Source organism: Primulina huaijiensis, chromosome 8, assembly GCF_012295235.1.
Source record: "Primulina huaijiensis isolate GDHJ02 chromosome 8, ASM1229523v2, whole genome shotgun sequence".
Lineage (NCBI taxonomy): Eukaryota > Viridiplantae > Streptophyta > Magnoliopsida > Lamiales > Gesneriaceae > Primulina > Primulina huaijiensis.
This window is the reverse complement of record NC_133313.1, coordinates 8,282,718-8,426,896: the sequence shown is the minus strand read 5'-3', so window position 1 is coordinate 8,426,896 and position 144,179 is coordinate 8,282,718. Positions and strand designations below refer to the sequence as shown.

Sequence of the window (144,179 nt, the reverse complement as noted above, 5' to 3'; positions counted from 1 at the left end):
AGTATAAGAAAGTAAGACGCAATAAAATTCGGACTGCCATTTCTAATATTGAGAATTTTGAGAAAAGTTGAAATTCGAGGTTGTAGAAAAAATGGAACTAGGTCACCATGGGTCGTTATAAGTTGAGTTTCGCAAACGAGAATTTAGAAGGTAGATTTAATCGTGACCGAGGAGACATAAGGACACCTTAAGATTTATTATTTTATCAGAGTAGCAACGCGGAAGCGTGGATTATTGGGATACTAGAACTAATTCTAAACTTTTTGATTATCTAGGATAAGCGAATTTTGGGGACGAAATTCAATTTAAGGGGGGAAGATTGTAACGTCCCGAAAATTTGAAAATTCACGTAAACCACATGCATGCAAGTTATTAAATTTCTTTGGTATTTTATTAAATTATTTTAAAGCATTAAATGCATGTTTATTTCAATAATTTGTGTTTTAATTCATGATTTATTTAAAGCTCATGCATAATTATTGCATAATAGAATTTATTTCATGAAATTTTAAAAGTTCATGTACTAGGGTTTCTAGACGCATTTCGTGCTCGAACGAGGAACGAAAACCGAAGAATTTTCAGGAAAATTATTTGATTACATGATTAATTTTTAATAATTAATTTAAGGTGTTTTTAAGTGTGTTTTTCAAATATGGACTTTATTGGGTATTTTTAAACGCATGATTTTATTTTATCCGGTACGCAAATTTTATTGAATCGAGGGATTTTTTGAGGGTTCGGCTAATATTTTCAATAACTTACCGACACGAAATATTTTTCGGGGTTATTTTGTACTTAATGGGCCTACTTTTAAGCCTATTGGACTTAAAACCTTTTTAAAACTTTTAAATGATGATTTAGAGCTCATTATTTATTAATTATCTATTTATATATTACCTTATCACCATCAAACCTAATTATCCTCACACTAGCTTACACCTTCCCCCTTTCCCAATCAAATCCTCTCGGTTTCAACCCCTTCTACTGCTAAGCTTCGGTGATCATTTTTTTATTTCAAAGAAGAAAATTCTCCAGCTTAATTCCCGACGCTCGTTCTTCGGTTATCTTGCGAATTATTTACCAGGCACGCTTGAATTCCTTTTTTTTCATCTCATGTGCCAATGGTATATTGTTATGTATATGTTTGTACTTAAATATCATGATCTATTGCATAGTTGCATTTTTGTTCATTTTTTTTATGAAAACATTGCAAAGCTTGCTCCCACCTCGCGTGTTCTTGATTTGTTGCAAGGGGATGCCACGTTCTTGCTGTTTTGGGGCTGTGAGAAGGGGGTTTGTTGCTGTCATGTAAGATGGAGTCGCGAGCTGCTCTTGGGGAGAGAGAGAGCCGACGGCTTTGTGGGTTTGTGTTGGGTTTTGGTGACCAAGGTGGAGGAAGGGGGAAGTTACGGCATGGGGGTTTAGGAGGCCATGCTAGGGGCTGTTCGGGGCTGTGATGCAGACCCTGGAGGGTCCGAAGCGTGAACAATAGTGGCTGGTCGAGGTTCCCTAAGGCTAGATTAGGATCAAAGGCTCGTTGGTTGGGGTGCATGGGACTTTAGACTTGGTTCAAATAGGTCCAGTAGGGTCTGGTCAAGGGCTAGGAGTGGCTGGTCCTAGTTTATAGTTGTACACAATTAGTCCTTATGACCCGGGAAAACATTGAGACTCTATGTGCTAGCATTGCACTTTGACTTGTTTACCAACTCTCATGGGGTCATCAGGTGGCAAGGTTGAGTGTTTTGTCGAAACATATAGGAGTCGATGCATTGTAGCCGAGGATTCACCTCTTACCTTCGGGTATGGATATCCTATGTGTATGTAGTATGAAATCTCTGATCAGAGTATGGTGGTAATTATGAAAGGGGTTTCATAGATTACACCATTGATGCAACTACGACATGACACTTAGTATCGATTCATTGACAACTCTCGATATACCAATGGTTGTCGAATCGGTCGGGATATATGAGATGAAGGGACCGTACTGTACGCTAACCATAATTGAATGGTTCTTGCAGGCACTATCATTTGACACCAATGGAATCATGTAAGCGATGCTGGTAGGTGTTTAACATGATTGGTTGGGTACTATCAGACTTGAGTTCTGACGTTCTTATTATCAAGGTGTTGATAAGTAAAAATGGAGCAATTGGGGTATGATCAAATAAGGACATGTTTAGTTCGAATCACATGGAGATGTGAACCCATGGCTAGTTGTTTCAATGAACCATTGAGGGCCACACAAGTACTAACTTTCTAGATCCCGTTGAGAAGTAAAATAGTTCAATGTGTTGAACGGCGTATAAAGGAGTTTATAAGCGTAAGGAAAAATAGAAGTATGACTTCTATAAGGGGAATGTGACTTTTAATTTGTGGAAGTGTTCCTAATTTAAAAGTTGGTCAAATAAATAATGTATTTAAAATTGTGATTTTCATAAACATTATTATGGACTAAATTAAATTAATTCAAGTGTTGAATTAATTAAACACCAGTGGACCTATTAGAGTCCAAATAATTAAATTAATTGAAGTGTTGAATTAAGTAAATAACATTGGGCCTTGTAGAACCCAATTGTTAATAATTATTCAACTAGTGGACTTGAGTTAAATCAAGTAAAGTTTAAATGGTCTCAAATGTGTTTGAGATATTTAAATAAAATTCCATGAGCTTTGTAATTGTTACAAACCCAAATAGAATGCATGCATGGTACGTAAAAGGTTGGGAGACAACTTTTTCAATATCCAAGGCATGGCATGCACATGCCTAGTCTTACTTTTTCAACAATCAAGAAAACACTCCTCCCTTCTCTACACACTCATGTTGGACGAAATTTCAAGCATTTTTCTCTCCAATTTGTCTTCTTCAATTGTTGAAGATTCCCTACACTTTTCAAAGAAAAATCCTCTTATTTTTCTAGTGCAAAATAAGAGGGGTTCTAGCGTGTTGGTGGTGGGCTTAATTTTGAGCAAGGAGTGCTCAAAGAAAGCTTGTAGATTGTGTCTACCATTCAAGAGCTTAGTTGTATATCAACTAAGTTGGAGCCATCATCAATCCATTGTGATTGATAGGTAATATTTCTAAACACACTATGATTGTCATTTTCGTGTTTTCGTATTTGCTACACACTTAGTGTGTGCTCGGTTTTTTCATGTTTTTGTTGAAAAAAATTTTAAACTTCCGTTGCGCAACCGGGCACCGTAACCGATCACCTTTCAAGTGTTATCAGAGCTAAGGATACTATTTTGTGTAGCATATACATAATATTATGTTGAGGTCGATTTTTAACCGCATGAGATGAATTTTTGCAACAAAAATCGAGGCCGTCGAGGGGTGGTTTTTGGCAGCATGTTGCTGCCCATTTCGGGCAGCTCGGGCTGCCTATGGGGCTGCCCATTTCGGGCAGCACAAACAGCCCCATGTTTTTAAATAAAAAATATTTTTTAAGTTGGCTGGAATCCGGGGACGGAGCTCCGGCGACGGCGATGACGACTAGGGTTTCCAAAAGTGTTTTGGATTATCTAAGTTTCATGGGCTTTGAAGTTGTTGGGCCATTAGATGGCTAACATATTTGTGAAATTTAAATGAGCCAAAATGTTTTTGGTGAAAAATGATTTTTTGGGCCCTTAAGCTTAAATTTACAAAAGTTGCAAATATTTTCTCATGAAATAAATAATTGAAGTTGGACTTTAATTATTTATAGTAAATTGTGATATACAAAAAATTCGGTTATAAATAAATTAATTGGAAAGTAGACAAAGGAGTTTGTATACTTTGTTAATTTAGTTTATAATCGTGGCGGTTAGTGATTGGATCAAGATATATAATATTGGATCAATTGATTATTGTGATAATTAATTGATGGTGTATGATATGTGATATTATGCATGAAGGATGATCAAAAGCCCAAGCCCAATTTTCTAGGTGTATGCTAGGATATTTTGTGTTGAATGATTGTAATAATTATCAAATTTAAAGTGGGCTTGGTTTATGGTCCGTTCCCACCCCCATGAGATGTATCCCTATTTGCCATGGATATTTATTTGTAAATATTAGTATAGTTGAAGATCAAGATTGGAAGATGGTGGACTTGATGATTATGAAGATCGAAGACATGTAAATATTGGAAGCTTATGTAAAAATTGCATTTGCATCCCATGCATTTCCCTAGGATTGGACCTAGGCCCGTGTTTAGCTCACACGGGCCATTAGTTTGGGGCGATTGATCATCCTTGTTTTGTTTACTGTTTATAATATATGCATGATATGTTATAAATAATGAGTATGTGCGTTATTATTATGATAATAACAAAGTTGCATGAATCCGGCAATCATAAGATCAAACATGGCGAGCTTTTAAAATAAAATTAATGATGAGACCTTTCAAAATTAAAATCCCTCGTTTTGAATGCACGAAAATGGGAATTATGAAGGTGTTTATAATTTCCATGTCTTCCATCGACAATGGGTGCATGATGAACGCTACCCGTGTTTGGGGCTCGGCTCATATTATTTGGGGGGCCTTGGACACCGGAAAGCTGTGACATCCATTGACATGGTGATGTAAACTACGTGGAACTCCCATGATTTCAGCTCATATTATTGAGGGAACTCATGGCGACCGTCCATTAAGGTTCAACATCGATGGGTAAGGCTTGACTCGTAAAGATGAACGACGTCATATTATTGGGTAAGGCTTGACACATAAAGATGAACGACGTCATATGGAGATGCAATTGGAAACTACCTTTTAGGAATTGTGATTGGGTGATATTATTCGGGATCAGAATTCGCTAATTGGACCTTGCGTACCTATTGAGAAAAGGAGTTTCCCGTTTTCACTAGAGGGTAGTGAAAGATGTCAAAACAGTGGGAGTAAATATTTATAAAGTAAAAGTCCATACTTTATATCTTACCAAATATTTTAAAATAGTCATTAACATTTATCTGTTTTACTTTTCTGTACAAATTTTGACAATGTCTTCGATTCGCAATCCGTTGTCTGCTATACTCGACAAACATATTTTTACCGGACCTAATTACCTCAATTGGCTAAGGAATCTAAAATTCGTCTTGAATTCGGAAAGGATCGCATATACACTGGCTGATTCGCCCCCTGTTGAGGCTTCGACTGACTGCACTCTTGAGGAATTGCAGACTTACAAGGAATGGTGTGACCATGACTTGAAACCCAGGTGTTATATGCAGGCTTCTATGAATGATGAGCTGCAGAGGCGTTTTGAGGATGCAAAGAGTGCTGCTGACATTGATTTGCATCTCAAGGAGCTCTTTAGTGAGCAGACTCGACCTTTTAGGCATGCTACCATCAAGAAGCTGATCACTTTGTGCATGCGAGATGGGGCCTCGGTCCATGAGCATGGCCTGAAGTTGATTGGGCTCGTGGACAAGCTCGTTGGCATGGATTTGATGTTGCCTTCGGAGTTGACCACCGACGTGTTGCTCCTGTCACTGCCTAGCTCGTTTGATCCTTTTGTGGTGAATTTCAATATGAACAAGATAGAGCCGACCCTTGAGGAGTTGGTGAACATGCTTGTGACCTTTGAGTCCACCATCAAGAAAGAGAAGCCGGTTCTTTTTGTGGGTTCTTCATCTAGCACGAAGATTGATTCACGTGGGAAGGGAAAGAAGCGTTCTTTCCAACGTCCCAAGAAGAACGTGCCCTTGAAGAGGCAGACTCCGAGTCCCGCTGTGGCAGCCACACTAGTGTAGGCTGACAAGACTGTTGACATCTGTCATCACTGCAAGAAGCCTGGACATTGGAGGCGTAACTGCAGGGAATATCTTGCCCAGAAGAGTTCTGGAAATGGTATGTTCTATATCGAAGTAAATATTTCAATTAACTCTACTTCTTGGGTATTAGATAACGGTTGTGGCTCACATCTCTGTAATGAGTTGCAGGTGATGGGAAGAAGTAGGAGACTTAAGGAAGGTGAGACCTTCTTGAGGATGGGCAATGGAGTAAGAGTTGCTGCCAAGGCCATAGGAGATGTTTACTTGCTTTTAAACAATGATTTTAAGTTAATTTTAAGAGATGTTTTGTTTGTACCTGAATTGGTGAAAAACATTGTTTCCATTTCTATGCTTGATAAAGATGGATTTCTTGTTTATTTAGCAAATGTGTTTGCAACATTTACAAAAACGAATGTTTAATTGGTACTGGAGAACTTGAAAACGATATCTACACCTTAAAATTGAAAGATATTCCACTAAACAATGTCCAAGAAATAACAACAAACAAGCGAAAACAAGATACTCTAAATTCGGCACAATTATGGTATGCTCGATTAGGACATATTTTCCTAAGAAGGATGAACAAGCTAGTGGGAGTGGGCATGTTTGATATGTCTGATATTAATGTTCTCACGACTTGTGAATCTTGTCTGAAAGGAAAGATGACCAAAATTCCCTTTAAGGGCAATGTGGAGCGAGCTAAAGGGTTATTGGATTTGATCCATACCGATGTGTGCGGTCCGCTTAGCATCACCACTAAGCATGGACATGCCTACTTCATCACCTTTACCGATGAATTTTCGAGGTATGGGTATGTGTATTTGATGAAATACAAGTCTGAAGCCTTTGAAAGGTTTAAAGAATTCAGAAGTGAAGTAGAGAAACAGTTGAGACGAAGCATCAAGACACTTCGATCGGATCGAGGTAGTGAGTACTAGAGTGCCGAGTTCCAAGAGTATCTTAGGGAGAATGGGATTCTCTCGCAGTGGACTCCGCCCGCTACACCGCAGTTGAATGGTGTTTCGGAGCGTCGTAACCGGATTTTGATGGACATGGTTCGGTCTATGATGGGGTTCACGGAGTTGTCGCCATCCTTTTGGGGATATGCGCTTGAGACAGCGGCACTGTCGTTGAACAATGTCCATTCAAAGGCAGTTGATAAGACACCATATGAGATATGGATGGGCAAGCCTCCCAAATATTCTTATCTTAGAATATGGGGGTGCCCTGCTTATGTGAAACAAGTAGTGAGAGATAAATTAGATAGTCGATCCATTTTATGTTACTTTGTGGGATATCCAAGGAATTCAGTTGGATATTATTTCTATTATCCCCGAGAAACAAAGGTGTTTGTGTAAGGACCGTGTATCGTATTATCGTGAATCACACTTTGATTATCGATAATTCATGAAATTGTCGTGTGATTATATATATGATGTATATCATGACAATGAGAGTGAGAAAATAGATGGTGAGGATGAAAGATTGTATTAGAAATTGATTTGTATTTGAAACGTGTGCTGAACCGCAACAGAAAAATGACATATGTTACGGTTTTTAGCATAATTACCAGAGTATTGGTCCAAATGACATGAGACTAATTTCATTAGAAAGCTAATACATAGTACTAAAACTTTCATGTTTTGAGTTTTGTCTAAATCCATTTGGAAATATGGGCAAAATCACCCCGAAGTGTATCATGTGCGTTGCAATTCCTGCAATGACACATTTTGGGAGAATGAGCATAACTCTCGCATACGATATCCAAATTGAGTGAGGTTGGTGGCAAATGAAAGCCAAGACATAGAGCTACAACTTTCATATTGACCACTTTTGCAAATTCGGAACCTAAAATAGCGTTTTGGACAGAACAAGACGCGCATCCGCGCAGAACTGCGCGCGCGGGCAGAACTACCCGCGCATATGCGCGAGTTCGGTCGCGCATATGCGCGAATACCTCTGTAGCAGACGTTATAAGGCTGATAAAGATAAGTTTTCAGTACATATATTCATCCTTTTGCTGAAGTTTCGAGAAAGAGAAAGGGAAATTGATTTCTTTCGTCCTAATCGACTTCGAAACGTTGTCCAAACTTGAAACAAATTATATATTCGGAATCCTCGCGTCGAGAGCTTCCTTTTGAGGTAAGATTCTTTTGGTTTCAGCAGCTCTAAATATCAAAGTGCTGGAATAGCATGTATTTGAAGTCAAAATCTATACATGCAGTAGAATAGTCGACAAGAAACTCATATTCGAAGTCAGAATTAAATTATGTTATGATTTCAATTTGATATGAAATTTCAAAGTTTCAAATGATATTTTAAACTTATATTGTTGATTTTGAATGATGTTATTGATTGAAATGAATATGTTATTGATGTAGATAGATTATTATACCGAAATCTTCAAGCTACATCAATTGGAAACGAAGAATTGAGGTATGTTGCGACCAGGTAACATACGACAGGTATCTGTATCATATGATATATGTTTGATTGATTTGATTGATTGGATTGAGAATACATGTCTATATGCCTTATTTGTTGAGTTTATGTGACATACATGACATGCAAGTTGAGCTATGATCCTTGGATACCCTGATATGATTTGATTTGATTCTGGGGTTTGTGAACACAATGCTATGTTTGGTATTAAATGACCCTTAAAGCATAGACATTTGTGGCCCCGATGATTGGATATGAGATTTGGGATTTGATGGCGCTTCGTCGACGCTATCATACGAGTATCCCTTATTGAGGCCGGTGTGCCAGCTCGAGCATTGATTTGATAGCGATTCGATTGACTCTGACATGTGCTCAGTGGATGGGCATTTGACCTGATACCTCCACGACATACATGCATTGCATATCATATATCATTGTTTAGATATCTGTGGTATATATTGTGGTTGCTTCAGACTGAGCTTTGCTCACCCCAGATGGGGCTGTTGTTGTCTTTGTATGTGGACAATGACAGGTACTCCAGGATATCAGGAGACCGGAGATGGTACTTCTGGAGGGAGTCACAGTTTGAGCTGAGGTTTCGGTTTTCCCAGTATATATATGTATCTATATACCGGGGCATGTCCCGAGGATATGATTTATTGTTGTATGAGTTGTTTTGATTATGTGTGGGCAGATTTTATGATGTGAGATGAAATACTATTTTTAGTATTCAAATAACATATTTTGGGCTCATTGTAAAGAAATTTTAAACCCGTTTTCCGCTGTAATTAATTAACCCTAATCAAATTGCATTGTAATAACGATTAGGAGCTAAGGGCCCCACACGGAGTGGTATCAGAGCATAGCTGGGAATGCTCGATTGAGTCTTGTGTACACTTGAATAGGCACAAATGAATTGTGCGTTTGTGTTTGATTTATTTGTATTACTTGCTCTTATTTGATTTGATTTTAGTATGTATCTGATGAGATTGATAATATGAGATGGTGATGATGTGAAATTGATATGAAATGTGATATTCATCTTTTGATTTGTAGATGGATCTCACAAATGAAACTGCGAGTAGCAGTACTGAGAGAATAGTTGGACAATTTGAAGGGTTGTCCATGGTTGTAGTAATGGCTCGATTCCAGGATCTGAAACCACCGAGGTTCTTTGGCACTGAGAGTGCAGAAAGAGCGGAGGCTTGGTTGAAGGATATCGAGCATCTGTTTAATATTGTTGAATACTCTAAGGCTCGGCGAATTAAACTTGCTCTCTACCAACTGAAAGACCGAGCAAAATCTTGGTGGGAAGCCGCTGAGATTGGACTGAAAGAGGCCTGGATTGAAGTCACATGTGATGTCTTCAAGGCCCAGTTTTTGGAGCAGTATTCCCCTCCTTCTTATTATACTGCTCAGGAGAATGAATTCAATAGTCTGCAGCAGGGAACGATGACTGTTGCAGAATATGCTTCGAAATTTTCAACTTTGTTGAAGTATGCACCTCACGTAGCTGCGAATGTAAAGGCAAAATATAACAGGTTTGTGAACGGCTTACATCCTGCTATATATACTTATGTTGTTTCTGGTTTGCTTACCAGCTACGTAGAGGCAGTGGAACGAGCCAAGGCAGCTGAGGCTGGACTCAAGCGAGGAGGTCCACAGTATACTCCTCCACCACCCGTGTCAGCTCAGCAGCCTGCATTGCGTCCAAGGGGTAAGAAGTTCAAGAAGACTGGTTCTGTTTCTTCGTCTTCTTCGAGTTCGAGTGGATCCCAGAGAGGGAGTCCTGTGATTGCTCCTTACTGTAGTCATTGTGGGGGTAAACATACTATCGAGCAGTGTCGAGGTATGTTTGGTACTTGTTATCAGTGTGGGCAGGAAGGTCATTTCTCTCGAATATGTCCGAACAGGGGTACGACTTCTTCTCAACCCCAGCCAGGATTTAGAGGTGGCCCTAGCATGATGAGACCTGCTGTTCCTGTTCCATCTTTTCAGCAGTCGAGTGTCCCACGATATCGAGGACCAAGTGGTTAGACTGCTCAGGTTCCTCCTCAAGTTCGAGTGTATGCTATGACTGAGGATCAGGCGAAAGAAGCTCCTGGTGGTGTGATTGCAGGTATCTGCATGCCTTGCGATTATCCTGCACGTGTTTTATTTGATACATGAGCATCTCACTCATTCATATCGCATGCATTTGTTGCATCTCATGGTATTGAGTGTACCCCGTTGTATGATGTTTTGTCGATAGCCACGCCAGCAGGAAAGATTATTTTGTCTGAGCAAGTTGTGCATAATTGTGTATTGATATATGAGGATAATGTGATGTTCTTGAATTTGATTGTCCTCCCAATGCACGACTTTGATTGTATTGTTGGCATGGATATCTTGACAACAAATCGAGCTACTGTTGATTGTTTTCATGGAGTGGTTCGATTTCGACCTGTTGATGGACCCAAGTGGAATTTTTATGGCAAGGGTTCCCAAGCCAAAATTCCNGGTTTGCTTCTAAATTCTGGGGTAGTTTTCAGGAAGAGATGGGTACGCGTTTGGCTATGAGTACTACTTATCATCCTCAAACTGATGGCCAAACTGAGAGTACGATTCAGACGTTAGAGGATATGTTGTGTACGATTGTGATGGATTTCAGAATAGGATGGCAAGATGCTTTACCATTGGTGGAATTTTCTTATAATAATATCTTTCAAACGAGTATTGGTATGGCACCGTTTGAAGCCTTATACGGGAGACGATGTAGGTCACCGTTATTCTGGGATGAAATTGGTGAAAGACAATTGACTGGACCTGAAATGATACAGGAAATGAATGATAAGGTTCAGTTGATTTGACAGCGGATGAAAGCCGCTCAGGATCGTCAAACGAGTTATGCGAATAAACGAAGACGACCCTTGGAATTCCAGAAAGGTGATAAAGTGTTTTTGAAAATATCTCCTTTTAGAGGCACCGTTCGATTTGGCATGCGAGGGAAGTTATCTCCTCGATATATTGGTCCATACGAGATCCTTGATCGAGTTGGAGATCTTGCTTATCGGTTGGCATTGCCATCAGCTTTATCTGCCATTCATGATGTGTTTCATGTTTCTATGTTGAGAAAATATGAACCAGATCCATCACATGTACTTGCACCTGATGAAATTGAACTTGATCCTTCTCTTTCTTATGTTGAGCAACCTGTTCGTATTATGGATCGAAAGGAGAAGATATTGCGCAACAAATCGATTCCGTTGGTTCGAGTACAATGGACACGACATGGTGTGAAAGAGTCAACGTGGGAATTGGAAAGCAAGATGCGAGAATCATATCCGCATTTGTTTGATTCTGTTCCACCTGTTCCGTTGTATTCAATGTATAATGATCCATTTACTGATTTTAGTTTTGATATGTACTATAACTGGTGACATATTATATGTTTACTAATGTTATATATACATAGAGATGTTTAGGATTTCGAGGACGAAATCTTTTAAGTGGGGGAGAAATGTAAGGACCGTGTATCGTATTATCGTAAATCACACTTTGATTATCGATAATTCATGAAATTGTCATGTGATTATATATATGATGTATATCATGACAATGAGAGTGAGAAAATAGATGGTGAGGATGAAAGATTGTATTAGATATTGATTTGTATTTGAAACGTGTGCTGAACCGCAACAGAAAAATGACATATGTTACGGTTTTTAGCATAATTACCTGAGTATTGGTCCAAATGACATGAGACTAATTTCATTGGAAAGCTAATACATAGTACTAAAACTTTCATGTCTTGAGTTTTGTCTAAATCCATTTGGAAATATGGGCAAAATCACCCCGAAGTGTATCATGTGCGTTGCAGTTCCTACAATGACACATTTTGGGAGAATGAGCATAACTCTCGCATACGATATCCAAATTGAGTGAGGTTGGTGGCAAATGAAAGTCAAGACATAGAACTAAAACTTTCATGTTGAACACTTTTGCAAATTACGAACCTAAAATAGCGTTTTGGACAGAACAAGACGCTCATCCGCGCAGCGAGTTCGGTCGCGCATATGCGCGAATACCTCTGTAGCACACGTTATAAGGCTGATAAAGATAAGTTTTCAGTACATATATTCATCCTTTTGCTGAAGTTTCGAGAAAGAGAAAGGGAAATTAATTTCTTTCGTCCTAATCGACTTCGAAACGTTGTCCAAACTTGAAACAAATTATATATTCGAAATCCTCGCGTCGAGAGCTTCCTTTTGAGGTAAGATTCTTTTGGTTTCAGCAGCTCTAAATATCAAAGTGCTGGAATAGCATGTATTTGAAGTCAAAATCTATACATGTAGTAGAATAGCCGACAAGAAACTCATATTCGAAGTCAGAATTGAATTATGTTATGATTTCAATTTGATATGAAATTTCAAAGTTTCAAATGATATTTTAAACTTATATTGTTGATTTTGAATGATGTTATTGATTGAAATGAATATGTTATTGATGTAGATAGATTATTATACCGAAATCTTCAAGCTAGATCAATTGGAAACGAAGAATTGAGGTATGTTGCGAACGGGTAACATACGACAGATATCTGTATCATATGATATATGTTTGATTGATTTGATTGATTGGATTGAGAATACATGTCTATATGCCTTATTTGTTGAGTTTATGTGACATACATGACATGCAAGTTGAGCTATGATCCTTGGATACCCTGATATGATATGATTTGATTCTGGGGTTTGTGAACACAATGCTATGTTTGGTATTAAATGACCCTTAAAGCATAGACATTTGTGGCCCCGATGATTAGATATGAGATTTGGGATTTGATGGCGCTTCGTCGACGCTATCATACGAGGATCCCTTATTGAGGCCGGTGTGCCAGCTCAAGCATTGATTTGATAGCGATTCGTTTGATTCTGACATGTGCTCAGTGGATGGGCAGTTGACCTGATACCTCTACGACATACATGCATTGCATATCATATATCATTGTTTAGATATCTGTGGTATATATTGTGGTTGCTTCAGACTGAGCTTTGCTCACCCCAGATGGGGCTGTTGTTGTCTTTGTATGTGGACAATGACAGGTACTCCAGGATATCAGGAGACCGGAGATGGTACTTCTAGAGGGAGTCACAGTTTGAGCTGAGGTTCTTGTTTTCCCAGTATATATACGTATCTATATACCGGGGTATGTCCCGAGGATATGATTTGTTGTTGTATGAGTTGTTTTGATTATGTGTGGGCATGTTTTATGTTGTGAGATGAAATACTATTTTTAGTATTCAAATAGCATATTTTGGGCTCATTGTAAAGAAATGTTAAACTCGTTTTCCGCTGTAATTAATTAACCCTAATCAAATTGCATTGTAATAACGATTAGGAGTTAAGGGCCCCGCAGTTTGTTTCTCGGAATGCAATCTTTTTGGAAAAAGAATTTCTATTGGATAGAAAAGGAGAGATGATAGAACTCGAAGAGGTTCGAGAAACACCCACAATTGTAGAAACCACACCAGAATAGCCAAGAGAGAAGATACAAGCTCCTAGAAGATCCGAGAGAGTCTCGAGACCACCTATGAGGTATGGTCTGCTTGTTGAAGAGGGCCATGATGAGCCTATCCATGGATGTGATCCAAGGACCTTCAAGGAAGCGTTATCTGATGTCGATTCATCCAAGTGGCTTGAAGCAATGGAATCTGAGATGAATTCCATGCATTTGAACCAAGTGTGGAATCTAGTGGATCCACCTGAGGGAACTGTTTCCATAGGGTGTAAATGGATTTACAAGAGAAAAATTGGGGCTGATGGGAAGGTATTGACCTTCAAAGCACGATTGGTGGCAAAAAGATATACTCAAAGACAAGGAGTTGACTTTGAGGAAACTTTTTCTCCAGGTGCAATGTTCAAGTCGATAAGGATATTGCTAGCCATAGCTGCATGGTATGACTATGAAAGATGGCAGATGAATGTCAAGACAGCCTTTCTTAATGAGGATATTAAGGAAGAGATTTACGTGTCTCAACCTGAATGGTTTACATCTATCGGAAGTGAGCATATGGTATGCAAACTTTAAAGATATATTTATGGTCTAAAGCAGGCATCTAGGAGTTGGAACCTCAGATTCGAAAGTACAATCAAAGAGTTTGGTTTTAATAAGAATCCTGAGGAACCCTGTGTGTATAAGAAGGTCAGTGGGAGTGCTGTGACATTCCTGATGCTTTATGTTGATGACAATCTACTCATTGGGAATGATGCAGGAATGTTGCAATCAACTAAAATATGGTTAGCAAGTAAGTTCTCGATGCAGGACTTGGGTGAAGCATCTTTTGTATTGGGAATACAGATCTATAGAGATAGATCGAGAAGATTGCTTGGTCTCACCCAGTCCACATACATTGATACCATCGTGAAGCGGTTCTCGATGGATGAGTCTAAGAGATGACATCTACCAATGTGTCATGGCGTGTCCCTATTCAAGTCTACATCTCCAAGACTGATGCAGAGATAGCGGCGATGACAAGCATTCCTTATGCATCTGCGATTGGTAGCATCATGTATGAGATGATATCTACACGTTCTGACGTGGCTTTCGCACTAAGTGTAGTGAGTAGATATCAATCGAACCCTTGTCTTCCACACTGGAAAGCTGTGAAAGACATCCTTAAGTATTTGAGAAGGACCAATAAGTTGTTCTTGGTCTATGGGGGTGGAGAACTGAAATTGGAAAGCTATACCGACTCTAGCTTCCAAAGCGATATCGATGACTCGAAGTCAACCTCAGGGTTCGTATTCATGCTCAATGGTTCTGCTGTCTCTTGGAAGAGTTCCAAGCAAGACAATACTGCGGATTCAACCACTGAGGCCGAATACATTGCTGCATCAGCTGCAGCAAAGGAGGCTGTTTGGATAAGGAATTTCGTCCAAGATTTGGGCGTCATTCCTAACGGAGTTGCTCCTGTCCCGGTGTTTTGTGACAACACGAGAGCCATTGCTCAAGCAAAGGAGCCAAGGTCTCATCAGAAGTCCAAACACGTATTGAGAAAGTACCACATCCTCCGAGAGATTGTGGAAAGAGGAGAAGTGTCGATTGACAAAGTCGGCTCCGCAGATAATGTTGCTGATCCGCTAACTAAGCCTTTACCTGGACCATTATTTGAGAAGCATCGCGAATCGATGGGTTTGAAGCATATGGGTAGTTGGCTCTAGTGCAAGTGGGAGATTGTTAGAGTAGGTGCACGTCGAGCCAAGTGTTGGCCGAGTATTCACAATGAAACTCTATGTATAAACAGTCTTTATTTTAATAATATTTGAAATTATTGTTTTGGCACTTCTTTATCTGTATACTCATGCTAGTTGCATAGATAAAATCCTTGAATATACAAATAGTAGAAAGAATATGAGATGCTCATATGATGAGTATCATGAAACTCATATTTGGAATACTGTATATTCTGAACAGTTCTTAGTCGATTCAGCCGCCGCTAAGAAGGATATAGGACGGCTCAAGTTCGAGACTAGTATCTGCGATGTGAGTACCATGTTTCATTGGTATGGGACATTGTGATGTCCGAGCATGCAGATAGGTGCTCCTGGTAGAGTGCACTGAACAACCCTCCATATAGGATTTTCGAAGTGGTTCTCACTTATCGTGTGGAAACATCCTAGTTTATTGTTGTACACCATTAGTCCTTATGACCCGGGACAACATTGAGACTCTATGTGCTAGCATTGCACTTTGACTTGTTTACCGACTCTCATGGGGTCATCAGGTGGCAAGGTTGGGTGTTTTGTCGAAACATATAGGAGTCGATGCATTGTAGTCGGGGATTCACCACTTACCTTCGGGTATGGATATCCTATGTGTATGTAGTATGAAATCTCTAATCAGAGTATGGTGGTAGTTATGAAAGGGGTTTCATAGATTACACCATCGATGCAACTATGACATGACACGTAGTATCGATTCATTGACAACTCTCGATATACCAATGGTTGTCGAATCGGTCGGAATATATGAGATGAAGGGACTGTACTGTACGCTAACCATAATTGAATGGTTCTTGCAGGCACTATCATTTGATACCTAGGGAATCATGTAAGCGATGCTGCTAGGAGTTTAACATGATTGGTTGGGTACTATCAGACTTGAGTTCTGACGTTCTTATTATCAAGGAGTTGATAAGTAAGAATGGAGCAATTGGGGTATGCTCAAATAAGGACATGTTTAATCCGAATCACATGGAGATCTGAACCCACGGCTAGTTGTATCAATGAACCATTGAGGGCCATACAAGTACTAACTTTCTAGATCTCGTTGAGAAGTAAAATAGTTCAATGTGTTGAACGGCTTCTAAAGGAGTTTATAAGCGTAAGGAAAAAAAGAAATATGACTTCTATAAGGGGAATGTGACTTTTAATTTGTGGAAGTGTTCCTAAATTAAAAGTTGTCCAAATAAATAATGTATTTGAAAATTGTGATTGTCATAAACATTATTATGGACTAAATTAAATTAATTCGAGTGTTGAATTAATTAAACACTAGTGGACCTAGTAGAGTCCAAATAATTAAATTAATTCAAGTGTTGAATTAAGTAAATAACATTAGGCCTTGTAGAACCCAATTGTTAATAATTATTCAACTAGTGGACTTGAGTTAAATCAAGTAAAATTTAAATGGTCTCAAATGTGTTTGAGATATTTAAATAAAAGTCCATGAACTTTGTAATTGTTACAAACCCAAATAGAATGCATGCATGGGAGGTGAATGGTTGGGAGACAACTTTTTCAATATCCAAGGCATGGCATGCACATGCCTAGTCTTACTTTTTCAACAACCAAGAAAACACTCCTCCCTTCTCTACACACTCATGTTGGACGAAATTTCAAGCATTTTTCTCTCCAATTTGGCTTCTTCAATTGTTGAAGATTCCCTACACTTCTCAAAGAAAAATCCTCTTATTTTCTAGTGCAAAATAAGAGGGGTTCTAGCTTGTTGGTGGTGGGCTTAATTTTGAGCAAGGAGTGCTCAAAGGAAGCTTGTAGATTGTGTCTACCATTCAAGAGCTTAGTTGTATATCAACTAAGTTGGAGCCATCATCAATCCATTGTGATTGATAAGTAATATTTCTAAACACACTATGAATGTCATTTTCGTATTTTCGTATTTGCTACACACTTAGTGTGTGCTCGGTTTTTTCATGTTCTTGTTGAAACAAATTTTAAACTTCCGTTGCGCAACCGGGCACCGTAACTGATCACCTTTCAAGGACCGTGTATTGTATTATCGTAAATCTTATGTTGATTATCGATAATTCATGAAATTATCATGTGATTACGTATATGATGTATATCATGACAATGGAAGTGAGAAAATAGGTGGTGATAATGAAATATTGTATGAGACATTGATTTGTGTTTGAAAAGTATGCTGAACCGCAATAGAAAAGTGACACATGTTACGGTTTGTAGCATAATTAACTGAGTATTAGTCCAAATGGAATGAGGCCAATTTCATTGAAATGCTAATAATAGTACTAAAACTTTCATATTTTGAGTTTTGTCCAAATCAATTTGGAAATATGGGCAAAATTATCCCGAAATGTATCGTGTGTGTTGCAGTTCTTGCATTGACACAGTTTGGGAGAATGAGCATAACTCATGCATCCGATATCCAAATTGAGTGAGGTTGGTAGCAAAGGAAAGCCAAGACATAGAGCTACAACTTTCATGTTGACCAATTTTGATAATTCAGAACCTAAATAGCGTTTCGGACAGAACAAGACGTGCACCTGCGTAGGCCCGCCCGCGCGTGCAGAATAGGGCGCGCATATGCTCGAGTTCAGGTGCGCATATGCGCGAACACCTCTGAAGCATACTATTTAAGAATGATAAGGATGAGTTTTACGATAAATCTTTTCCCTTTCTTCCTCTGAAATTCGAAGAAACAAGTTGGAAATCGATTTATTTTGTACGAAATCACCTCGAAACGTTGTCCAAACTCGAAACAAATTATATATTTGGAATCTTCTCGTTGAGCTCTTTCTTTAAGGTAAGTTTCTTCTAGTTTCAATACCTTTAATTATTGAAGTGCTGGAATAGCATGTATTTGAAGTCGAGATCCATATATGTGGTAGAATAACCGACAAGAAACTAAGTTTTGAAGTCGGAATTCAATTATGTTATGATTTTGATTTGATATGAATTTTTAACGTTTCAAAAGATATTTGGAACTTATATTGATGATTTTGAATGATGGTATTGATTGAAATGAATATGTTATTGATGTAGATAGATTATTATACTGAAATCTTCAAGCTACATCGACTGGAAACGAAGAATTAAGGTATGTTGCGACCGGGTAACATACGACATGTATCTGTATTATATGATATATGTTTGATTGATTGGATTGAGAATACATGTTTGTATGCCTTATTTGTTGGGTTGATGTGGCATACATGACATGCATGTTGAGCTATGATCCTTGGATACCTTGATATGATTGGATTTGATTCTGGGGTTTGTGAACACGATGCTATGATTGGCATTATGTGGCCCTTAAAGCATAGAAATTAATGGCCCCGATGATTGATTGAGATTTGCGATTTGATAGCGCTTTGTCGATGTTATCATTCGACTATCCTGATTGAGTCCGGTGTGCCAGCTCGAGCATTGATTTGATAGCGATTCGATTGATTCTGGCATGTGCTCAGTGGATGGGCATTTGACCTGATACCTCCACAACATACATGCATTGCATATCATATATCGTTGTTTAGATATCAGTAGTATATATTGTGGTTGCTTCAGACTAAACTTTGCTCACCCCATAGGGGGCTGTTGTTGTCTTTGTATGTTGACAATGACAGGTACTTTAGGTTATCAGGAGACCGGAGATGGTACTTCTGGAGGGAGTCATGGTTGATTTGAGGTTTCGTGGTCTTTCTCAGTATATATGTATATATACCGGGGTATGTCCCGAGGATATGAGTTTTGTTATATGTAGTTGGTTTGGATTACGTGTGGGCTTGTTTTATATTGTGACGTGTTGAGACGAGACTATATTATATATTATTTTAAGTATTACAATTACAATTGACATGTTTTGGGCTCATTGTAAAGAAAAATGTTTACTCGTTTTCCGCTGAAATTAATTACCCGAATCAGATTGTGTTGTAATAACGATTAGGAGTTAAGGGCCCAACATGATGTCTGGCTGCCTCGAATAAAAACGGCTTACCAATAGGCGGTCGGACAAATATTGACCTCTGTCGAAAGTTTATGATAGCTCCGTTCAAAGAAATCCAGTCCATACCCAGAATAATGTCGAACTCTGGCAACGGTAGCACTATCAAGTCTTCTTGCACCGTATGCTTCTGTAGACGAAGCTCCAATTTCCTCACTATCAGGAAGGTAAACATCTGATCATCGGATGGATTTGATACTCTGAATCCTGAATCCATCGCCACTAGTATGATTCATAGTCGCTTTATGAAAGTTCCGGATATAAAATAATGTGTAGCCCCTGAATCTAGCAATGTATGCATAGCTACACCTGAAATATATATCCTTCCTGCGACAAAACATACCATCAAATCTGATCGCGATAAAACTTAAGAAATTCCTTACCAGCAATTATCCCAAAATCCCCAAAATTCACTGAATTAACCCCATGCATTCCTCAAAAATTTCGAAATTAACCCCCAAAAATCTTGAAATTTGCATTCTAGCCCCTAAAGTTTCGAAAATCACACTTTGGCCCTTCAAAATTTTCGAATTTAGCACCTATAATTCTCAATTCAAGCAATTTAATCCTTAATTCTTACTAGTTAGAGCATGCGTCCTAATTCTTATATGTTTTCAATCCCATAATTTAATTCTCTTAATAATCAAGTCATCCAGTGCAATCACAGCAGTAGACATATAAAACTTAAATGTAAAGGTTGCCAGTGCTCAAAGTAGAATCTGGCTCCGCATCTGTGAAGGCCCGTATTTCGTATTCAAAATTTTGCGGAATTATTAAAATTTTTCTAAATAAATAAATAATTTTCCCAATTTATAAAATAAACATGTAAATAATTTTTAACTTTAAAATAAAAGAGGAAGTCAACAATGTAATTCAAACAACAGTTTAAAAATAATCCAACATGTTAAAATCGAGTTTCAATGATCAAAGGTGCATAAACTAAATCATGGGGTCCCCGGGTTTACTACTGCTGTCCCAAGATCGCTCACTGATCTCCGCCCGCGATCTCGACCTCATCAATACCTACAACAATCAAGTCTAGTGAGTCTAAAGACTCAACATTTATATATCGTGAATAACAAATAAATATATCATAAAATCGCATGCAACGTAAAAATATGGTATCGTAAAGCGTACAGTAAAAGTCGTATCATAAATAATTATAACTACGTGCATATATGAAAATCATACGTAAAAGCTTTGCTCATTAGAGCTCTGTCATATCATATCATAATTTTCTGGTAGAGATAATGTTTCTAAGCAAGTGGCCCATAACATAACGTGAGCGCCTGATCAGACTAAACCACAGTATACTGGGCGGTAGAGATCACCACAGCCCTTGGACTGGATATCCGTACCCATACGTAATCGTAAACCGGTCGTAAGTCACCGGGTGGAGAGGTCCTCGGTTGCACATACCGACTTCCAAACCCATAACATAAGTTGGCCACAAGACATATCGCATATATCTAAAAAATAAACATTTTATATTTTTATGCTCGTAATATAATTATAATCTTGTTTTTACCGAATGAGTTGGATCGCTCCCAGGCTTGCTGCAACCTAATTCTAATATGTGACACATGCAAATAATTTTATTTTGACCAAAATTTGACAATCGAACCAAAAACGAGACGATTATGACCAACAACTTAATTTTTCAATCATGACTTCGTACCAACCCAAACCAACATTAAATCGACGTTTAACCATGATTAAAAATACTCCTAATATACTGAAAAATATTCATGATGATAGTTGTACATGAAAATTGGTGAATGGAATCCAAAAACATAAAACACTATTTCGAGAGTCATTTTGGCACATTGCACCGTAAATTCTCGTACGACCTCTAAACTCAACCAAATCACAAACGGCCAAAAACATGAATTTCCTAACTCATTGAGGTATTGTCCAGTCCAAGGCCATGGGCTAAAAGCCAACCAAGAACTCAAACCACCTCCTGAACCGCAACTCAAAGTTGCTGTCAAGAACAGAAATTACAGCAGCGTCTGTGTTGCTTAATTAGGATGAAACTCTGAAACAAATGGTCATTTGCTTGAACCATTGACCAGAGACTCTTACCGACATCCTAAGGCATGGCTTGGACCATGGCTAAGGGCTAAAAGCCAACCACACCCCAAGCAAATACCTAGGACAATCACAGCTCCAACCCGAGAGCCCAAAATTCTGTACTGTGATGTTTTGCACTAACTTGCTGTCTTGTATCATTCCAGTGGTCCCATAGTCGACCATGGCTCGATCTAGACATGATGAAGTGTTATATGAACCATGGCTATGTGCTAGAGGCCAACCATAATCCATTCAAACATCCAAAACTCGAAACACACTCACACTGAAAAAAATGAAAAACCGAAATACACTTGTGTTGTTGTTGTGAAATTCTGATGGATCCGTGAACCAAGCTTGGAAAGGACACCTTGGTCATGTCCTAGACATGTTAAGGGAGGGTTCCAACCATGGCTACATCCCCTAGGACAGCCAAGATTCGAACACACCCATTAAACAACCCAATGACAGAAACCTTGACACAAAATCTTTAACTCATAATAATGTTGCTGTCAATTCCTTCTCTTGTGTGTATGGACTTAAACCAACGAACCAACAACACCCTAAGACACTCTAAAACATTCCTAGAAGTTGCCATGTGTGCCTGGAAACGAAGAAACACCCTGTAATCAACAAAACATCTCAAACCGTGAAGTTGGAAATCAAATGAGTTGAGAAAATTTGTGCAGATTTTTACTTGGGAACTTGCTGTCAATTTCGTGATTTTTGCTTGAATCATGGTTATATAATGGTTTAAAAATATCTAAAGGCCTTGATTGAAGAGAAAAGAAACAATATATACATGCCTGGAATTTGTTTTGACACAAAAACAAATCAATACGACGAAGACGAGCGGCGGAACGGAGTTGGTTTTCTTCTCTTGTTTTCTGCTGCTATCTCACGCCTCTAAGCTGCTGTTTTTCTCTGATTATTTCGGTCACAAGGATGGAGAATTGTAAGGTAATGGAGGTGATGGTTACAAGATGTGTTAAAGGTGCCATTATATGCATTAATTTGGGGGTTACAAGTCAAGAAGTTGAATGGGTTTTTGAATTGTTTCTTCTCCCTTAGCTGCCGATTGTTGCCCTCATTCTTGCTGCACGTTCAACCTATTTTCTAGGCTCATAAGTTGAGGAGAAATGAGGTGTGTTATTGCATTTGAGTTTACTACTAATTAGGGAATTAGAATGTGGGAATAAATTCACCTTAATGGCCATTGAGGGTGACTTGAATGGGTTTACTCCATATTTGAATTTGTTAAAAAAAAATTGGATGATTCCTTCTTAACTTTGCATAGTATGATGTGGTTTGAGTCTTGTATTTTAATTGTTTAAGATTTGAAACCTCCCTTATATATTTTAATGCATTAACAAATTAATTTAGTTTAGAATCTCGCTTAGAATCTTGCATGATATTCATGACCTCAAATTTAAATATTCAAATGCTATGATTAAATTTCTTGAATATATTATACTTAGATTAATTCATCCTCCATTGCTTACACATTTTACTTTAAGCTTTAATTAAATATTAACCTAAAGAACTTATTTACCAACTTAGCTCTAATTAATTAAATAAATTCTAAAACATTCTATTTCTTTAAATTAAATTATTCCTTGACTTAAATTAAATTTAGTATTTTTTCTTATTATTAATCTTATCTCAAATCTCCAAACTCCGGTCCGGCCTCGCGTATTTATCCTGAAAAGATAAAATTAAACATCTACTTTTAAAATAATTATTCATGACTTAAAATTATTAAAATAAATCAAAGACTTCATATATTCATAAGAATTCATTTTTAATTTAAATAATAGAAATTATGCATGACTTATACGTAATCTGATTTTCGGGTTCTACAACTCTACCCCCTTAAAGGAATTTCGTCCCCGAAATTAAATCTTACCGAATAACTCGGGGTATCGACTCGTCATCTCTGGCTCAGATTCCCACGTAGCTTCCTCCTCCGAATGATTTAGCCAATTGACTTTCACTAGCTTGACCAGTTTGTTCCGAAGCCTTTTCTCTTGTCTGTCTAGGATTTGCACTAGTCTTTCCTCATAAGACAAGTTCGGATTGAGCTGCAACGGTTCAAAGTTCAAGACATGCGATGGATTCGCCATATACTTCCTCAGCATGGAAACGTGGAACACGTTGTGTACTCCAGCCAGATTCGGCGGAAGAGCAACACGATAAGCTAATGTCCCAACTCTGTCGAGGATCTCAAATGGTACGATGAATCTCGGACTGAGCTTTCCTTTCTTCCCGAACCGCATGACACCTTTCTTCGGTGCTATCTTCACGAAAACATGGTCACCAGCAGCAACCTCCAGATCTCTCCTCCTCTGATCTGCATAACTCTTTTGTCTACTCTGAGCAGTCCTCATCCTATCACGGATCTTGACTACTACATCAGCAGCCTGCTGCACAATCTCCGGACCCAACTCTGATCTCTCCTCTACTTCATCCCAATGAATAGGAGATCTATACTTACGACCGTACAGTGCTTCATATGGAGCCATACCTATAGACGACTGAAAACTGTTATTATAGGTAAACTCCACCAACGGTAGCTTTGATTCCCAACTCTCGGAGAAATCTAGGACACATGCACGAAGAAGATCCTCCAAAATCTGGATAACTCTCTCTCACTGACCATCTGTCTGAGGGTGGAAAGCTGTGCTAAACAACAACTGAGTACCCATCGCTGAATGCAAAATCTTCCAAAATGAGGAAGTGAACTTAGGATCTCGGTCAGATACTATCGAAACGGGAATGCCATGAAGTCTAACGATCTCTCGGATATATAACTCTGCATACTGGATCATGGAGAAAGTCGTCTTAATAAGCAAGAAATGAGCTGATTTCGTAAGACAATCTACAATCACCCATATAGCATTCGACCCTCTTGCTAACTTCGGCAAACCGACAACGAAGTCCATGATGACGTTCTCCCACTTCCACTCGGGAATAGGAAGAGGCTTGAGCAAACCTGCTGGTCTCTGATGTTCCGCTTTCACTAGCTGACACGTCAGACACTCGGATACAAAACGTCTGATATCCCTCTTCATTCCTTGCCACCAATATAATAACTGCAGGTCTTTGTACATCTTCGTCCTCCCTGGATGAATAGAGTACGGCGACATATGGGCCTCAGCTAAAATATCTGCTCGAATAGAATCGCTGCTAGGAACCCATATTCTGTTTCGATATCTCACCATACCGTCTCGAACTGTGTACAAGATACTGCCCTTGGCTCTTGGCTTCATCTCTCTGCTTCCACTTAGCCAACTGCTCGTCTGCTAACTGTCCACTGCGAATACGATCTAGAAGAGAAGACTGAATCGTCAAAGTAGATAGACGAGGAACTCTACCTCGCGGATATGTCTCTAGATCAAACCTCTACATCTCAAACTGAAGAGGTCTCGATATCACTAAATGAGCCATCACTGCGACTTTCCTGCTTAATGCGCCCGCAACTACTTTAGCTTTGCCAGGATGATAGCTAATGTCACAGTCGTAGTCCTTCACTAGCTCCAACCAACGCCTCTTCCGCATATTCAAATCTTTCTTTGTAAAGAAGTACTTGAGACTTTTGTGATCAGTAAAGATCTGGCACTTCTTTCCGTACAAATAATGCCTCCAAATCTTCAAGGCAAATACTACGGCTGCCAACTCCAGATCATGAGTAGGATAATTCTTCTCATGGGTCTTCAACTGACGAGAAGCATATGATATCACCTTCCCATGTTGCATCAACACTGCTCCTAAACCAAGTTTCGAAGCATCGGTATACAAAACAAATTCTCCGGGTCCAGAAGGCATGGCCAATACTAGCGCTGAAATAAGAGCTTGCTTCAATGTATCGAAGCTCTTCTGACATTCCTCGCTCCACACATACTTAACATTCTTATTCGTCAATGATGTGAGTGGAACTGCGATGGAGGAGAATCCCTGAATAAACTTTCGATAGTATCCTGCTAGCCCAAGGAAACTACGGATCTCTGATGCATTTTGCGGCACAACCCAATCTCTGACTGCTGCAACTTTCGTCGGGTCTACCTCAATACCGCTGCTAGAAATGACGTGGCCTAAGAACGCCACCTTCTCTAACCAGAACTCGCTCTTACTGAACTTCGCGAATAACTTGTGGTTTTGCAAGGTCTGCAGTACTGTGGTTAGATGTCTGCTGTGATCCTCTTGATTCTTTGAGTAGACGAAAATATCGTCTATGAATACTATCACGAACTGATCAAGATACGGCTGAAATACGTGATTCATGAGATCCATGAAGATTGCTGGCGCATTCGTCAAACCGAACGGCATCACCAGAAACTCGAAGTGGCCATAACGAGTCCTAAACGCAGTCTTGAGAACATCGGCGTCTTTCACCCGTAACTGATGATATCCAGAACGCAGATCTATCTTGGAGAAGACTGAAGCTCCCTGCAACTGATCAAATAAATCTTCAATCCTCAGAAGTGGGTATTTGTTCTTTACTGTAACTCTGTTCAACTCTCGGTAATCAATACAGAGCCTCATCGTACCATCCTTCTTCTTCACAAATAAGACTGGCGCGCCCCATGGCGAAAAGCTAGGGCGAATGAATTTATTGTCAAGAAGTTCCTGAATCTGCTTCTTGAGTTCTGCCATCTCCGTCGGTGCCAATCGGTACGGTGCTTTGGAGATCGGCCCAGTACCGAGCATAAGCACAATAGAAAATTCCACCTCTCGTATAGGTGGTAAACCAGAGACGTCATCAGGAAAAACTTCTAGGAAATACCGGACAATTGGAACATCGGATGCTGACTGTTTGGGTGTCTCGGGAACAGATACAAGAGTAGCTAAAAATTCTCGGCACCCTCGATGTATGAGTTTCCTAGCCTGGACATAAGGGATTACATGCGGCAAATTAAAATACCTGCCTGGTTCGAATAAGAATTGTTCCATCCCAGGCGGTCGGACTAGGACAGATCTCCGCTGGAAATCAATCAAAACTCTGTTCGTCAATAGCCAGTCCATCCCCAGAATGATATCAAATTCTGGCATCGGCAGAACGATAAGATCCGCATACACCAGATTACCATGAAGTTCGAGGTCTATATCTCGGATCACATTAGTAGCTGTCAGCTCCTCTCCAGAAGGCAATGCTACTGAATATGCTATGTCTAGCCCAATTGTCTTGATCTTGAGAGAATTTGCAAAGGTTTCTAAAATGAACGAATGAGTAGCCCCTGAATCTATCAAAGCTTTCGTAGATGAACCGGCTATAAAGATTCTCCCTGAAAGATTGGAATATCATGCTAAACCCAATAGTTTTACAAGAACTAAGCTTTTAGACATGCAAATGTCAAGTTTTCCTAACCTAAATTCCCGAAAATAACCCTGATTATAACATGAAATCCAATAACCAATTCTAAGTTAAAAATCTTAACTCAAACTCTTAAAACATTACATTTCAAATACGAACTTAAAGCTTTAGGATACCTGTCATGAGCATCGTCTCCGGGTTAGTCTCCGCTGCATGGAGAGCAAAAACTCTGTGTCACGCCCCGAGACCGAAGTTAGTCGACATCGGCGTTATTCAACAATCACATAATTGCTAAACAACAAGTTTCGTAGTACAGTATAAACCGAAACCAGTTTATATCATAAATACCATAAAAATGGAATCGCCTTTACAATAGTAACTCTGAAAACGATAAAAATCTGCGGAAGCGTTTACAACTTGAATTAAAACTCACAAGAACATATTCTTAATTAAATTTCTTCATATGTCCACCATCAGTCCAAAAACCGGTGCCTGATTCTTCTTTCTCTATTTCTTCTTGTGATTTATCTGGGAGGGTAGAGTAAGGGGTGAGTGATATGGTCGCCACTCAGCAAGTGGGGGTCGTTCGAGCACAACATAAAAATATTTACACCATTTTCGAAAATGACACATAAACATAAACATATCATGCTTTTCATATCATATCATCATATTCATATCATAACAGTACTGCGATTCTTCCACCTTCTATGGTTTACTGATATCAGTCCCTAAGTTTTAATCCTCTAAGGGGGCGAGGCCATAAAACGGTTCTATCCCACTGTGAAGGGCCATATGTTGGGATTCCCACCCATTTTCAGTGAATCATCACAGTGCCAACACGTAAACGTACCAAAATCGCACAAAAAGTAGAAACAGAATGACGGTGCTCGACCGAATTTTTCGAAAACAAGAAAACACATAACCAAAATTTAAGGATTTAAAACAAGCCCACTTACCTTAGACCTGGAAGAAAACATGAAGAATTCGAAACTATAGAAGGATCATGCAACCGACACCTCGAAAACGCAACAGCACATCTACCAAAAAATCAGTCGCCTTGAAAAATTCTTTGCGCCTTATTGAACCGTTGGATCGGGCTCAAAATTTCAAAGTATGTTCAAACATTTGTCAAATAAATTATGAACGGTGGACATCGGGTTTGAAAGTCGTTTTAACCTGTTTATGGATGAAAAATCGTAGGTATACTGTTTTCCGCCTAGAATCGGAGCAGTTTTTTTACGAAGGCTATAAACGAAAAACTAACCGTTGGATTTTGCCGAAATTTGGATATGTTGTTCGAAACATATGGAAGAGCATTCTGAACGGTGGAGATCAAATTCCGAGTACCTGAGAGAGAGAAACGAATTTCTGAACTTGAACATGATTTTGCTGACTCGTGCAGAATTTTCGGAGAGGATTTCGAAAATTGGGGAGGAAAACTCGAAAATTTGATGTGTAAATGAGGTGTTAATTCTGAATGGGAGCTTCTCCTATTTATAGGGGGTGACTGCTATCGAGATCGCATATTATCTCTTCGTTTAAACTCTGAATTAAATCTTGAATCTAAGATAGATTATTATCTCTTATCTATCTCATTATCCTTATCCAAATATCTATATCTCTTATCTTATATCTTTATCTGATATAATCTATATCATCTCAAATCTTATATCTCTATCTGGTGTAATCTTTTCAACTTTGAATTTATATCTCAAAATGCTACCTGCTTATATCCAAAAATTTCTTATTTAATTTCTTAGATCATGATCTATTTATTTATCCCATGTTCAAAATATATACACAATATTATCTTAAATTTCGAGCTCCAAAAATATTATACACGATATAATTATCTACTAACTTTAGATAATCTTGCAAATCTTACATCTTATAATGATATAGATATCCAAAGATTACGCAAATCCTAGTACCATTAAATTACAAAATATTATCACGATTATGCAAAAATCTTTGATTTTACATCCCTCCCTCCTTATGGGAAGTTTCGTCCTCGAAACTTGGATTGGCTTGGTCTAGGAAGAGGTACGGGTATTGCTCACTTATTTTCTATTTTAGTTCCCAAGTGACTTCTCCTTCAGTATGATTAGAAAATCATTTAAAATTCCTAAATCATATCCCAGTGATTCTTTTTAGACGTCTTAATAACAAAGTGTTGACTTACTCATGCTTCCAATTATACTTTGTAACATCATAATTTCTTATTATTACTTTTATTACTGCATCCAATGATATGACTTCTATTGAACCATAACTATTAGAATCATTGATTCTACAAAAACTTACTGTAACCCAATAGTCGCATATCTCATAATCATAATTTGATTAACTAGTTTCTTATGAGATAGGAAAACCCTAATAAAAATCTTTTAAATCCAAATGTAGCCCAATAATGTAACTCTAACTTAAATCTAAAAATCAATATCAACTTTTCCATTGAACATTTAAGATCAACACTAGTCTTATAATCAATTCCATATAAATCTCAAAATCATGTCTTAAATTTAATGTCGACTATGTAATGCAGATACTGATTCCCAATTATTATTGTTTTATATCCAAATACTTGTAGTATTGTAAATTCCCAAAAGTCAAACTATAACACAATATGGCCAACCTAAAGTAAACCTCAAAATATTATCTTAAAAGATAAAAATTAAAATTCCAATTGATCATTTCACATAAACTCTAATATCAAATTTTCTTTTCTTTTTCTAATATTAAATCTTAATTTCCCATCAAGACCATTAAACTGATTTTGCTTAACGATTTCTCAAAGCACGATTGCCCTGATAGTGAGGCTAGAATCATCTTACTCATGTTTTTCCGAATTAAAGCGTCAGCTACCTCCCTCGCCTTGCCTGGAATGTAGCTTAACGTTACGTCAAAATAATTCAATCCATCATCTCTGCCTCATGTTCAATTCTTTCCACGTGAACAAATACTCGAGGCTCTGATGGTCAGTGAAGATCTCACACTTTGAGTCGTAAAGGTAATGATTCATTAATGCAAAAACTACTGCGGCTAACTCAAGGTCGCGAGTTGGGTACTTTTGCTTATACAGTTCCAATTACCTTGATGCAAAGTAAACTACTCTTCCTTCTTGCATGAGCACATATCTTAGACATTTCTTTGACGGATCTCCGTAATTGAAAAAAATCAATGCCTTCATCAGGCAGCACTATCACCATTGTGGTTGCAAGTTTCATCTTTAAGGTTTCAAAACTTTTCTCACATTCTTTACTCCAATTGAATTTAGAGTTCTTTTGTGAGTTTTGTAAGCTGTATTACTATTGAGAGAAGATCTTGGACACATCCCGATAATAACTCGCCAATCCTAAGAAGCTCTGAATTTCTATCATTGTCCTTGGTCTTGGTCAGCCTGTGATTGCTTCTACTTTCTTAGGATTCGCAAATACTCATGTTTCGCATATTATGTGACCTAAGAAAGTGACGTTCTGTAGTCGAAACTCACCTTTCTTGAACTTGTCACATAATTCTCTCTCCCTTAGCCTATGAAGAGTGAAACGAAGATGCTCCTTGTAGTCTTCCTAATTTGGTGAGTGAATGAGGATCTCCTCGATGATCACCGCTAAAAAAGTTTGCCAATGAATGACTTGAACACCCTGTTCATTAGATCCATGAAGGCTGTCGACATGTTCGTCAAGCCAAAATGCATTACTGTGAAGTCATAATGCATGTATCTTTATCGGAAGGCTGTTTTGGGAAAATCTTCAGCCTTGACCTTCAATTGGTAGTAGCCTGTTCTCAGGCCGAGTTTGGAGAATATTGTAGCTTCTTTAAGTTGATCGAAAAGATCGTCTATCATTGGAAGAAGATATTTATTCTTGATTGTGTTCTTATTGAGTTCTCTATAATCTATACACAATATCATACTTCTGTCTTCCTTATTCAAAAACAGTACTGGAGCTCCTTATGGAGACATACTCGGTTGAAATTGCTTCTTATCTGGCAGTTCTTGGAGTTGTTTTTTTTTTTTTAGCTCCTGGAGTTCAGTTGGCGTCATTCGGTATGAAGCTATTGAAATTGGTGCAGCACTGAGAACCACATTGATTTGAACTCATCCTCGTGGTCCGAGAATATCCCGAGAATTCTTTTAGAAAAACGTTCTGGAATTCTCTCATTAATAGGGTATCTTCCAGCTTGAACTCAATTTCTTCCTGCACTTCGTTCACCGTTACTAGGTAAACTTCTTTGCCCGATTTTATGGTTTTCCAAGTCTGGGAAGCCTAAAGAATGTATTTCTGTCTCTTGGCATTGCCATGATACACGATTTCTTATTGGTTCGCGATTTGGAGTTTGAAATTCTTACTCCGGCAATCTGCTATTGCACTGCTCTTAGATAACCAATCCATCCATGTGATGACGTCGAAATCTACCAAGTGATTTGAATCAAGTCGGCGCTGAATATAAGCGAATAGATGATGATATCACGATTACTATCTCAAAACTTAAAACTCATATAAAATCTTGAAACTTAACTCAATATCAATCTATAGCCTATTGATTTAAATCCCAAAAATTATAACCTGGTCATTACCTCAAATAATTATTCTTTTACTAAATCTTACTTTCATCAAAAAAATCATGAGCCTAGCGCTCTAACACGAAAGAGTTCATTGAATGTTATTTTTCTTGAATCATTCTTAGTACCGTAAAAAGTCAAAACTTATTGCACTATACTTTCCTCAATATCCAGTAATATCTCGTAACTTATTTTATTTACGTAAGGTCATAGCCTACTTGTTATCCCAAAATACTATAAATTTCTTAACCTAGAGATATTATTTCTCGCATTCATTTTATATAAAATATTCCAAAATCCTATATATTTAAAGTTAGCGCTTAGCATTCTTAATAACACAAACTTAATGCAAGCACAATAAACTATTGACACAAAATCAACTTCTATAGTGGAATACCCAAAAATTATGATATAATTCTTATATCAACTTCTCTCATATTAGTTTTCATAAATAACTTATCATCCTCGAGTCAAATTTTTTTTTCTTAGTTCAGAAGCTTAAGTCAACTTATCTCTGCTAGATATATTTCCAAAAATAAATACAAATACTAATTGTCCTCATAATAAAATTCTAAAAAAATTCGACAAGTAGTCCCAAAAACGCGTTGAACGGGATTTTACCAGAAATTTTCCAAAAATAGAAAGTTTGGACATTGACTCATGGATAGAAAGAATACGTCGAGAAGATTCCAGAACAGTTGACGGAATTAAATTCTGAGTTTCCTACGAAAAGTTATGAGTCCTACGAAACTTTCCTTAAATGGCAAAAACGTGATTTGGAGGTCTAAAGAAAAGAATTCTCGTTTTCGGATCACGCCTCACAACAAAGTTGTAATATTACTCGTTGGTCGTTCCGGAGGGGACTGCATCAGCATTTTGCCATAATCTGACAAATTTTTCTTCCCAACTGGATTATGAACCTGGCGGCTCTGATACCACTTAAATGTCACGCCCCGAGACCGATGTTAGTCGACATCGGCGTTATTCAACAATCACATAATTGCTAAACAACAAGCCTCGTAGTACAGTATAAACCGAAACCAGTTTATATCATAAATACCATAAAAATGGAATCGTCATTACAATAGTAACTCTGAAAACGATAAAAATCTGCAGAAGCGTTTACAACTAGAGTTAAAACTCACAAGAACATATTCTTAATTAAATTTCTTCATATGTCCACCATCAGTCCAAAAACCGGTGCTTGATTCTTCTTTCTCTATTTCTTCTTCTGATTTATCTGGGAGGGTAGAGTAAGGGGTGAGTGATATGGTCGTCACTCAGCAAGTGGGGGTCGTTCGAGCACAACATAAAAATATTTACACCATTTTCGAAAATGATACATAAACATAAACATATCATGCTTTTCATAACATATCATCATATTTATATCTAACAGCACTGCGATTCTTCCACCTTCTATGGTTTACTGATATCAGTCCCTAAGTTTTAATCCTCCAAGGGGGCAAGGCCATAAAACGGTTCTATCCCACCGTGAAGGGCGATATGTTGGGATTCCCACCCATTTTCAGTGAATCCTCCCAGTGCCAACACGTAAACGTACCAAAATCGCACAAAAAGTAGAAACAGAATGACGGTGCTCGACCGAATTTTTCGAAAACAAGAAAACACATAACCGAAATTTAAGGATTTAAAACAAGCCCACTTACCTTAGACCTGGAAGAAAACATGAAGAATTCGAAACTATAGAAGGATCATGCAACCGACACCTCAAAAACGCAACAGCACATCTACCAAAAAATCAGTCGCCTTGAACAATTCTTTGCGCCTTATTGAACCGTTGGATCGAGTTTAAAATTTCACAGTAGGTTCAAACATTTGTCAAATAAATTATGAACGGTGGAGATCGGGTTTGAAAGCCGTTTTAACCTGTTTATGGATGAAAAATCGTAGGTATACTATTTTCCGCCTAGAATCGGAGCAATATTTTTACGAAGGCTATAAACGAAAAACTAACCGTTGGATTCGACCGACATTTTGATATGTTGTTCGAAACATATGGAAGAGCATTCTGAACGGTGGAGATCAAATGCCGTGTAACTGAGAAAGAGAAACGAATTTCTGAACTTGGACATGATTTTGCTGACTCGTGCAGAATTTTCGGAGAGGAATTTCGAAAATTGGGGAGGAAAACTCGAAAATTTGATGTGTAAATGAGGTGTAAATTCTGAATGGGAGCTTCTCCTATTTATAGGGGGTGAGTGCTATCGAGATCGCATATTATCTCCTCGTTTAAACTCTGAATTAAATCTTGAATCTAAGATAGATTATTATCTCTTATCTATCTCATTATCCTCATCCAAATATCTATATCTCTTATCTTATATCTTTATCTGATATAATCTATATCATCTCAAATCTTATATCTCTATCTGGTGTAATCTTTACAACTTTGAATTTATATCTCAAAATTCTACCTGCTTATATCCAAAAATTTCTTATTTAATTTCTTAGATCATGATCTATTTATTTATCCCATGTTCAAAATATATACACAATATTATCTTAAATTTCGAGCTCCAAAAATATTATACACGATATAATTATCTACTAACTTTAGATAATCTTACAAATCTTACATCTTATAATGATATAGATACCCAAAGATTACGCAAATCCTAGTACAATTAAATTACAAAATATTATCACGATTATGCAAAAATCTTGGATTTTACACTCTGCCTTGGGTAGGCAGATTCTTCTGAGGGCAATTCTTCAATATGTGGTCAGTACTACCACATTTGTAACACTTTCCCGAACCAAACATACAAGTCCCAGCATGACGGCGTGAGCACTTGGCACAGACTGGATACTACACTGTCCTTGGGACTACACGTCCCTGCTGCTACTGTCCTCTGCTCCTATATGGACCGTGGAAATGTTTCTTACTCGGATGCTGCTGTTGAGAAGGACGGTGTGGTGCTTGAAATGGTCGTTTACCCTGACGATCGCGCTCAATATCATTCTGATCTTGCTCTGCCGCTAGAGCTCTGGAAACAGCAACATCATAGGTAGTAGGGCCAGCCACCCTAACATCACGGCGCAAGATCGGCCGCTGACCATTCAGAAAATGCCTCAATTTGGCTTCAGCATCATTAGCAATTAGGGATACAAAATGACATCCCCTCTCGAACTTACAGATGAACTCCGTAACAGTCAAGTCTCCCTGCCTCAGGGTCATGAACTCCGTGGTCAACCTGGAACGCACCTCTTCAGTAAAATATTTAGAGTAGAATACCTCTGTAAAGCACGTCCAGCTCACAGTAGCCAAATTCAAGGCTACGGATGCTCCTTCCCACCACAAGCGGGCGTCTTCTCCAAATAGATAGGTCGCACAACGAACTCTGTCCTGATCTCCAAGCTCCATGAACTCAAAGATAACCTCAAGGGATTTAATCGATCCCTCGGCAATCATAGGATCTGTCGTTCCTGAGAATTCCTTCGGTCGCATCTTCATGAACCGCTCATAGATAGCCTCCGGGCCCATCTGTCTGGCTCCCACTGCATTGTTCCCCGCAAACTGTGCGAAGAACTGAGTCATCCCAGCTAGCGTCTTGGCATTCATGTCTGGTGGAGGGGGTGGTGGTAAATCTCTCTCCTCGTTCTCATGACGATGCTCATCACCTCCCGTGCGATCAATAATGCGTCTCGGAGGCATGCTGTTCCATAATTATAACCCATTAGTAACCAACATGCATAATTTCACTATTTTCTTTAAATTTAAATAAATACTGTATAATCGTAATCTTGACATAAAATATTTCATGCTTTAAACGAAATGCGTAATCGTAAAACATACAGACCGAAGACGTGACTTAATGAGCTTCTCGAAAGTAGTAGTAGTACAACCCTTTACAAGATCATTGGCTCTGATACCAACTGTGAAGGCCCGTATTTCGTATTCAAAATTTTGCGGAATTATTAAAATTTTTCTAAATAAATAAATAACTTGCCAAATTTATAAAATAAACATGTAAATAATTTTTAACTTTAAAATAACAGCGGAAGTCAACATTGTAATTCAAACAACAGTTTAAAGATAATCCAACATGTTAAAATCGAGTTTTAATGATCAAAGGTGCATAAACTAAATCATGGGGTCCTCGGGTTTACTACTGCTGTCCCAAGATCGCTCATTGGTCTCCGCCCGCGATCTCGACCTCATCAATACCTACAACAATCAAGTCTAGTGAGTCTCAACATGTATATATCGTGAAGAACAAATAAATATATCATAAAATCGCATGCAACGTAAAAATATGGTATCGTAAAGCGTACAGTGAAAGTCGTATCATAAATAATTATAACTACGTGCATATATGAAAATCATACGTAAAAGCTTTGCTCATTAGAGCTCTGTCATATCATATCATAATTTTCTGGTAGAGATAATGTTTCTAAGCAAGTGGTCCATAACATAACGTGAGCGCCTGATCAGACTAAACCACAGTATACTGGGCGGTAGAGAACACCACAGCCCTTGAACTGGATATCCGTACCCATACGTAATCGTAAACCGGTCGTAAGTCACCGGGTGGAGAGGTCCTCGGTTGCGCATACCGACTTCCAAACCCATAACATAAGTTGGCCACAAGACATATCGCATATATCTCATAAATAAAAATTTTATATTTTTATGATCTTGTTTTTACCGAATGAGTTGGATCGCTCCCAGGCTTGCTGCAACCTAATTCTAATATATGACACATGCAAATAATTTTATTTTGACCAAAATTTGACAATCGAACCAAAAACGAGACGATTATGACCAACAACTTAATTTTTCAATTATGACTTCGTACCAACCCGAAGCAACATTAAACCGACGTTTTATCATGATTAAAAATACTCCTAATATACTGAAAAATATTCATGATGATAGTTGTACATGACAATTGGTGAATGGAATCCAAAAACATAAAACACTATTTCGAGAGTCATGTTGGCACATTGCACCGTAAATTCTCGTACGACCTCTAAACTGAACCAAAGCACAAACGGCCAAAAACATGACGTTTTTAACTCATTGAGGTATTGTCCGGCCTAAGGCCATGGACTAAAAGCAAACCAAGAACTCAAACCACCTCCTGAACCGCAACTCAAAGTTGCTGTCAAGAACAGAAATTACAGCAGCGGCTGTGTTGCTTAATTAGGATGAAACTCTGAAACAAATAGTCATTTGCTTGAACCATTGACCAGAGACTCTTACCGACATCCTAAGGCATGACTTGGACATGTCTAAGGGCTAAAAGCCAACCACAACTCAAGCAAATACCTTGGACAATCACAGCTCCAACCCGAGAACCCAAAATTCTGTACTGTGATGTTTTGCACTAACTTGCTGTCTTGTATCATTCCAGTGGTCCTATAGTCGACCATGGCTTGATCTAGACATGATGAAGTGTTATATGAACCATGGCTATGGGCTAGAAGCCAACCTTAATCCATTCAAACATCCAAAACTCGAAACACACTCACACTGAAAAAAATGAAGAACCGAAATACACTTGTGTTGTTGTGAAATTCTGATGGATCCGTGAACCAAGCTTGGAAAGGACACCTTGGTCACGTCCTAGACATGTTAAGGGAGGGTTCCAACCATGGCTACATCCCATAAGACAGCCAAGATTCGAACACACCCATTAAACAACCCAATGACAGAAACCTTGACACAAAATCTGTAACTCATAATAATGTTGCTGTCAATTCCTTCTCTTGAGTGTATGGACTTAAACCAACAAACCAACAACACCCTAAGACACTTTAAAACATTCCTAGAAGTAGCCATGTGTGCCTAGAAACGAAGCAACACCCTGTAATCAACAAAACATCTCAAACCGTGATGTTGGAAATCAAATGAGTTGAGAAAATCTGTGCAGATTTTTACTTGGGAACTTGCTGTCAATTTCGTGATTTTTGCTTGAATCATGGTTATATAATGGTTTAAAAATATCTAAATGACTTGATTGAAGAGAAAATAAATAATATATACATGCCTGGAATTTGTTTTGACACAAAAACAAATCAATACGACGAAGACGAGCGGTGGAACGGAGTTGGTTTTCTTCTCTTGTTTTTTGCTGCTATCTCACGCCTCTAAGCTGCTGTTTTTCTCTGATTATTTCGGTCACAAGGATGGAGAATTGTTAGGTAATGGAGGTGATTGTTACAAGAGGTGTTAAAGGTGCCATTATATGCATTAAGTTGGGGGTTACAAGTCAAGAAGTTGAATGGGTTTTTGAATTGTTTCTTCTCCCTTAGCAGCCGGTTCTTCCCCTCATTCTTGCTGCACGTTCAACCTATTTTCTAGGCTCATAAGTTGAGGAGAAATGAGGTGTGTTATTGCATTTGAGTTTACTACTAATTAGGGACTACTAAATAGGGAATTAGAATGTGGGAATAAATTCACCTTAATGGCCATTGAGGGTGACTTGAATGAGTTTACTCCATATTTGAATTTGTTAAAAAAAAATTGGACGATTCCTTCTTAACTTTGCATAGTATGATGTGGTTTGAGTCTTGCATTTTATTTGTTTAAGATTTGAAACCTCCCTTATATATTTTAATGCATTAACAAATTAATTTAGTTTAGAATCTCGCTTAGAATCTTGCATGACATTCATGTCCTCAAATTTAAATATTCAAATGCTATTATTAAATTTCTTGAATATATTATACTTAGATTAATTCATCCTCCATTGCTTACACATTTTACTTTAAGCTTTAATTAAATATTAACCTAAAGGACTTATTTACCAACTTAGCTCTAATTAATTAAATAAATTCTAAAACATTCTATTTCTTTAAATTAAATTATTCCTTGACTTAAATTAAATTTAGGAATATTTTCTTATTATTAATCTTATCTCAAATCACCAAACTCCGGTCCGGCCTCGCGTATTTATCCTGAAAAGATAAACTAAACATCTACTTTTAAAATAATTAATCATGACTTAAAATTATTAAAATAAATCAAAGACTTCATATATTCATAAGAATTCATTTTTAATTTAAATAATAGAAATTATGCATGACTTATACGTAATCTGATTTTTGGGTTCTACAGCATCAGCCTCCTTGGCATGAATCACATTGCCCTGTCGGTAGTGGGGTCCTTTTTCTTAGGGCAGTATGCTGCCTTGTGTCCCTCTTGTTTTCATACGAAGCATCTGAAGGTTCCCAACATGCATTTGCCATAATGATATTTGTTGCACTGCTTTCATGGCGGTTCCCCCTCCGGCCTGGGAGCCCCTGGTTTCTGAGGTGGCCGCTGCTGTCCTGGCCCCCTATACTGTCCCTCGGGCTTCTGCTGCCCCTGCTGTCTCGGTGGCCCTGTATACTGTTTCTTCTACTGCTGAGAACTTGACTGTGCCTGATGCCGCTTCTTCTACATCTCGAAGTCTATGTCCCGTAGAGCCTGCTCCGCCTAAAAAGCGCAAGCAGTGGCGTCAACATATCCCGCCGAGCTCATTAGCATAACATTTTGGCGAAGGGTGGGTCTCAGTCCGTCCATGAAATGCCTCAGCTTCTGGGCGGCATACCTGGCGATAATGGGTATAAAATTGCAGCTCTTGTCAAACTTCCGGATGAATTTTGCCATAGACGAGTCCCCCTGGTGGAGACTCATAAACTTCCTCGTCAGACGGCCCCTAACATCAGCTGAGAATAACTTGCCATAGAACATCTCCTTGAACCTGTCCCAAGTGAGAGTAGTCAAGTCAACTGCATGGGTGGCTCCCTCCCACCATAGGGACGCATCATCCCTCAGCATATAAATGGCGCACCTGACCCGGTCGCCATCTCTCATCTGTAAGTAGTCAAAGTGCAGCTCCAGCGATCTAAACCATCCCTCTGCCAAGAATGGATCAGTGGTACCCCCGAACTCCTTCGGGTTGAGCTGTATAAACTGGTCATAGATATCGGTCTGTGGTCGGCGCGTCTGCTGGGCCTGCTCCATCAGGCTAGCTATTCCATCCAGTACTCGGGTAGCTGTGTCCCCTGGCTGTGGTGGTAGTGTAGGAGGGCCTCTGCAGCCTCCAGGAATGTCATCCTGACGATCTGTACTAGGAGCACGTATGGGAGGCATGATATCTGAATACAGTCCAAATTTTAAACGTAACCCATCATGCAATTTAATCTAGTTTTTTTCAAAATAAAAAGTCCTTAAAGCATAAAAGCAGCTAATCATGCACTGAAAATCATCGTAAAACATATACCATGTCAACATGCAGGTGATAGCAGTAAATCATTTAAAACATAAAAGCTTACAGACTTGAAGACTAAGCTGCAGAAACTGGCGGTGGCACAACTCTATATAAGACCCTTGCTCTGATACCAACTGTGACGTCTACTAATTTAAAATTCTGATATANCATGATGCTACCCTACTAAAGAAAGTACTATTTAAAAATAATCTTAAACAATTGAAGATTATAAATACTACATTTTATAATGATCAGACTCACCCAAGTGTGCAATCCAAAGTATGAACAAATAAAAACACTACTAATCATCAGTACATCAAAACCAGTGTAAAAGTTATCCATGTCCTCTCATCTCTCCTAAAATCATGATGTGCGGAAAAGTGTGGTCCTCGGGTCGTGCGCACATCCAGGCCTGCCTACTCAGAGTTCGGCACCTCCAGTCCCCTCAATAACATGCTCCCCTGCATCATTCACACCTAGTAAGTCTAAAGATTCAACACGCCTGTACCGTGATAACAAATACGTATACATAACCAGAAGCCGTGAAAAATATCATAATCAACATACATTTCATTTCTGTGGTAAAACCATATGCATAATCGTGACCGGAAAAACATGATAATAACCATAGCACATATCATCGTAAAAACATATATGTGTTTATTTACTTAATTTGAATTCCGTTCGTCAGTTGTGACTTTCGTATTATCATGTCATATGATGGATTCATCTACATGTAACTGAGGTACCCGACGGCAGAGGCATCAGCGACAGCATTACCCGTCCGTTGAGCCTCAACCTTTCGTGTCATCATGTTATCGTGTCATCGTATTAGTCACAACCAATTCTCATCCTTCAAAAATGTGTCCTCATACTCACCACTTAAATAAAAGTATGCATATACATAATTTTTCCTTCAAACCAAGCATGCAACGTATTTATCATAGTTTCGTAAAAATCGTAAAAGTGATGCATAAACAGTAAAAACATGATAATATTGTGCTCAAGGCGCTGCCAAGATTAAAACTCACCCCGGGGTGGTGCAAAAGGACCATTATACCCCTGGAAACCCAAAATGATCATTTTACCCCCGGACCTCAAAATTTCGATCCGAAGCTTACCAAACTCATTAAAACTTCCCAAAACATATTTAAAAGCATTTTTTCGACGTAAACTCGAGCTTTTTTCAAAACTTAATCAATTTGTTTTAAAACTTGGACCGGAGCCCCGGTTTTAACCCGAATCGAACCGAAACTTAACCAACTTTCTCCCAAGCCTTTACCACACCTTAGCCACAATCTAACAGCCCATAAAACTCACACAGCAACCCACTAAGCCACACTAAAATTCTCTGCAGCTGTTGGAAATTTCTCGGCAATCCACACATGAAAACCCTAAATGCCCTCCCTCGAACCGAGCTCGATCACCGCCCTGCTAGGCCCAAACCAAGCCACCTAGGACCTAGGCCAGACCGTACTGAACCTATTTGACTCATGGTCACAGCCCCATGCTCAAGGTTCCCTCGGTTCAGCACGAGTTACCTGAACTAGCACAACTCTTGACCTAGTTTACCTTAAGCTTCGATTCACGACTTGCCTCACTAACCAGCAAACCAAGGGCCATCCCTAGCCCCAACACGCACCTCTTACGACCTATACCAGCACCTTGATCGAACAATACTCGGGTTCTCCTCACTCCCCGTCGGAACTAGCCTTAGCATACAACACACGACCCCAACCAATCGGCCTCTTTACCTAGACCTGATCCGAACCGATCTACCCCTTAGAGACCTCCACCTTGATGTGCCACAGCCCTTATAAGTTGTGACTTGCAGCCCCTTTTAACGCACAAGGTAAAAAACCTGAGCACCAATACACTTTATGCATCTTTAGTAAAATAAAAGCAAACAATAATGATGCTTCATGCTAAATCGAGAGATTCCGCGCACAAACACAAAAATATCAGCATAATAAGTGTAAATTATGAGAAAACGGTGATACAAGGCATGCCTTGATGATATGATACTCAAAAACTAGAAGAACCGCGCGAAGGGGAAGCATTGCAGGAGCGGGGAGGAGGTGTTTTCATGCAAGAACAAAGCTTTGCCGATGGATTCTTGGAGTTACCTACTGAAATCTCACGTGAAATGCTGCTGAGTGGGGGAGGTGGGCGGCTGATGCAAGCTAATTTGGTTTAGGGTTGCTAAAATACAATAATTAAATAAGTAATCAAGTGATAATGGGTCTTAATTAGGATTTAAAGAGGATTAAAAGGGTTTTGAGCCCATTAAGCTTAAAAATAAGCCCAACAAGTCCAAACGAAATCCCGAAAAATATATTTTTTAGGTGAGTTCTTGAAAATGTTGCCCGAACCCTCAAAAAATCCCCTATTCGATAAAGTTTGTGTACCGAATAAAAATAAAATCATACGAATAAAAATACCCAATAAAGCTCATTTTGAAAAATACACTTAAAAACACTCTATATTGATTAATAAAAATTAATCTCTTCATAAAATAATTTTTCTGATAAATCCCTTGTCTCCGTTCCTCATTCGAGCGCAAAATGCATCTAGAAACCCTAATGCATGAACTTTTAAAATATAATGAAATAAATCCCTATCATGCAATAATTATGCATTAATTACATAAAAATAAATAAAGATATATTTCAAATAAAACCCTAGATTTCATGCGTTTATGTTTCGTAATTTAATTTCATGGACCTTACATTATAGGAACATGCATAGGGAGTTTTGATTTTATCTTTAGTGAATGATTCAGTCGGCTCTAACTATTTCTGTATCAGCGGATATAGCTCTTGTTGTAATTCTCTAATAACTTTATTCTAAAATATTTTCTTTGATCTTCGAATTAGGTCCACGACTAAACGATGGTTCCTCTTCTAAATTGCATTAGAAATTTAGAAGAAATTTTTCGTTGGAGATTAAAAATTGAGAGGCTGCTCAAACCAAATTTTTTTTAGGATGAACGAAAACATTGAGAGCAAAGGAAGAGCCTTTTTTGAAGAATTGAGAGTGAGTGGAATCTAGGGTTATGGCTTCATTACCTTAAAACAAAATCCTTAATGTAATTACCTTAATTGTAGATTTAGTTTCCCTAATTAACATTAATGTGCTTGATTAATTAATTGGACTAGTCCAAGTAATTTAATTAATTATATCAAAGTCCATTTAGAACTTTAATTATTTAGTATGTTGGACGTGTACTCCTACAAGCCATTAAACATACTTATCACTACATTTAATTTAATATTTAATAAACTAAAACTTTGAGTTTAATAATTTAAATTCTCAAAATTTATAAATTCAATTCCTTGAATTTATTTTCTCTAAATTTTAATTATCATAAATTCAACTCCTTGAATTTACTATCTCATAATTTTATATAAATTCAAGTCCTTGAATTTATTCTCTCATAATTTATATAAATTCAACTCCTTGAATTTATTATCTCAACGGGAACAAAAAATCCAGTGCTTGTGTAACCTCAAAGGTTTAGGGATACAGCTAGTCGTGGGTTCACAACTCTTCCTGATTCGGGACATTTTTCCTTTATTTGGGCTTACCCTAATTTGCTCAATTTCATTCACCAACATTTGATCATGAGAATGTCATAACCATTTTCTGATTAAGCCCATCGAATCATGGTAAAAGCGTCTAGTAGCATCGTCCCATGATTCTCTAGGTATAATTGTTAGTGTCTGCGATAACTAATTGGTTATGATTAACGTATAGTACGGTCATTTCATCACATATATCCCGATCGAATATGCAACTATTGATTCGTCGAGGGTTGCACATTAAATTCGATAACTATGTGATACAATCATGACATATTCATAGTATCATCGCGTGCACAACTAGAGAACTCTTTTCCTAATGTACATCTCATACACTGATCAGAGATTTAATGCACTACTATTTCGTTAGATCATATAGGATATCCACACACGTATGTGAGCGGTAAATCATCAACTACAATACACGGACTCCTAAACATGTCGCAATTGCACTCAACCTCGCCACCTTGTGACCCTCGCGGAGTCGGTAAACGAGTCAAAACACGATCCTAGTATATAGAGCTTCAGTGTTGTCCAGAGTCGTAAGGACTAATTGTGTACAATCATAATCACGAACTATTCCTCTCGATGAATGATAACCACTTGGAATGTACGAGAGAGGGTTGTTCGGTATAATCATCGTATAATTACCCATCTGTAAGATTGGACATCTCTATGCCCTTACCAAGAAACACGGTATACAACATCATAGATGTTAGTCTCAAGCTCAAGCGGCCATTATCCTTATTTTAGGTGGCTAAATCTGAAACGTCTACTAATCGTTTTGCTTAAAAGTACTAGAATTTTTTTTTTAAATCCATACACAAATATATTAAATATTTTGACATCATCTTTAAAATAAATAAACCAATTAATATTGAAATAGTTTAATCATAAAATCATCCAACATATTACCAAACCTAAAATGCAATAATTTGAAAAAGTATAGCTCATACTATCAATTTCTAAAAAACCTCTCAAAAGCATAAATAAATAGTCGTAAAATCTTTAACATAAATCATAAATGCGGAAAAATAGAAGCGCTGGTCCTCAGGTCATGTGCACCGTCAGTCCAGCAAATTCAACCATCAAGACCCCCATCAAACTCACCTGCATCAATCACACCTAGTGAGTCTAAAGACTCAACACACCATAATTTTGATAACAACAAAATACGTATACTTATCACATACAACAGTGAAAAATACTTGTACGTAAAATATCATTTTCATGAAGATGCATAAACTTTAAACATAAACATTTTCATATCAACATATTCATATTCATCAAAAAATATTCATATCCATATTCATGTTCGTTGAATTCAGATCGTTGATTGTGAATCGTATTCCTATTCATATTCGTATTCGTATTGGGCGATGGATCCATCTACATATAACCACAATACTGGGCAGCGGGGACATCAGCGACACTCTCACCCGTCAACTGAGCATTGGCCAATTTTGTAGAACCCGAAAAATCAGATTACGTATAAGCCATGCATAATTGCTACTATTTAAATTAAAAATGAATTTTTATAAATATATGAAGTGTTTGGTTTATTTTAATAAATTTTAAATCATAATTATTTATTTTAAAAGTAGATGTTTAGTTTTATCTTTTCAGGATAAATACGCGAGGCCGGACCGGAGTTTGGAGATTTAATATAAGATTAATAATAAGAAAATATTCCTAAATTTAATTTAAGTCAAGAAATAATTTAATTTAAAGAAAAAGAATGTTTTAGGATTTATTAAAATTAGTTGGAACCAAGTTATTAAATAAATTCTTTTAGGTTCAATATTTAATTAAAGCTAAAAATTAAAATGTGTAAACAATTGGGGAGGAAATAATTTAGGCTTAATATATTTAAGAAATTAAACATAACATTTAAATACTTAAATTTTAAGTCAAGCATGCCATGCAATATTCTATTCTAAATTAATTTGTCATTCATTAAAAATATATATAATGAGTGTATTAAACCTTAAGAATTTAAAATGCAAGATTAAAACACTATTATACCATGCAAGAAGTAGTAATAATATTTGGTTAAGACAATTCAAAAATTGTAGTAAACCTCATTCAAATTTACCACTAAATGGTTTTATAGTGTATTCATTTCCTACTTTTAATCTCCATAATTATGGGTGATACATGCACCATAATTCTCTTTGAAGCTCCTCACCCCCTTTATGCTAGCGAATAACGTGAATCATAGCAAGAAAATGAGCAAAGAATCGGTAGCCAAGAAAGCTAGAAACAATCTGAATCCATTCAACTCCTTCACATGTAACTCCCATTTTAATGTATATTATGGTCCTTTAACACCATTTATAATATTTCATCTTCCTTACCCACATATCCTACACTCATATGCTAGAAAAAAATCAGAAGGAAACAGCTGAGAAATCGTGAAAAACAACAGCAGCAATAAACAAGAAAATAAGAAACAATTCAAACACCTTCAACTTCTTGACTTGTAACTCCCAAACTAAAGGCATATAATGGCACCTTTAACACCTATTATATTGTTCACCTTCATCACCTACATTCCCCACAACCTCACCTTCGAAAATTAGCAGAAAACAGCAGCATAGAATCGAGTGAAAGGCAGCAAGAATAAGAAAAGAGATTCAACTCCGTTCCGTCGCGTCGTATTGTCGTATTGATTTGTTTTTGTCAAAACAAATTCCAGGCATGTATATATGGTTTCTTTTCTCTTCAATCAAGTCCTATAGATATTTTAAAACATTACATACTCAGGATTTATGAGGCAAAAACGAAGTTTGGACAGCAAGTATTCGAAAAATCTGTACAGCACCTCGGCTTTTGATTGTACTTCACGGTTGCTGTATTTTGTTGGTTTCAGGAGTTGTTTCATTTCCAGGCACCCAAGGCTTCATATAGGCATGATTTAGAGTGTGTTAGGGTGTTGTTTGTCCATGGGTTTCAGTTCATACAATAAAAAACGAAGGAATGACAGCAATATTTTCCATAGCTGCAGAAATATGTCACAGTTTTGTTTCTTGGATGATTAGGGTGTGTGTTCTGATCATGGCTGTCCAAGGGACTGTAGCCATGGTTAGAACCCTTCCTTATCGTATCTAGGACGTGACCAAATCATCTTTTCAAAGCTTGTTTCATGGATCCCTCAAATTTTTACCGCAACTTGACAAGTGCTCTTCAGTTTTAAAAATCTGATTTTTGGTCTAAGTATATTTCGGTTTTGAGAGGTTGGATGAATTGTGGTTGGCTCCTAGCCCGTAACCATGGTTCATACAACACTCCATCATGTCTAGATCGAGCCATGGTCGATCAAATGATCATTGGAACGACATAATACAATAGAACAATTCAATACATCTCACTGCACAGAATTTTGTGTCCTCGGTAGAAGCTCGGTAATGTCCTGAGTTTTTGCTTGGGTTGTGGTTGGCTTTTAGCCCTTATCCATGGTCCAAGACATGCCTTAGGATGTTGGTAAGAGTCTCTGGTCGATGGTTCAAGCCAAGGGCCATTATGTTCAGTGTTTACTTCACATATACACAAACTGCCACTGTTGCATTTTGACAGCAACTATGAGTTCGGTTCATGAGGTTGCTTTGCGTTCTTGGTTGACTTTTAGCCCATGGCCTTGGACTGGACACTACCTTAATGAGTTAGAAAAGTCGTGTTTTTGGCCGTTCGCGATTTGGTCGAGTTTAGAGGTCGTACGAGAATTTACGGTGAAAGGTGCCAAAATGACTCTCGAAAGTGTGTTTTATGTTTTTGAGTTCCATTCACCTATTTTCATGTTTTACAGTCCTTGTGCATATTTTTCAGTATGTTTGGGGTATTTTTAATCATGGTTAAACGTCGGTTTAAAGTTGGTTCAGGTTGGTACATGCCATGATTAAAAATCAAGTTGTTGGTCCGAATCGTCTCGTTTTTTGTTCAATTGTCAAGTTTTGGGCAAGTTAAGATTTATTGCATGTGTCACATATTAGTAGTAAGTCGCAGCAAGCTTGGGAACGATCCAACTCATCCGGTAAAAATAAGGTTATAGTTATATTACGTGCATAAAAATATAAAATGTTTATTTTTGAGATATATGCGATATGTCTTGTGGCCACCTTACGCTTATGGGTTTGGAAGTCGGTAGGCGCAACCGAGGACCTCTCCACCCGGTGACTTACGACCGGTTTATGATTATGTATGGGTACGGACATCCAGTCCAAGGGCTGTGATTGATCTCTACCGCCCAGTATACTGTGGTTTAGTCTGATCAGGCGCTTACGTTATGTTATGGGCCACTTGCTTAGAAACATTATCTCTACCAGAAAATTATGATATGACATGACAGAGCTCTATTGAGCAAAGCTTTTACGTATGATTTTCAGATATGCACGTAGTTATAATTATTCATGATACGATTTTCACCATGCGCTTTACGATACTATATTTTTACGTTGCATGCGATTTTATGATATATTTACTTGTTATTCACGATATATACATGTTGAGTCTTTAGACTCACTAGACTTGATTGTTGTAGGTACTGATGAGGTCGAGACGGAGGGCGTAGACCAGTGAGCGATCTTGTGGCAGCAGTAGTAAACCCGATGACCTCATGTTTTAATTTATGCACCTTTTATTATTCAAACTCTGTTTTAATACGTTGGATTATTTTTAAATTGTTGTTTGAAAACAATATTTGCTTCCGCTGTTATTTTAAAGTTAAAATTATTTTCATGTTTATTTTATAAATTGGGCAAGTTATTTATTTATTTAGAAAATTTTTAATAATTCCGCAAAATTATGAATACGAAATACGGGCCTTTACAGTTGGTATCAGAGCCTGTTATCTTGTAAAGGGTTGTACTACTACTGCTCTCGAGAAGCTAATGAAGTCACGTATTCGGTCTGTAAGTTTTACATTTACGCATTTTATTTGAAGCATGAATTATTTTAACAGCATGTTTTCATGAAATGTTTTTACGTTCAGATTTTAATTGTTCAGTGTTTATGTTAAAAAAAATAAATAAATTATGGAATTATGCATGTTGGGTACGATTGGAATTGGACATGTCTAAGAATTCGAATATTGGGCTTTAGGAGAGGTTGAAAATGATTTGACTATATTAATTTTTAGGTCAGTAGTGTTGATGTCCTCCTTATGGGTTATAAGTTAATCTTGAAAATTATGAATGCTTTTGAGATTTGTAGAATTTCTAAGAAATTATTAATGGTTCTTGGTTGCTAGCCGAGTAAATTTTTGAGGATTTCATATAAGTAATAGCGATTCGAAGACTACGACAATCTTTAGGATTATAAATGTACAATTTGAGGATTTTAAGTATCTATGGAAATGTAAGATTAATTATGAGAATTTATTTAGGATACATGCTCTACCTAGTTATATTTAAGGATGGAATTGCATGAATTGAGAATTTTAGGGACCTAATATTAATAACTAATAATTTGAGGGCCTAAGTGCAAAAAAAAAATTCTAAGGGACTATTTTCGAATTTACCAAATTTTGGGATTAAATTTCGAGTTCGAGAATCTAAAAGTTTAATGAGGTAAAGATGGAAAATTTTATGGGGACAATGATGCAAATTTCAAAGAGTTGTAGGGCCAAAATGTAAATTGGGAGAACTATAAGGGTCAGGTTGCAATTTTTAAAATTTTAAGGATTAAATGCGAACTTTTGAGGAACACTTGGGATTTTAAGTATTTATAGAAATGTAAGACTTGTTATGGGAATTAATTTTGGGTATAATAAACTTAAGACTATTGAACCTTATGATACGAGAAATCTATAAAATGAAATTGGGAATACTGAGGACTCATGGGTAATTGTGGAATTTTCGAGATTTAGGGAAAAATTGGATGATATTCGAGGAAAGTAAGAATTAATTTTAAAATCTTAGGAAATTTGAGAACTTATCTAGTAGTAAGTGAGAATTGAACGGTTTAAATGGTAGGAATTTTCGGTTATTTAGCCTCGAAGAAAATATAGAATATTTAGATATTGGGATTATAATGTTATAATGAATGGTAACCAAGGACATTGTAGAATGAATCAATCTTAGGCATGAAAATTTAAGCGTTAGTGAAATCATGTTGTGGCAAATTAAGGATTTAAAGTGATGCCGATTTAAGGTAAATTTGATCGGTTAGTTAAGTTATAAGGATAAACATTGTGTTAGTAAATTTTTGGGAACATAAGTTTGATGTGTCACAAGTTTTAGTCATGATCTTAACATTTAAGATTATACTTTGTGAGAATTTAAAATTTTTAGGAAAGTTGGGTACGATGATGGTCAGTATAATTGGTAGACGCACGTAAGAGGTAAGGTAGAAACTTTGTCTTGAGAGATTTTGGAAGTCATTAACAAACTTGGGACTAAACGGATATGCGTATTGGAATTATTTTATTCAAAGCTATTTGGATTAGGTAAGTTTGAATTTCAAATTTATGGGATATTTGTTCATACGGAAATTTTGAGTGAAATAAAAACAAAAGGGAATTAGTTGTGTTCAATATAAGTTATCAATTGATGAATATTAAGATTTTTATCAAGTAAGGAATCTAAAAGCGTGATATGGGGATTCTAGAATTCTATGGGTTATAAGTGAAATTGATTTATTAGAGTTAGTCTAATGCTACCATGGGTTAACTTATTAAGTTTTATACGCTAGTATTAATTAAGCATTAAGGATACGTAAGGGTGCGACGTTCGCTTCAATAAGGAAAGTCCCAGGGTCTTAGGTCTCAACTTTATTCTAATTGAAAAGGAAATAGTTTAAGCATGTAATTTGTGCTAGAATAATTTTATTATTTAGGTGGAAGATCGGTATCGTATATTTTGGGTTTTATGGATTAAGACCACTCGAACTTAAGATTTGCAACAACGTTATATTGAGATGCACTTCTAAATAGTTAGGTTAAGTAAGTTTGGAGCGATAAGATAGAGATTCGATTCAAGGATCTTATTCTAATATTATTATGGGGTTGAGATAAGGTTTAAACTTTTAAGTGTTTTACTAAGAACTCCTAAGTCGAACTGCATGAATGCCAATACTTGGACTTGAAGCTTTAACATATCTTGAATTCAATAAAGTTAAGAAGGGATGCTGTTAAGATTTCAATATTGAAATATAATAGGTCAATGAACATCTTGGACATCCACCTCTAGTATGAGGAATTGCGGGATAAGTCAAAATTCGGGGCTATAGTTGAATAGAACTACGTTATCATAAGTTGTTTTAAGTTGCGATTCACAAACGAGGATTTTGGTAGACAAATTTATTTAGGAAACATAAGGACAACTTAATATTTATCTTATCAGAGTAGCGCATCGGAAGCGTGGATTATTAGGATTCTAGAATTAAGAGTCTAAACTTTTTGTTTATCAAGGATAAGCGAATTTCGGGGATGAAATTTCTTTTAAGGGAGGGAGAGTTGTAGAACCCGAAAAATCAGATTACGTATAAGCCATGCATAATTGCTACTATTTAAATTAAAAATGAATTTTTATAAATATATGAAGTGTTTGGTTTATTTTAAAAAATTTTAAGTCATGATTATTTATTTTAAAAGTAGATGTTTAGTTTTATCTTTTCAGGATAAATACGCGAGGCCGGACAGGAGTTTGGAGATTTAATATAAGATTAATAATAAGAAAATATTCTTAAATTTAATTTAAAGAAAAAGAATGTTTTAGGATTTATTAAAATTAGTTGGAACCAAGTTATTTGTGGGGACCCGGACGCTAATCATGTTCTTAATCGTCATTGGGACTAATTAATCAACTATAATAAACATGGTTTAAATTTTTTTTTTTTAAAATACAAAGCGGAAACGTAATGTAAATCGATCTGAAATACATATTAAACATAAACATACAAATCTTGTATTGTCTATAATAATTCAACTAGGTCCAACTACATATCAGTGTTGAATCCCAATTTAATTCTGAGCCCGGATCTCCACGCTATCTAGTCCAGCCTCGTTCTCTTCTTGACCCTGATCCTGTCCCACCTGTTGTCATGCACACATACAAACAAGACAACAGCCGGATAACTCCGGTGAGAATTATATTCTCAGTATAAACCATGTATACATGCAATCATATAATCAATGTAACAGCATATAAAAGATATTCATAACATGCATCCTAATCAAAACATGAATAAAGTATTCATCGCATGTATCATAATCCGAAACATGAATCAATATCAATAAAAAGTCATATTCTAAACATGTACCAAAATCAGGAACATAACTCCATGTACCATATTCAGGATTCATAAATCAATATTAATCAATGAATCACTTTCCGTGATTCTCCGACTCAGACTCGACTCAGTCCTAATCTAGGGATCCCGATCAGAATAAGAACATACACCCACCTACACTCCCGATCGGGGTGGTGGTACGTTCTTATTCACAGACTTTGGCCCTTTCCATATCGAACATCAGTAATAGAAGCAACTCCAATTCTATCCACTTCGATATGACCAAACGTCCGANTATAGAACGAGCATATCAATTCATTCATTAATTGCAAATATCAATGCAATAAAATAAAGTATGTGATTTAGGGAAACTCGAGTCAAACCTCACTCGAGTTGTGCAATCCCAACTCAACATTAATTTATACCTTTATCTTTTCCGTTTGACGAAGTCGAAGTCTCGAATTCAACTCTGTCCATACCCAATCTGGTAATGACAATCGAATAGGTACAATATCAACATACAACTCAATTCAATATCTATTCTGATCAATACCTAAATAAAAACATAATCTGATCAATGTCAACGATATAACGATACAATCTCAATCAATACCGAATCTGATCAATATCAATTTACGGATGTTTCGATGGCATAACAATACAGTCTCGATAACCCCGTCAATCTCAACATCACAGATATACTACAAGAACTCATAATCAATATCGGTATAATTCATAATCTCAACAATAATAGATCGTACTCTCAATTCTGTACCATCTCTATCATAACAGTTCTGAAAATCATAACAATTATAGACACAGTCCGTTCTTCGATCTGACTTCAATTATACGATGTCTACTGTATCAGAAACACCATATATGATTCTTATTCAATTTTGAAAATATCATAAATTCAAATCATATCCAAACGTAACAAAACTTACGTCCAATTGTAGCCTGCGTCGATAAGAACACGGTACTGAAGTCGGATTCAAAATCAGACGGACGGATCGAAATATAAAGGCGTAAGGATTTTCTTCAATCCTTCTTCGATTCCTTCTCGTTTCTTCGTTTCTTTCCTTTGATTGCTGAAGAAGGAATGTTATATATATATATATATATACATCAACTTGCATGCAATTGAAACGTGGCACAATTTCACCAAACTTAGGTGGCGCTCGGGCGGTTGAACATTACCGCTCGGGCGCGGAATGTTCTGTCCGAGCTTTCCGTTGTCATCCATTGGCGCTCGGGCGGTTAAACATTACCGCTCGGGCGCGGAATTTTCTGCCCGGATGCTTAGCTATGGTCCATTGGTGCTCGGGCGGTAACTTTCTACCGCTCGGGCGCCACATGTTCTGTCCCAAACTTACTCTTGTGGGACACTGGCGCTCGGGCGGTTCTTTTCTACCGCTCGGGCACCAGAAGTTCTGTCCAAAGTCTGGGCTTGTTATACACCAACGCCCGGCTTCTCCTTTCAAATTTTATTTTAGCTCCTGACATCTCAATTCTGTCAATTACTCAATGTCTAATCACGATGGTAAAATCTCGGGCATTACATTATTAAATAAATTCTTTTAGGTTCAATATTTAATTAAAGCTAAAAATTAAAATGTGTAAACAATTGGGGAGGAATTAATTTAGGCTTAACATATTTAAGAAATTAAACATAACATTTAAATAATTAAATTTTAAGTCAAGCATGCCATGCAATATTCTATTCTAAATTAATTTGTCATTCATTAAAAATATATATAATGAGTGTATTAAACCTTAAGAATTTAAAATGCAAGATTAAAACACTATTATACCATGCAAGAAGTAGTAATAATATTTGGTTAAGACAATTCAAAAATTGTAGTAAACCTCATTCAAATTTACCACTAAATGGTTTTATAGAGTATTCATTTCCTACTTTTAAACTCCATAATTATGGGTAATACATGCACCATAATTCTCTTTGAAGCTCCTCAACCCCTTTATGCTAGCAAATAATGTGAATCATAGCAAGAAAATGAGCAAAGAATCGGTAGCCAAGAAAGCTAGAAACAATTTGAATCCATTCAACTCCTTCACATGTAACTCCCATTTTAATGTATATTATGGTCCTTTAACACGACTTATAATATTTCCTCTTCCTTACCCACATATCCTACACTCATATGCAAGAAAAAAATCAGAAGGAAACAGCTGAGAAATCGTGAAAAACAACAGCAGCAATAAACAATAGAATAAGAAACAATTCAAACACCTTCAACTTCTTGACTTGTAACTCGCAAACTAAAGGCATATAATGGCACCTTTAACACCTATTATATTGTTCACCTTCATCACCTACATTCCCCACAACCTCACCTTCGAAAATTAGCAGAAAACAGCAGCATAGAATCGAGTGAAAGGCAGCAAGAATAAGAAAAGAGATTCAACTCTGTTCCGTCGCGTCGTATTGTCGTATTGATTTGTTTTTGTCAAAACAAATTCCAGGCATGTATATATGGTTTCTTTTCTCTTCAATCAAGTCCTATAGATATTTTAAAACATTACATACTCAGGATTTATGAGGCAAAAACCAAGTTTGGACAGCAAGTATTCGAAAAATCTGTACAGCACCTCGGCTTTTGATTGTACTTCACGGTTGCTGTATTTTGTTGGTTTCAGGAGTTGTTTCGTTTCCAGGCACCCAAGGCTGCATATAGACATGATTTAGAGTGTGTTAGGGTGTTGTTTGTCCATGGGTTTCAGTTAATACAATAAAAAAACGAAGGAATGACAGCAATATTTTCCATAGCTGCAGAAATATGTCACAGTTTTGTTTCTTGGATGATTAGGGTGTGTGTTCTGATCATGGCTGTCCAAGGGACTGTAGCCATGGTTAGAACCCTTCCTTATCATGTCTAGGACATGATCAAATCATCTTTTCAAAGCTTGTTTCATGGATCCCTCAAATTTTTACCGCAACTTGACAAGTGCTCTTCAGTTTTAAAAATCTGACTTTTGGTGTGAGTATATTTCGGTTTTGAGAGGTTGGATGAATTGTGGTTGGCTCCTAGCTCGTAGCCATGGTTCATACAACACTCCATCATGTCTAGATCGAGCCATGGTCGATCAAATGATCACTGGAACGACATAAGACAATAGAACAATTCAATACATCTCACTGCACAGAATTTTGTGTCCTCGGTAGAAGCTTGGTAATGTCTTGAGTTTTTGCTTGGGTTGTGGTTGGCTTTTAGCCCTTAGCCATGGTCCAAGCCATGCCTTAGGATGTTGGTAAGAGTCTCTGGTCCATGGTTCAAGCCAAGGGCCATTATTTTCAGTGTTTACTTCACATATACACAAACTGCCACTGCTGCATTTTGACAGCAACTATGAGTTCGGTTCATGAGGTTGGTTTGAGTTCTTGGTTGGCTTTTAGTCCATGGCCTTGGACTGGACACTACCTTAATGAGTTAGGAAAGTCGTGTTTTTGGCCGTTCGCGATTTGGTCGAGTTTAGAGGTCGTACGAGAATTTACGGTGGAAGGTGCCAAAATGACTCTCGAAAAAATGTTTTATGTTTTTGAGTTCCATTCACCTATTTTAATGTTTTACAATCCTTGTGCATATTTTTCAGTATGTTTGGGGTATTTTTAATCATGGTTAAACGTCGGTTTAATGTTGGTTCGGGTTGGTAAATGCCATGATTAAAAATCAAGTTGTTGCTCCGAATCGTCTCGTTTTTGGTTCAACTGTCAAGTTTTGGGCAAGTTAAGATTTATTGCATGTGTCACATATTAGTAGTAAGTCGCAGCGAGCCTGGGAACGATCCAACTCATCCGGTAAAAATAAGGTTATAGTTATATTACGTGCATAAAAATATAAAATGTTTATTTTTGAGATATATGCGATATGTCTTGTGGCCACCTTACGCTTATGGGTTTGGAAGTCGGTAGGCGCAACCGAGGACCTCTCCAACCGGTGACTTACGACCGGTTTATGATTATGTATGGGTACGGACATCTAGTCCAAGGGCTGTGATTGATCTCTAACGCCCAGTATACTGTTGTTTAGTCTGATCAGGCGCTTACGTTATGTTATGGGCCACTTGCTTAGAAACATTATCTCTACCAGAAAATTATGATATGACATTACAGAGCTCTATTGAGCAAAGCTTTTACGTATGATTTTCAGATATGCACGTAGTTATAATTATTCATGATAAGATTTTCACCATGCGCTTTACGATACTATATTTTTACGTTGCATGCGATTTTATGATATATTTACTTGTTATTCACGATATATACATGTTGAGTCTTTAGACTCACTAGACTTGATTGTTGTAGGTACTGATGAGGTCGAGACGGAGGGCATAGACCAGTTAGCGATCTTGTGGCAGCAGTAGTAAACCCGAGGACCTCATGTTTTAATTTATGCACCTTTTATTATTCAAACTCTGTTTTAATACGTTGGATTATTTTTAAATTGTTGTTTGAAAACAATATTTGCTTCCGCTGTTATTTTAAAGTTAAAATTATTTACATGTTTATTTTATAAATTGGGCAAGTTATTTATTTATTTAGAAAATTTTTAATAATTCCGCAAAACTATGAATACGAAATACGGGCCTTTACAAACGTATTAACATATAAGCGTATCATCATATTAGTTTCAATCCCTTCACATCCTTCAACGTTTCGTATTTCCATCACTTGAAAAAAACATGCATAATAATATCGTTTTTCTTTTAAACCAAGCATGCAATATATCTTTTAAAAGTCTATATTAGTTCATAAAAATCCATAAACATTTAAAATATACATTTCAACTTATAAAACAGCATTCAGAGCATTGCCATGATGTTTACTAATTTTTGGGTATAAAATTACCGTTTTAACCCTAGACGTAAAATTTCACGTTTTTGACATTTTCTTAATTTCATTAACTCTAACATGTTCCAAATAATTATTTAAGCTTAAATTAATTTTTTCCATAATTTTATTTAGCTTAAATACTAGGCTTTTTAATTAATCTTTAATTATTCGTTTTTAATGCGTTTTAATCCCAAATTAATTCAAATTTAATATAAAATTCTTAAATAAAAAACTTAGACTTTTTATATTATTTTAGCCCTTGTGAACCACGACTCAACCCCCGTGAGCCATGTTTTGAATTTATTTCAAAGAACAAAACCCTATTCGACCCCTATGCTCACCCTTCGAGCCAACCCTCGGTTTTCTCGAGCCATGCCCGAACCACCTTGAGCCAACCCCTTCCCAGACCACCTAGAAACCTACTGGACCCATGTTGACCCATAGGACTCGACCCTAAGTTGAAAACCAAACCACAACCTAAGTGCGTGAAGTGGTAGATAACTCCAAGAATGGTAGGACTCCATGAACTCGCGCCTAGGACCTAGCCAACCGAACCAAACCCCAGAACCAACCCCTTGTGCACCCTCTTAGGACCCTCTTGATTCACCCTAGCCCAGCCGACAGCCCCCTGGCCGAGCCTTCTACCCTTGCGTGGCTACGCAAACTAGCGCAATGCATGTGCTGCACTCGCTAGGACTCCTTCCCAGCCCTTGTGCTCGGGTCCTAGCATGGATAGGACTCTTTCCCTGACTCATACAAGACCCTGGCCCAGCCCTAGTCCCAGCCGTGACCCAAGCCGAGCAACAAATCCCAAAACCCGAGCCCCTCGAACACCATGACAACAAAGATGGTTCCAACTTGTGTTCTTCGTGTGGTGCAACGTTTGGTTGTGTTCTAGGATTCTAAATTTCGTGTAAGACACCATTTATCGTAACCCTATCATGGCAGCCCCTTCTAACACATAAAAACATGATTATGGAACCAAAAATCAAGAGTTTGACCCACACATATGCATATTTATGAAAATATCATGATGTGTAACTTGTTTTCATTCAAAACATATTCAAATAAATATTATGGTGTGATAGATGATTGAAAGAAATAATATGGCGTGTCTTTGCATTTTTAACGCACGAATTATTGTTGACGAGTTGAAGAACGATGGCTTGAAACCCTTGCAAACTTTCGAAACTTTTCCTCAAATTCCTTGTGTGTGCCGTGTCTTTGGTTGAGAGAAAAGAGTTGGAGTGAATAGGGGGTGTGGCGTGTGGGTTTAATGGTGTGGGGAAGGGTTTTTGTACTTTAAATATTTAATTAAAAACACTAACAAAGCTTAGTCTCATTAGAGGAGTTAATTAGGCCCATTAAGTTCCGTAGTGCTTAATTAAAATATTTTGTTTATTATAATTTGTGAAATTATTATTCGGGTTGTCGAAACTTTCGTATTTTTGTTGAAAATAACACCGATAAAAATTACATTACGGCGTATAAAATCACCTCAAAACTCTTTATTTTAAAAAATAAGAAAAATCATCAACCATATTTTAAATTATTAAAAACAATTATTTTAATAAAAACTTTTTTCCATTTTATCAGCCCTCGGTCTCCGTTTCTCGATCGCAACCCGAATAACCTTTAAATATACATTTTAATGTATCAATGCAGAAAAGTATTTTTTAAACATGTCAACATGCACAACATAATTAATTTATGCAATTAAAACAATTAATTGAAATACACAAAGAATTTAATAACTTGTTTGCATGTGGTTCGCGTGGACCTTCAAATTTTCGGGGCGTTACAATCTTCATCCTTAAATTGAATCTTCCTACAAAACCCTTGATTAACATTCCTTATAACATTATAACTCAGATATTCCAAGGTCCTAAATATTCTTACAAGTCGAAATCATCGAAAACTCTTATCATTTAACACATTCAATTCTCACTTATTGTTAAACTAATCCCCAAATTCCTTAATAATTGCAAAATAAATTCTTATTTTCCTCAAAAATTATCCAATTGTTCCTTAATTTCTAAAATCCTACGACTAACCCATAATTTCTTGAAATTCTTAATTCCTTTCTACTGGCCATAACATAAATTTCGAGAATTTTAAACTTATTTACCCAAAAATCAATTCTCATAACCAATCTTACCTTTCATCAAAACTTAAAATCCGAATTTATATGTTTTCTTACTCCCAAAGATCATCACAGTCTTCGAATCATTATTACTTATGTCTAATTCCCAAAATTAACTCAATTAGTACCCACGAGTCATCAGTATTTTCTTATAAAAATCTACGTGTCCCGAAAGCATTAATAATATTTACGATTAACTTATGGCTCAAAAAGTAGAACGTCAATACTAAAACCCCAAAATCAACATATTCCAATTCTACCACAAAGCCAACATGCGTTGAAATTATATAATTTCTTATTTCATATCGTATCACGTATAGAAATTCTAAAACATATAAAACATATATCCTCATAAAGCTTTAAACATGTGATGTGAACATATAACTCATGTGCTTATGCTGGTAACAACATAGAAATCGTATAAAGCATGTAAACTTACAAATTTGAGGCTTGACGATTGAACTTCTCGGCACTGATGGTGGCACAACCCTTTACAGAAACCATTGCTCTGATACCAACTGAAACGTTCACTACTCGTTTTGCTTAAAAAGTACTAGAAATTTTTTTTTGAACCCTTACTATTTCGGCCGAACCCTTACACAAATATATAAAATATTTTGACACCATCTTTAAAATAAATCAACCAACTAATATTGAAAATCAAAGGAAATAATTTAAACATAAAACCATCCAACATTTTACCAAACTTAAAAGCAATAATTTGAAAAGTATAGCACATACTATCATTGTGATACCCTTGTCCCACATCTTAAAAATTAAAGATTTAAAATGAGTTTATAATGGGCTTACAATGGACTTCTATAGCAATTTGGATTAATCATTTTCGTAAAGCGAGGATGAATACGAAGTAGTTACTATAGGGACCCATTGTGCAGTCACTCGGGCTCGGGCTCGGGGCGTGATAGAATTGTATCAGAGCCGGTCACCGGCATAGAACACCGTGAAATAAGTGCTAAGCGGGGCAACGTGCTACGTGCTACGTGCATGGGAGCCACCTCTTGAACCTGCGGGGCAAAGTGCTACATGACGGGGGTCACCTCTTGAACATGTAGGAGCCACCTCTAGATTGTCGGCGCTGGTAGATCGCGGGATCAGGCCGCGACGAGGACGTCGCGTTCTAAAAGAAGGGTGATTCTGATACCCTTGTCCCACATCTTAAAAATTAAAGATTTAAAATGAGTTTATAATGGGCTTACAATGGACTTCTATAGCAACTTGGGTTAATCATTTTCGTAAAGCAAGGACGGATGCGAAGTAGTTGCTCTAGGGACCCATTGTGCAGTCACTCGGGCTCGAGCTCGGGGCGTGACAATCAAAATTCCACTCAAAAGCATAAATAAATATTCGTAAAATCTTTAACATAAATCATAAACGTAAATCATAAACGTGGAAAAATAGAAGCACTGGTCCTCGGGTCATGTGCACCGTCAGTCCAGCAAAGTCAACCATCAAGACCCCCATCAAACTCACCTGCATCAATCACACATAGTGAATCTGAAGACTCAACACATCATAATCTTGATAACAACATAATACGTATACAGATCACATACAACAGTGAAAAATACTTGTACGTAAAATAAAATTTTAATGAAAATGCATAAACTTTAAACATAAAATTTTCATATCAACATATTCATATTCATCAAAAAAATATTCATATTCATATTCATGTTCGTTGAATTCAGATCGTTTATTGTGACTCGTATTCGTATTTATATTCATATTCGTATTGGGCGATGGATCCATCTACATATAACCACAGTACTGGGCAGCGGAGACATCAGCGACACTCTCACCCGTCAACTGAGCGTCGGCCAACATATTAACATATCATCGTATCATCGTATTAGTCACAATCCCTTCACATCCTTCAACGTTTCGTATTTCCATCCCTTGAAAAAAAACATGCATAATAATATCGTTTTTCTTTTAAATCAATTATGCAATATATCTTTTAAATGTCCATATTAATTCATAAAAATCCATAAACATTTAAATTATACATTTCAACATATAAAACAGCATTTAAAGCACTGCCATGACATTTACTAATTTTCGGGTGTAAAATTACCGTTTTACCTTTAGCCGTAAAATTTCAAGTTTTTGATATTTTCTTAATTTCATTAACTCTAAGATGTCCTTAATAATTATTTAAGCTTAAATTAATTTTTTCATATTTTTATTTAGCTTAAATACTAGGCTTTTTAATGAATCTTTAATTATTCGTTTTTGATGCGTTTTAATCCCAAATTAATTCAAACTTTAATATAAAATTCCTTAATCAAAAACTTAGACTTTTTATATTATTTTAGCCCTCATGAACCACGACTCGACAACTGTGAGCCATGTTTCGATTTATTTCAAAGAACAAAACCCTAATCGATCACTATGCTTACCCTTCGAGCCAACCCTCGGTTTTGTCGAGCCATGCCCGAGCCACGTTGATCCAATCCCTTCCCAGACAACCTAGGAACCTACTGAACCCATGTAGACCCATAGGACTTGACCCTAAGTTGAAAACCGAACCACAACCTATGTGCATGAAGTGGCCGAGAACTCCTAAAATGGTAGGACTCCATGAACTCGCGCCTAGGACCTAGCTAGCCAAACCAGACCCTGAACCAACCCCTTGTGCACCCTCTTAGGACCCTAGTGAGTCACCCTAGCCCAGCCCACAGCCCCCTGGTCGAGCCTCCTGCCCTTGCGCGGCTGCTGCACACAAGCGCGCTGAATGCGCTGCACTGGGTTGGACTCCTAGCTTGCTAGGACTCCTTCCCAACCCTTGATCTCGAGTCCTAGCATGGCTAAGACTCTTTCCCTGACTCATACAAGACCCTGGCCCAGCCCTGGTCCCAACCGTGACGCAAGCCGAGCAACAAATCCCAAAACCCGAGCCCCTCGAACACCATGACATCAAAGATGGTTCAAGCTTGTGTTCTTCGTGTGGTGCAACGTTTGGTTGTGTTCTAGGACTATAAATTTCGTGTAAGACGCCCTTGATCATAAGCCTGTCATGGCAGCCTCTTCTAACACATAAAAACATGATTATGGAACCAAAAATCAAGATTTTAACCCACACATTTGCATATTTACGAAAATATCATGATGTGTAACTTGTTTTCATTCAATACATGTTCAAATAAATATTATGGTGTGATAGATAATTGAAAAAAAGAGCATGGAGTGTCTTTGTGTTTTTAACGCACGAATTATCGTTTACGAGTTGAAGAACGATGACACGATGACGATGTCTTGAAACCCCTGCAAACTTTCGAAACTTTTCCTCAAATTCCTTGAGTGTGCCGTGTTTATGGTTGAGAGAAAAGAGTTGGAGTGAATAGGGGGTGTGGGGCATGGGTTTAATGGTGTGGGAAAGGGATTTTGTACTTTAGATATTTATATAAAAACACTAACAAAGCTTAGGCCCATTAGGAGAGTTAATTCGGCCCATTAAGCCCTTTAGTGCTTAATTAAAATATTTTGTGTAATATAGTTTGTGAAATTATTAGCCGGATTGTCGAAAAGTTCGTATTTTTTTTGAAAATCCAACACCTACAAAAATTGCATCCCGGCGTATAAAATCATCTCAAAACTCCTTATTTTCAAAAATAAGAAAAAGTATCAACCATATTTTAAATTAAATAATTAAAAAATTTTATTGAATAAAAATATTTTCCATTTTTTCAGCCCTCGATTTTCGTTCCTCGATCGCAACTCGAATAATCTTTAAAAATACATTTTAATGCATCCATGCAGAAAAGTATATTTTAAACATGTCAACATGCACAACATAATTAATTTATTCAATTAAAACAACTAATTGAAATACACAAGAAATTTAATAACTTGTAAGAATGTAGTTCGCGTGGACTTTCAAATTTTCGGAGCGTTACAGAATCGACTAAGAACGAATTTAAAACATACAGTGTTTACAACTGGTTTCAAGATCGAATTATGATTCATTTATATTAAAGTATAATCAAGTACTTTATCTATGCTGATTGCATATGTATAGATAAAGTAAAATGAAATAATAGACAATTAAATTATATTGAAATAAAGATTGTTTATTATATTGTAGCCAATAAATTCCTTAACCAACTATTAGCCTACAAGACATCTGTTCTAACTGTGATTGGTTCCCCTTTCCCTCCGTTCTCATTATTAATTTTATTTATCTATAAAAATAATATAATTTTATATAAATATTGGTTGTTCAAAATTGGCGTCAAAGGCGTTTGCGTGTGGATATTGGGAGAGGATTTCGAGAATAAAGAAAGGAGAGAAACGTCAAAAACTACAATTTTTTTATCGTCTTTCTAAATGTTAGAGTAGTTGCCTTGCAAGCCAACTGTTGGCTAGGGATTTTATTGACTCAGTTGTAATAAACAATCTTTATTTTAATATAATTTAACTTTTTATGGTTTCGTTTCACTTTATCTGTATACTCATGCTATCATCATAGATAAAGTTCTTGATTATACTTTAATACAAATGAATCGTAATTCGATGTTGAATCTCATTTGTAAACACTGCATATTCTAAATTCGTTCCTAGTCGATTTAGCCGCCTAAAACATGGATAAAGGTCGCTTGAGCTCGAGACTAGCATCTGTGATGTCGTGTACTGCGTTTCTTGGTAAGGGCATAGAGATGTCCAAACATGCAGATGGGTAGTCATATGATGATTATACCGAACACCCCTCCCTCGGACTTTCCAAGTGGTTATCATTCATCGAGAGGATAAGTCCGTCGTTATGATTGTATACCATTAGTCCTTACGACCCAGGACAACATTGAGGCTCTATATGCTAGGACTGTGCTTTGACTCCTTTACCGGCTCCAGGAGAGTCATCAGGTGGCGAGGTTGGGTACAGTTGCGACACATATAGGAGCCAGTGCATTGTAGTCGGGGATTCACCGCTCACCTACAGGTGTGGATATCCTATGTTCTCTGACCAGAGTATGAGATGTACATTGGAGAAGGAGTTCTCCAATAATCATGTGATGCCACTATTTATATGTGTCACATAGTTATCGAATTAATATGCAACCCTCGATGAACCAATGGTTGCAGATTCGATCGGGATATATGAAATGAAAGGACCGTAGTGTACGCTAATAATAATCAACTGGTTCTTGCAGGCACTATCAGTGATACCTAGGGAATCATGGGGCGATGCTACTAGACGCTCTTACCATGATTCGATTGGTTTAATCAAAAAATAGTTTCTGACATTCTCATGATCAAATGTTGGTGCACGGAATGTGGTCAAAGTAGGGTAAGCCCGAATAAAGGATTATGTCCTGAATCACAAAGAGTTGTGAACCCACGGCTAGCTGTATCTCTGAACCATTGAGGGTCACACAAGTACTGGTTTACTTGTTCCCGTTGAGATAATAAATTCAATGAGTTGAATTTATAAGAAATAAGTTTGATATGATCAATCGATAAGCATATAAATAAAGTTTATAAAAGCTTATAGAAATTTTGATAGCATGACTGTTAATACAGTCAAAGGAGTACACGTGCCTTATTTAGACATTGGTGATCTCGAAATTAAAGTGTGCATCATAATAACAAATAAGTTGAATTTGTCACATCGATGATATGGGGTCGTCGATCGGGATTATGATGATATTAATATAATGGGAGCATGGATCATAGGCTTGTAAGAGTATAAGCCCATCATCCAAATTTATTAAAGTTCAAATGGGCTTTAATAATTAATTATATTTCAATTGAGTTAAAATATAGCCCAATAAATTTTTATAAAATATGGTATTGATTTATTTAATATGAAAATATTCATGATACCATAATTTTAAAAACTTGCACACAAAGCAAAATAATATTAATGCATTAATATTCGAGATTGCATTTAATATGGCATGGATTTAGAATCTTTAGTTAACTTAATTAATTGGATTAATTAAGTAAAAAGAAAGGTCATAAATATAATTAGAATATTTTATTATTCTAATTGCATGCATTTCCGAGAATTGAAAAGAAAGAATAATATTCATTGCAAAAGGCATAATATTCGAGAATCACGATTAGCATGCAATAAGAATATTTCGTTTACCTAATTAATTGGATTAATTAAGTTAAATGAAGGATTAGTATTAAAATAAGGATTTCTTATCCTTATTAAGAGTCATGCTATTCGGTGGAAACCAATTCATTGGAAACATTCTGATTTTGAAACGAAAAAAATTATGACAGAAGCTTAAGAAGCGGAAAAGAAGGAAGAAAATTCCATCAGCAATTTTTTCGTGCTCTCAAAAGGTTTTGAACCAAATTGTGTTTTATCTCTAAGAAAAGATCTTCTAATTTTCTAGTGCAAATTAGAAGAGGAACAAATAATCCGGTCGTGGACCTGATTCGGAGATCGAAGAACGTTCGTACGGTTTTACAACAAGAGCTACGTCCGCTAATACCGGTGTAGTTGGAGTCAAGTGAATTAATTCACTAAAGGTATATTTTCTTACTCTCTATAAATGTTTATTTAATTTAAACCATACGAGTGTTCAAATATCTTGAATGTCAAGATCTAAATTTTTTAAAACTTCTGCTGCAATTTGGGCACGAGAAAACTGATGATCCAACAGTGGTATCAGAGCCAGGTTCTCTTTATCGTATGGTTTAAATCATATTGAATAATATTTCTAACCACACAAGAAATTTTTTCAGAAAATTGATGCACCACAAAAATTATTATCATCAGATTTTCAAAAAAAAAATCGAATATTTCCGGGCAGACCGTGCGCTCAGCACGCGCACAGGAGCTGCGCGGACGTTCCGCGCACGGTGTGGCGGCGCCCGCGCAGGAGCTGCGCGGAGCGTTCGCGCGGCGCGCGCTCAAGAGCTGCGCGTCCTGCGCGTTGCTGGCGCACTGCGTGCCCGCCACTGCCCGATACGATCGGGCAGCAGCCGGGCAGCGCGGGCAGGTGCCCGAGCACGTCTCGGGCACCGTGTCGGGTCGTGATCTTGAATTGTTCGGGCCTAGGGTGCGATTTTCTGATTTTACAAAATTTTGGATAAAATTTATATTTTATGAAAATTGTTCAATTTTTCCTTAAAATAAAATTTTTCTAAATTTATAATTTTCTTGTGAGGTAAATAATTAGAATATGATTTTCATTATTTATGGTAAAAATATGTTTTTACAAGAAATCAATTATTATTTAATTAATTGGATATTAAATAAAAGTGTTTATTCAATTTATTAAATTCTTTAATAATTGTGGTGATTGGTGATAATATTATTAGATGCATGATTAATCAATTAATTAAATTTGTTTAATTAATTGATGTTAATATTTGATATTATTAAAATGGACTTGGTTTATGGCCCGTTTTCACCCCATTATATGTATCCCTTATGTGTCATGGATATTTAAATGTAATTATTAGAAATAGTGGTAGATCAAGAATGGAAGATAGTGGACCCGATGCACAAGATGAAGACATGTAAAATATTGGAAGCTCATGTAATAAGTTGCATTTGCATCTCTGCATTCACCTAGGTTTTGGATCTGTATCCATGTCTGGCTCACATGGATCTAATAGTGTTGGCGATCGATCATCCTTATTTATTGTTGAATGTCATATTATGATATATATGTGATATATAGTAGTATGCATGTATGTATATTATTAAATAATATAGTTGCATTAATCCGGCAAGCATACCAACATGGCACACGATTTTAAATCAAAATGATGAGACAATTTTAAAATTAAAATCCCTCATTTTGAATAAGATTCAAAATTTATATAAAACCACAAAAGTAAAAATTAAAAAAGTTTAATTTATTCTTGCCTTCCATCAACCGTGGTTGCATGTTGATTGGTACCCGCGGACAGTGTCTGGCTCATATTATTGGGGAGGCCTGGATGCCAGGAAGCTGTGACTTCCACCGGACATATGATGTGAATTGAGTGGAACTCTCATGACTTCGGCTCATATTATTGGGGGAACTCATGGCGACCGTCCACTACAATTCAATATTGATGGGTCGGTTTGACACGTGAAAATAAACAACGTCATATTATTAGGTCCTTATTAAACGTGAGGCAAAACACGCGGAGGTTGCATATGGATGCAATTGGATTCTACCTTTTAAAAATTATAATTAGCTGATATTATTTGGGATTAAAATTGTCTAATTGGACTCTACGAGCCCACTAAGGAAATACGATTTCTCTTTTTTTTTCATCAGAGGGTGGTGGAAATGTCAAAATAGTGAGAGAGAAATTTATAAAATAAAAATCTATATTTATATTTTAAAATTATTTTAAAATAATCAGCAACCATTATTCTGTTACCATATTAGTATATTTTCGATTTCGTCACATAATCCATTTCCGTTATTAACAAGCTAACCGAATCTAATTTTCAAAACTTGTTGGGAAATTGCTCTGAATTCAAAGAAAGTTGCATACACACTAATGTCAGTCCTGTTGAACTGACAAAGCATGCAAGATGGTAGGACCATAGTCTGCATGTAACATGCTAATTTAGAATGCTGCTGACATTCGAATGCACGTGCAAGAGTTGCATGGTGTATGAAACTCATCCAATGATGCACAACATTTTCAAGGAGCTCATGACTACACGCATGCAAGATGGAGCTTTGGCCCATGACCGTGGTGTATATATGACTGGGCTTATTGAGAATGTGGTGGGCCTGGAATATGTGATTCCTAATGAGTTAATTGATGACATCAATTTGTTGTCTTTCTTTTCTTCATTTGATGGGGTTATGGTGAACTTCAATTTGAATAAGATAGATGATAGCCTTGAAGAGCTAGTCAATACTCTTATGACTTATGAGATCACCATAAAACAGAAAATTATTGTTTTTCTAATGGGCCTCTCGTCAGACGAAAAATGGACCACAAAGTAAGGGAAAGAAATGTTCTGTCCCTTACAAGAAAAACAAACCCAATAAGAGGCAAACTCTGAACGACACTTAAAAGGCCTACAAAGTCCGATAAATCAGAACATATTTATTTCACTGCAAGAATTCCAGACATAAGAAATTATATGCGCCAGAAATGTTCTGGAAATAATAAGTGAATGTCCAAGTAAACATGATTCCAACAACAAACAAAAGAAAGTTAGATGATCCAAATCCCACACAAATATGGCACGCTAGACTAGGACATATTTCCCAAAGAAGGATGCACAAGCTGGTGGGAGATAGCATGTTTGACTTGTCAGACATAAATTTTCTGCCTACTTGTAAGTCCTGTCTAAAAGGAAAAATGACCAAGACTCCAATCAATGGAAACGTGGAACGTGCGCATGGTCAACTAGATTTGATCCACACAGACGTTTGTGGCCAGCTAAATGTGAGCAAAAAATATGGGCAATCCCACTTCATTACCTTTACTGATTACTATTCGAGGTTATAGTATGTTTATTTGATGAAACACGAATCTGAAGCATTTGAAAGGTTCAAAGAATTCAGATCTGAAGTAGAAAAATTAGCTAGAAAGAAGTATTAAGACACTTCGATCTGATCGAGGTGGAGAATACTTGAATGCTGAATTTTTTGGTTATCTAAAAGAGAATGAGATTCTCTTACAGTGGACTCCACCAGCAACACCACAATTGAATGGTGTTTCTGAACGTCGAAATCGAACCTTGATGAACATGGTTTGATCTATGATGGGATTCACTGAATTGCCTACATCGTTTTGGGGCTTTGAGCTTGAAACTGCGGCAATGTTGTTGAATAATGTCCATACTAAAAGAGTGGATAAAACGCCATATGAGATATGAATGAGAAAAACTCCCAAATATTCTTACATGAGAATATGGAGGTGTCCTGCTTACGTGAAGCAGACTGTGGGAGACAAATTGGATAGTAGATCCACTTTGTGCTACTTTGTAAGATATCCAAATAATTATGTTGGATATTATTTCTATCACCCTAATGAAACAACAGTGTTTGTTTCAAGAAATGTCACCTTTTTGGAAAAGGAATTTCTATTAGATAGAAAATGCAAGATGATAGAACTTGAAGAAATTCAAGATGCTCCCTCAACTGTAAAAGTTGAACCTGATCCCCAACAACCAGTAGTTGAAGTACACGTTCCTAGAAGGTATGATAGGGTTATAAGACCGCCTGCAAGATTAACGCTTCTTCATGAACAAGGCCATGATGAGCCTTGTGTCAAAGATCAATATATGGTCTCAAGCAGGCGTCAAAGAGTTGGAACCTCAGATTTGATATCACTATCAAAGAGTTTGGTTTTGCTAAGAATCATGAGGTACCATGTGTGTACAAGAAAGTTAGTGGGAGTGCAGTGTGAAAGGATCGGTTAATAAGTGAAATGTGTTTAGAAGGGGGGTTGAATAAACACTCACAGATTATGTTCGTTTTTCGTAGGTTGAGTTCAGTTTAATGACAAACTGAAACTTAATATCTCTTAAGTCGATGACAATCAGTTTAGCTGAGAAAACAGTTACGTAAGTAAACTGAATGAAAGATAAAATAACTAAAATAAAAGGTAACTGAGGTGAAAAGCACGCGATTTGTTTCTAGATGTTTGGAGAATGGAATAACTCCTACGTCACCCTTTCTATCACGAAGATATGATTTCTACGAAAAGACTTTGATCGAATACAATGTTTGTACTGACCCACTTCAGTTTGGTCTTATCAATGCCACAACTGAAACTCTTATTTACAACAGGCTATTTCAGTTCGTGACTGATCTTAACACAACTTAACAATATAACAGATATTCCAGTGTGCTAACAGGCTCAAAGACGGAAGCCTTGAATGCTAGAGATAGAACTTAGTAAGAGTGAGCTTTTGATTCCAGCAGAGTAACAGCTTGAGTAAAATAGTAGTTCTTGTTTTTTTTTTCTTCAGCTGCTCTGTTTGCCTATTTATAGGCTTCTCTTCCAACGGTAACTTGATATAATATTTGAATTTTATATCCGTTGATTTGCCATGTCGATATTCTTCTGACAATCGTACACTGTAGACTCTGAAATGCGGCGTTCCACTACGAGTTGCAGTCTGCTTGTACTGATGTCAGTTGAACATCCCTTTCATTTGATGACGTGTATAGCTGAGCGATCAGCTGATGAAAGTAGCTTATAAGCTTGTGCTGAGTGAATCAACTGATCAGTTTCCAACTGATCAGTCAGCTGTCTTCAGGAATCCAGTTAGGTTCAACTGATCAGTTTCCAACTGATCAGTCAGTTAACTTCGAAAGTTCAATTCAGCTGGATTCGGGTGCCTTGATACCTCACGTGATACTTCAGTTAGGCAAGTTGCTTAATAGGAATACTTGATCAGTTCGTCCAATAGATGAATGGTTTGTCAAACAGCCGAAATTAACTTTCCAACAATTTCCCCCTTTTTGGTGTTTGACAACACTAAGCGAATGATAACTGATCAGTTAAGCTTATAGACGTCCTTCAAATCGGTTGTAGATAAAATAATAACTGTCGTGTACAGATTCGTACAATGAAAGAATGAAATAATCTGTATAAATAATTCCATGTACAAATAAATCCGTTAAATTTGTCAACTGATTTGACTGTAGCTTAGGTCTCTATTCCCCCTTTTTGTCAAACGCCTCTATTCTGATAGATAATCTTTTAACATCAGTTGATAGAACTTTAACAGAAGTGGCTACGTCTGATACTGCATTCAGCATAGTGGTTTGCATCAAGTCTATCTTTCGGGAAACAGATGTCTCCACAAAGTCAATTCTCTTGCTGATTACATCTTGGGTGATAGAGAGACTTTCAGCTAAGCCTCTATTCTTTCTAATATCTTCTATGGCAAGGGAAAGAGAGGTCACGGTAGCATTAACTGCCTTCAGCTTTTCTGAATTGAATATCTCTGTATGTTCCAGTTTTAAAGTATGAGCGAGTTGAGTGCGCTGAATCTGGGAAACTGCAGTAAGTATTTTGTGCATATTATTCTGAATGTCTTGAATTTCTTCAAGAACTGCTTCAAGATCACCAGCCGACTGAGGAGCTAGATGTCCAGAAGTTCCAGCTTCTTGTTCTTTGGAGACTTGATCAAAGACCACCAAGGTCCTGTCAGATACAACTGTCTCGGCCATAGTGTGTTCTGGAACAACTGATTCAGTAACCTCTACTTGCGCTGGAGGAGGAGAAGAAGGATCCTGAGTGACAACTGAACTGTCCTGATGTAGAGGTAAATCTGTGAGACCTTCAGTTGGAGGATCATCAACAGGTGCTTCTGCTTGAGAATCAGCTGAAACTTGGGTTGGCTCGTCAGTTGGAATATTTTCAAAATTGAGCAACTTAGCCTCCACATTTTCAACGATTTCTTTTTCTGTGGACTGAGCTGGCACATTAGTTGGATCATCCTGCTGAACTGGCTCTTCAGTTAAGATAGGTGCCTCTACAATTTCTTGATCAGTCGAGTGATCAACTAATTTAGAAATAAGCTCCTCTGGTTGAGTTTCCTGTACTACTGACTGAATAATTTCATCAATATTTGCAAGTGTTAAGTCAGCTTCTGAGTACAATGGTGGATCAGCAACAGAGGTTTCAGGCACATCCTGAGCTTGCTCTTTATTTGGTGATGAGGGTTCTTCCTCTTCATCTGAAGACCCTCCATGAATAATTAATTCGTGATCTTGTTCCCAAAATCGTATCTGTACATGCAGGGAAGTAAGATCTGAATCCAACTGAGTAAGTACAGCTCGATCATTGTAAGCAGTTGGATTCATCGGAATGTAGTTGGCTTTCAATTTTTCAACTAATTGAGCCAAATTCTTGGCTCTCATCAAATCAAAGAAATAATTTTTTCTTTCCAAAGCCTGCACAATAGTAGTAGCTTTGACTATCCTCAAAACGATGGATTCCAACCTGATAAACTTTTTCAGCTCAGACTTCTTCTTCAATTGTTTGGAAAATGTGTGAGTTCTGTATGTGATCCAAGCCTCATAAGTTTTCAGTTTGGATGCTGCAAAAGCATTGACCTGTTCTCAAATTAGGTCAATGTGGGTTTGGATAGCATTTGTTGGCTTGGGCTCTTCAATCATCTTGCCCTTGCCTTTCTCTTCAGAAAGAATATGTGGAATATTCAGAACCGAACGAGTCGTTTCCACCAGTTCTCAAATAGTGACCCTTTTAGGTCGAGCCTGAGCAAAAATGGTAGGGCGATTGACAGATTGTAGAGAAGATACTGCCCTGACAGACTCTTTTTCACCTGCTGAGGTGAAGACCTTCTTTGATGGATCAGTTGATAAAGGCAACTGATCTCTTGCTGAAACTTCAGCTGGGATGGCTTTTAGAGGAATAGCCTGAATAGGCTGTTGAGCGTCGGAAGGTTTCAGCCTTTCAGTACCTTCTAGCGAGACTATTTGCTTGGTTTTCTAAGTTCTGGGCTTTTTGGTGACTTTGGGAGATGGAGTTTTCTCCGTTTCCGATTCACTGACAATCTGCTTCCTTTTGGTGGTCTTCAGCTGTGCCAGAGTTTTTGCCCTTTTTACAGACTTGGGAGTAGCCTACTGTGCTCCAATCTTCTTTTTGATGTTGACAAATTGATCAGGAGTTAGATCCAGTTTGGCTTTGGGCGGCATAACATTCTTAGCATCGAAAACTTTGAATTTGGATGATCTTTCAAATCATCAGCCACCAACCCTTTGATTTTCAGCAAATAGCTCAACTGAACAGCAAACCCTTTGGACTGTTTGGTAGATTGAAGCAAGTTCTTCAATATGTTGAAGGTGAGTCGCCTCCAGTTGAGTCTCCAGCCTGCCATGATAATGGTAAGGGCTTGAAATTTTTCCAAAGTAAGAGCAGCAAAAGATCCTGCCTTTGCCAATAATCCCTTGGCCACAATGTCAGCCAACAACTGAGCCTCATGTTTGAGTTCTTTATTTGGATCGAAAACTTTGATTTTCCGTCCATCAGCGGAGAGTTGAGTCTACATCAGCAAGGTGTGCCAATCCATCAGACGGCAACAAAAATATCTCACCAAAGTAGTCCTCAGATATGGTCAACAACTTACCATTGACAGTAGATGAGATGCTTCCATCCAGATTGATAAATCCACTGGAGTAGAAATCGAAAAGCTCCTTTGGATAGATCTCCTGGGAAGATTGTCCCAAGAATATTCGGAGTCCTGCTGATTGAAGCTTCTGAAATACATCTTTGACCTCGGCTTCTTTAATCGATAGGACTGAATCAAAATTGATTTCCATAGCATTTAACATATGCGCTGGAATCTGGTTCGCAATTTGAGTTGAATGATTTTCTGCAAAAAAGAAGGCGTAAATTTGCTTTTGCTCTGAGAAATTTGGATAAGCGTAAGAAGAAGAACTGAAATGGAGCGGGAAAAGTACTTTTGTACGCGACTGTTCATATTATTGGACACGTGTCAGTCCATGAAAATTTTGCAATAAAAACGTGTGTTTGTGTGGTAAGGACGTGTGTAGTAAATATGTAGATTATATGAGTCCACGATTTAACTTGTCATTTGCTGAAAGATAGCATTTAATGCTTGATAGATAGTCACGTCACTTAATTTAAAATAAAAAAATGGTTAATTGGTTAACATATGTGAGAAGATTAGTGGAATATCCGACTGAAAGATCGGTTGTAAAACTGTGTCCTTTCAGCTGAAGATTTACTAACTTCTGTCTTCTCAATTAACCTCTTAAAACCAATATTCCCCCTTAATAAATGCATATAAATATTAATCGAACTTAAGCAAGGTTAATTAAATAAAATCCTATGCTTGGAAGATTAATCTTCTGCTGCAGTGACTGAGCCCTTTCATCTTCCTTGACCCTGCGCTATAAATAGAAGTGGCTCAGTTAGTATCAAACATATCAGTTTTTGAATATTCAGCAGATAATATGGCAGGTGCAAGTAGCTCAAGACTTCCAGATATTGCCGAAGAGTTTATGAACACTGCTCAGAAGAAACATAAAGTTGATATAGAATGTGAGGCCCGGGGCCGAAGAGGGCAGGGGGTGATCGCAGGTGCCATGAGGTTGTACGGACAATGAGCGGCTCCTGTCAGGCTTCTAGGCGGAGGGAACATGGATGAACCGATCTTACACCGGAAGGAGAGGGATTCCGAGACTGTTCAATGTAATGGACTGTACATTTGAAGATGACTTAAAAGATTTGATATATACTACTCATACCACGAAGGTGCATCTTCTTTTCGGTAGCCTATCACATAAGAACTCCAAAGTTAAGCGTGCTTGACTTGGGGCAATTCTGGGATGGGTGACCTCCTGAGAAGTTTCCCAGGGTGCGTGTGAGTGAGGACATTAGCACGGTGGAAAGACTCGTCTTGGTACAGTGAGGACAGTCGTCGAATCTGGGGCGTTACGTAGAAGATGAAGTTTTTCATAAAATTCTTCGCTTTTGGAAGGAACTGCAAGGACTCCAGTTCCTCTATGAATGTGGAGAGGCGAACACTCGTAGATTTTTGGCGAAGCTGGAAAAATATAGAGAGCGTTTGCACGTCGCCGAGACGGTGAACCTCTTTGAGGATGATTATCTCTACCAGCTGATGCTCCACAAGTAGAGGACTATTCTGGAGCTAATAGCTGTTTCTGATAGTTTTCTGAAGACTGCAACTGGCGAAGTATCCGGTTGGATGAAAAAATGGAGAGCTTTTGTTGAATAAGAATATTTTAGTGTAATCCGCAACAATTTCTTTAAATGAAGATTCATTTTGTTTCAGTGTTGTATTTTATTTTTCTGCAATAGTTAATCTCATTAGCAAAAAAAAATTGACTAACTGAATCATAATAACAAACTGACAAGCTAACATCAGTTAAGAATAGCACAAATATATCAACAACTGAGATATAATCATGGAAAACTAATTAAGATAGGTCTATTAAACCAAGTATGTTGCGAAAGTGAGAAAACTTAGTCTCGGGTAGTGGTTTGGTGAAGATATCCGCTGCTTGCTGTTCAGTTGAGACGTATTCCAGTCTGATGTCCTTCTTCAGGGCATGATCTCTGATGAAGTGATGCCTGACATCGATGTGCTTGGTCCTTGAGTGAAGAACTGGATTATACGTGATAGCAATTGTGCTTGTATTATCACAAAATATAGGTGATTCCTTGGCGATAACTCCATAGTCTTTAAGTTGTTGCTGAATCCAGAGCAGTTGAGCGCAGCAACTTCTAGCAGCAAGATATTCTGCTTCAGTCGTGGAAGTGGCTATGGATGTTTGCTTCTTGCTGAACCAAGAGATCAGTCTGTTTCCTAGAAACTGACATGATCCACTTGTACTTTTTTGATCAAGCTTACATCCTGCATCTGAATATCCAACTAAATTGAAAGATGAGTCTTTAGAATACCACAGACCAACATTTTGTGTGCCCTTAAGGTATTTTAAAATCCTTTTGGCGGGTGAGAAATGTGATTGCTTAGGGTTTGCTTGAAATCGAGCACACATGCATACAACAAATACAATATCAGGATGACTAGCAGTTAGGTACAATAATGAACCTATTGAACCTCTGTATCATGTCACCTCAACTGATATTCCCCCTTGATCATTGTCTAGTTTTACTGATGAACTCATGGGAGTGCTTGCTGCTGAGCATGTTTCCATGCCAAATTTCTTAAACAGTTCCTTCGTATATTTGTTCTGACTGATAAAGATACCAGTTTCCAGTTGCTTCACTTGCAGCCCAAGGAAAAATGTCAGTTCACCCATCATGCTCATTTCGAATTTGTCCTTCATCAACTTAGCAAACTTCTCGCATAATTTGGAGTTAGTTAACTCAAATATAATATCATTAACGTAAAATTTGAACAAGTAGAATATGATCATTTTTAGAGAATTTGAACAAGGTCTTATCAACTGATCCAACTGAAAAATCATAATCAGTTAGGAATTTTGCAAGCGTTTCATACCAAGCTCTTGGAGCTTGTTTCAGACCATATAAGGCTTTGTTCAAATGGTAGACATGATCAGGAAAAGTATGATTGATGAAACCTGGAGGTTGCTCTACATAGGCTTCTTCCTGCAGCTGACCGTTTAAAAATGCGCTCTTCACATTCATCTGATAGACTTTGAAGTTCTTGAATGATGCATAGGCAAGGAATATTCGGATGGCTTCCAGTCTTGCAACTGGGGCATATGTTTCATCATAGTCAATTCCTTCTTCCTGCCTATATCCTTGTGCAACCAGTCTCGCCTTGTTACGCACAACTGAACTATCTTCGTTCAGTTTGTTCCTGTATACCCATTTTGTACCTATAACAGTTTTTGAAAGTGGTCTTGGAACTAAGTTCCAGACATTGTTATGGGTAAACTGATTCAGCTCCTCTTGCATTGCATTTATCAAGTTTGGATCAGCAAGAGCCTCATCAGTTTTCTTTGGTTCAAATTGTGATACGAAAGCTGAGTGAATAAATAAATTAAGCATATGATTTTTTGTTCTTACCGGATCAGATGGATTACCTATAACCAATTCTGGAGGATGTGATTTCTTCCATCTGAGTTCAGCGTTTGTTGTATCCAAGTTGGTAACTGTTTCTGTATCAGTTGGAGCTTCATCAGTTGGCAGTTGAATATTCTCAATAGGCTCCTCCAACTGAACATCAGGAATAGCTTCTTGTTCAACTGGTTGTTCTAATACTTCTGGTTCTGGTGTTTGGAGGTTGTTGTGATTGATATGATTATCTTCTTCTTCTTCATCCTCCAAACTGATCTCTGTAAGTCTATCATTTAGCTCAACTGGATCAGTTGGCTTATCAGTTAGAGCGTTTTCCACAAAAACAACATGGATAGATTCTTCAACATTCAAAGAATTTTTATTGAAAACTCTATAAGCTTTGCTAACTAAAGAATATCCAAGAAATATTCCCTCTGCAGATTTTGCATCAAAGGTTTTTAAATGATTTTTAACATTATCGAGAATAAAACATCTGCAGCCGAATATTTTAAAGTAGGAGACCACACTTTTTCTTCCATGACAGATCTCATATGGTGTTTTCATATGATTCTTATTAATCATCGATCTGTTCTGAGTATAACACGCAGTGTTTACTGCCTCTGCCCAAAACCTTTGAGAAACGCCTGAATCAGCAAGCATTGTTCTAGCAGCTTCTTTAAGCGTCCGGTTTCTCCTTTCAGCTACACCATTTTGCTGAGGAGTTCTAGCTGCTGAGAGCTCATGCTTAATTCCAGCATTTTCTAAAAAATTTGAAAGAGTTTGATTGATTAATTCAGTTCCTCGATCAGATCTGATTCTATCAATTCCAACTGATTTTTCATTTAATAATCTTTTGAAAAGCTTTATCAATTGTGCAGCAGTTTGGTCTTTGGATTTAAGAAAAATAACCCAAGTAAGTCTTGAAAAATCATCCACAATCTGATAGGGGATCGATTAAGGTGCCTGAATGCGCAACGGAAGTTTAAAAATTGTTTTTCATAATAAAAATCGAGCACCCTCAAGACCATGATGTGTAGAAAATACAAAAGCACCAAAATGACATTCATAGGGTGTTAAGAAAGTACCTATCAATCACAAGGATTGATGTAATGGCTCCAACTAAGATGTTGAATACCTTAGCTCTTGAATGGCAAGACAATCTACAAGCTTCCTTGTTCTTGAAATCTTTCCTTCAAATTAGGTCCACCACCAACAAGCTAAATCCACTCTAATTTTGCACTAGAAAAATTAGAGCATTTTTCATTTGAGAAGAGAGTGTTTTCTCAACTATTGAAGAACAAAACTTGGGAGAATTTGTGCTCAAAATTTCTTCCAACATGAGGGGAGGAGAGAAGGAGGAGTGTTTTTCTTGGTTGTGGAAAAAGTTAAAGCAAAAAAGTTGCATGCCAAGCCTTGAACATTGAAAAAGTTGTCTCCCAACTCTTCACCTCCCCATGCACATTCTATTTGGGCTTGAAACAATTACAAGGCCCATGGACTTTAATTTAATTGTCTCAAACAAATTTGAGACCAATTAAACCTTACTTGATTTTACTCAAGCCCACTAGTTTAATAATTATTTCTAATTGGGCTCTACAAGGCCCAATGTTCTTTAATTAATCCAACACTTGAATTAATTTAATTATTTGGACTCTACTAGGTCCACTAGTGTTTAATTAATTCAACACTTGAATTAATTTAATTTAGTCCATAATAATGTATATGAAAATCACAATTTTCAAATACATTACTCGTTTGCTCAACTTTTAATTTAGGAACACTTCCTCAAATTAAAAGTTACATTCTCCTTAAAGAAGTCATACTTCTATTTTATTTACACTTATAAACTCCTTTATAAGCCGTTCAACACATTGAACTATTTTACTTCTCAACGGGATTTAGAAAGTTAGCACTTGTGTGATCCTCAATGGTTCATTGATACAACTAGCCGTGGGTTCACATCTCCATGTGATTCGGACTAAATATGTCCTTATACGAGCATACCCCAATTGCTCCATTCTTAATTATCAACTCCTTGATAATAAGAACGTCAGAACTCAAGTCTGATAGTACCCAATCAATCATGTTAAACGCCTAGCAGCATCGCTTATATGATTCCCTATGTATCAAATGATAGTGCCTGCAAGAACCATTTAATTATGGTTAGCGTACAGTACGGTCCCTTCAACTCATATATCCCGACCGATTCGACAACCATTGGTATATCGAGAGTTGTCAATGAATCGATACTATGTGTCATGTTGTAGTTGCATCGATGGTGTAATCTATGAAACTCCTTTCATAATTACCACCATACTTTGATCAAAGATTTCATACTACATACACATAGGATATCCATACCCGAATGTAAGCGGTGAATCCCCGACTACAATGCATCGACTCCTATATGTTTCGCCAAAATACCCAACCTTTCCACCTGATGACCCAATGAGAGTCGGTAAACAAGTCAAAATGTAATGCTAGCACATAGAGTCTCAATGTTGTCCCGGGTCATAAGGACTAATGGTGTGCAACAATAAACTAGGACGTTTCCACTCGATAAGTGAGAACCACTTGGAAAGTCCTTTTATGGAAGGTTGTTCACTGCACTCTACGAGGAGCACCTATCTGCATGCTCGGACATCACAATGTCCCCTACCAATGAAACATGGTAGTCGCATCGCAGATACTAGTCTCGAACTCGAGCGGCCTATATCCTTCTTAGCGGCGGCTGAATCGACTAGGAACTGTTTAGAATATACAGTATTCCAAATATGAGTTTCATGATACTCATCATATGAGCATCTCATATTCTTTCTACTATTTGTATATTCAAGGGCTTTATCTATGCAACTAGCATGGGTATACAGATAAAGATGTGCCAAAATAATAATTTCAAATATTATTAAAATAAAGATTGCTTATACATAGAGTTTCATTGTGAACACTCGGCCAACACTTGGCTCGACGGGCACCTACTCTAACAATCTCCCACTTGCACTAGAGCCAACTACCCATATGCTTCAAACCCATCGATTCGCGATGCTTCTCGAATAATGGTCCAGGTAAAGGCTTAGTTAGTGGATCAGCAACAATATCTGCGGAGCCGACTGTGTCAATCGACACTTCTCCTCTTTCCACAATCTCTCGGAGGATGTGATACTTTCTCAATACGTGTTTGGATTTCTGATGAGACCTTGGCTCCTTCGCTTGAGCTACAGCTCCCGTGTTGTCACAAAACACCGGGACAGGAGCAACTCCATTAGGAATGACGCCCAACTCTTGGACGAAATTCCTTATCCAAACAGCCTCCTTTGCTGCATCTGATGCAGCAATTTATTCGGCCTCTGTGCTGGAATCCGCAGTATTGTCTTGCTTGGAACTCTTCCAAAAGACAGCAGCACCATTGAGCATGAATACAAACCCAAAGTTTGACTTCGAGTTATCGATATCGCTTTGAATGCTAGAGTCGGTACAGCCTTCCAATTTCAGTTCTCCACCCCCATAGACCAAGAACAACATATTGGTCCTTCTCAAATACTTGAGGATGTCTTTCACAGCTTTCCAGTGTGGAAGACCAGGGTTCGCTTGATATCTACTCACAACACTTAGTGCGAAATCCACGTCAAGACGTGTAGATATCATCACATACATGATGCTACCAATCGCAGATGCATAAGGAATGCTAGTCATCGCCGCTATCTCTGCTTCAGTCTTGGGAGACATAGACTTGGATAGGGACATGCCATGACACATTGGTAGATGTCATCTCTTGGACTCACCCATAGAGAACCGCTTCACGATGGTATCAATGTATGTGGACTGGGTGAGACCAAGCAATCTTCTTGATCTATCTCTATAGATCTAAATTCCCAATACAAAAGATGCTTCACCCAAGTCCTGCATCGAGAACTTACTTGCTAACCATACTTTAGTTGATTGCAACATTCCTACTTCACTCCCAATGAGTAGAATGTCATCAACATAAAGCATCAGGAATGTCACAGCCCTCCCACTGACCTTCTTATACACACAGGGTTCCTCAGGATTCTTAGTGAAAACAAACTCTTTGATTGTACTGTCGAATCTGAGGTTCCAACTCCTCGATGCCTGCTTTAGATCATAAATAGATCTCTGAAGTTTGCATACCATATGCTCACTTTCGACAGATGTAAAACCTTCAGGTTGAGACATGTAAATCTCTTCCTTAATATCTCCATTAAGAAAAGCTGTCTTAACATCCATCTGCCATATCTCATAGTCATACCATGCAGCTATGGCTAGCAATATCCTCATCGACTTGAACATTGCAACTGCAGAAAAGGTTTCCTCAAAGTCAACTCCTTGTCTTTGAGTATATCCTTTTGCCACCAATCGCGCTTTGAAGGTCAATATCTTCCCATCCGCCCCAAGTCTCCTCTTGTAAATCCATTTATACCCTATGGGAACAATTCTCTCAGGTGGATCCACGAGATTCCACACTTGGTTCGAATGCATGGAAATCATCTCAGATTCCATTGCTTCAAGCCACTTGGATGAATCGACATCAGATAACGCTTCCTTGACGGTCCTTGGATCACATCCATGGATAGGCTCATCATAGCCCTCTTCAAGAAGCAGACCATACCTCATAGGTGGTCTCGAGACTCTCTCGGATCTTCTAGGAGCTTGTATCTCCTCTCTTGGCTCTTCGGTTGTGGGTTCTACAATTGTGGGTGTCTCTCGATCCACTTCGAGTTCTATCATCTCCCCTTTTCTATCCAATAGAAATTCCTTTTCTAAAAAGGTTGCATTCCTGAAAACAAACACCTTTGTTTTTTGTGGATGATAGAAATAATATCCAACTTAATTCCTTGGATATCCCACAAAGCTACATAAAATGGATCAACAATCCAATTTTATCTCCCACTACCTGCTTCACATAAGCAGGGCCCCCATATTCTAAGACAAGAATATTTGGGAGACTTACCAATCCATATCTCATATGGTGTCTGCCTTTAAATGGACATTTAGTGGAATATATTTCAATTTTAAGTTATAGAGATCGTTTTCAAGTTCACCAGTACCAATCAAACATTCATTCTTGTAAATATTGCAAACACCTTTGCCAAATAAATAAGAATATCCATCTTTATCAACATAGAAATGGAAACAATGTTTTCTTACCAAATCAGGTAAAACAAAACATCTCTTAAAAATTAATTTAAAATTATCGTTCAACAATAAGTAAACATCTTCCAAGCCTTGGCAGCAACTCTTGCCCCATTGCCCATCCTCAAGAAAGTCTCACCTTCCCTGAGACTCCTACTTCTTCTTATCACCTGCAACTCATTATAGAGATGTGAGCCACAGCCGGTATCTAATACCCAAGAAGTAGAGTTAATTGAAATGTTTACTTTGATAAAGAACATACCATTTCCAGAACCCTTCTGGGCAAGATATTCTCAGCAGTTACGCTTCCAATGTCTAGGCTTCTTACAGTGATGACATACATCAGCAGTCTTGTCAGCCTTAACTGGTGTGGATTCCACTACGAGATTCGGAGATTGCCTCATCAAGGGCACGTTCTTCTTGGGACGTTGGAAAGAACACCTCTTTCCCTTCCCATGTGGATCAATCTTCGTATCAGATGAAGAACCCGCATAAAGAACCAGCTTCTCTTTCTTGATGGTGGACTCAAAGGTCACAAGCATGTTCACCAACTCCTCAAGGGTCGGCTCCATCTTGTTCATATTGAAATTCACCACAAAAAGATCAAACGAGCTAGGCAGTGACAAGAGTAACACGTCAGTGGTCAACTCCAAAGGCAACATCAAATCCATGCCAACGAGCTTGTCCACGAGCCCAATCACCTTTAGGCCATGCTCACAAACCAAGGCCCCATCTCGCATGCGTAAAGTGATTAGCTCCTTGACGGTAGCATGCCTAAGAGGCCGTGTTTGCTCTCCAAAGAGCTCCTTGAGATGCAAATGAATGTCAGCAGCACTCATTGTATCCTCAAAACTCCTCTGCAGCTCATCATTCATAGAAGCCTGCATATAACCCTTGGCTTTCAAGTCATGGTCACACCATTCCTTGTAAGTCTGCAATTCCTCAGGAGTGCAGCTAGTCGGAGCCTCAACAGGGGGTGACTCAGTAAGTGTATATGTAATGCCCGAGAATTTTATGTTGATAATCTGAGATTAATGATTATGACTTGTAGCGCTTATAGATGGATCAAGTCGCGATCAGAATGTGACATGCACGAGTTAGCCTAAGTTGAAATCCCGTAGGTATCGCGCACATGCGCGGCAGAGAGGCGCATATGCGCGAGTTCCATATGCCGAGGTCGAACTCGCGCATATGCGCGAGTTGCTGGAATTGATTTATGCGGAGACCGTAGGTCTCGCGCATATGCGCGAGAAAAGTGCGCGCATATGCGCGAGCAGCAGAACAGCCAAAATGCCGAGACCGAAGGTCTCGCGCATATGCGCCGGTTGAGGTCGAGCATATGCGCGAGACGTGTAATTCAAAGATGAAGCCATTTGCTCCTTGCCATGCATGATATATATATACAAATCTTCATTCACAATTCAAAAAAACCAGGAAGAGAGCCGAGAGAATCCATAGCTACTTCTCAAGCTTTTTAGCTAAACAAATTCGATTGTACACGATCCGGCCATCCGATTTCAATCCGAGGTTAGATTCTTGATCCTCTTGTTAGTAGCATCACAAAGAGGTAAGTTTTATTCAAGTACAGTATGGTTTGGAAGTTAAAGGTTGAGGAAATCAATATATGCTCTATATTATGTGTTCGTAAGATGATAAGCAACATATATTCGCAACCGGATCGAAGAACGGACACCGTATGTGATTCTTGATAATTTTCAGTAGACATGTCATGAGTTTATGCAGAAAATGGAGGTTATGAGATAGATATGATAGTTGTTATGAATTGATAACATTGATCTTATGAGGTTTGAGTTACCAGTATCGCTAGATTTCGCTGTTATGCCGTCGAAATGTACCGAGATTAATATTGATTGTATATGTATTGAGTTGGGTTGAGATTGATAGAATGCATTTTGAACATGTCATTTCGGATTTGTTGTGACAAGCTTCGACATCAAGACCTCGACATTTCTAAAGACTACGACAAGGAAAGTATAATTCAATGTTTGATTGGGGAGATATAACTCGAATCAGAGTCGGTTCGAGTTTCCCATAAATCACATACTAGATGTATATGCATTGCTATGTTTGTGTTGATTCTGAATTATGTACAATCATTGAGATAGGAGAGTCGTTGGCAGAATTGCCAAGTTCTAGACGTTCGGTGGTATCGAAGCACAGGAGAAGATCGACTCCGATTGTAGATATTCGATACAGACAGGACCGAAGTCTAGGAATAAGACGTACCGCCACCACGATTGGGAGGGTAGGTGGGAGACTTGTTACGTCTTATTCACACCGGGATCCCTAGATTAGATATGAATTGAGTCAAAGATATGAGTTTGATTTATATTGCTTGACTTATTATGATTATGTTTCATATACTATAAGATGTATTGTTGTTGATTTCACTCATGATAGTATGTTCATGATTTATATGGTGTATATGCATGTATACATGTTTTATACTGGGATTTGTTCTCACCGGAGTATCCGGCTGTTGTTGTGTCTGTATGTGTGCATGACAACAGGTGGGACAGGATCAGGGTCACGCAGAGGATGAGAGATCGAGTTAGCGTGGAGATTTCGGGCGTAGCAGATGAACTAGGAATGTTTACATGTGACATGTAGTTGTGGTAAACTCTAGTTGTATTATGGAAAGGGAATAAGACATGTATTTACCTTTGTTGAAATAAAATAAAGAATGTTGTTTGTGTATGATTTTATACAACTTTTTTTGATATTAAAAGCAAAATTTTGACCCACATTTTCTAGCAAAGATCCACTTAATCCCAAAAATAATTGAGTTAGAGCCCGGGTCCCCACAACAGGTGGTATCAGAGCAGTAGGTTCTGTAGACTGAACTAGAAGAGAGTGAGTGGGGTAGATCGAGTTGTCTTTCTTGCTTTTGTGATATTAGCATGCTATTCATTGTATGTTGATTTACATATGTCTTCTATGCGAGCATGTTTCTTGTTGTAATTCATGTCTACCTGTTTATTTGATTTGATTGCGACATGTATTAAGCACAAAATGAATCAGAACCGATTCTGGATCAGAGGTATATGATCAGAGGAGGACTGAGACAGATTGTATAGATTGTGTACTAATCCGTTTGATAATTAGATATGCCTCCTCGACGAGTACCGCAACCAGTAGCAGGTCGGCCACCAGAACAGGGCAGTGCATCCAATGATCCGATGGATGTGACCGCTACACCGATGGAGACTTTGTTAAAGCGGTTTCAGTGCTTTCGACCACCGACACTGAAGGGCACAGAAAATTCAGTTGAATGTGAAAGTTGGCTCGATGACATCGAGATGTTATTTGAATCTCTTGACTACACTGACGAGCGACGAGTTAAACTTATTGGGCATCAATTGCAAGAAGTTGCAAAGAACTGGTGGCTTACCACGAAAAGAGCCTTGGAGCATCGTGGCACAGAGATCACTTGGAAAGTTTTCAAAGAATAGTTCTATCAACGATTCTTTCCCGTGTCCTACCGAAAAGACAAAGGTGCTGAATTTACCAATTTGAGACAAGGACAACTGAACATCGAAGACTATGTTGCTAAGTTCTCTGCACTGCTCCGATTTGCCCCTCATATTGCAGAAAATGATGAGGCCATTGCAGATCAGTTTATTAATGGCTTGAATCCAGATATTTTTACTTCGGTAAATACCGGTAGACCTAACACCTTCGCTGAAGCGTTGAACCGTGCCAAGGGGGCGGAAGCTGGACTGCTTAGGCAACGAAGCACTCCTTATGTCACTCCGAGTCCAAGACCACCACAATCCTCTTTTCAACCTCCTCCCAGATTTTGAGAGCAGTGGGAGAAAAGACCAGTTGAAAGCGAAAGGCAAACAGTTCAAGAGATCAGGGAATAGTTCGACGAGCTCCAGTGGATCACGACAGAGAGGTCCTGGTCAGAGTACAGATTATACAGGTGTGTATTGCAGCTCTTGTGGAGGTAGACATGCCACTGAACAGTGTCAGGACGTGATGGGTCGTTGCAATATCTGCAGACAGCAGGGACACTTCGTCAGGGTTTGTCCACAGAAAGGGGTACAACAAGCTCAGAGTGTTGGAGCATCTGGTTCCGTAAATCAAGCTGAGAGGCAAGCTTCATCTGTTCATTCCTTTCAGCCAACCCCTTCACAGACCCAGCCCCAAGCCAGAGGTAGCCAGATAGTGAGCCAGCCTCCTAGACAGCAGGCTCGAGTATTTGCACTGATAGAAGAGCAGGCCCAAGATGCACCAGATGACGTGATCGCAAGTAACTGTTTCTTTTGCGGTTATCCTGCTTATGTATTGATAGATACGGGTGCATCTCATACATTCATATCAGAACGCTTTGCATTGTTACACTCATTGCATGTCGAGTCATTAGCTACTATAGTGTCTGTCACTTCTCCGTTGGGAAGTGGTCTTATATCCGTGACTTCAGTTAGACAGTGTATGCTACAGTTCGAGGATCACGAGATTGAGTTAGATTGTGTTGTACTTGGGCTATCTGATTTTGATTGTATTGTCGGTATTGATATGTTAACAAAGTACCGAGCCACTGTAGATTGTTTCCAGAAGATTGTCAGGTTCAGACCAGAGATGGCTGACGAATGGAAATTCTACGGTAAGGGTTCCAGATCTCGGATTCCCTTAGTATCTGTTTTGACGATGACACGATTGTTACAAAAAGGAGCAGAAGGTTTCCTTGTATATTCAGTAGATCTACTGAAATCGAGCCCGGCATTGGCAGAGTTGCCAGTGGTATGCGAGTTTGCCTATGCATTTCCTGACGAGATTCCATGGTTACCTCCAGCTCGAGAGGTAGATTTTAGCATCGATCTCATTTAAGGTACTGCTCCTATATCCCGAGCTCCGTACAGAATGACACCTATTGAACTGAAAGAACTGAAAATACACTTAGAAGATCTTCTAGCTAAGGGATATATCAGACCGAGTGTTTCTCCTTGGGGCGCTCCAGTGCTATTTGTGCGAAAGAAAGACGGTTCGATGAGATTGTGTATTGATTACCGGCAACTGAACAAGGCGACGGTAAAGAACAAATACCCATTGCCTCGTATCGACGATTTATTTGATCAGTTACAAGGATCCTTTGTTTATTCCAAGATCGATCTGCGATCTAGATATCACCAACTCCGAGTCAGACATGCCGACATACCAAAGACATCATTTCGAACCAGGTATGGACATTATGAGTTTATTGTCATGCCTTTTGGTTTAACGAATGCTCCAGCGGTGTTTATGGGACTGATGAATCGTGTTTTTCAGAAACATATAGATGAGTTTGTTATTGTTTTTATTGATGATATTTTGGTATATTCCAAGAGTATGGTTGAGCATGCCGAACATTTAAGAATTGTGTTGCAGACGCTGAGAAATGAGAAATTATATTCTAAATTGGCAAAATGTGAGTTTTGGTTGAGACAGGTTGTCTTTTTGGGGCATATCATATCTGGAGACGGTATTTGTGTTGATCCAAGTAAGGTTGAAGCTGTAATCAGTTGGCCTAGACCGATTTCTGTGCCAGAGATACGCAGTTTTATGGGTCTAGCAGGGTACTATCGACGATTCATCAAAGATTTCTCCAGTATCGCGAGGCCGATTACCCAGTTGACACAAAAGAATGTGCCATTTGTGTGGTCTGAAGATTGTGAGGCTAGCTTCTTGGAGTTGAAGAGACGATTGACCAATGCTCCAGTATTGACGATACCTTCAGGTACGGGTGATTTCGTTGTATATTGTGATGCATCTCACAAAGGGTTAGGATGTATTCTTATACAGCGAGGACATGTGATTGCATATGCCTCGAGACAGTTGAAGCCACACGAGACTCGTTATTCAAGTCATGATCTGGAATTGGCGGCTATTGTATTTGCACTCAAGATATGGCGACACTATCTCTACGGCGCGAAGTTTGAAATCTATTCTGATCACAAAAGCCTGAAGTATATGTTCTCTCAATCCAAATTGAATATGAGACAGCGTAGATGGCTCGATTTGCTGAAAGATTTTGATTGGGAAATCAAGTACTATCCAGGAAAGTCTAATGCAGCAGCGGATGCCTTGACTCGAAAGGTATGTGCCTTATCCTTATCGACAATAGGTGTTTCTAATTTGATTAAGGATTGCTGTTTGTCTGGATTAGCATTTGACACAGATAGTAGACTACTGCGACTTGCTACGATTCAATTAGAACCAGATTTGATTGTTCGCATTAAAGAAGCACAGAAAAATGATCAAAATGTTCAGAAGTCGATTCAGATGGTCAGATCCGGACATCATTCAGAGTATCAGTTACATGATAATGTTTTGTATGTAAATCATCGTCTTGTGGTGCCAGATATTTCAGATTTGAAACACCAAATATTATCAGAAGCGCACTGTAGTCGGTTCAGTATTCATCCTGCTGGCAGAAAGATGTACAATGATCTAAAGACACAATTTTGGTGGAAAAAGATGAAATCATACATTGCAGAGTTTGTGTCGAAATATTTGAATTGCCAACAGGTGAAGGCCGAAAGAAAGAAGCCCGGAGGTTTACTTCAGAGTTTATCATTTCCTGAATGGAAATGGGATCACATTTCCATGGACTTTGTTACGAAATTACCACTATCATCCCGGGGTTGTGATGCGATTTGGGTTGTGATAGACAGATTGACCAAATCAGCATGTTTTATTCCATACAGAATGACGTATCGACATGATCAGATGGCAGAGATATATGTCAGAGAGATAGTCAGATTGTATGGTGTGCCGAAGTCGATTGTATCAGACCGTGATCCACGATTCACGTCACAATTTTGGCACAGTCTGCAGCAGGCTTTAGGTACGACATTGCACCTGAGTACTGCTTACCATCCCCAGACAGCCGGACAGTCAGAGCGGACTAACCAAACCTTAGAGGATATGTTAAGAGCTGTAGTGCTAGATTTTGGCACTAGTTGGAAAGATTCACTTCCTCTTTGTGAATTCTCGTACAACAACATCTATCAAACAAGCATCGAGATGGCACCATTTAAAGCATTATATGGCAAGAAGTGCGGATCTCCTCTGTATTGGGATGAATTATCCGAAGTACCAGAGCTTGGGCCTGATATGATCAGGGAGATGACTGATAAAGTAAGATTGATCCAGAAAAGAATGAAAACAGCTCAGGATAGACAAGCCAAGTATGCGAATGTTCGTCGTCGACCGTTAGTGTTTGAACAGGGAGACAGAGTATGTTTGAAGATTTCTCCTTTCAGAGGCATTGTCAGGTTTGGTAAATGTGGCAAATTGTCTCCTAGATACATCGGTCCATATGAGATTCTTGAAAAGATTGGTGATCGTGCATATCGACTTGCTCTTCCTCCTTCTCTATCTGGGATACATGATGTCTTCCATGTATCGATGCTGCGTAAATATATGCCTGATGCTTCTCATGTCATTCAGCCTGATGAAGCCGAGCTTGACGACACTCTGAGTTATATGGAATAGCCAATTCAGATTCTTGATTGGAAAAACAAACAGCTCAGAACGAAGACTATTCCGCTGGTGAAAGTCCAATGGAGTCGTCATGGTACTGAAGAAGCGACCTGGGAGACAGAATCAGAGATGAGACAGAAATATCCAGAGTTATTTTCATGACGCGAGTATTTATTTAGCTTTTGAGTATATTGCTTCCTTTACAAGCTTTGATTGATTACCTGAGATTTCGGGGACGAAATCATATCTTAGAGGGGGAGAATTGTAATGCCCGAGAATTTTATGTTGATAATCTGAGATTAATGATTATGACTTGTAGCGCTTATAGATGGATCAAGTCGCGATCAGAATGGGACATGCACGAGTTAGCCTAAGTTGAAATCCCGTAGGTATCGCGCACATGCGCGGCAGAGAGGCGCGCATATGCGCGAGTTCCATATGCCGAGGTCGAAGGCTTCGCGCATATGCGCGAGTTGATAGAATTGATTTATGCGGAGACCGTAGGTCTCGCGCATATGCGCGAGAAGAGTGCACGCATATACGCGAGCAGCAGAACAGCCAAAATGCCGAGACTGAAGGTCTCGCGCATATGCGCCGGTTGAGGTCGCGCATATGCGCGAGACGTGTAATTCAAAGATAAAGCCATTTGCCCCTTGCCATGCATGATATATATATATACAAATCTTCATTCACAATTCAGAAAAACCAGGAAGAGAGCCGAGAGAATCCATAGCTACTTCTCAAGCATTTTAGCTAAACAAATTCGATTGTACACGATCCGGCCATCCGATTTTCAATCCGAGGTTAGATTCTTGATCCTCTTGTTAGTAGCATCAAAAAGAGGTAAGTTTTATTCAAGTACAGTATGGTTTGGAAGTTAGAGGTTGAGGAAATCAATATATGCTCTATATTATGTGTTCGTAAGATGATAAGCAACATATATTTGCAACCGGATCGAAGAACGGACACCGTATGTGATTCTTGCTAATTTTCAGCATACATGTCATGAGTTTATGCAGAAAATGGAGCTTATGAGATAGATATGATTGTTGTTATGAATTGGTAACATTGATCTTATGAGGTTTGAGTTACCGGTATCGCGAGATTTCGCCGTTATGCCGTCGAAATGTACCGAGATTAATATTGATTGTATATGTATTGAGTTGGGTTGAGATTGATAGAATGCATTTTGAACATGTCATTTCAGATTTGTTGTGACAAGCTTCGACATCGAGACCTCGACATTTCTAAAGACTATGACAAGGAAGGTATAATTCAATGTTTGATTGGGGAGATATAACTCGAATCAGAGTCGGTTCGAGTTTCCCATAAATCACATACTAGATATATATGCATTGCTATGTTTGTGTTGATTCTGAATTATGTACAATCATTGATATAGGAGAGTCATTGGCAGAATTGCCAAGTTCTAGACGTTCGGTGGTATCGAAGGACAGGAGAAGATCGACTCTGATTGTAGATATTCGATACAGATAGGGCCGAAGTCTAGGAATAAGACGTACCGCCACCACGATTGGGAGGGTAGGTGGGAGACTTGTTACGTCTTATTCACACCGGGATCCCTAGATTAGATATGAATTGAGTCAAAGATATGAGTTTGATTTAGATTGCTTGACTTATTATGATTATGTTTCATATACTATGAGATGTATTGTTGTTGATTTCACTCATGATAGTATGTTCATGATTTATATGGTGTATATGCATGTATACATGTTTTATACTGGGATTTGTTCTCACCGGAGTATCCGACTGTTGTTGTGTCTGTATGTGTGCATGACAACAGGTGGGACAGGATCAGGGTCACGCAGAGGATGAGAGATCGAGTTAGCGTGGAAATTTCGGGCGTAGCAGATGAACTAGGAATGTTTACATGTGACATGTAGTTGTGGTAAACTCTAGTTGTATTATGGAAAGGGAATAAGACATGTATTTACCTTTGTTGAAATAAAATAAAGAATGTTGTTTGTGTATGATTTTATACAACTTTTTTTGATATTAAAAGCAAAATTTTGACCCACATTTTCTAGCAAAGATCCACTTAATTCCAAAAATAATTGAGTTAGAACCCGGGTCCCCACAGTATATGCTATCCTTTCCGAATTCAAGACGATTTTCAGGTTTCTTAGCCAAGTGAGGTAATTAGGTCTAGTTAATATGTGTTTGTCGAGTATTGCATATAGCGGATTGCGAATCGAAAACATTGTCAAATTGTACTGAAAAGTAAGAACAGATAAATGTTGATGACTATTTTAAAATATTAAGTAAGATATGAAGTATGGACTTTTACTTCATAAATATTTGCTCCCATTGTTTTGACATCTTTCACTACCCTCTAGTGAAAACAAGAAACTCCTTTTCTCAGTAGGTACGCAAGGTCCAATTAGCGAATTATGATCCCGAATAATATCAGCCAATCACAATTCCTAAAAGGTAGTTTCCAATTGCATCACCATGCAACCCTCTACGTAAACTTTTGTCTCACGTTTGATTAGGACCCAATAATATGACGCCGTTCATCTTTACGTGTCAAGCCTTACCCATCGATGTTGAACCTTAATGGACGGTCGCCATGAGTTCCCTCAATAATGTGAGCCGAAATCATGGGAGTTCCACGTAGTTCACATCACCGTGTCAATGGATGTCACAGCTTTCCGGCACCCAGGGCCCCCCCAATAATATAAGCCGAGCCCCGAGCACGGGTAGCGTTCATCATGCACCCATTGTCGATGGAAGACATGGAAATTATAAAAAAATTTATAATTCCCCATTTCGGGCTTGATATTAATTTTGAATCTTATTCAAAATGAGGGTTTTTAATTTTGAAAGGTATCATCATTAATTTTATTTAAAATCTCGCCATATTTGATCGTATGTTTGCCGGATTCATGCAATTTTGTTATTATCATAATAATAACGCACATACTCATTATTTATAACATATCATGCATATATTATAAACAATAAACAAAACAAGGATGATCAATCGCCCCAAAACTAACGGCCCGTGTGAGCTAAGCTCGGGCCTAGGTCCAATCCTCGGGAAATGCATGGGATGCAAATGCAACAATTACATATGCTTTCAATATTTACATGTCTTCGATCTTCATAATCATCAAGGACACCATCTTCCAATCTTGATCTTCCACTATACTAATATTTACAAATAAATATCCATGGCAAATAGGGATACATCTCATGGGGTGGGAACGGGACATAAACCAAGCCCACTTTAATCTTGATAATTATTACAATCATTCAACAAAAATATCCTAGCATACACATAGCAAATTGGGCTTGGACTTTTGATCATCCTTCATGCATAATATCACATATCACACACCATCAATTAATTATCACAATGATTAATTGATCCAATATTATATATCTTGATCCAATCACAAACCGCCACGATTATCAACTAAATTAACATAGTATACAAACACCTTTGTCTACTTTCTAATTAATTCATTTATAACCGAATTTCTTGTAAATCACCATTTACTATAAATAATTAAAGTCCAACTTCAATTATTTATTACATTAGAAAATATTTGCAACCTTTTGTAAATTTAAACTTAAGGGCCCAAAAAATCATTTTTCACCAAAAACATTTGGACCCATTTAAATTTCACAAATATGTTAGCCATCCAATGGCCCAACAACTCAAGGCCCATGACACATTGATATTTCAAAACACCTTTTGAAAACCCTAGTCGTCATAGCCGTCGCCGGATTCCGGCCAACATGCCAAAAAATTTTTTTTTTTTTAAATTCATAGGGGGGTTCGGGCAGCCCCTCGGGCTGCTCTTGCTGCCCGTTGGGCTGCCCGAAATGGGAAGCAACTTGCTGCCCAAAGTCGTCCCCAATCCGGCCTTTGATTTGTTGCAAAAATCCATCTCATGCGGTTAGAAATCGACCTCAACATAATATCATGTATTTGCTATATCAAAATAGTATCCATAGCTCTGATACCACTTGATAGGGATCGATTAAGGTGCTCGAATGCGCAACGGAAGTTTAAAAATTGTTTTTCATAATAAAAATCGAGCACCCTCAAGACCATGATGTGTAGCAAATACAAAAACACCAAAATGACATTCATAGGGTGTTAAGAAAGTACCTATCAATCACAAGGATTGATGTAATGGCTCTAACTAAGATGTTGAACACCTTAGCTCTTGAATGGCAAGACAATCTACAAGCTTCCTTGTTCTTGAAATCTTTCCTTCAAATTAGGTCCACCACCAACAAGCTAAATCCACTCTAATTTTGCACTAGAAAAATTAGAGCATTTTTCATTTGAGAAGAGAGTGTTTCCTCAACTATTGAAGAACAAAACTTGGGAGAATTTGTGCTCAAAATTTCTTCCAACATGAGGGGAGGAGAGAAGGAGTTGTGTTTTTCTTGGTTGTGGAAAAAGTTAAAGCAAAAAAGTTGCATGCCAAGCCTTGAACATTGAAAAAGTTGTCTCCCAACTCTTCACCTCCCCATGCACATTCTATTTGGGCTTGTAACAATTACAAGGCCCATGGACTTTAATTTAATTGTCTCAAACAAATTTGAGACCAATTAAACCTTACTTGATTTTACTCAAGCCCAATAGTTTAATAATTATTTCTAATTGGGCTCTACAAGGCCCAATGTTGTTTAATTAATCCAACACTTGAATTAATTTAATTATTTGGACTCTACTAGGTCCACTAGTGTTTAATTAATTCAACACTTGAATTAATTTAATTTTGTCCATAATAATGTATATGAAAATCACAATTTTCAAATACATTACTTGTTTGGTCAACTTTTAATTTAGGAACACTTCCTCAAATTAAAAGTTACATTCTCCTTACAGAAGTCACACTTCTATTTTATTTACACTTATAAACTCCTTTATAAGCCGTTCAACATATTGAACTATTTTTCTTCTCAACGGGATTTAGAAAGTTAGCACTTGTGTGACCCTCAATGGTTCATTGATACAACTAGCTGTGGGTTCACATCTCCATGTGATTCGGACTAAACATGTCCTTATACGAGCATACCCCAATTGCTCCATTCTTAATTATCAACTCCTTGATAATAAGAACGTCAGAACTCAAGTCTGATAGTACCCAACCAATCATGTTAAACGCCTAGCAGCATCGCTTACATGATTCCCTAGGCATCAAATGATAGTGTCTGCAAGAACAATTTAATTATGGTTAGCGTACAGTACGGTCCCTTCAACTCATATATCCCGACCGATTCGACAACCATTGGTATATCAAGAGTTGTCAATGAATCGATACTATGTGTCATGTTGTAGTTGCATCGATGGTGTAATCTATGTAACCCCTTTCATAATTACCACCATAATCTGATCAGAGATTTCATACTACATACACATAGGATATCCATACCCGAAGGTAAGCGGTGAATCCCGACTACAATGCATCGACTCCTATATGTTTCGCCAAAACACCCAACCTTGCCACCTGATGACCCCATGAGAGTCGGTAAACAAGTCAAAGTGTAATGCTAGCACATAGAGTCTCAATGTTGTCCCGGGTCATAAGGACTAATGGTGTACAACCATAAACTAGGACGTTTCCACTCGATAAAGGAAAAAAACTTGGAAAGTCCTTTTATGGAGGGTTGTTCAGTGCACTCTACCAGGAGCACCTATCTGCATGCTCGGACATCACAATGTCCCCTACCAATGAAACATGGTACTCACATCGCAGATACTAGTCTCGAACTCGAGCGGCCTATATCCTTCTTAACGGCGGCTGAATCGACTAGGAACTGTTTAGAATATACAGTATTCCAAATATGAGTTTCATGATACTCATCATATGAGCATCTCATATTCTTTCTACTATTTGTATATTCAAGGGCTTTATCTATGCAACTAGCATGGGTATACAGATAAAGATGTGCCAAAATAATAATTTCAATTATTATTAAAATAAAGATTGCTTATACATAGAGTTTCATTGTGAACACTCGACCAACACTTGGCTCGACGGGCACCTACTCTAACACAATCACCAAGGTGTATTTCATTCCCCCTAAGCTCATGATTGGTATTAGACCAAAAAGATCCATATGTAATAGTTCTAAGTATCGGGAAGAAGATTTACGGCCCTTGTTTTCAAAAGAAGATTTTACTTGTTTACCAAACTGACATGCTGAACAAATTTTATCTTTGACAAAGTCCATTTTGGGCAAACCAGTTACAAGATCATGGTTACTCAGATATGCAATGGATTTAAAGTTCAAGTGGTTCAATCTCTTATGCCACAACCAGTTTTTAGAAATTTTTGAAGCAATGAAACATACTGGTGCATAAGGTTGATCATTCCAACTGACTTTGTAAGTGTTTCGACACTGTTTGCCAGTTAGAATAACCTCATCAGTTGAGTCTTTGACCGAACAAGAGTGTTTGTCAAACTTAACTGAGAATCCGTTATCGCATAACTGACTGATGCTAATCAGATTATACTTGAGATTCTCAACTAATAAAACATCATTAATCTTAAAGTTACCATGGATAAGCTTACCCTTACCCATAGTTTTACCTTTGGAATTATCTCCAAAACTGATGTTCGGTCTAGTGTACTTCATCAGTTGAGATATCAGATCTGCATTTCCTGTCATGTGTCGTGAGCATCCACTATCCAAGTACCAGATTGATTCCTTAATTGTACTTGTTACCTGTTGACTGCTTGACTCCTCCTCTGTATCACCAGCCATTAGACACTTCACTTCCTCTTCACCTTCACTGGAACTGCATGAGGTTTTTGATTCTGACTCCTCGCTGTCAGTTTCTGCCCATTTAAATTTACTTTCTTCAGCTAGGAGTACCTCATGCTTCTGGAAAACTTCTTATCATCCTTGAATCTCTTTCTATGCTCATATGACTTCTTTCTTCTTTCATTTGAGCCCTGACTGTCCTTCTTGGGTTTGGGACAGTCAGCAATGAAGTGACCGGATTTGCCACAGTTGTAGCAGCCATTTGATTCCTCTTTAGAATTATTTCTCTGATAGTTCTTCTCATGAATCTTCCGAATTTTTTAAGAAAAAATGACATAGCATCATCGCTCGGTTGATCAGCAGACTTCTCGACTGAACCAGTTGGTTCTGTTCTGACAGCAGCTAATGCAGTTATGACTGCTGGAGTAGAAGGCTCTCCTTCTCGAGTTCGTAGCTCAAACTCATAAGCTTTCAGATCAGCGAATAGATCATGAAGCTCAACTCTGTTCAGATCCTTGGATTCCCTCATTGCCAGGGTCTTTACGTCCCACTCCTTAGGAAGATCTCTGATTACTTTTAATGCAACTTATTTGTTGGTATATACTTTTCCAAGTGCATTGAGTTCATTGATGATGCAGCTGACTCTTTCATCATACTCATGCATTGATTCTCCAGTTCTCATCTTGATTTTGTCAAACTTCTGCACAGCAACAGAAAGTTTATTCTCTTTGGTTTGTTCGTTTCTGTGACGCACCGTACTTTTTCTACTTAAAAATTGAGGAAAAATTAAAAATTTTCTTAAATATAAACATCCATACGGTCGTCAACTCATCGTTCATAAAAATATCTTTGGAATCATCCATCACCAATAAAATTTAGTTAAAAGAAAAGCTTGTTCAAAACATCTTGCATCAAAACATAAAATCAGAGTAAATTTAAACTTACATAAAAATATTAAAAATGACGTGGGCGGTCCTCGGGTTTAGCCTCCCGCTCAGTCCAAGCCTGCTCCTTGGTCGCCACCTCCTGTCTCCTCATAGACATCATCGCCTGCATCGATCAAGTCTAGTGAGTCTAAAGACTCAACACGTATAAACTGAAATAGCAAGTAATACATAATAAAACCACATGCAACTTTAAAATAGGACATACATAATTGAAACTTGAACTTGCAAAATGAACTTGAACATACGTACGTACATAATTGGACGTGCCGTCAACATAAACTTTCTTAACATGTTTGCATACTTGAACATACATAACTTCGTCATTTTTCGTAGAGGCATGATTCAAAGCAAGTGACCCATACATAATAAACGCCTGATCAGACTAAACCACAGTACTGGGCTGACAGAGACGTATCCATTGCCACATACATGAGATCCCAGTTCATAATTTAACAGGCTGATTGGTCCCCGTTCATAATTTAACGCTTTCCAATCCTAAACATAATTTGGTCACAAGACATTTAGAATACCTCAAAAACTTGAAAATATTTTCTTTGCACGTCTTACATACTTACTTGGCGTTGAGAGATTCGTTGGACTTCGATCGGGGCCGTCGCTGCTGCACGTACTAACATGAAACAGCATACTTAACTTGCATAGCCTAGACGTACATATCATGGTTACTCTCAAGCTCAATCATTTCTTAGGACATTCTAAAATTTCCCTTGACTCGACCTTGATAATCCTTGCACTAAACCATGACATCAAACCCCAACGCAAACATTAAACTTTTCCCAAAAACGTGAGTACACGGACCCCGTTACCGGGTCCGTATACGGGTCCGTATAAGTGCGGTGGAAAGAATACTCGGAAAGAAGAAGGGGCACGGACCCCGTGCTAGGGTCCGTGTAGGGGTCCAGGTGGCTTCGCGAATTTTGACACCGAAAAAAAACAAAGGCATGGACCCCGTGTCAGGGTCCGGGTAGACATCTGTGTAGGCACTGGAAAAATACACTAAGTGAAACACAAAGGCACGGACCCCGTGCCCTCATCCGTGTAGGGGCGGGGTCCGTGTAGCGACTGTGAACGGGTACCTACGAGAATTCATGTGCTTGTGGCTTCCTATTCCTATTTCGATCACCCAACCATGACTCGACACCTCGAGACCCGTCCTAGGACGTCACGACATTGTACCAAACCCAAGTAAGCCATTATAATTGTTACCAAGTGTGACAATCAACAACTAACGACACAACTCGAAGTTCGACACCATTTTCTCCCTCGACTCTTGATTCAACTTGGTGCCTAACGACATGAAAAGAGACACCAAAAATCATCCCAACATCAAACTAAACATACCTAGATGCAGCAACGATCACCCGTTGATTCCCAACGAAGCCTGCAACAAATAAACTTCAAGAACACATCAACATCGTAATTTACTGAAAAATGCAATTTGAGCGGTCCCACAAAAAATGCCATAACTCACTCAATATTTATCCAAATATTTTGAATTTTTTGTCAAATCGAAGGTATCAAAAAGTTCTACGATTTTTATGTTGAAAGTTTTCTCAGATTCAAGACTGAAAAGTCGCAGTATTTAAAAAGACAGTAAAAACGAGTTTTCAGATTTAAAATCTATTTCAAAACTGATCCAAATCATTTTCCGCTCAAACGACGAACACAACACATATATTTTTACGCATAAAACAATGCAACACATAATATGAAATGATCGATGCAGCAAAAGAAAGATTATACGTGTCTTTTGATATTAAAACTCACGATACGGCGATACCGAAGCGGAGATGATGCGAGAGACGATCCCGGACGACTTGGCTCGATTTTCTTTGAAGAAAACCAACGAAATTCTTGCTAGAAAAATATAGTGGAGAGGGGCGGCTGCACTTGGTGCTTAGAACCCTAAACTTTCTTCTAAAAAGGGGTATGAGATGAAATGTGTATGTGTGTGTTGTGTGAAACGTATATAGGTGTGTGTAAAATGTGTAGTGTGTGTGTGGCGTGAGTTGGGTAGTGGGGAGGGGATTAGGGATGTTAATTAGGAAAATAAATTGCTTAATTAGTAATTAACAACTAATTAAAAGACTAATCCACCTCTATCTTTAACAAAACATTTAATTAAAAATATAGTGCACATGAAATAAATCTTTAAAAGTTTTAAACTCTAAAATCACTAAATAATTAATCAAGCTTTTAAAATGCTAAAACTAAATAAATTATTTAAAATGCCCCATCTTTAACTTAAATTAAAATACCATGCTTAAAATTGCCAAAAATCGTCGCCGATCTTTTCCTCGATCCAGCCTCGAATAATCGCCTGAAACATGAAACTCGAGAAAATATTTTAACGTGCATCACATAACATAATGCAATTTAAATAAATAATGCATCATTAAAAATAAATTTTAAATTTAAATAATGATTTAACCATTAAATAAATGCATGGAATTTACGTGTACGGATTTTGGGCACTACAGCTTCCTTCACACAGCTGGATCAATTTTTCCCGAATCTCCTTAGCTGTCTTGCACATCTTGATCTTGCTGAAGGTTACTTTGTCTAGTGTCTTGTACAGTATATCCTTTGCCACATTATCCAGATTTGCTTTTCTTTTGTCTTCTGTTGTCCATTCATCTCTAGGCTTTTCAATACGGTGAGGTGCCCCTTCAGTAATAGCCACTGCTGTATTGGCTTTCAGAATCTTTATCGGTCCGTCAGTGATAACATACCACATGTCATCATCTGGTACAGCTAAGTGAGCCTGCATTCTTATTTTCCAGTCATCGAAGTCCTCTCTGGAAAACATAGGGATCTTGTTGAAGGAAGACATAATAATCAGTTTGAAAGTGTAGATATTCTGAGATGAGATATAACCGCTCTGATACCAAGGATTGGTTAATAAGTGAAATGTGTTTAGAAGGGGGGGTTGCATAAACACTCACAGATTATGTTCGTTTTTTGTAGGTTGAGTTCAGTTTAATGACAAACTGAAACTTAATATCTCGTAAGTCGATGACAATAAGTTTAACTGAGAAAACAGTTGCGTAAGTAAACGGAATGAAAGATAGAATAACTAAAATAAAAGGTAACTGAGGTGAAAAGCGCGCGATTTGTTTCTAGATGTTCGGAGAATTGAATAACTCCTACGTCACCCCATCTATCAAGAAGATAGGATTTCTACTAAAAGACTTTGATCGAATACATTGTTTGTACTGAACCACTTCAGTTTGGTCTTATCAATGCCACAACTGATACTCTTAGTTACAATAGGCTATTTCAGTTCATGACTGATCTTAGCACAACTTAACAATATAACAGAGATTACAGTGTGCTAACAAGCTCAAAGACGGTAGCCTTGAATGCTACAAATAGAACTTAGTAAGAGTGAGCTTTTGATTTCAGCAGAGTAACAGCTTGAGTAAAATAGTAGTTCTTGTTTTTTTTCTTCAGCTACTCTGTTCGCCTATTTATAGGCTTCTCTTCCAACGGTAACTTGATATAATATTTGAATTTTATATCCGTTGATTTGCCACGTCGATATTTTTCTGACAATCGTACACTGTAGACTCCGAAATGTGGCGTTCCACTACGAGTTGCAGTCTGCTTGTACTGATGTCGGTTGAACATCCCTTTCATTTGACGACGTGTATGGCTGAGCGATCAGCTGATGAAAGTAGCTGATAAGCTTGTGCTGAGTGAATCAACTGATCAGTTTCCAACTGATCAATCAGCTGTCTTCAGGAATCAAGTTAGGTTCAACTGATCAGTCAGTTAACTTCGAAAGTTCAGTTCAGCTGGATTCGGTTGCCTTGATACCTCACGTGATACTTCAGTTAGGCAAGTTGCTTAATACGAATACTTGATCAGTTCGTCCAATAGATGAATGGTTTGTCAAACAGCTGAAATTAAGTTTCCAACACAGTGACATTCCTTATACTTTATGTTGATGACATCCTACTCATTGGGAATGATGTAGGATTGCTGCAATCAACTAAAGTATGGTTAGCAAGTAAATTCTCCATGAAAGACATGGGTGAAGTATCCTATGTATTGGGAATACAGATCTATAGAGATAGATAAAAAAAAAAGATGCTAGGACTCACCTATGCCACTTATATTGATACCATTCTTAAGCGATTCTCTATGGAAGAGTCCAAGAGATGATACTTACCAATATGTCATGGTGTTACTCTATCTAAAGCTATGTGTCCTAAAAATGATGAAGAGATAGAGATGATGACATGTATTCCATATGCGTCAGCTATTGGTAGTATCATGTATGGTATGATATCGACGCGTCCTGATGTAGCTTACACTCTGAGTGTTAAAAGCAGATATTATGTGGGGACCCGGGCTCTGACTCAATTTTCATTGGGATTAATTGGATCTTTGCTAGAAAATGTGGGTCAAAATTTTGCTTTTAATATAAAAAAACGATTGTATATAAATCATACACAAACGACATCTTTATTTTATTTTAACAAAAGTAGATACACGTCTTGTTCCATACAAATCGTACAAACTAGAGTTTATTACACATTTCATATAAAATGTAAACACCACTAGTTCATCTGCTATGCCCGTAATCACCACTCTAAACTCGCTCTCTCATCCTCTGCGTGACCTTGATCCTGTCCCACCTGTTGTCATGCACACATACAGACACAACAACAGCCGCATACTCCGGTGAGAACAAATCCCAGTATAAAACATGTATACATGCAAGTTAAGCAAGGAAATACAAAATCATGATACATGAATAATTAATCGTAACACATTAATGAAGAACGATAACACATCTTCGACTCTTATTCTTGACTCGATTCATATCTAAATCTAGGGATCCTGGTGTGAATAAGACGTAACAAGTCACCCACCTACCCTCCCAATCGTGGTGGCGGTACGTCTTGTTTCTAGACTTCGGCCCTGTCTGTATCGAATATCTACAACCGGAGTCGATCTTCTCCTGTGCTTGGATACCACCGAACGTCTAGAACTTGGCAATTCTGCCAATGACTCTCCTATCTCAATGCTTATACATAAATCAAAATAAAGCACAAGCATAGCAAGGTCTAGAAATCTAGTATGTGATTTTGGGAAACTCGGATCAAATCTAACTCGAGTTGTATCTTCCCGAACCAACATGAATTATACCTTTCTTGTCGTAGTTTCGGTTTGAACAAGTCGAAGTCTTGAAATCTCGATATCCAATCTGTCAATAACAATCTGAAATGACATATATACAATGTACCATATCAACCTCTAACTCAAAGGAACACACATACGGATCAATATCCAATCTCAGTATATTTCGACGGCGTAACGGCGTAATCTCGCGATACCGGTCAACTCAATTATCAATAATCACTATCAATAACTCATCCTCATCAACCAATATCATATACAAGTCACAAAATCTGTATAATCCCAACCATAAATATGCTGAAATGCATAATAATCTCATACGATCTCATTTCTTCGATCCGGTTTCGATTCTACGTATCTCAACATATCAAGAACATATCATATAGCTCAAAATCTAATTTCCCCAACATTATATTTCCAAACCAAGCAAGAACATAATAATAATTACATCCTTTGGTAGCTTAAATCAAGAGGAGCAAGAATTTATAATCGGATTGAAAATCTTGCGGTTGGATCTCTCACAATTCAAAATCTAAACTAGAAGGAAGCTTGAGGGAATTTCTGAAGATGTCTTTCGGTGACTTGAATGGCAAAGTGAGGAAGAATGAGTCAAATACACCTTATATTGCATGGCAAAGACAAGTGGATCATCTCTTGGTGTTGCACGTCTCGCGCATATGCGCGACACCAACCGGCGCATATGTGCGAGACCTACGAGTCTCGGAATTTCTCTTTTTAACAGCTCGCGCATATGCGCGCCCTTCTTTCGCGCATATGCGCGAGGTTCTCTGGACTTAACATTTTGAAGCACACCTCCTCGCGCATATGCGCGACCTGTCTCGCGCACATGCGCGAGGTCCTCTGCCTGACTCGCGCATATGCGCGAGGGGTACTGTCCTCGCACACATTTTGTATATTCTCTCGTCATTTCCGGTCCGATACAATACATCTATAATCACATCAATTATCAACAAATCATGTCCGATTATAATAACCAAATTCTCGGACCTTACATTTCTCCCCCCTAAGATATGATTTAGTCCCCGAAATCACAGGTGATTAAAACATATCAATAAGAAGGTATGATAAAATTGTATCGAAAACTCACATCAGCGGAACAGTTCGGGGAATCTCTGTCTCATATCTGATTCTGTCTCCCAGGTAGCTTCTTCAATGCCATGACGACTCCATTGGACTTTTACAAGCGGAATTGTCTTCGTTCTGAGCTGTTCGTTCTTCCAATCAATAATCTAAATTGGCTGCTCAAAATAACTTAAAGTTTCATCGAGTTCGGCTTCATCAGGTTGAAGGACATGAGAAGAATCTGGCAGATATTTCCTTAGCATCGACAAATGAAAAACGTCATGTATCCCGGATAAGGAAGGAGGAAGACCAAGTTGATATGCACGATCGCCGATCTTCTCAAGAATCTCATATGGACCGATGTATCTAGGAGACAATTTTCCACGTTTACCAAACCTGACAATGCCTCTAAAAGGAGAAAACTCCAAAAATACTCTCTCTCCCTGTTCAAACACTAACGGTCGACGACGTACATTCGTATACTTGGCTTGTCTATCCTGCGCTGTCTTCATTCTTTTCTGTATCAGTTTTACTTTCTCAGTCATTTCCCGAATCATATCAGGTCCAAGTTCTGGTACCTCAGATATATCATCCCAATACAGAGGAGATCTGCACTTCTTGCCATATAAAGCTTCAAACGGTGCCATCTTGATGCTTGTTTGATAGCTGTTGTTGTACGAGAATTCACAAAGTGGTAGTGAATCTTGCCAACTAGTGCCAATGTCTAGCACTACAGCTCTCAGCATATCCTCTAAGATCTGGATAGTCCACTCTGACTGTCCGTCTGTCTGGGGATGGTATGCAGTACTCAGGTGCAATGTTGTACCTAAAGCCTGCTGTAAACTGTGCCAAAAGTGTGATGTGAAGCGTGGATCACGATCTGATACGATCGACTTCGGCACACCATGCAATCTGACTATCTCTCTGACGTATATCTCTGCCATCTGATCATATCGATACGTTATTCTGTATAGGATAAAACATGCTGATTTGGTCAATCTTTCTATCACAACCCAAATCGCATTACAAACCCGGGATGATCGTGGTAACTTCGTAACAAAGTCCATGGAAATGTGATCCCATGTCCATTCAGGAATAGATAAACTTTGAAGTAAACCCCCGGGCTTCTTTCTCTCGGCCTTCACCTGTTGACAATTCAAACATTTCGACACAAACTCTCCAATGTCTGATTTCATCTTTTTCCACCAAAACTATGTTTTTAGATCGTTATATATCTTTCTGCCACCGGGATGAATACTGAACCGACTACAGTGCGCTTCTGATAGAATCTGTTGTTTCAAATCTGAAACATCTGGCACCACAAGACGGTTATTCACATATAGAACATGATCATGTACCTGATACTCTGAGTGATGTCCCGATCTAACCATCTGAATCGACTGGTGAACATTCGGATCATTTTTCTGTGCTTCTTTAATACGAACAATCAGATCTGGTTCCATTTGAATCGCAGCAAGTCGCAATGGTCTACAATCTGTATCAAATACTAATCCAGACAAACAGCAATTCTCAATCAAATTAGAAACACCTATCGTCGATAAAGATAAAGCACATACTTTTCGACTCAAGGCGTCTGCTGCTGCATTTGATTTTCCTGGATAATACTTGATCTCGCAATCAAAGTCTTCCAGCAGATCAAGCCATCTTCGTTGTCTCATGTTCAATTCTGACTGAGAAAACAGATACTTCAGGCTTTTGTGATTAGAATAGATTTCAAACTTCTCACCGTAGAGATAGTGTCGCCATATCTTGAGTGCAAATACAATGGCCGCTAATTCAAGATCATGAATTGGGTACCGAGTCTCGTGTGGCTTCAACTGTCTCGAGGCATATGCAATCACATGTCCTCGCTGCATCAGAATACATCCTAACCCTTTGTGAGATGGATCACAATATACAACGAAATCACCCGTACCTGAAGGTATCGTCAATATTGGAGCACTGGTCAATCGTCTCTTCAACTCCAAGAAGCTAGACTCACAAGCTTCAGACCACACAAATGGCGCATTCTTTTGTGTCAACAGGGTAATCGGCTTCGCGATACTGGAGAAATCTTTGATGAATCTTCGATAGTACCCTGCTAAACCCATGAAACTGCGTATCTCTGGCACAGAAGTTGGTCTAGGCCAACTGATTACAGCTTCAACTTTACTTGGATAAACAGAAATACCATCTCCAGATATGATAAGCCCCAAAAAGATAACCTGTCTCAACCAAAACTCGCATTTTGACAGTTTAGCATATAATTTCTCTGTTCTCAGAATTTTCAGCACAGCTCTCAAATGTTCGGAATGCTCAATCATGTTTTTAGAATATACCAAAATATCATCAATAAAAACAATAACAAACTCATCTAGATACTTCTGAAAAACACGATTCATCAGTCCCATAAACACCGCTGGAGCATTTGTTAAACCGAAAGGCATGACAATAAATTCATAATGTCCGTACCTGGTTCGGAATGCTGTCTTCGGTATATCAACATCTCGGACACTCAGCTGGCGATATCCAGATCTCAGATCGATCTTGGAATAGACAGAGGATCCCTGCAACTGATCAAATAAATCGTCGATATGAGGCAATGGGTATTTGTTCTTTACCGTCGCCTTGTTCAGTTGCCGGTAATCAATACACAATCTCATCGAACCGTCTTTCTTTCACACAAATAGCACTGGAGCGCCCCAAGGAGAAACACTCGGTCTGATATATCCCTTAGCTAGAAGATCTTCTAGTTGAGTCTTTAATTCTTTCAATTCGATTGGCGCCATTCTGTACGGAGCTCGGGATATAGGAACGGTACCTTGAATGAGATCGATGCTAAAATCTACCTCTCGAGCTGGAGGTAACCCTGGAATTTCATCGAGAAATACATCGGCGAACTCGCATACCACTGGAAAATCTGAAAATGTCGGGCTCGATTTCCGTAGATCTACTGAATAGACAAGGAACCCCTCTGCTCCTTTATGTAACAATCGTGTCATTGTCAAAACAGATTCTAAGGGAATCCGAGATCTGGAACCCTTACCGTAGAATTTCCACTAGTCAGCCATCTCTGGTCTGAACCTGACAATCTTCTGGGAACAATCCACAGTGGCTCGGCACTTTGTTAACATATCAATACCGACAATACAATCAAAATCAAATAACCCAAGCACAACACAGTCTAACTCAATCTCGTGACCCTCGAACTGTAGCATACACTGTCTAACTGAAGTCACGTATATAAGAACACTTCCCAACGGAGAAGTAACAGACACTACGGCAGATAATGACTCGACAGGTAATGCATGTATCAATGCAAAATGTTCTGATATAAATGTATGAGATGCACCTGTATCTATCAAAACATAGGCAGGATAGCCGCAAAGGAAACAGTTACCTGCAATCACATCATCTGGTGCATCTTGGGCCTGCTCTTCTGTCAGTGCAAATACTCGAGCCTGCTGTCTAGGGGGCTGGCTCACTGTCTGGCTACCTTTGGCTCAGGACTGGGTCTGTGTAGGGGTTGGCTGAAAGGAATGAACAGATGAAGCTTGCCTCTCAGGCTGATTTATGGAACCAGATGCTCCTACACTTTGAGCTTGTTGTATCCCTTTCTGTGGACAAACTCTGGCAAACTGTCCCTGCTGTCTGCAGATATTGCAGCGACCCATCATACCCTGACACTGCTCGGTAGCATGTCTACCTCCACAAGAGCTGCAATACACACCTGTATATTCTGTACTCTGACCAGGACCTCTCTGTCGTGATCCACTGGAGCTCGTCGAACTGCTTCCTGATCTCTTGAACTGTTTTCCTTTCGCTTTCAACTAGTCTTTTCTCCCGCTGCTACTACCACTGCTCTCGAATCTGGGAGGAGGTTGAAAAGAGGGCTGTGGTGGTCTTGGACTCTGAGTGACATAAGGAGTGCTTCGTTACCTAAGCAGTCCAGCTTCCGCCCCTTTGGCACGATTCAACGCTTCAGCGAAGTTATTAGGTCTACCGGTATACACCAAAGTAAAAATATCTGGATTCAAGCCATTAATAAGCTGATCTGCAATGGCCTCATCATTTCCTGCAACATGAGGGGCAAATCGGAGCAATGCAGAGAACTTAGCAACATAGTCTTCAATGTTCAGCTGTCCCGTCTCAAATTGGCAAATTCAGCACCTTTGTCTTTTCGGTAGGACACGGGAAAGAATCGTTGATAGAACTCTGCTTTGAAAACTTTCCAAGTGATCTCTGTGCCACGATGCTCCTAGGCTCTTTTCGTGGTAAGCCACCAGTTCTTTGCAACTTCTTGCAGTTGATGCCCAATAAGTTTAACTCGTCGCTCGTTAGTGTAGTCAAGATAGTCGAATAACATCTCGATGTCATCGAGCCAACTTTCACATTCAACTGAATTTTTTGTGCCCTTCAGTGTAGGTGGTCGGAATGACTGAAACCGCTTTAACAAAGTCTCCATCGGTGTAGCGGTCACATCCATCGGATCATTGGATGTACTGCCCTGTTCTGGTGCCCGACCTGCTACTAGTTGCGGTACTCGTCGAGGAGGCATATCTAATTATCAAACGGATTAGTACACAATCTATACAATCTGTCTCAGTCCTCCTCTGAACATATACCTCTGATCCAGAATCGGTTCTGATTCAGTCTTTGCAATTAGATGATGTAATCAACTCAGATAACAATACAACATATAATAGTGAAAGCAATAAATCATGCTAGCACAATCAGAACAAGAAAGAAAAATTCAATCTACCCCCGCTCATTCTATTCTATTTCAGTCTAAAGGATCTATCGCTCTAATACCACCTGTTGTGGAGACCCGGGCTCTAACTCAATTTTCTTTGGGATTAATTGGATCTTTACTATAAAATGTGGGTCAAATTTTTGCTTTTAATATAAAAAACGATTGTATATAAATCATACAGAAACGACATCTTTATTTTATTTTAACAAAAGTAGATACACGTCTTGTTCCATACAAATCGTACAAACTAGAGTTTATTACACATTACATATAAAATGTAAACACCACTAGTTCCTCTGCTATGCCCGTAATCACCACTCTAACCTTGCTCTCTCATCCTCTGTGTAACCCTGATCCTGTCCCACGTGTTGTCATGCACACATAAAGACACAACAACAGCCGGATACTCCGGTGAGAACAAATCCCAGTATAAAACATGTATACATGCATGTTAAGCAAGGAAATACAAAATCATGATACATGAATCATTAATCGTAACACATTAATGAAGACAGATAACACATCTTCGACTCTTATTCTGGACTCGATTCATATCTAAATCTAGGGATCCCGGTGTGAATAAGACGTAACAAGTCTCCCACCTACCCTCCCAATCGTGGTGGCGGTACGTCTTATTCCTAGACTTCGGCCCTGTCTGTATCGAATATCTACAACCGGAGTCGATCTTCTCCTGTGCTTGGATAACACCGAACGTCTAGAACTTGGCAATTCTGCTAATGACTCTCCTATCTCAATGCTTATACATAAATCAAAATAAAGCACAAGCATAGCAAGGTATAGAAATCTAGTATGTGATTTTGGGAAACTCGGATCAAATCTAACTCGAGTTGTATCTTCCCGAACCAACATGAATTATACCTTTCTTGTCGTAGTTTCGGTTTAAACAAGTCGAAGTCTTGAAATCTCGATATCCAATCTGTCAATACCAATTTGAGAAGACATATATACAATGTACCATATCAACCTCTAACTCAAAGGAACACACATACGGATCAATATTCAATCTCGGTATATTTCGACGGCGTAACGGCGTAATCTCGCGATACCGGTCAACTCAATTATCAATAATCACTATCAATAACTCATCATCATCAACCAATATCATATACAAGTCACAAAATCTGTATAATCCCAACCATAAATATGCTGAAATGCATAAAAATCTCATACGATCTCATTTCTTCGATCCGGTTTCGATTCTACGTATCTCAACATATCAAGAACATATCATATAGCTCAAAATATAATTTCCCCAACATTATATTTCCAAACCAAGCAAGAACATAATAATACTTACATCCTTTGGTAGCTTGAAGCAAGAGGAGCAAGAATTTATAATCGGATTGAAAATATTGCGGTTGGATCTTTCACAATTCAAAATCTAAACTAGAAGAAAGCTTGAGGGAATTTCTGAAGATGTCTTTTGGTGACTTGAATTGCAAAGTGAGGAAGAATGAGTCAAATACACCTTATATTGCATGGCAAAGACAAGTGGATCATCTCTTGGTGTTGCACGTCTCGTGCATATGCGCGACACCAACCGGTGCATAAGCGCGAGACCTACGGGTCTCAGAATTTCTCTTTTTAACAGCTTGCGCATATGCGCGCCCTTCTTCCGCGCATAAATAAAAGGTTTTCTTGACATAACATTTTGAAACACACCTCCTCGCGCATATGCGCGCCCTGTCTCGCGCACATGCGCGAGGTCCTCTGCCTGCCTCTCGCATATGAGCCTATCAGTGTCGCGCATATGCACGAGAGGTACTGTCCTCGCACACATTTATTATATTCTCTCGTCTTTTCCGGTCCGATACAATACATCTATAATCACATCAATTATCAACAAATCATGTCCGATTATAATAACCAAATTCTCGGGCCTTACATATTAGGCGAACCCTGGTCCAATGGATTGGAAGACCGTAAAAGATATTCTTAAGTATTTGAGAAGGACTAAGAACTTGTTCATGGTCTATGGGGGTGGAGAATTGAAATTGGAAGGCTACACTGATTCTAGCTTCCAATGTGACGTAAATGATTCGAAATCGACCTCTGGTTTTGTATTCATGCCAAATGGTGCGGCTGTTTCTTGGAAAAGTTCCAAGCAAGACACCGTTGCGGATTCCACCACTGAAGCTGAATACATTGCTGCATCTGCTGTAGTCAAAGAGGCAGTCTGGATGAGGAATTTTGTCCAAGAGTTGGGCGTTATTTCTAATGGAGTTGATCCAGTCCCGTTGTACTGCGACAACACTGGTGCCATTGCGCAAGCAAAGGAACCAATGTCTCATCAGCGATCCAAATATATACCGAGGAAGTTCCACATCATACGGGAGATTGTGGGAAGAGGAGACATATCAGTCGAAAGAGCCCCCTCTGCAGATAATGTTGCTAATCCACGTACAAAGCCCTTGCCAGGACCATTGTTTGAAAAGCATCGCGAAGCAATGGGATTAAAGTTGTTGGGTAGTTGGCTCTAGGGCAAGTGGGAGATTGTTAATGTAAGGCCCGAGATTTAATTACTGTGATCAGATATGACTTAATTGACAGAATTAAGATTGTAGGAGCTCTCGTGGAAGAGACGGGCGTCGGTGCAAGATCAACAAGATTTTTGGTACAGAACTCTTGGCGCCCGAGCGGTAGAAGATGATCGCCCGAGCGCCAATGTATCATAAAAAAGATTTCGGACATAACTCTCTGCGCCGAGCGGTAGTTTTGGACCGCCCGAGCGCCAAAGTAGAATAAGTTAAGGCTCGGACAGAACTCGCCGCGCTCGAGCGGTAATTTATAACCGCCCGAGCGCCAATGTGCGAGAAGGACATATTTGGGCAGAACATTCCGCGCCCGAGCGGTAATGTTTAACCGCCCGAGCGCCACCTAAGTTTGGTGACATTGTTCCACGTTCAAGTGCATGCAACCGGAGGTATATATATAGATATATATGTACAAATCAATGGTTCCTTCAGAAAAGAAGCACCGAGAAGTTTTGAAGATATCCTTACGCCTTTTCTTTTGATTAAATTTGTGATTTGCAAGAAATCCGCCCGTCCGATTTTGAATCCGACTTCAGTACTGTGTTCCTACAAACGCAGGCTACAACTGGACGTAAGTTTTGTTACATTTAGACATGATTTGAAATTATGACATTGCCAGAATCAGATGTGATTGATATATAGTTTTCTTGACATAGTAGACATCGTATAATTGAAGTCAGATCGAAGAACAGATTGTGTATGTAATTGTTATGATTTTCGGAATTGATGTGATAAAGATTCGATATCAGGGTTGTATTGTTATTGATTCTGACTTGTACCAATATCGATTATGAGTTCTGATATTATATCTGTGATGTTGAGATTGATGGGGTTATCGAGACTGTATTGTTATGCCGTCGAAACATCAGTAGATTGATATTGATCAGATTCACGATTGATTGAGATTGTATCGTTGATATTGATCAGATTGTGTTTTGATTTGAGTATTGATCAGAACAGATATTGAATTGAGTTGTTTATTGATATTGTACCTATTCGATTGTCATTACCAGATTGGGTATGGACATAGTTGAATTCGACTTCATCTTCGTCAGACCGAGAAGAGAAAGGTATAAAATAATGTTGAGTTGGGATTGCACAACTCGAGTGAGGTTTGACTCGAGTTTCCCTAAATCACATACTTTATTTTATTGCATTGATATTTGCAATTGATGAGATTGATGTTTGTAGTCTATTGATTCATAGACAATGTATGTATTGAGTTATAGGCTGATTCGCCTAGTCTTTGGCTGATTCGCCTATTCTTCGGCTGATTCGCTGAGTCTTTGGGCTGATTCGCTTATTCTATTGGCTGATTCGCCTAGATACTGGATATACGCATTTTATCGATGTCGTTTAGGGTTGATTCATTCCTATCGACTGAGATTCGATATATTTGTCAATATCCAGACCCCGGGATCCCTAGATTAGGAATGAGTCGAGTCTGAGACGACGCGTCGATTGAGTCGAGTCTGAGATGACTAGTTGATTTACAGTTTTATATCATTCATGTTTGTTGATTTGCTACATGTTAATGATAGCTGTTATATGCTTTATATATGTTTCTATATGATTGCATGTTTACATTGTTTATACTGGGATGTATTTCTCATCGGAGTTTCCGGCTGTTGTCTTGTCTGTATGTGTGCATGACAACAGGTGGGACAGGATCGGGATCAAGAAGAGCACGAGTCAGGACTAGTTAGCGTGGAGATCCGGGCTCAGAAGTAGATTAGGATTCAGCACTGATATGTCGTTGAACCTAGTAAATGTATTTAGTACAGGACTTGTAGTTTTAGATTTATATGTACATTACGTTTCCGCATTGCATTTTAAAAAAAAAAATTTATGTGCTACATTACTTAATTGTGAATTTGATAGTAATAACGATTAAGGAAATGAATTAGCGTCCGGGTCCCCACAACAGGTGGTATCAGAGCCTTAGGTTCTAGGGCAGTAGGTTCTAGAACTGTAGGTTCCTTAGACTGAGCTAGATGAGAATGAGCGGGGTTGATTGAGTTTTCTTTCCTGCTTTTGATTGCTAGCATGTGATTTATTATAATGTTGAATTAGATTGTGTATGCTTGCATGATATTATGTTTTACTACTTATACATGTTACCTGAATATTTGAGTTGATTTAGTAATGTGTATTATTTGAGAATGAATCAGAACCGAGTCTTGATCAGAGGTAAGCTGATCAGAAAGGGACTGAGACGGATTTGTCTCATGTGAATTGCTAACTCTTGTGAACATCAGATATACCTCCTCGAAGAATTCCAGAACGGCGTAGTACTTCGACTGATCAGATAGATGTGTCAGAAACTCCGATGGAAATACAGTTGAAACAGTTTCAGTCATTTCAACCGCCGATTTTGAAGGGTACTGAGACATCTGAGGATTGTGAGAATTGGCTAGATGATATAGAGATACTGTTTGATTCACTTGATTATCCAGATGAACGGAGAATTAAACTAGTGCCCAATCAATTATAAGAAATTGCAAGAAGTTGGTGGATTACCACCAAAAGAGTATTAGCACAGCGGTGTACAGTGATCACGTGGAAAGTTTTTAAAGCTGAATTCTATCGAAGATTTTTCCCAGGATCGTATAGAGAGGACAAAAGAGTAGAGTTTGAGAATTTGAAACAGGGCCAACTGAACATTGAAGAATATGTTGCTAAATTCTCTACCTTATTGCGTTTTGCTCCTCTTATAGCTGGGAATGATGAAGCTGTAGCGGATCAGTTCATCAACGGATTGAATCTTGAGATATTTGCCTTGATGAAGGTAGAGCGACCCCATCATTTTGCTGATGTTTTGAATAAAGCAAAGAGAGTTGAGGTGAGTCTGATTCGACAACGAGGTAGGTTGGATGTGATCCGACCACAGACACAGCAATCCCCTCTCAGAATTGATAGTGGTAGTACGAGTGGGAAGCGAGATTTGCTGAAAGCTCGAAAGAAACAGTTTAAGAAGTTAGGGAGCGGATCGAGTGGTGCATCTAGCTCTAGTGGTTCTAGCCCGAGTTATACTGGAGTTTATTGCAGAACCTGTGGAGGGAGACATCCCACAGAGCAATGCCAGGGAGTGACTGGTAGTTGCCGTATCTGCAGACAGCAGGGACATTTTGTTAGAGTTTGTCCACAGAGAGGTTCCCGAAGATTTCAGGGAGCAGAATCATCTGGTTGTAGTGACCGAGGAACAGACCCAGGAGGCACTTGATGATATAGTGACAGGTAACTGTTCTTTTATAATTATCCTGCGTATGTATTAAGAGATATTAATACATCTTATACATGATTTTGTATGAGTTGCATTGAGACATGCTTTATTTGTTGGGTCTGTATTTACTGTAGTATTGATCTCTTTTCCTTTTGAGGAGAGGATTTGATATCAGTGAGATTCTGTGACATCTTGTATACTGCAGTAAGATGAGAGTGAAATTGAGTTCGACTGTGTAGTACTTGTGTTATCTGATTTTGACCGCATTAGTGATATAGTAGACAAGTACAGAACTATTGTAGATTCTTACCAGGAGATGGTAAGATTCGGACCTGAAACGGCCGAAGAATGAATAATATACGGTAAGGATTCTCGATTTTGAATTCTTTTGACATCCGTATTATCTATGATTCGATGATTATCGAAAGGAATGGAGAGATTCCTTATGTATTCAGTTGATTACTGAAACTGAGCGTATCATGGACTGATTTTCCAGTAGCAGGAGAATTGCTAAAGTCTTCCCGGATGATATTAGAGATTTTCCTTATATCAGGAAGAATGATTTCAGCCTTGATATTAGAGATTTGCTAAAGCCTTGATTTCAGAAAGAATGATTTCAGCCTTGATATTAGAGATTTTCCTTATATCAGGAAGAATGATTTTCCTAAAGTCTTCCCGGAGAATTCCTCGTTGCGTCTATGATATTTTGATTACTCGTAGCATATGATTGACTGAATCGAATATATTGTATTGAATATTCTGAGAACTGAGATATGATATCCAGAAATTTTTCAGATATGAATCTTGACTGAAACAGATGGTATTCGGGGTATGTGTTATCCGTAGATAGTATACCGATTGCTTTTAGCACAGTTGTAATACCCAAGAATTGTAGGTTGATAAGATGGGATTATGAAGTTTGCATGAAAGGACACCGCCCTCGCGCCCCAGTTTCTACCGCACCCACGGTGTAAGGGCAGAAAATAGAGTTTTGAATACAGGAGATACCGCACCCACGGTCCAAGACCTACCGCACCCGCGGTTGTAACTCATGAGACGTGAAGAATTACAGTAGGGTCACCGCACCCGCGGTCCAAGACATACCGCACCCGCGGTCGTTGATTTTGAAATGTTGAAGGGTTGCCGTAGCCTGAGCGCACCCGCGGAGAAAAAGGGACCGCACCCACGGTCGTTGTTTCTGAATTTTTAGATGGGGCTGCAGAGAGCTAAGCGCACCCGCGATCAGAAGTGAGCGCACCCGTGGTGCGACGTGTTGAGTGAAAAATAAAACATGTGTCCTTGCCAGGCATGTAACATGTATGGGTCTTCATTTCCTCACTATTCCAGCCTTAGAACCGAGAGCAATTCCAGAAAAGGTGCAAGGTTTCTTCCGAGCTTAAATTGTTGGTTTTGCAAGATCCAACCAACCGAAATTGAATCCGAGCTTAGATTCTTGCTCCTCTTGACAAGGGCTTCGAAGGGGTATATGTTTTAATGTTTTCCAGCATGTTTTGATATTCATGTGTTGAAGGAATTCATATATGCTTGATAGTAGATGTTGTTGAGATGATGGAACACATGTATGTACTACCAGATTGAAAAACGGATAGGATATGACATTATTGTGAAAGTGCAGCAGGTATTGAGTAAAGATTATGCAAATATCAGCATGGTAAATTATGTTCTTGAGGAGTATGACTTGTCGAGATTATATTCAAATAGATATGTGAGTATTGTCATTGATTAATGTTGTTGAGTTGATTGGTATCGCAAGATTACGCCGTTATGCCGTCGAATCGTATTGAAATTGATTATTGATTCGTATATGTGTTGATTTGAGTTAGAGATTGATAGAATGCATCTTGAATGTATCATTTCAGAGTCGATATTGACAGATTCGACATCGAGATTTCTACTACGACAAAGACTACGACAACGAAAGGTATAATTCATGTTGATTCGGGAAGATATAACTCTAATTAGATCTGATTTGAGTTTCCCAAAATCACATACTAGATTGTTACCTTTTTATATGTTGATGCTTTGTTTATAGATTTATATTCAAGCATTTAAGATAGGAGTCATTGACAGATTGTCAAACTAGACGTTCGGTGTATCGACGCATAGGAGCAGATCATCTCCGATTGTAGACATTCGATACAGATATGACCGAAGTCTAGGAATAAGACGTACCGCCACCCCGATTGGGAGAGTAGGTGGGAGACTTGTTACGTCTTATTCACACCGGGATCCCTAGACTTAGATATGAGTCGAGTCAAAGAATAAGAGTCATATTGTTTTATCTGTATTCACTAATGTGTCATGATTACTGATACATGTATTATGATTTTGTATTTAATTGCATGACATGCATGTATACCATGTTTTATACTGGGATTTATTCTCACCGGAGTTTCCGGCTGTTGTTGTGTCTGTATGTGTACATAACAACAGGAGGGGTAGGATCAGGGTCGCGAGCAAGATGAGAGATCAAGATATTGTGGTGATTTCGGGCATAGTAGATTACTAGTTGTTTTGTACTAGACGTGTACTGGATTTTCTAAACACTAGTATATGATTGTACTAAAACAGAGTTGTATGTACATTATGTTTGTTTAATCGAATAAAGAATAGTTTCATGCTTTATTTATACATTTGATTTAATGTTAAAAGCAAAATTTTGACCCACATTTTCTAACAAAGATCCAACTAATCCCCAAACGAATTGAGTTAGAGCCCGGGACCCTCACAACATGTGGTATCAGAGCAGTAGGTTCTGTATAGACTGAGATAGAAGAGAGTGAGCGGGGTAGATCGAGTCGTCTTCCTTGCTTATATCATGCTAGCACACGTCATGATTTATTGCTTTCCCTATGATATGTTGTATTGTTATCTGAGTTGATTTCAGAATCTAATTGCAAAGAATGAATCAGAACCGATTCTGGATCAGAGGTATATGATCAGAGGAGGACTGAGACAGATTGTATATATTGTGTACTAATCCGTTTGATAATCAGATATGCCTCCTCGACGAGTACCGCAACCAGTAGCAGGTCGGGCACTAGAACAAGGCAGTATTTCGAATGACCCTATGGATGTTACTGCAACACCAATGGAGACGTTGTTTAAGCGGTTTCAGTCGTTCCAACCACCGACACTAAAGGGTACGGAAAATTCAGTTGACTGTGAAAGCTGGTTAGATGACATTGAGATGTTATTTGAGTCCCTTGATTATACTGATGAGCGGCGAGTGAAGTTGATTGGGCACCAACTGCAAGAGGTTGCCAAGAACTGGTGGCTTACCACGAAGAGAGCCTTGGAGCATCGTGGCACAGAGTTCACTTGGAAGGTGTTCAAGACAGAGTTTTATCAGCGGTTCTTTCCCGTCTCCTACCGAAAAGACAAAGGTGCGGAATTTGCCAATTTGAGACAGGGACAGCTGAACATCGAAGAATATGTTGCTAAGTTCTCTGCATTGCTCCGATTTGCTCCCCACATTGCTGGGAATGATGAGGCCGTTGCGAATCAGTTTATCAATGGCCTGAATCCGGAGATATTCACCTTGGTGAACACGGGACGACCCAACAATTTTTCTGATGCCTTGAACAGGGCGAAGGGAGCAGAAGCCGGGTTGCTTAGGCAACGAAGCACTTCTTATACCACTTAGACTCCTAGACCACCCCAGCCCTCGGGTCAGTATCAGCAACCACCTCCCAGATTCGAGAGTGGTGGTAGCAGCAGCGGGAGGAAAGACAGTTTGAAAGTGAAGGGGAAGAAATTCAAGAAATCAGGGAGCAGTTCGTCGAGCTCCAGTGGGCCGAGACAGACAGGGTCGGGCCAGAGATCAGAGTATACAGGGGTTTACTGTAGTTCTTGCGGAGGTAGACATGCCACCGAGCAGTGTCAGGGCGTGATGGGTCGCTGCAACATTTGCAGACAGCAGGGCCACTTCGCCAGGGTCTGTCCAAAGAGAGGTGCACAGCAGACTCAGAGTGTAGGAGCATCTGGCTCTGTAGCTCAGCCTGAGAGGCAAGCTTCATCTGTTCATTCATTCCAGCCAGTCCCTACATCGACACAGCCCCGAGCCAGAGGTGGTCAGACAGTGAGCCAACCTCCCAGACAGCAGGCTCGAGTGTTTGCATTGACAGAAGAGCAGGCTCAGGATGCCCCTGATGACGTGATAACAGGTAATTGTTCGCTTTGCGGTTACCCTGCTTATGTACTAATAGACACAGGTGCATCACATACATTCTTATCTGAGCATTTTGCATTGACATATGCCTTGCCTATGGAGTCGTTGTCTACTGTAGTGTCTGTCTCTTCTCCTTTGGGGACAGGGTTGATATCAGTGACATCTGTTAGATCGTGTTTACTCCAGTATGATGGACATGAGATAGATTTATGCTGTATTGTACTTGGATTATCTGATTTTGATTGCGGCATCGACATGCTAACCAAGTACAGAGCGACAGTAGATTGTTTCCACAAGATTGTTAGATTCAGACCAGAGATGGCTGAAGAGTGGAAGTTCTACGGCAAAGGGTCTAGAGCCAAGATTCCTTTGATTTCAGTATTGGCTATGACTCGATTATTACAGAAAGGAAAGGAGCAGAAGGGTTCCTTGTCTATTCAGTAGATCTACTGAAATCGAGTCCTACCTTGGCAGATATGCCAGTGGTTTGCGAGTTTGCAGATGTGTTCCCCGATGAAATTCCGGGATTTCCTCCAGCCAGAGAGGTAGATTTTAGCATCGACCTAGTACCAGGTACGGTTCCTATTTCTCGAGCTCCTTATAGAATGGCACCGATCGAGTTGAAAGAATTGAAAGAACAGCTTGAAGATTTGCTGGCTAAGGGATATATCAGACCGAGTATATCTCCTTGGGGAGCACCAGTGTTATTCGTGCGAAAGAAAGACGGTTCGATGAGATTGTGTATCGAATACCGGCAACTGAACAAGGCAACAGTAAAGAACAATTACCCATTGCCTCGCATCGACGATTTGTTTGATCAGTTGCAGGGATCCTCTGTCTATTCCAAGATCGACTTGCGATCTGGATATCATCAGCTGCGAGTCAGAGATTCAGATATACCGAAGACTGCATTCCGAACCAGGTATGGACAATATGAGTTTATTGTCATGCCTTTTGGTTTAACGAATGCGCCAGCAGTGTTTATGAGTCTAATGAACCGTGTCTTTCAGAGATATCTGGATGAGTTTGTGATTGTTTTTTATAGATGATATTTTAGTTTACTCGAGAAATGAGACTGATCATGCTGAGCATTTGAGAATTGTGTTGCAGGCGTTAAGAAATGAGCAACTGTATGCTAAACTGTCAAAAGTGTGAGTTTTGGCTGAGACAGGTTGTCTTCTTAGGTCATATCATATCTGGAGACGGTATTTCTGTTGATCCGAGCAAAATCGAGGCAGTGATTAGTTGGCCTAGACCAACTTCTGTGCCAGAGATACGTAGTTTCATGGGTCTGGCAGGGTACTATCGACGATTCATTCGAGATTTTTCCAGTATAGCGAAGCCAATCACTCAGTTGACTCAGAAGAATGCGCCTTTTATCTGGTCTGAAGATTGTGAGTCGAGCTTCGTAGAGTTGAAGAAGAGATTGACTAGTGCTCCAGTCCTGACGATACCTGCAGGTACGGGTAATTTCATTGTATATTGCGATGCATCTCACAGAGGGTTAGGATGTGTTCTTATGCAGCGACAGCATGTTGTTGCCTATGCTTCGAGACAGTTGAAGCCACACGAGAGTCGATACCCAATTCATGATCTTGAATTGGCGGCTATCGTTTTTGCATTGAAAATCTGGCGTCACTATCTGTATGGGGAAAAATTTGAGATCTACTCTGATCACAAAAGCCTGAAGTATCTGTTTTCTCAGTCAGAGTTGAATATGAGACAGCGACAATGGCTTGATCTGCTAAAAGACTTTGATTGCGATATCAAGTACTATCCAGGGAAGTCGAATGCAGCAGCAGATGCCTTGAGTCGAAAGGTATGTTCCTTATCCTTGTCGACGATAGGTGTTTCGAATATGATAGAAGAATGTTGCTTTTCTGGATTAGCCTTTGATATAGATAGTAGGCCGTTGCGACTTGCCACTATTCAGTGTGAACCAGATTTGATTGTTCGCATCAAAGAGGCACAAAGAACCAATCAGAGTGTTCAGAAGTCGATTGATATGGTCAGATCAAGACATATTTCTGAGTATCAGGTACGTGATCATGTTTTGTATGTGAATAACCGTCTTGTAGTGCCAGATACTTCAGATTTGAAATAGCAGATATTGTGAGAAGCGCACTGTAGTCGGTTCAGTATTCATCCTGGTGGCAAGAAAATGTACAATGACTTGAAGACACAATTCTGGTGGAAACAGATGAAGACAGATATTGCAGAGTTTGTGTCTAAATGCTTGAATTGCCAACAGGTGAAGGCCGAGAGAAAGAAGCCCGGAGGGTTACTTCAGAGTTTAGCGATTCCTGAATGGAAATGGGATCACATTTCCATGGATTTCGTCACGAAGTTACCACGATCATCTCGGGGTTATGATGCGATTTCTAAATCAGCATGCTTCATTCCGTACAAGATGACGTAAAGATATGATCAGATGGCAAATATATATGTCAGATTACATGGTGTGCCGAAGTCGATCGTATCAGATCGTGATCCACGATTCACTTCACACTTTTGGCACAGTCTACAGCAGGCTCTAGGTACGACTTTACACTTGAGTACTGCTTACCATCCCCAGACAGACGGACAGTCAGAGCGGACTATCCAGACTTTAGAAGATATGCTGAGAGCTGTAGTACTAGATTTTGGTACTAGTTGGCAAGATTCACTAGCCCTTTGTGAATTCTCGTACAACAACAGCTACCAGACTAGCATCGAGATGGCACCGTTCGAAGCGTTATACGGAAAGAAGTGCAGATCTCCGTTGTACTGGGATGACATCTCAGAGGTACCAGACTTAGGGCCAGATATGATTCGTGAGATGACTGAAAAAGTAAAGATAATTCAGAAGCGAATGAAGACGGCACAAGATAGACAGGCGAAGTACGCGAACATCAGACGTAGACCGTTGGTGTTTGAGCAGGGAGACAGAGTATTCTTAAAGATTTCTCCTTTCAGAGGCGTGGTCAAATTTGGCAAGCGTGGAAAGTTGTCTCCTCGATACGTCGGTCCGTACGAGATTCTTGAAAAGATTGGCGATCGTGCGTATAGACTTGCTCTTCCTCCTTCTCTATCTGGGATACATGACGTCTTTCATGTATCGATGTTACGTAAATATATGCCAGATAGTTCTCATGTCATTCAGCCTGAAGAAGCCGAGTTAGATCAGACTTTGAGTTACGTTGAGCAGCCGATTCAGATTCTTGATCGGAAAGATAGACAGCTCAGATCGAAGACTATTCCGCTAGTGAAGGTTCAATGGAGTCGTCATGGCACCGAGGAAGCTACTTGGGAGACAGAGTCCGAGATGAGACAGAGATATCCCGAGCTATTTCCATGATGTGAGTCTTCCTTTAGTTTTGATTATATTGATTATCTTATACATGTTTTGATTGATTGCTTGCGAGTTCGAGGACGAATTCATATCTAAGAGGGAGAGAAATGTAATGCCCAAGAATTGTAGGTTGATAAGATGAGATTATGAAGTTTGCATGAAAGGACACCGCCCCCGCGCCCCAGTTTCTACCACACCCGCGGTGTAAGGGCAGAAAATAGAGTTTTGAGTACAAGAGATACCGCACCCGCGGTCCAAGACCTACCGCACCCGCGGTTGTGACTCATGAAACGTGAAGAATTACAGTAGGGTCACCGCACCCGCGGTCCAAGACATACCGCACCCGCGGTCGTTGATTTTGAAATGTTGAAGGGTTGCCGTAGCCTGAGCGCACCCGCGGAGAAAAAGAGACCGCACCCGCAGTCGTTGTTTTTGAATTTTTAGATGGGGCTGCAGAGAGCTAAGCGCACCCGCGGTCAGAAGTGAGTGCACCCGCGGTGCGACGTGTTGAGTGAAAAATAAAACATGTGTCCTTGCCATGCATTTAACATGTATGTGTCTTCATTTCCTTACTATTCCAGCATTAGAACCGAGAGCAATTCCAGAAAAGGTGCAAGGTTTCTTCCTAGCTTAAATTGTTGGTTTTGCAAGATCCAACCAACCGAAATTAAATCCGAGCTTAGATTCTTGCTCCTCTTGACAAGGGCTTCGAAAGGGTATATGTTTTAATGTTTTCCAGCATGTTTTGATATTCATGTGTTGAAGGAATTCATATATGCTTGATAGTAGATGTTGTTGAGATGATGGAACACATGTATGTACTACCGGATTGAAAAACGGATAGGATATGACATTATTGTGAAAGTCCACCAGGTATTGAGTAAAAATTATGCAAATATCAGCATGGTAAATTATGTTCTTGAGGAGTATGACTTGTCAAGATTATATTCAAATAGATATGTGAGTATTGTCATTGATTAATGTTGTTGAGTTGATTGGTAGCGCAAGATTACGCCGTTATGCCGTCGAATCGTATTGAGATTGATTATTGATTCGTATATGTGTTGATTTGAGTTAGAGATTGAGAGAATGCATCTTGAATGTATCATTTCAGAGTTGATATTGACAGATTCGACATCGAGATTTCTACTATGACAAAGACTACGACAACGAAAGGTATAATTCATGTTGATTCGGGAAGATATAACTCGAATTAGATCTGATTTGAGTTTCCCAAAATCACATACTAGATTGTTACCTTTTTATATGTTGATGATTTGTTTATAGATTTATATTCAAGAATTTAAGATAGGAGTCATTGACAGATTGTCAAACTAGACGTTCGGTATATAAACGCATAGGCGCAGATCATCTCCGATTGTAGACATTCGATACAGATATGACCGAAGTCTAGGAATAAGACGTACCGCCACCCCGATTGGGAGAGTAGGTGGGAGACTTGTTACGTCATATTCACACCGGGATCCCTAGACTTAGATATGAGTCGAGTCAAAGGATAAGAGTCATATTGTTTTATCTGTATTCACTAATGTGTCATGATTACTGATACATGTATTATGATTTTGTATTTAATTGCATGACATGCATGTATACCATGTTTTATACTGGGATTTATTCTCACCGGAGTTTCCGGCTGTTGTTGTGTCTGAATGTGTACATAACAACAGGAGGGGCAGGATCAGGGTCGCGAGCAAGATGAGAGATCAAGATATTGTGATGATTTCGGGCATCGTAGATTACTAGTTGTTTTGTACTAGACGTGTACTGGATTTTCTAAACACTAGTATATGATTGTACTAAAACAGAGTTGTATGTACATTATGTTTGTTTAATCGAATAAAGAATAGTTTCATGCTTTAATTATACATTTGATTTAATGTTAAAAGCAAATTTTGACCCACATTTTCTAGCAAATATCCAACTAATCCCCAAACGAATTGAGTTAGAGCCCGGGACCCCCACAACAGTTGAGGCCGTGATCAGTGGCTGAGAACGACATCGATGTCAGAATGTCAACAATGTCAAAAATTTATAGTTGCATGAGTTTATTAGATCAGTATAGATGATTGATATTTCGAAGCTGATCAGATATTGCTGTTGTTCTAAATCCATGTTTGATACAGATGGTAGTATATTGTTGAGATTATATACAGTTCAAGCCGAATCAAAGCTGATTTTGAAAAGTACAGCAGTTCAGAAGTTTGATCAGACTGTTCAGAACTTGATTTAGATAGTCAGAACAGGGTGTCAATCAGAACATCAGGTAGGTAATACTGTACTATATGTGAATAACCGACTTGTTTGCACCGAATATTTCGAATTTGAAATGATAAATATGGTCAGAAGCACACAGTAGTTAATTCAGTGTTCTTTCTGGTAGCAGAAAAGGTATGATAATTCGAAAAGATAGTTTTGATATAAACAGATGCGATCAGTTGTAGCAGAATGTGTACTGAAATGTCTGAATCGTCGACAGAGGAAGACAGAAAGATAGAAACCAGGAGATTGTTTATATAGATTATTGATTCCTGAATAGAAATGGGAGTACATTTCTATGAACTTTGTGACAAAACTACTGAAATCGTTTCAAGATTGTGCTCTAATGTGATGTGATTTTGTATAGAAAGATGTATCAATATGACCAGTCGACTGAGATTTATGTCAGAAAGGAGGATAGATTGCATTGAATGCCAAAGTTGATAATATCATACTATGACTTTCGGTTGATATTGTACTTTTGGCAGAGTATACAACAAGATGAGTATCGCGATAGCATCATTCGACACATTGTACAGTGATACCTGTAAAATTTCCTTTATATGGAAATAATATCTCGGTGATACCTAAGATTAGATCTGATAGGATCAGAAATATGACAAAGAAAATGTAACTGATTCAGAAAGAAACGAAGACAGCTCAGAATAGAGAGAATAAATATGCTAACGTCGTACGATAACTGTTGGTATTTGAGGCCGAGGATTGGATATAACCTTGACAGGGATTAACAAATTTGATAGGAGATGATGAGGTTGATCTATCATGAGCTATTGATTGGTAAATACAGATAGTGTATAACCAGGATTTTGGGATTGATTTGGTTACGAGTCATGTCGAGTAGTATTAGGAAAGTATACTTCTTGAATTATATAAGTCCAGATTGATATTGGAAATCTGTGAAAGAAAGGTAATTCTGAATGAAGATTATTCTGCTGTTGAAAATACAGTAAAGTTGACAGGGCATTAAAGAGACTACCTGAAAGACAGAATCTGATATGAGACTGAGATTTCAGAATTGTTTATTGAGATGAGTTTTCTGATTAACCTCTACTATACATTTCATTTTGATATCTGAGTTGATTGACTGTGATTTCGGAGACGAAATCGTATCTTAGGGGGGGAGAAATATAAGGCCCGAGATTTAATTACTGTGATCAGATATGACTTAATTGACAGAATTAAGATTGTAGGAGCTCTCGTGGAAGAGACGGGCATCGGTGCAAGATCAACAAGATTTTTGGTACAGAACTCTTGGCGCCCGAGCGGTAGAAGATGATCGCTCGAGCGCCAATGTATCATAAAAAGGATTTCGGACAGAACTCTCTGCGCCGAGCGGTAGTTTTGGACCGCCCGAGCGCCAGAGTAGAATAAGTTAAGGCTCGGACAGAACTCACTGCGCTCGAGCGGTAATTTATAACCGCCCAAGCGCCAATGTGCGAGAAGGAAATATTTGGGCGGAACATTCCGCGCCCGAGCGGTAATGTTTAACCGCCCGAGCGCCACCTAAGTTTGGTGACATTGTGCCACGTTCAAGTGCATGCAACCGGAGGTATATATATAGATATATATGTACAAATCAATGGTTCCTTCAGAAAAGAAGCACCGAGAAGTTTTGAAGATATCCTTACGCCTTTTCTTTTGATTAAATTTGTGATTTGCAAGAAATCCGCCCGTCCGATTTTGAATCCGACTTCAGTACTGTGTTCCTACAAACGCAGGCTACAACTGGACGTAAGTTTTGTTACATTTAGACATGATTTGAAATTATGACATTGCCATAATCAGATGTGATTGATATATAGTGTTCTTGACATAGTTGACATCGTATAATTGAAGTCAGATCGAAGAACATATTATGTATGTAATTGTTATGATTTTCGGAATTGATTTGATAAAGATTCGTTATCAGGGTTGTATTGTTATTGATTCTGACTTGTACCAATATCGATTATGAGTGATGATATTATATCTGTGATGTTGAGATTGACGGGGTTATCGAGACTGTATTGTTATGCCGTCGAAACATCAGTAGATTGATATTGATCAGACTCACGATTGATTGAGATTGTATCGTTGATATTGATCAGATTGTGTTTTGATTTGAGTATTGATCAGAACAGATATTGAATTGAGTTGTATATTGATATTGTACCTATTCGATTGTCATTACCAGATTGGGTATGGACATAGTTGAATTCGAGACTTCGTCTTCGTCAGACCAAGAAGAGAAAGGTATAAACTAATGTTGAATTGGGATTGCACAACTCGAGTGAGGTTTGACTCGAGTTTCCCTAAATCACATACTTTATTTTATTGCATTGATATTTGCAATTGATGAGATTGATGTTTGTAGTCTATTGATTCATAGACAATGTATGTATTGAGTTATAGGCTGATTCGCCTAGTCTTTGGCTGATTCGCCTATTCTTCGGCTGATTCGCTGAGTCTTTGGGCTGATTCGCTTATTCTATTGGCTGATTCGCCTAGATACTGGATATACGCATTTTATCGATGTCGTTTAGGGTTGATTCATTCCTATCGACTGAGATTCGATATATTTGTCAATATCCAGACCCCGGGATCCCTAGATTAGGAATGAGTCGAGTCTGAGACGACGCGTCGATTGAGTCGAGTCTGAGATGACTAGTTGATTTACAGTTTTATATCATTCATGTTTGTTGATTTGCTACATGTTAATGATAGCTGTTATATGCTTTATATATGTTTCTATATGATTGCATGTTTACATTGTTTATACTGGGATGTATTTCTCATCGGAGTTTCCGGCTGTTGTCTTGTCTGTATGTGTGCATGACAACAGGTGGGACAGGATCGGGATCAAGAAGAGAACGAGTCAGGACTAGTTAGCGTGGAGATCCGGGCTCAGAAGTAGATTAGGATTCAGCACTGATATGTCGTTGAACCTAGTAAATGTATTTAGTACAGGACTTGTACTTTTAGATTTATATGTACATTACGTTTCCGCATTGCATTTTAAAAAAAAAAATTTTATGTCCCACATTACTTAATTGTGAATTTGATAGTAATAACAATTAAGGAAATGAATTAGCGTCCGGGTCCCCACAGTTAGAGTAGATGTCCTGCAAGCCAACTGTTGGCTAGGGATTTTATTGACTCAGTTGTAATAAACAATCTTTATTTTAATATAATTTAACTTTTAATGGTTTCGTTTCATTTTTCTGTATACCCATGCTATCAGCATAGATAAAGTCCTTGATTATGCTTTAATACAAATGAATCATAATTCGATGTTGGAACTCATTTGTAAACACTACATATTCTAAATTCGTTCCTAGTCGATTCATCCGCCTAAAACAGGGATAAAGGTCGCTTGAGCTCGAGACTAGCATCTGTGATGTCGTGTACTGCGTTTCTTGGTAAGGGCATAGAGATGTCCAAACATGCAGATGGTTAGTCATATGATGATTATACCGAACAACCCTCCCTCGGACTTTCCAAGTGGTTATCATTCATCGTGAGGATAAGTCCGTGGTTATGATTGTACACCATTAGTCCTTACGACCTGGGACAACACTGAGGCTCTATATGCTAGGGCTGTGCTTTGACTCGTTTACCTACTCCAGGAGAGTCATCAGGTGGCGAGGTTGGGTACAGTTGCGACACATATATGAGCAAGTGCATTGTAGTCGGGGATTCACCGCTCACCTACAGGTGTGGATATCTTATGTGATCTGATGAAATAATAGTGCGTGGAATCTTTGGCCAGAGTATGAGATGTATATTGGAGAAGGAATTCTCCAATAATACATGCGATGCCACTATTCAAATGTGTCACATAGTTATCGAATTAATATGCAACCCTCGATGAACCAGTGGTTGCAGATTCGATCGGGATATATGAGATGAAGGGACCGTACTATACTGTACGCTAATCATAATCGACTGGTTCTTGCAGGCACTATCAGTGATACCTAAGTAATCATGGGGCGATGCTACTAGACGCTCTTAATATGATTCGATTGGTTTAATCAGAAAATAGTTTCTGACATTCTCATGATCAAATGTTGGTGCATGGAATGTAGGCAAATTAGGGTAAGCCAGAATAAAAGATTATGTCCTGAATCAAAAAGAGTTGTGAACCCACGGCTAGCTGTATCCCTAAACTATTGAGCGTCATCCAATTACTGGTTTACTTGTTCTCGTTGAGATAATAAATTCAACAATAAATTCAATGAGTTGAATTTATAAGAAATAAGTTTGATATGATCAATCGATAAGCTTATAAATAAAGTTTATAAAAGCTTATAGAAATTTTGAGAGCATGACTGTTAAGACAGTCAAAGGAGTACACCTGCCTTATTTAGACATTGGTGATCTCGAAATTAAAGTGTGCATCATAATAACAAATATGTTGAATTTGTCACATCGATGATATTGGATCGTCGATCGAGATTATGATGATATTAATATAATGGGAGCATGGATCATGGGCTTGTAAGAGTATAAGCCCATCATCCAAATTTATTAAAGTTCAAATGGGCTTTAATAATTAATTATATTTTAATTGAGTTAAAATATAGCCCATTAAGTTTTTATAAAATATGGTATTGATTTATGTAATAAGAAAATATTCATGATACCATAATTTTAAAAACTTTCACACAAAGCAAAATAATATTAATGCATTAATATTCGAGATTGCATTTAATATGGCATGGATTTAGAATCTTTAGTTAACTTAATTAATTGGATTAATTAAGTAAAAAGAAAGGTTAGAAATATAATTAGAATATTTTATTATTCTAATTGCATGCATTTTCGAGAATTGAAAAGAAAGAATAATATACATTGCAAAAGGCATAATATTCGAGAATCACGATTAGCATGCAATAAGAATATTTCGTTTACCTAATTAATTTGATTAATTAAGTTAAATTAAGGATTAGTATTAAAATAAGGATTTCTTATCCTTATTAAGAGGCATGCTATTCGGTGGAAACCAATTCATTGGAAACATTCTGATTTTGAAACGAAAAAGTTATGACCGAAGCTTAAGAAGAGAAAAAGAAGGAAGAAAATTTCATGGATGCAACTACACCGGCTGGGCTCAAGCTCAGCAAAGATTATCAATTTTTTTTTATACAGTCATAATGTAGTCCAATTATTTCCCTAAGCTCATCCATTACAAAAATAAAATGAAAAGAAAAAAAATAGAGAGAAAGTAAAAAAAAACAATAGGAAAAAATGCGAGAAGACGAATGGGAAGATTTTCTATGGAGTGTGAATAATTTTTGTGATAGTCATGACATTGTAGTGCTTGATTCGACAGATCGTTATGTTGAAGGTACTAAACGTTTTTGTTAACAGAAAAATCATTTACAGTGGAAGAATACTATCATTTTCATGTATTCAATGTTGTGATTGACAAACAGCTGATGAAGATGAATACAAGATTTACTGAGCAATCAATAAAGCTTCTCACTCTCTTTGAAGCCCCGAATCCCAGTAATGGCTTCAAATCATTCTATGAAAGTTCTATTTATTCTTTGATTGATAAATTTTATCCCAATGATTTTTCCAAGGATGACATGAAATGTTTGAAGACTCAATTGGATCATTACAAGCTTGATGTATTTGAGAATCCGAGATTTAAAGATGTTGGATCTCTTCCTAAATTATGTCGACTACTAGTTGAAACAAAGAAGTCGAGGATTTATTTCATTATTGATAGATTGATTCGTTTGGTCTTGACTCTTCCAGTTTCCGTTGCTACAACTGAGCGAGCATTTTCAGGGATGAAACTTCTCATGACACCACTTCGCAACAAAATGGAGCAGGAATATTTAAACAATGCAATGGTTTTGTATATTGAGAGAGAAATTGCTCATGACATTGATATAAATTACATAATTGATAGATTTGATCTTTTGAAAAATCGAATGTTGCGACTAAAGTAGTGTTTATTTAAGTTACCCTCTTTTCGCGTAAGTTGTATTTTTTTTTTAATTATGCGTACAATTTCATATGATTAATATTTGAACTTTTACAAAATATTTATCCTGATTTGATGATTATATTGTGAAAATCATGGATTGCACTTAATCTTTATGTCATGTGGAAATTGTTGTATTGATTTTTAGATTAAATTTTTTTTTTTCTAGCCCATCATATTTTGAAATTCTGGCTACGCCCCTGTACACTGGTATTATCGAACGTAGCTCTTGTTGTAAATCTTTACGAACGTTCTTCGATCTCCGAATCAAGTCCACGACCGGATTATTTGGTCATCATCTAATTTGCACTAGAAAATTAGAAGATGTTTTTTCGTTGAGACAGAACACGATTTTGTTCAAAACTTTTTGAGAGCACAAAAATTATTTTTGCTAATTGGAAGAGCCGAAAGAATTCTTGCTCAAAGCTTTTTGGATGCTATTCACGTAAATAAGGATCAAATCCTTATTAATATTTCTAATTGTAATTTACTTAATTAATCATATTAATTAAGTTAACAAAATTTCAATGAAAATATTACTCACGAGAATTTCAAATCATGCTTTTGCAATGTATATAGTTTCCACCGAAAATTGCATGCACTATAATAATAAAAATCATTATTATATTTTATATTCCATCCTTTACTTAATTAATTATATTAATTAAGTTAACTATGGATTCTAATTGCATGCATATATATTAGACCAAATCTCGATGCATGTATTGAGAATATCATGCATTAATATTATATTGCTTTGTGTGCAAGTTTTTTTTTAAATTATGGTATCATGAATATTTTCATATTACATAAATCAATACCATATTTTATAAAAACATAATGGCCTATATTTTAACTCAATTAAAATATAATTTAATTATTAAAGCCCATTTGAACTTTAATAAATTAGCATCATGCTCTTATACTCTTACAAGCACATGATCCATGCTCCCATTACATTAATATCATCATAATCCCGATCGACGATCCAACATCATCGATGTGACAATTTCAACTTATTTGTTATTATGATGCACACTTTAATTTCGAGTTTACCAAAGTCTAAATAAGGCAAGTGTATTCCTTTGACTATCTTTAGCAGTCATGCTCTCAAAATTTCTATAAGCTTTTATAAACTTAATTTACAAGCTTATCGATTGATCATATCAACCTTATTTCTTATAAATTCAACTCATTAAATTTATCATCTCAACGTTTTCTATAAATTCAACTCCTTGAATTTATTATCTCAACGGGGACAAAATAATCCAGTACTTGTGTGACCCTCAATGGTTCAGGTTTACAGCTAGCAGTGGGTTCACAACTCTTTGTAATTCAGGACAATTTCCTTTATTCGGGCTTACCCTAATTTGCCCCATTCTATGTATCAACTATAGATAATGAGAATGTCAGAAATCAAATTTCTGATTAAACCCATCGAATCATGGTAAGAGCGTCTAGTAGCATCGCCCATGATTCCCTACGTATCACTGATAGTGCCTGCAAGAACCAGTCGATTATGATTAATGTACAGTACGGTCCCTTCATCTCATATATCCCGATCGAATATGCAACCATTGGTTCATCGAGGGTTGCATATTAATTCGATAACTATGTGACACATATAAATATTGGCATCGCATGCACTATTGGAGAACTCTTTCTCCAACGTACATCTCATACTCTGGCCAGAGATTCCACGCACTATTATTTCATCAGATCACATAGGATATCCACACCTGTAGGTGAGTAATGAATCTCCGACTACAATGCACTGGCTCCTATATGTGTCACAACTTTACCCAATCTCGCCACCAGATAACTCTCCTGGAGTCGGTAAACGAGTCAAAGCACAGCCATAGCATATAGAGCCTCAGTGTTGTCCTGGGTCGTAAGGACTAATTGTAGAGGCCTCTAAATTCGTACTTGAAAATTTGCGTAAAAATTTAAAATTTTATCTTTAACTAATTAAAATGCCTCATTCCTAAATAAACTAATAAATAAAGTTTGATATTCCAAGTAGCAGCAGAAGTAAATGCTTGTTTGCAAAATAATAATTAAAAATAATCCAATCAACGGGAAAATGTTTGAGCCTAAAAATAGTAAATGCTGAAAATGAGGTCCTCGGATTCCACTACTGCCGACCCTCGATGGCTCACTGGTCCCCGCCCTCGGTCCCGAACTCATCAGTACCTACAACAATCAAGTCTAGTGAGTCTAAAGACTCAGCATGCATATATCGTAAATAACAAGTAGTAATAATGAAATCGCATGCGAAGGAAAATATCATGTCATGACTAATTGTAATGCGTGCATCACTGAACTGAAATCGTATCATGAATAATTAATATTACGTGCATAACTGAACTGAACTGAAAGTAGTAAGTGAAATGTTTGCCCCGTAGAGCCCTGTAATGAAATAGCTAGTAATAATTTTCTGGTGAGATTATGGTCTACACAAGTGGCCCCTGAACTGAACTGAACTGAACTAACCGGTAACTGACGACCGGGACCAGTAACTGACGACCGGGTGAAATACGAATCGTCTGATCAGACTAATGCCATAGTATACTGGGTGGTACAAAACTGAACTGACCGGTAACTGACGAACGGGTGAAGTAATAATCCCATGATAGTGAAGTGACCACAAGCAATATCGCATAAATCTCAAAATAAATATTTTGCACGTAATATAATTAAAGAACATCAATAAATATCATGTAAACATTTTACTGATTGGGTTGGATCGCTCCCAAGCTCGCTGCGACCTAATTATGTAATGAAAAATATGCAAATGATTTACTTGACCAAACTTTGTAATTGAATCCAAAAACGAGACAATTATGCCCACTGACTTAGTATTTAATCATGACTCCGAGCCAACCCGAACCAACATTTAGTCATGATTAAAATACGTCTAAAATGATGTAATGATGCTCCTAAAATTTCAGTGCTCGAAATTTTGGTGAATGGAGTCCAAAACATGAAACGCTCTTTCGAGAGTAACTTAGGCACATTGCACCGTAAATTCTCGTACGACCTCTAAACTTAACCAAATCACAAACGGCCAAAAACATGACCTTCCTAACTCAATGAGGTACTTTCCAGTCTAAGGCCATAGGCTAAAAGCCTACCAAGAACCCGAAATGCACCTTTGAACCACAGCCCACTTGCTGTCAAAAATTACAGCAGTGGTGCTTTGGTTTCCTTGCGTCGTTTGCGAGGCTAATGGCCATTGGGACTTGAACCACCGACCACAACCTCTTACCAACATCCTAAAGAATGGTTTTGAACCATGGCTAAGCGCCCTAGGCTAGCCAAAATTCGAACAACACTCGAACAACTCACACACACTCACCCGAGGACACGCCTTGCACGCGTGGGTTGTCTTGCTTGTTCTTGCTGTCATGTGCCATTCCAGTGGCCATTTGATGGACCATGGCATGATCTAGACATCATGAGGTATTGTATGAACCATGGCTAAGGGCTAAAAAGCCAACCAAGGTCCATACAACCCCACAAAACCGAACACACACTCACACATGCAGAAAATGAAGGGGTCGAAGGGGCTTGTCTTGTTTTATTTGAAAACCGATGTAATCCATGGACCAAGCCTTGAAAGGCCGACTTGGTCTCGTCTTAGACATAACAAGGAGATGTTTTAACCCTGGCTATAGCCCCTAGGGAAGCCTAGTTCAGAAACATCTTCTTTTGACAGCAAACATGAGAAAATCGAACACATGAGGCACTTGAGGGGAGTTGCAGTCATTTCTAAATTTCCAGCATGTATGGGGCTCGACTATTGGACCAATGTGATCCTAATACATCCTAGTACATGCCTAGGGGCAGCCTTGGGAGCCTGGACGCGAGCCATCCACCTGAAACCACACAAAACCAGCAAACCGTGAAGCACAAGAGGGAGGCCGAAATCTGCATGTTCTTTTCTGAAAATTTTCATGATGTATTTCGGTTTTTCCCCTCAAATTCGTGTACATATGATATTTAAAATTATTTATACGACTTGATTGAAAAGCAAGGAATGATAGAAACATGCCTGGAAATTTTTGTTTTGAAGAAAACAAAAGTAAACACGACGCGGCGCGGAGGAGATGTAGTGCTCTCCACTTCCTTGTTTCTACTCGATTTTCTCTCTTATTTTTCTATGGCTACCTCACGATTTTCTCTCAGTATTTGCTCTGAAAGTTTCGAAATAATGGAGAGAAGGAATGGCTAGAAGACTAATGGAAATTTGCAAGATAAAGGGGGAGAATGAATCTTTCTATCTTTCTAATTTGTGAGATAAGGAATGATTGTGATATTATTTGATATCAAGAGATTTTGAGGGATAATTCTAGGGTGCACTTGGTCGATTATGTGTCTAGGAACAAGGGAGAAATTGCTTAAATAAATTATTTGTTGGTGATTTAAAAGTGGGGAGAATATTATCTACCAAGAAAGATTATGGAAAGATAATAAGGAGTGAGTTGTTAAACTAATCTAAATCTTTTAAAATAAGGGAGGGGCCGATTTTAAGCTTGTAAAATAAGGAAGAATATTGCTTAAAGATTAATTAGTGGAGAATAAAATTTAGGGAATTATCTAACAAGAAAAGTTAAGGAGAGATGATAAAGAAATGGGTTGTCAAATATCTTTAAATTAATTAAGGAGGGGGCCTATTTTTATCTCTCAAAATGAGGTAAAAATTTGCTTAATTAAAGATTATTGAGGATTTAAAATTGAAGGAATTATCTAGGCCATGAAAGGATTAAGGAAAGATTTTAAAATAGAGAGTTGACAAATTAATTAAATCTCATAAGTGAAGTGGCCGAAAATTTAAGATAATGGGAGGAGAAATATTTCTTAAATATTGTATTTTAAATATCTAGTGTTTTATCTACCCATTAAATATTTTATTGACTTAAGAAATTAATTATGGAGTAATATTATCTTGCATGCATGGCTAAATATTTGAATTACTTAATTAATTCCTTAAACATTCTTTTACATTAAATTAACTTATTATTTAACTAAAATAAATTCTAAGAATGTTTTCTTAATATTAAATTTTATCTCAATACTCCAACTCCAGTCCGGCCTCACTTATTTAACTGGAAAGGTAGTAATTAAACTACTGCATAAAATAATTAAATTTAAATAAAAGAATTTAAATACTCATGCAATAAAATCATTTTAATTTAAATACTAGAATTATGCATGGCTTATACGTAGTCTGATTTACGGGTTCTACACTAATGGTGTACAATCATAACCACGGACTTATCCTCTCGATGAATGATAACTAGTTGGAAAGTCCGAGTGAGGGTTGTTCATTATAATCATCATATGAATACCCATCTACATGTTTGGACATATTTATGCCCTTACCTAGAAACACGGTACACAACATCACAGATGCTAGTGTCGAGCTCAAGCGACTTATATCCATGTTTTAGGCAGCTGAATCGACTAGGAACGAATTTAGATTATACATTGTTTACAAAAGAGTTTCAATATCGAATTACGATTCATTTGTGTTAAAATATAATCAAGGTCTTTATCTATGTTGTTCACATGGGTATAAAGATAAAGAAATAACAAACCATGAAAAGTTGAATTATATTAAAATAAAGATTGTTTNCTTTTCATGGTTTGTTATTTCTTTATCTTTATACCCATGTGAACAACATAGATAAAGACCTTGATTATATTTTAACACAAATGAATCGTAATTCGATATTGAAACTCTTTTGTAAACAATGTATAATCTAAATTCGTTCCTAGTCGATTCAGCTGCCTAAAACATGGATATAAGTCGCTTGAGCTCGACACTAGCATCTGTGATGTTGTGTACCGTGTTTCTAGGTAAGGNTTAATTGACCTCATTTTTAATTAAAATCCATTTTTACCCTTATTTATTTTTTTGAATCCATCTGTATTTGGGATTTTAATACTATTACCCCAATCCCCCATCGGCTTCGTGAGAAGAAATCCCATGGTGGGGGAGTATGTGTGAAACATCATTTACTTGAAGCTCAAAATCTTGAAGACGTCGTGCAGAAAAAATTCATCGAAAGGAAAATAAAGTGAAGGTGAGTTTCTTTGGTCAAACTTTCTCATTTTTTTTCGTGAAATTCCAGCTTTTAGGGCGAGTGAGTTTGTGTTTATTTGTTTCAATTTAATGATTCTCTTATTTTTTTTGATTGTTATTGTGTGTTTTTTATTTTTTTAAATTCATTTTTTTTAATTCCACTTATTGAATTTCTAAAATTTAGGGTTTTGTATTATGATTGGTTTTTAGAATAACGTAAAAGCAATACAAGTATCTTGTGGCCCTAATCATACGGCTGCTATATTTGAATACAAAGCATTGTAAAGATGAATGCAGAAATTATTTTTAGATTTCTCGATTAATGCAATTGTATCCTCAATTTTTATGTTTTAGTTCTTGAATGAGAAAGTTGTTAATTTTGTTTAAAAATGTTCTGAAAATTCTTTAAAGTCCTGAAATCTGCATATCAATTACTTTTGTATGTTTTTTGTATTAGGTGCAAAATGGAATATGAAAGTGGGTCTTGCAACCTGTCGTTTTTGGGTAGATGTAAATGCAAGAGACAGTTGTTTGTGATTTCAATTTTCAGCGGTTGTAGTTTGATGGACATTTTTGAGAGGTTTGGAAAAAAATGTGCTGAGATTACTCCTGAAGCTATGATTCTGCAATACGTAGCCCCCCAACACAAGATGCACGTGACTTTGAACGACGATGATGATGTCCTAAATATGATTCATCTTCATATGTGTATGAAGCTCAGCATGATTGAATTGAGGGCAGAGAGTAAAAACGAACATATCCGCAACCAAAATATTCGGAGGTAAAATATATTAGATTTATGTCCCTGTTTAGTTTTGATAATTTTTTTATATTTTAATTTATCAAGCATGAAATTGTGCACTAGTTGAGATTATTGTGGTTATATAATTTGTTCTACGTTATGATAATATAAATATGTTTTTTTGCCATGATATGAATTATTTGACAATACTAATATTATTTACATTCCATACTTTGCATTTTTGTATGTTAAGTTATTTTTGTATCTTGCACTTAACAAGTTTATATCATATTGGTAAGGGTTGATGAGGAAGACAGACAGAGAAATAGTGGTAACGAAACTGATCAAGCCTCTTTGAGCAATACACTAGATGCTTGGATTAATTGCATTCGTGGTGTAGGTCAAACATTCAAAGATGCTGCTGACTTTAGAAGATGTGTTAAAAATTATGCTGTTGCTACAAGGCGTTCATTTTCATACAGAAAGAATGATAGCGAAAAAGTCACTGTTACTTGTACTGAGACTATTTGTGGATGGAGAATTTATGCTTCTAAATACAAAGCAGACAATATATTTGCGATCCGAAAATGCAATTTAGAGCATACATGTGGTGAGAATAATCTACGTAGTAGAGGACATCCTAGAGCAGATGCAACATGGATAGCTAATGTGGTGAAAGGAAAACTTATAGGAGAGCCCTCTTATCATCCTTGTACAATTCAAAAAGACTTACAAAGAGATTATGGTGTAGAGTTAAACTATCGCAATGTGTGGAAGGGCAAGGAGTTAGCGATGCATGATATTCATGGCACAGATAAGGGATGCTATGATAGACTAAGATGGTATTGTCGAGCTGTTAAAGAAACGAATCCTGGAAGTGTTGCTGAGTGTGAGATTGATATCGAAACTAACAAATTTAAACGACTGTTCATTTGTTTGCACGCATGTGTAGTTGGTTTTTTTACTGGTTGTAGACCGTTGATTTTTTTGGACGGGACTCATATAAAGAATAAGTTTAAAGTTTGTATCCTACTTGCTGTGTCGAAGGATGCCAATGATGATCTTTTCACAATCGCTTATTCTGTAGTGGACGCGGAGAATGATATTAATTGGGAATGGTTTTGTTATCATCTGAGAAGTGTTTTGCTTTCGTATCAAAGCATTCCATTCAATGAGTACACTTTTTTCTCTGACAGACATCCTGGGATTATCAAGGCAGTTAATCTACTATTTACGGGCAGTCACCATGCGTACTGCTTGAGACATTTAGTTGATAATTTTGTGAAAGTGGTACATAATCAATGACTTATTTTTATCTAGACCGTTTTTTTTCATATATAAATAGATGTATTTAATCTGATATTTTTGTAACCATTTTAGGTGTTGCGAAGCTATCCAAAACATAACAAAAAGCATTGGTCCTCGGTATTCAAAAAAGCTGCTTATGCTCCATCTTTGCAGGAGCATGAACAACATATAAAAAATATCCTGGAGTCCATGCCACTTGCTAGGGATTTTATTGTAAATTCTGAACCACAGAGTTGGGCAAATGCATTGTTTCTTGGCAATAGATGGGGTGTTATAAATAATAACATCTCCGAATGTTGGAATAATTGAGTTAAAGCAGCTCGTTATCTCCCTATCGTGGGTATGGTGGACCATATATGAGTGCAGATTATGAACATGATGCACCAACGACGTGAATCAACAGCTACGATGGTTAAATAATTAAGTCCAAAAAAAGAAAAATATATTGGTAGTGTATATGTGGAATCCCGTAAGTTAAGAGTGTACCGGTCTTGTAATTGGAGGTTTGAAGTAGTCGATGGTGAAAAATCATTTGCTATTGACTTGATAGCTATGACCTATTCATGTAGATATTGGCAAATCAACAAGCTTCCTTTCAAGCATGCTTGCGCCGCTATTGAGTCGAAGTCGATGTCGTTTTATGATTTTTGCGACAAGTATTTCAAAATTGAAATGTACCGCCAAACGTACAGAGGAATTATTAATCCCATCCCAACGTTTGACATTAATGAGTCCTATCTTGATGATGGAAATGTAACCAATGCTCCTGATGTGAGGAGTCAGCCTGGTCGTAGGAAAACCAAGAGGATACTATCGCAAATCGATGGGAGGACATAACAGACGTAGCTGCAAAGAAGCTATAAACTAGTTGTTATTGTTTCATAAACTAGGTGTTAAGCACTTCAATATGTATTTCTATTTATTGTTATTTGTTTCTGGAAGGGTTGGTGTTTCATTTGTTCATTTTTTAATGTTTGGTTTAAGAGGTTTCAAATGGTACATATCAATTTTGAACAGATATTTGAGTACAAAAATTGCTTAATTTGGTATATTATGTGCAAATATGAGTACAAATATTAAATAATTAGGTATATTTTGTGCACAAGAAAACTGTACTCATATTATACCGGAAATACAAAATACATGTCCAAATTGGAAGTTGTTTACTATTCAAACTTTATTTCATTAATGTAATATTTAGTCATACATTAATATGAACAGAGATTTGAGTACAAAATTTACTTTCTTGTGTATACTATGTGTAAAGTGGAGTACAAATATTAAATAATCGAGTATATTTTGAGCTAGAGAAAAAGATATATTTTCGGCCGAAATCGTAGTGTGTCATTTTCATGGTACATAAATTGTCAGATTGAGTGTATACGTTAAAGAATCGAGAACAATGTACATATGAATTGAGTACCATGACTTGTCAATACAGCACATCGTACAGTAGTTCATCTATTCATGCCTAAGATCACCAAGTCATTATCCGATGAATTTCTTGTAATTTTTTAATTTCAAAGTACATAAAATGCCCGATTGAGTATATAAGTTAAATAATCCAGGATAATTTAATAGTTTATTGAGTACAATATTGTGTCCATCGATAAAGTCAAAAAAAAAATATTCGCCAGAGTTGATGTGTTGTCACCTTCGAGGTACATAAAATGTATAAGTGAGTATATAAGTTAAACAATCGAGAACAATTTATACGTTGATTTGAGTACAACAGACGCATGTATTGAGTACAATATACGCATGAGTTGATTAAAATGTACATATGTATTGAGTATAGTGTACCCATAAATTGAGTACAATGTTCTCATGAATTGAGTACAATGACTTGTCAATCCAGCACAACGTATAATAGTTCATCTCATAACATCAATCAACAACATAGAATAAATCGCTCAAATCTAGAAAACCGATAATGGTATCCACAACTCCGCAAATAAAATATCTAACTACTCTTCGTCGGATCTTAGTTCCAAGTACTCCATGCCATCGAGTGCGGATCTGTCAAACGGCGGCGCATAAATGTCATCCGAATACGACTGCGTCCTGGCATGGTGCTCTACCCGAGCCAATCGTGTGTGCAAATCGTCCATGCAGTTAAAAATGGCCGAGAAAACCTGACGAGTACCTCTCGGCGCGCGCTGTCGCGACGGCAAATGACTCGGAGGTCCTGCTCGGGCATCTAATGCGGCTTCCTCCGCCACTCGATCGTCGTAGACGCGCTCGTCGACTGTAGGGGGAGGCACCGGTGGATCACGGGGATGAGGATTGATATGGCGGCTCCCGGGGTTACGGTACCAAGCACCCTGCCTGAAAATGAAATACATACCCTGCATGGCCTGGGGTGATAGCATCTGCGTAGAGGTTGGGAGGAGAGAGGTCTCACCCGTGAGATCGACACCATGGGCCGCCAAGATCCGAGAGATGATGATAGGAAAGGGGGTGTATGGCTTCCTATTCTTCGTGGGATCAATGTGGGCGACTGAGCGCATATGGGAGATCATAATCGACGCCACCGGAATAGCTGGAATGGCCCCCAAGCCATTCAACATCTTGTCTATGATATAGAGATCCAAATGGCGGACCTCATTGTTCCCAGCTTTCCTCGGAATCACATTCGCCCCTGTGAAGTAACAGATGAGGCGATCCAACAGTGGGAGGGACGTCGGGAGGACGCTGGAGCGGGAACCAGTGGGAGATGTGTGGTATTGGAGCCGGCTTCGTGCCTGAGGGATTCGGAATGTGATATCTGACAAGAAAAGGTCCAACTAGTTGAAAACTACCGGGGGCCCGTCATTGGGGACGTTCAATATAGCGGCCAGATAATCTCTAGTCAACGCGATAGTATTCCCCTTGACGTAAGTACGGATGTGTTGCATCCCAGTTTTGTCCTTTTCCTCAAAGTTGGCGTAGAATTGCCATACCAAGTCAGGGTAATAAGGCCCGGTGATGTCTAATAGAGGTCCCCAACCAAATTTATCAAACTCTGCTCGGAGTGGCATTTCATGGTCAATTCGTGGATGAATAGAACGTTCCATGATGACGGAGTTCTCATGCAGTGCGGAGTACCACTCGAAATTATCTCGGTGGGTGAACCTAGTGGGATCAATTGCTAACCTTGCGGACCCAGAGGATGATGATGCGCCGCCTCGGGCGCGCCTACTAGTGTGTCGGCGAGGAGGCATGGCGATCGAGGTTGCTAGATTCAAATATGCAACTAATGAAGCACAACAAACCCAATTCAGAAACACAACCCAAACCGATCCCAAACAAATGAAACAATGCACAAGCCTATTTAACCGCAACGATAATCAACCAAACTTTAATGCAAATCAATCCACAATCGATGTGATCAAGACTCAATTAATATTAATGCAATCCTGTCTACAATCAAATTCCAAAAGCCCTCTACTCGGAGAATAGCACCCAACCACCGAAACAAATACCCAATCAATTTCCAAACGAACAGGCAATAATCCTAGGGAGTGAGTGTGAAGCCATGCTTACCGGAACTAGAATGAGGTGTTATAGTGCAATGGTGGATGGCGGCCGGCGACGGAAGTAGGGCGGTGAGCTAGTGGAGGAGGGATATTACGTGAGGCTGCGTGAGTGAAGGAGAATGGGAGTCGAGTAGTGCTCGGTGTTGAAGATGGTGCAAGGGAGGCAGCGGCGCGGCCGGAAGCGGCGTGGGGCGGCGTGAGTGAAGGAGAGAAATGATTTGGGAATTTAGGGATTTAGGGATTTTAGAAAGGAAATCGCGATTTTGAAATCTGATATCAGCTGGAATTAGAATGCACGGACCCCGTGTATGGGTCCGTGCATAGGTCCGTGTATTACCGCGAAGTAGAAAATTTTGAAAGTGCTATACACGGACCCCGCGTACCAGTCCGTTTCAAGGTCCGTGTACACTCTGGAGATCGGCATGTTTGAAATGCTTCAACACGGACCCCGTGTAGGGATCCGGGTAAACATCCGTGTATATACTGTAATATACATTTTTGGGAAAACACTGGACACGGACCCCGTGCAAAGGTCCGTTGTGAGATCCGTGTAGACTCTATCAAACTTGTCTTCTCTGGTGCTAACGGACCCGGACCCCGTGTACAGGTCCGTCCTTGGGTCCGTGTATACTCTGTCAAACTCTTCTTTTGGCTTTGAAGGCACGGACCGTTACACGGGGTCATTTTAGAGGTCCGGATAGGCTATGTGACATTCTTCCTACTTTTCCGGTTGTTCCTGACATGTAAATCCAACATATTCATCTATATTTTGGTGAAAGTATATATCGTATGTTATGAGGCACAATTTACAATAAATCGGGTATATATGTTTTAAAATCAGGTATACATGTACATTAATCGAGCACTCAAATTCATGTTATATGTCAATTTCGTGATTTTCATACATCTTCAATTTCAGTTCTCGATTTATTTACATGTATACCTGATTTTAACATATTTATACCCGATTGATTGTGAATTGTGCTCTATTATTTCATATGTATACTCAATCAGACATCTTATGGTCTTCGAAATTTGACTAATAACAACTTCGTCGGATAATGACTTGGTGATCCTAGCATGAATAGATGAACTACTCTACGTTGTGCTGTATTGACAAGTCATTGTGCTCGATTCATGTGTTCATTGTACTCAATTTAAGCGTACACTGTACTCAATAAATATGTACATTGTAATCAATTCGTGTGTATATTGTGCTCAATTTGTGTGTACATTGTCCTCGATTAGTTAAATACTATTGTGTGTTTACTAATGTATGACTAAATATTAGATTAGTTAGATATACTCGATTATTTAACATTTGTACTCATAGTTACACATAATATACCAAATAATGCAATTTTTGTACTCAATTTTCTCTTATAAATTGATATGTACCATTTAAAATACCACGTTAACCAAACTCTGAAAAGTGAACAAATGATACACCAAACTTTCCCAGAAACAAATAAATTTTAACAGAAATAGATATTGAAGTTCGTAACAGCTAACACAAACACGATAATAATCAATTGGTGTGTCTTCATTACATAATTTAAACCAACAATTAAACATAGACTTGAAATGTTCAAACTCCAGTACTACTGTAACTTCTTAACCAACAGAATAGTGAGGAGTAACTAATTACTCAAACTTGTTTTTCAACAATCCATTTTCATCAGATAATATTGTGGCTGCCAAACGTGCTCGATAAGTGTCCATCTTCACATCCTGTGCATAGCTCCAGATCTCATATGTGTCACGGGCTAGACACTCCAACCACATGCATGCATAGATGCCACAATAGAGGGTTGCACCTTGTTGACGACAAGGTTCTCTTAACACTGGCTCACTTACAAGGTCGAATCCACATAAGTGACGTATGGAACCAGCCAAAAACTTTGTCTGCAACAAACAATACTTTAAAATTTTAATCTTAATTTGTATTTACATAAACTTTGAACATTTCAAAGTAAACTTACATAAACTTTGGCTTTCCAAACTGAGAATGGGTCATGCATGGAGTTCCACAGTTTAAATATCCCTTCATCTCTTTTGTAAACCAACAAAAACCAATGCCACCTGTCATTCATAGGGAAAATGATGTATCTGCATCTTCTAAATAATTTTCCAGTCAGTTCCTGCAGTCTAGCCATCGTGAAAGAGGTCATCAGTGAAAGAAAAGCTCCATAATCATCCCGATGTACCATCGATCTTTTTCCATGTTGTTCCAATTTCGTTAGGACTTCTTTCTACACATTCAAGAACACATATACTAATTTATCTTAATATAGTAAAACAAAAAAACAAAAAAAAACGCAAAACTCGGACTACTACGAACCTGCACCATTGTGTCTATGCAATAAATCTCAAATCCATGATGCAAACTTTGCTTTTGCATAATTCTCATGTAAACATTAATTATCTCAGACTCAACAGGATCACCAAAAAGAAAATGACATAATATCGGTCCACTTAAACTCATAACCGTATCTTGCCAAACGACAACACTACAAAATAGAAAATTCAATTTCATTAGAAAAATTAGGACAAATTATTATGAAAATAAGAAGAAGAAACATACGGAAGATCAACGTACTCCAACTCTTTTCTAGCAAGAAAGTTTGTCACCAATTTTCTCTCTTCATCATCAGCTTCTTCATGTCCACAGAAATCTGATCTACCTTGAAACTCATCCATGGCAACCTTGCCAGGAGTATTTCCTTTCTTCTCAACGTCTATAACTTCCTATCCAAAAGCGGCGATATATTCAACAATATAACAGAAAATCCAAACATCAATAACAACAATAGTACTGAAAAACAGAAAAACTAAATTAAAATTAATACAATCGATTTGGAAATAATTGACACTTCATTTACCTGTTTCATCATCTTCCTCTTACGTCTTGGTGTTGAGCTAGGTGGAGTCACAAACATGGAACCTTTTTTTTTCTTCACACGATCATCCCTAGCCCTCACATGATCCGCAATTGAAGATTGAGAAATAGTTTTCTTCTCCACTTCACAAGTAGCAACAAAACTACCACCAATCCTCTCATCAACCGAAGCATTCAAAGAATGAGATTCATCTAACTCTTTCTTTTCTTTAGCCAAATCAGAAACAACTGCATTTACCACTACGTCAACAAAATTACCAAAGTTAGCTCTTGCATCATGTGGTGACTCAAAAGTCATCTTTTCTTCTGTTTTATCAACCTTTTCCTCAGATTCAACAACATTGTCACGTTTATCCTCCACAGACCTTTTTCCCTTCATTTTACGTCGAACCTTTTCACCCTCTAATTCAGCACATCTCTTTCTCAGTATCTTTAAATCATTCATTTGTTTCAAGACAAGTTTGTCAAAACGTTTTACTTCAGATCTATTCGTTTCTTGGTTTAAAACAAGATTCATGTCCACTAACAACTTTTCCTCCTCACAAAATGGATGTATCGACAGAACCTATTCACAAATAAAAATAAATACAACTTTCAATCAACTAAACATTAATTTTGCACAACTACATTAATAAACTAAAATAATTATAAGTACCTGAGTTGAATCTATGTGTTTCAACAATGTTTCAGTGCCAGCTGCATTTAGTGGGATCTTTCTTTTCCCCCAAGAAAACAACCGAGGGTAAACATTTAAACCACGCCTTACTCCTAAAACTGGGACTGTCTCATATAACCAAGCCTAAAGCAAAAAATAAAATAAAATTTAATGACAAATACTAAGA

General features: G+C 38.2%; 2 protein-coding genes across 2 annotated transcripts in view; one reads left to right on the top strand and one right to left on the bottom strand.

The window, feature by feature from the left end:
• The first annotated feature begins 136,404 nt into the window (after positions 1 to 136,404).
• On the top strand, positions 136,405 to 137,757 carry LOC140982049 (uncharacterized). Its single transcript, XM_073448465.1, has 3 exons — positions 136,405 to 136,902; positions 136,993 to 137,168; positions 137,490 to 137,757. The coding sequence occupies exons 1-3, from the start codon at positions 136,405 to 136,407 to the stop codon at positions 137,755 to 137,757; spliced, it is 942 nt and encodes a 313-aa protein (XP_073304566.1).
• A 4,325-nt stretch (positions 137,758 to 142,082) lies between these two features.
• The window catches only part of LOC140982048 (uncharacterized), a 3,438-nt gene continuing 1,341 nt past the window's right edge, over positions 142,083 to 144,179 (bottom strand). Inside the window, exons 3-8 of the mRNA XM_073448464.1 lie at positions 143,993 to 144,136; positions 143,321 to 143,902; positions 143,023 to 143,186; positions 142,780 to 142,948; positions 142,421 to 142,690; positions 142,083 to 142,343 (exon numbers count right to left, since the gene is read on the bottom strand). Of these exons, the coding sequence (XP_073304565.1) occupies positions 142,083 to 142,343; positions 142,421 to 142,690; positions 142,780 to 142,948; positions 143,023 to 143,186; positions 143,321 to 143,902; positions 143,993 to 144,136 (1,590 nt within the window). The remainder of the gene's footprint in view (positions 142,344 to 142,420; positions 142,691 to 142,779; positions 142,949 to 143,022; positions 143,187 to 143,320; positions 143,903 to 143,992; positions 144,137 to 144,179) is intronic.

Bases quoted from the DNA above. Each gene is read 5' to 3' on its own strand.
- LOC140982049 (XM_073448465.1), top strand. From the start codon at position 136,405: ATGCATGATATTCATGGCACAGATAAGGGATGCTATGATAGACTAAGA. The intron at 136,903-136,992 runs GTACATAATCAA...TAACCATTTTAG, and splicing joins TTGATAATTTTGTGAAAGTG to GTGTTGCGAAGCTATCCAAA. The intron at 137,169-137,489 runs GTTTCTTGGCAA...CTATTCATGTAG, and splicing joins CAGAGTTGGGCAAATGCATT to ATATTGGCAAATCAACAAGC.